Here is a 105111-nt window from a genome sequence, read left to right as displayed (position 1 = left end):
TATCCTGAGACTAAGTGTCTGGAACTTAAGACCTTGAGCGAGCCAAGGATCACTCGTTTAAATTGATTTCTCCACTTTTATCAAGAGAGTTGTTTGCTCTAATTCAGAGATCAAGAAAGAGGAGGATAGTGTAGACCAACATCCATACTTGACTGATGTGGGAAACAGAACGCCACAACGACCACTGGTGCATGTTCGTTCAGACTCCGAGATCTCTGAGAAAACTGGAGATTGCAGGGTTAAAAATAACCCGAAAGGATCAGAGTGAAATGCCCTTGGGATGTGTGGGGTCTGTTCTAAAGTACACAGCAGAAGATGTTTTGTAGATAGGAAGCCAGCTGTAAACAGCACACTGTGCATTCCCTTCTTTGTTCTCTTATCCTGTGTTAAGGTCCGAGTACAATGGTGTTTACAATTAATTGATCACAGCCAGTTACAGATTTCTTTTTTTTTTTTTAAAGATTTTATTTATTTATTCATGAGAGACAGAGAGAGAGAGGCAGAGGGAGAAGCAGGCTCCCGAGAAACAGGGAGCCCGATGTGGGGCTCGATCCCAGGACTCTGGGATCATGACCTGAGCCGAAGGCAGACGCTTAACCATCTGAGCCACCCAGGCGCCCAGTTACAGATTTCTTTATTCCTTCTCCACTCCCATTGACTAACCTTGTGTACATGTAAGAATGTGCTTTATTAAGCCCCTGCTGTAAATCATTATAGATCTATATCATTGTAGAAGGTATATTAGATTATGGAAAATAAACCTCGGCACCTCGGGCTGTTTGCTCGGGGTCCCCTGTGCCTCGCTATACTGTCATCTCTTTTTCTCAGTTCCTTTGCCGCCCCAGGTCCCCGACTCTCTGAGGTCAATAGACTGACAGGAAAACATGAATTCCTGACTAATTAGATGTGGGGGTTGAGCAAAATACTGGAGTCAAAAAGAACTCCTAAATTTTTTTGCTCCGAGAATTGGAAGGATGGGAACAAAGGATTCCAACTGACAAGGAAACACTGTAAGGTACAAAATGTGTTAGGGAGAACATGGGAGTTCTGTTCAGGACCTTGCTTGAAAGAGTTCTTCATCCACCCTATCTCCATTCCTGCATGCGTCTGAATCCTGTTGTTAATCCCTTGGGTCTCAGCGCTCAGCTTCTCCTCACCCTGGGAGCCTCTCCTCCCCCTTCCTCCCAGCAACCTGGTCTCTTCCTTGTCGCAGTGAAAAGGCTCATCTCCAGGTCTATAGCCAAGAGGTGCAAATTCCCTCCGTGATTTTACACCTGGCCGCCTAGGCAGCCTACTACTTAGGGGACAGGACATCTGGTGCATTGCCTGTGGGCTTGCTTCTTAGAGAAAATTTGGAGGGTAGGACCTTTTCGACCATCCCTGGAGGGGCAGGCAAGACAAGGAAGGATAGGGGGAAGAAACCAGCTGGAGTACCATTCCAATGGAGCTATCATCAGAGGGCAGAAGACCTAGAGGTCAATTCCCTGGTGATCTAGTGGTTAGGATTCAAGGCTTTCACTTCTGCGGCCCAGGCTCAATTTCTGGCTAGGGAATGTGCTTTCTTGTAAAGTCTCAGCATGCAGGAGCAATATCCTTTGTGTACAGAGGAGTTCGGCAGTATACCATAATGGGGTAGATGTAGAAGGGTCTGGTCTCCTTGCAATTTGTGAAGCCCTAAAACTGATAAAAGAAGAAAAGTGATGATGGTCCGCTGTAGTCCCTTCTCAAAAGTGCTGCTGGTGACCCAGCTCCTCACCCTCTGGACAGGCCAATCCCCTTACTTGTGCCCCCTATTTATCTCTCTCCATACACCCTGGTTTTTGTCATATCTCCTTTTCAGACTTGGGGCAGGAATGACTTTAGAAATCCATGAAGCAGCTTGTTGCCAAGCTTAGACCACCATGCAGAGATTCAAGCCCAATTTGCTAGGCTGCCATTACTGAGATAATAAGTTAAACTTCTGGTAATGGCTGCTTACTTGTTTTCAGAGTACTCCTACAGATAACAACTATAAACTGGGGACAACATATGTTTTTAAAATATTATCTTGGGGCGCCTGGGTGGCTCAGTCATTAAGTGTCTGCTCAGGTCATGGTCCCAGGATCCTGGGATGGAGCCCAGCATCAGGCTCCGTAGGAGGCCTGCTTCTCCCTCTCCCACTCCCCCTGCTTGTGTTCCCTCTCTTGCTGTGTCTCTCTCTGTCAAATAAATAAAATCTTTAAAAATAAATAAATAAAACATTACTTCAAGGTGCTGGGGAGACTGAACAAAAGGAGGCAGACACAAGGTAAAATTGACATGGTGAATTTTCCACTTCACAAAATTTTGGCTGAGAGCACACCTTGGTCTGCCCTATTTGGGTCAGCTAAATTCCAGTACAAAACCAAACTGTCTTACTTGATTAAAGGAGCCAAGGACAATGCTTGGGCAAGCATAGCAGTTGAAAAAAAACAAGAGGTGGAGAGGAATCTCATAAAGAAAAAAGCCACTGAAAGGAAGTTCTAAGTTGTTTGTAAAATTCTGCCCAAGTTTCTGGCTGACTCCTTCATAATGCATGTTGGACAGCCTCCAAGTAGTTCAGCAAAAGCTAAAGTGACAACTGAGATTTCACCTGTCATCCATTGCAAGGGAGAGAATTTGCAGTTTGATATCAACCAGACCTGCTTTTATAAAAATTCAGTGCTTTTGTAATACATAGCAATCCAGAATCTGTATGTGTACCATTCACAGTATATCCACAATACAACTCAAAATGCTCTAATACATTACTCTGATATTACTCTACCCATGCTCAAGATAAGACAATCATGGGAGACTGACCTAGACATGACCCAAATGTTGAAACTAGGAGGCAAGAAATACTAAGCCACAGCTATAACTATTTCAAGATTGTAAAGGAAAAATATAACCATAATACATAAAAAGTTAGAAAAAATTATCAGGAAATAGAAAGAATAAATGAAGGACCAAAATGTAAAATTGGAAATTGGAAAGAGTTCTCAAAAAACAATCACTGATGGATTTAATTGAGTCATGGAAATGACAAAAATTCAATGAATTTCAAGAGAGAGAAACAGAAATCATCCCGCCTGAAGCACAAAGAGAAAGAATTGAGAAAAAAAATAAACAGAACCTTCGCAACCTATAGGGCAATATCAAAAGTTCTAACATATTTAGTTATTTATTTTTAAACACAAGTTTTTTTTAAGATTTTTTTATTTATTTATTTGACAGAGACACAGTGAGAGAGGGAACACAAGCGGGGGGGGGGGGTAGTGGGAGAGGGAGAAGCAGGCTTCCTGCGGAGCAGGGAGCCCGACCCCAGGACCCTGGGATCATGACCTGAGCCGAAGGCAGACTCTTAACGACTGGGCCACCCAGGCGCCCCGAAAGTTCTACCATATTTAGAGTTCAAGAAGAGGAAAGAGAGAATAAGGCAGAAAAAAAAAAGATATCTAAATTTGTTGAGAAATATAGATTTAGCACACAAAAACCCTTTCATTGTTGTCTAGAGTCTACAAAAGTTGTGTCCTGTTTCGGGAGAGGGTAAGACCTGCGGACAACCGCAGCGCTTCATCTGGGAGAGCGAGGACCTCACCCACAGCTCACCTCCCTCCTTTCCTTTCCGGATCGCCGGCAGCCACCTCCTCCATAACGCTCAAAAAGCAGTTTACACGCAAAGAGAACCAAAAAGGCTGAGCGGACCTGCCCGTTTCCAGAGGAAAGCACAGAGGCTGTGACTGTCACAGTCCGCAGAGCGAGCGCCTCAGGGGCGGCGACAGCAAGAGCGTGGTCTGGGCCTGAACCCAGGGCGAGATTGCACCTCTGCGCTTGGCTGTGTACGTTTGGACAAGCGGCTTATTACAGCCACTCCGGCCCGTGTGTGAAATGGAGATAGGATCAGAACGGGAAAAAGAGGGCGCGCCAAGTAAGAGGGCCTCCTGTGGCGAGCGTGAGGAGCTGGGTGCTCAGCACTGAGTCTGAGAAGCCACCAGCGGACCGCCATTACTTCCCCTTCTTCACCGGCGCTTTGGGACGCGCTGCGGAGCCTCTTCTGCATGCGGCTTTGGCAACACACCAAGGACCCAGGGATAAAGAGAATTCCTGCGTGAAGGGAGACGTTGCCAAAACGTGACCTGACCAAGAATCTAGCCCAAGCCAAGGTGGGGGGAAAAGCACCAAGTCCCAGCCACTACGTCACCAGGGCACCACGTGTTACTTCGTTTTCTCCCAGCCTCCGACTGGCGGTAGCTTCGTTAGAATTGCGCACCGAGAAGCTCCGACTACTCACCCACCCTTGGGGCTGCCGCCCTGCCTCCGGGGAAGATCCAGAGGACTACTATTCCTCCCCTGCTTGCCCCAAAACCAAGCCCTCCGGCGACGCACTGAGCGCTGGGAGGAGCCAAAGACGCGCGCCCTGAGCCCGGCCAGGTCCGCAAGTCCCAGAGCGTATGGCTGAGGCCCGGCGCGGCCGCGCCTCGGAGCCGCCCTCCTCAGGAGCGCCTTCGCGAGGCGGCCGCGTGCGGACACGAGGGAGGGGGAGGCGCCCGGCGTGAGACTCCTGGGTCCCCAGCGTCACCCGGTGGACTCCGGGAGACGCAGCAACAAAGGCGGCGCCGACCGAGACCGCTTTCAGCAAGGCCCCGCGGCCCCGAACTGGACGCCGGGTCTGTTCCCGCCCACAACCTCCTGCCCCTGCAGTTCTCCCGCCTTAGTTAATGCGATCTCCATCTTTCCGTGTGCCCAGACCAAAATGTTAGAGTTCTCCCTGACACACCAGTTTTCCCCAGACTCCATATCCGTAAGTCAGTAATTAGTGTGGTCTAGTAAACAAAGTGTGGACACTGATCTACACCAGGGGTTCTCAACCTCGCACCACTGATACTGAATACCGTAAGTCTTTGTTGCGGAGGGATTTCCCGTGCCTTGCGTGCTATTTGGCTGCATTGTAGGCTGGGGCTTCCCAGGCGTCTGCGGACCAAATGTCAGTACAAGCCAAACACACCCTCACGTCGTGATAAGCAAAAAGTTTTCAGACATTGCCAAATGTCGTAGTGGGCAAGGGGTGGGGGTGGGCAAGATCGTCCTCTGTTGAGAACCACTGATGTGCGCTCTCACTGCCGTCCTGGTCCCTGAAAGTTGGGCGAATGAGTCTCTTCATAAATGTGGGAAACCGATTCAACTCATGGCCCTTACCTCATTGGGAGGTTAAGATTTGGGTCTTTAGTCTCCCTATCCTCGGGTTGTGCTACCATTGCTCCTTTTCTTTGGGTTTATCCTAAAATCAGCCTCATTCAAGCCTGTCCTGGAAGGCCAGGCTGGGGTTTGGGTCGACTCAGTAAGGTTCTTCTTGACCTTTTTGGAACCTCGCATTTCATTCAGTTTAGCCTGCAGAGAAGATTGAGAGAGAGTATTTTCTTCTTTACCGGAAATCCAGGGAGCAAGCGAGCGGTGCGCTTCGGACAGCTGGGAGCTGATTGTACGCAGTCTCTACAGCTTGCGCTGGTGTGCAGATACTTTTGGTCCCACAGGTAGGGAGTTATGTCGCGGGTCACTTCTGGTCACTGAAAAACAACCAGCCTGGGAGAGACACATAGAAGCCAGCTGCCTACCTCACACATGTCCGTGAGGGACCCCCGAAGAGTGCTGACCAGAAAGAAAGGCAGTGAATCCCTCCTGTCAGGTAGGCTAGAGGTAGTTCAAAGAGAAGGGACGAAATCCTGTGAGATTTCAGGATCCAAAGTTACCCGACGTCAGCCTCATCCGGAACTTTGGCTTCCCATGGCTGGTGAAAGTGAGTTGAGTGTCCTTGCCAAAGTAAGGGAAACAGACAGCCGTGGCCAGGTTACCAGTGAGTAGGCAATCTCTAATCTTGCCTTGAACTTCCTCAGCCAGGTTTCTGTGGATTCCAAGGGTGCAACTGAGTACTTCTATTTTTCATTTGCCCTTATTTAAAGAAGAAAGGAGGTGCCTTGCTGGCTCAGTCAGAGGCGCATGGGATTCTTGATCTCCGGGTTGTGAGTCTGAGCCCCATGTTGTGTGTAGCCATCGCTTAAACTTTTTAAAAAATAAAGAAGAAAGGATCAGGTGTGAAGGAAAACTGCTACATTAGGGAAAGCTACTATTTCTGAGACAGTCACCACCCGTCTCCTTAATTTTAATTGCACTTTCCCAGGTAGATCTCCAGGTTGGGCCCATTTTACTCTCAGTGCACAGCTGATAGGGCCATGTATGTGGTTAAGAGGTTCACAGATGAATATCTAAATAGTCATTTAAAAAAATATATACATTCCTGGGGTGCCTGGTTAGCTCAGTCAGTAAAGCATACCACTCTTGATCTCAGGGCAGTGAGTTCAAGCTCCACACTGGGCATAGAGCATACTTTTACAAAAATAAAAATATACATTCTAAAAAAAAAATAACACATCAAGCTCAACTATGCCACATTTACAAAGATGGAAAAGAATTACATATTAGCAAATAAGCAATGTCATAAAAGGGACTTTAAATATGTTTAACTTTTATTTTTTAAGTAGGCTTCATGCCCAACACAGGGCTTGAACTCACAACCCTGAGATCAAGGGTCACATACATACTCTACCAGCTGAGCCAGCCAGGCACCCCAGCTATCTGTTGTTTCCACTAAAGTTTTTTTTTCCCTAGATATGCCCATCCAGTCACTTCCCTTTTCCAAACTCTGACATTCACTGCCAATTCCTAACATTAGTGTTCAGGTTCCAGATTATTCTTCCCACTTCGCATCTTTGCCTCTCTCCCGTCTTCTTTCATAAGCAAAGAAAAGTCAAGTCTTCCTTAATCTCCAATTTGCAACATCAGCTCTTACAATCAGGTTAACAAATTAAGGATCTTTCATAGGACTCTTTTCCTATAATGAAAAATTATAAATAACACAAGGCTTTATTTCACAGGTGGAAATGTTTCAGGAAGAAGTAAAGGAAACATTTCCTAAGATCAAAGGCCAGAAAAGTGATCCAAATTTTTGTTGTTGTTGTTCAGGAAAAATCCAGACTCTGCTGAGTGTTGCAGACATTCTGCCTCTTCCTCAGCCTGCAGACAATAGGAGATTTATTTTTCCTAGAGGGTACAATAGAGAACCTTGGACCACAGGGGTCAACCAATACATAGGTGGGCATGAAATGCACTGGAATGAAAAGGATGAAAATGACAGCACATCTTAATCTATGTAATTGTTTACATAGAGTTTCACATTTTTCAAAATTGAGCTGTTGAAAAAGAAGAGAACTAGAGGACTTACACTACTTGATTTAAGACTTACTGGGGCGCCTGGGGCGCTCAGTTGCTTGAGCATCCGACTCTTGGTTTTGGTTCAGGTCATGATCTCCCAGGGGTCATGGGATGGAGCCCCTTGGCAACAGGCTCCATGCTCAGCAGGGAGTCTGCTTGAAATTTTCTCCCTCTCCCTCTGCCCCTCCCCGTTTTCTCTCCAAAACAAATCTTTAAAAAAGACTTATTATAAGCTATGGCAGGCAAGGCAAATTGCTAATGGCAGCAGGATACACCAATAAATAGGCTGAATTGAGAGCCCTAAAACTGACATCTATTTGGTCAGCTGGTTTTCAGTAAAAATTTCAGTTCAATGAGGTTCAATAAGTGGTGCTAGAACAACTAGTGTCCATATTGATGGGGAATGGAGATAAACCTGTGTAGACCTATGGCTACAGGAGTTTGGATTTTATTTAAAATGCACTAAGGTTGGGCGCCTGGGTGGCTCAGTTGGTTAAGCGACTGCCTTCAGCTCAGGTCATGATCCTGGAGTCCCAGGATTGAGTCCCGCATCGGGCTCCCTGCTCAGCAGGGAGTCTGCTTCTCCCTCTGACCCTCTTCCCTCTCGTGTTCTCTATCTCTCATTCTCTCTCTCTCAAATAAATAAATAAAATCTTTAAAAAAAATGCACTAAGGTCATCCTCATTTCTCCTAAAAAGCCTCCACTATTTTAAATACCAACCAGAAAAACAGCTATGATGGCACAGTTTCAGCAGTGGAAATTAGAGACAAGTCTCCTTGAGAGGAAGCATTTTGGAGTAGTTTCTGCACATGTTCATAGATGGGGCATGTCCAAGTTTCCCAAACACTAGGAGTTTTTACTGTGGGTTTTCCTTCCCTTCTGACCACATTGTGCTGGCGTGTCAGCAGTAAATCTCTGGCGGCAAAACAGGGTCACAGTCAGTGCTGGGATTAAAAACAAACTGAAAGAATCAGTCCCTGTCAAGATAGAAGCCAGGCACTACGGTTTTGGATTGGAGCCGAGGTTACTGCTGCCACAACACAGAGTACTAACCCTGCTGGCAGATGCTGCATTTCCTTTAATATTTTTGACATAAGAATGTTCACAGTATTGTGTAGCTTTGTTCTTGGATGGCTTGCTTCTTGACAGCTGCAATAGGAAACACAAATACTTATGTGTTGTTCTTTTCAAAACTCTTGTTTGGTCAGAAGGTAGGATCTTGAACAAGATAACTAGCCTGTTCTCTTCGAAAATGTAATATCATCAGAAAAAACAAAAACAAAGACATCGGGAGAGAGTTCCAGGTAATAAGGACTCAAGTGAAATCTGGGAACTTTAATTAGAGCTGGGGAAATATCGGTATCACAACACACACTCTTAATCCTTAATCTCTCTCGTATATATATGATATAGACACAGATATTAAATGCATCTCTATCTATATACATACATGTGTATATAGCTATGACATTTTTTAAACAATGGGAAAATTTACGCAGCATATATTAGATGTTATTGATTTAATATTGTCCTTAGATTTGATAATTGAATTGTATTATGGTTATATAGGATAATGCCCTTAATATCAGGAAATACATGCTGAAGTATTTAGGGGTGAAGTGGGCTTGCATTTACTAAAGTAATAGGAATGCAGGTGTGGGTCTATGTAGACAGAGAAAAGGAGAAATGAATGTTAATTGTTGAATTGAGATGAACAGAATGAAGGTGATAATTGTATTCTTCCAACTTTTCTGGAGGTTTGAAATGTTTCAAAGTAAATAATTTTGAGGGACATTGATTGTAAAATATGTGACACTGAACAGCTATCTGAGTCCTGGACTAAAAATTGGCCTTTTATGTGTCTCCCACTTGCAGGAGGGTATGGCAGTCCTCAATACTACCTACCAGTACAAGAAAAGGTTAAATCACTAGTTTGCTGTATACACCCATCAAAGGATCCTTTCCTGCCATCCAGGATTTGTCCTTCTTACATTAATCAGCCTTCAAGCCTGGAAATCTGATAAGTTTGAGGCTACTTTATATGTTTCAAAGCTTCAGAATAAGATGTCTGGCTTTTATATTTAATTGCAAAAGACAAATCAATGGGTAGTTATTTTCAGAAATTATTTTCAGAAAAAAGCTCCAAATGAGAGTGGAGTTATCCGAAACCTACCAGTTCCTGTAGATATACTATTTCTCCCTGTGTATTCTAAACAGAGACCTCTAGGATGCAACTTTTGCTAGACCTATACAGAAGTACAAGAGTGAACAAAAACTCTCAGGATCCTTCTCTGGCAGTGATTCTATCATCCTTTTTTGGGGTCCCCCACAGGTAGACATGTATGAGACTGCTGCTCTGTTTACAGATGCCTGTGAAGGCAGATTTTTCTGCCTGAGTTATCTCAGTTCCCAGAGTGTGAGACACAATGTAGTTTTTGTATTTAGTACCAGGTGTTCAATAACATTTAATTTTGGAATGAAGTGATGCACCCAGACTTGGTTGCTGTCACTCTGGGATATAAATATAGTGGACATATTGAGTTTCCTGTTGTTAGCTGGAGAAAGAAAACTTTGTAATTTTGATTTGTTAAAAAAAAATGACAGGCAACAGAATGTATATAAAATAACCCTTATTCTTTGAGATTCTAAACTTTCATCCTTCAAGGAAATGGACATGTGCTGAAGAGCTGAATAGTCTGCCATGACATTATTCTGCCTTATTCTTGACCCAAGTCCTTGACATTTTCTTCCAGCTGCTGCTGACTCCAGTTATGCACAGGATGGGGGTGGAGAGAGAAAAGGGTTAGGCATCTCAAGATCATCTGTGAATCTAGGTATTGGTGTCTCTTACGTAGTTGTCAAATTTGCAGGCTGAAGAGCTGTGATTTCTGCAATCAAACTATCCATTTGGAGTAAAAATCTAGAGTGGCTGTGAAATTTGATTCTTAGAGATGAAGGTTTCTTGCTTTCAGATTTGGGAATTTCACTGTTTTGTTGTCTTAGCTTTTCTCATCAATGGGGGAACTATTTATGACTAAGCTTTGTTGAAATAAGAACTTTTCATATTTCCACTATTAGTTCTTACCTGAAATAGAAGAGAAGACAAAAACTAGATTAAATGAGAACCTTCTATTGGTTCTGCTGATATCTGAGGCTGAAGTGACAGCTAAGAAAGAAAAGAGGCTGAGTGCAACCTGAAAAGTGGGTAAGTCGTGGTGCTAAACTACAGTCTGGAAAGAGTTATACTAGCAGATTAGATGGAAAGTCCCCTGAAATATACCATGTGCCCTGTGGTGTGGTATACAGGGCCCCACCACCTCATAATGCTAATAGCCCTGCTCAAAGCTGCTCCAAGTGGGTTAGCCAGATCCCTACCACCTCCTCCCTCTGGATCAGTTTACTCTACATTCTACTCTTCTGGAGAAAAATGAAGGCCTTTACACCTCCCAGGAGATGTGCCTTGCTTCAAACATGCACATTCAGAAACAGTCTGTTCTAGAAATGAGAGCGTATTTTGCATGGAAATCCTGCTCCTAAATACATGTCTTTTTTTTTTTTTTTTAATAGGAGGGTGGTGCCAAGGGAAGAGTCCTAGAATGTGAAAACCAGCAAGGTCCTTAAACACCATCTGTAATACTGTGATTTATAATAAGAAATGTAAATTTGGTCTTTGTTCCAGTTTCTGGCAGAACTCCTAAAATGCTTGGAATCAGTCTTTTGTTATATTAATGAGGTGACTTTTGGAAAGTCCTGGAAGGATGGAAGGTGATTACCTGGGGGAACCAACCATATGATTTGGAGAGTTGGAACTTTTAGTCTTATCCCCCGACCTCTGGGGATGAGAAAGGGGCTGAAGTTGACTTCAGTCATCAACTGCCAATGACTTATTCAATCATGCCTATGTAATGAAGCCTCCATTAAAAACCCGAAAGATGGGGGTTCAGAGAGCTTCTGGGTTGGTGAACACACAGAAGTGCTGGGAGAGTGGAGCTCCTAGAGAGAGCATGGAAGCTCTGCACCCTTTCCCCTTGACTTGCCCTATGCATCTCTTCCTTCTGGCTATTCCTGAGTTATATCCTTTTAAAATAAACCAGTAATCAGGGCTCCTGGCTGGCTCAGCCAGTAGAGCATGTGACTCTTGATCTTGGGGTCATGAGTTCCAGCCCCAAACTGGGTGCAGAGATCACATACATACATACATACACACATATATACATGGAAAAAATAAACCAGTGATCTAGTAAGTAAAATGTTTCTCTGAGTTCTCTGAGCCACTCTAGCAAATTAATCAAACCCTAGGAGGGGGTTCGCAGGAAACTCTGATTCATAGTCAGATATATAGGGTGACAACCCAGATTTGCTACTAGCATCTGAAGAGGGAGCCAGGGTGGGGGACAGTCTCATAGGACTGAACCCTTAACCTCTGGAATCTGATGCTATCTTCTACTAGGTAAACCTAGTAGGTAATGTCAGAATCGAGTTGAATCGTAGGACATCCAGGTGGTGTCCCAAAAATTGCCTGTTGGTGTGGGAAACAACCCCCCCCCAAGTTGGAATTGGTACCGGAATTAATTTACCATCCAAGTACAGTTCCACCTTTGGCCATGAGGAAACAGTGGTATCAAGAGGCAAAGTATTAACTAAAGCCACAAGACCTATAAATGAAAATCCTGAGACTAAAATCCACACCTTGAGCCTTTTCACTATGTTACAAAGTTGAAGCAAAGGGAGAGGAAAGGCTCCAATCTGGAGGAAGCCAACAGGCTCCGACAGCGTATTGGGTACCTTAGCTGGGACCGGAATAAGACTTTATAGGAAGTCTCTTTTAAGTATTCGTCTTAAGAGATTACAGAGAAAGAAAGGAATCATCAGAAAGAGAAAAGGGAAAATTAGCAAATAAAGAGCAACGTTAAACCCTGGACTGATCCATTTACACCCTTTAGAGAACAATATTCTATAATGTTAATTCTACATCAGGTTGTTAGAGTAGGCAGTTAAGTTCTGACAGGATACCTGGAGGTCAACAATGAGGAAGTCATGGGCAGATACTGGGAAGGTCAGAGGCCTGTCCCTGCAGCACTCCACAAGAAGCTGGATCAAACCAGACCAGCCAAGATGGCAGATGCCATCACAGGAAACCCTGACCAAATTAGGAAGAAAAAGCCAAAACCCTGCTTCCTGCTCCCTAGTTAACAACTGTGAATATAAGACACCCAACCCCCAGGGAATGCTGCTCTCATATCTCTTGAGCTTGCCTGCTCTCACTTCTCAAGAGTGTACTTTTTTGCTTTAATGAACTTTTCTTGCTTCCTTGCTTTTTTTTTTTTTTTTTTTTTTTTTTTACTCATCTACTGCACTGCGTGTCTGTCTTTGAATTTCTTCTCGTGACAAGACCAAGAACCTTCAGTAACTCCTTTGGGTCTTGGCTGGGTGGAAGCACCAGGGCCGGAGGTCTCTCCAGTTCACATGGCAACACACAGTTGCTACTAGGAACATTTGTAGGAATATTTCCACTGGATCAACTAACAGAGTTCCTAAGTGAAAACTGTAAAAAGTAATTTATCATTCCTAGATGTTCCTTATCACCTTATTCTTTCCAAACTACTTCTTTGGGAAAGATTTTTTTTAAAGGTTTTATTTATTTATTTGACCTTTTTTGGGGGGGGAGATTTTATTTTTAAGTATTTCACTTCAGTATAGGGAAAGCAAATATAAATTTGTTTCTTAAAGTTTTATTTTTTTATTTTTATTTTTTTAAAGATTTTATTTATTTATTTGACAGAGAGAGAAGCAGCGAGAGAGGGAACACAAGCAGTGGGAGAGGGAGAAGCAGGCTTCCTGCCGAGCAGGGAGCCTGACTGGGGGCTCCATCCCAGGATACCTGGGATCATGACCTGAGCAGAAGGGAGATGCTTAACCGACTGAGCCACCCAGGTGCCCCTGTTCCCTAAAGTTTTAGATTTTTTTGCTGTTATATTCTCTTTAGGGCAGTAATATCTAAAAGCTTTTGAAGGTATCAGATTTGGTGTGAAGATTATTTTCAAGTTAAAACATCTAAAATCTTGGGTGCCCGGGTGGCTCAGTTGGTTAAGTGACTGCCTTCGGCTCAGGTCATGATCCTGGACTCCCAGGATCGAGTCCCGCATCGGGCTCCCTGCTCAGCAGGGAGTCTGCTTCTCCCTCTGGCCCTCCCCCACCATGTGCTCTCTCTCTCTCATTCTCTCTTTCAAATAAATAAAATCTTAAAAAAAAAAAAATCTAAAATCTTATCTGAATTTCCTTTATCTGACTAGAGCAGAACATCCCAAAAATACAGGTGCCACATGAACCACCCTCCACCCTTCCAAGAGAGTTTCCTGAGAATTCAGTGGCATGGATACAGACTGTCCATTACCAATAGCATCAAAAGTCCAACAGAATTTTCCATACTTTTCCATGAAGCCCTGAAACCCTTTGTTAAGTTGGTATACAAGCTTTTACCTCTGGGTATTCTGGGAGTTATTCATTACAAAGCAATTCCCACATGCATATGTAAAGGAATCTTGTCTTTTCTCCTGTTTATTTATCATTAGTTTATCTATCATTAGTTAATTCAAAGGTCCTGGACCATTCAAACCTAAATGGGTGGAGGAAAAATTTTGCCCCAATACTCTTTTAGGATTTTGTTTAATGAAAAGACTAATCAAAAGCAAAATTTTTCAAATTGCAAATGGAACCACTAGTGGGTTGTGAAATCAATATAGTAGACTGTTTACTACAGGTTTTACTTAAAGAACCATGAAGGATAATACTACATATGGCCCATTATATATAGTAAGGTTTTTTGTTTGTTTTAAACATAACATTGGGTTACAAAGAATTGTACTGTGTCTTGTGGTCAAAAAAATCGGAGAAACTGCTCCAGATAGACTGGTTATAGATCTAATCCATCCATCTACCTCTTCTCTTTTTTCCATGCTATACAAATAAGACTGTTGAGAGAGGAATGCAAATCCCATCAATGGCTAGTGTCGGCCTTTCGTAAGAAACTGCACATTTGAGATACTTCTGTATTGGTAAGCTGAGATCTTAGTAGATTGATGGTCCTTCTCATTGGTAGCCACATATTTGAATCACCTAGGAGCTTTTTTTTTTAATTTTTAAAAAGATTTTATTTATTTTTTGTCAGAGAGATAGAGAGAGCATAAGCAAGGGGAGCAGTAGGGGCAGAGGGAGAAGAAGGCTCCCTGCTGAGCAGGGAGCCCAATGCAGGACTCGATCCCAGGACACTGAGACATGACCTGAGCTGAAGGCAGATGCTTAACCATCTGAGCCATCCAGGTGTCCCTCACCTAGGAGCTTTTAAAAACTAATACCCTAAACACATGTGAAACCATATTAATCAGAATCTCTAGCTGTGGTATCTAGGCATTTGTGTTAGGCAAAACCTTACCAGGTTCTTATAATGACAGCATGATTTAAAGCTACTTAGGAGACCTGCCCTATTTCCCATGGTTCTCTTTGTTTCTCTCTAGCTGTCCCACCATGGGCTTCTTTCCCATTGGACCTAAAGATTTTAATCTTCCTTCTTACGATCTGAGGTGAATCTTTCTTTCTCCATTGGATTTCCAAGGCAAGGATTTCCTTCTGTTTATCTACCTGGGTCTTTACCAAGTTCACCTCCAGATTCCCTTTGCCCAAAGCTAATTCACCACAAAGGCTCCCTCAAGTCAAGTAGCTGGGCTTTCCTATGCCTGTAGTCACTGGGTGCTGTAGGACTGACATGAACTCCCAGGTCCTTCCATTCTCTGAGCCACCAGGCAACTGGTTCCAGGAATCTGAGGACAGTCCTATTTAGAAGAGTCCTTGGAAACAAAAGCAACATAGGTACAAGAAGGTAAAAGAAGGGGCGCCTGGGTGGCTCAGTCGGTTAAGCGTCTGCCTTCAGCTCAGGTCATGATCCCAGGGTCTTGCGAATGAGCCTCACGTGGGACTCCCTGCTCAGTGGGTCAATAGGGAGTCTGCTTCTCCCTCTCCCTCTGCCCCTCCCCCCACTTGTGCTCTCTCTCTCACTCTCTCTCAAATAAATAAATAAAACCTTAAAACAAAACAAAACAAAAAAAGAAGGTAGGGGCGCCTGGGTGTTTCAGTCAGTTAAACTTCTGCCTTCAGCTCAGGTCATGATCCCGGGGTCCTGGGATCAAGCCCCCACATTGGGCTCCCTGCTTGGTGGGGAGCCTGCTTCTCCCTGTCCCTCTGAAGCTCCCCCTGCTTATGCTTTTTTTCCTTTCTGTCAAATAAATAAATAACTAAATAAAAACCTTAAGAAAAAAAGAAGGTAAAAAGAATCTTGGGTGACCTTTCTTAACGGGCACCTACCAGATCAGGCAGGGATGTCTATTGGGTTGGGCATTGTACACAGCAAAAACACAGTAAATGCTGAGTCTGGTGTATAGGGGTTAGGCTGAAGATATTTTGCAGGTTTGTAAATATTTTTGCCAATCTGAAGGCAATTTGGTTTGGTTTGGCTTTTCTCAATAGGAAGAGCTGAGAACCGTAAGGCAATTGGAATATTATAGTTTGCAATAAATTTGTATTTTGCCAAGGATCAATATAAGCTATACTTATTTCAATTTTTTAGTACTTTATTTTCATCAGTTTGAAAATTGGGGTTTTGCTCCTTTTAAGCTCATGGTACCTATCTGGTCCTCACATTTCCTCAAAGACTACTGACCTAGAATCTAAATTCTGTTTCCTTATTCTTTCAGCATTCTAAGACAGAGTTTATCTAATCTTGGCGAATTTTACTCAATTAAAATAATTGTTCTCTTATGTCTTCTCACCTTTGAGGATTGTTCTTTTTTTCTCAGGCTTGCATTCGTGAGCTGTGGTTTGTACCTAAACGGTGGATTTCCCAGAGGTACTCCTTCCTGGAGCCTGGGGTCTGGGGGCCTGTAGAGGGAGCACCTACGAGGTAGCCCTCTCTAGATTGAGAATTATGAGTCATGAGGATTTGGGTAGCTGTGGCCTCCCTATCACCTTTTGTTTTTATAGCTGGGTATGGCAAGAGAAAAGAAGGCTCTGAGAGTGACCTTCTCTCGGGGGTTTTGACCACTTACCTCTGGAAATACGATTCAGGTGAGCCAAAAGGCTCAGACTTTTCCCCCTGATACCTCTGTTTTCATTGTACAGCTGGGCAACAGACTCCAAGCTCTGCCTGTTGAGGTTAGACGTGTATCCTAGTCCAGGAAATAATTACAGTTTAGGCAAGTTAAACACATTCACTTGAGATAATGCTTTCTGCAATTCCTTTTCCCCTTCTTTCTCAGCCCAGAAGAAAACCCTGGGGACTCAAAGGTTGGGACTTTAGTGTAATGGGACAGAAGCTTAATTTTCACAAGGCCCTTAAAAAATGCCAGCTCATTCATTAGTATTATCACACCCAGTGGCTGAAATTATGAAGTAGACTTTTCTCATGACATAGCTGCTGCTCTGGTGTGGAAGAGACCCAGTCACTGTTCTGGCCCAGCCCAAGACTGAGGAATGATGGCCTCTGTGTGAGTGCAGTCCAAGAGGAGGATGTGGGGAGAAGAACCACATTAGGGACAATGAAGAGTAACCAAGACATTAGAGAGGGGGATGAGGACGGCAGCAGCAGGGACCCTCACTCTGCTGAACGTGGTACTCAGCAACTTGAGTTCTACTGAATGACTGCCATGCAAGAGGAGAGGAGCAGCAGAAAGCATATAGCAGAGGAATCACAAGAAGGGCTTTGGAGGTCGGACAACTCGAAGATGGAGGGATAGCTCAACCTTGGGGCAAATCTCTATCTGAGCTTATTTACTCATCTAAAAAGTAGGACTATTCAGGGGCACCTGGGTGGCCTAGTCGTTAAGCGTCTGCCTTCGGCTCAGGTCATGATCCCGGAGTCCTGGCATCAAGCCCCACATCGGGCTCCCTGCTTCTCCCTCTCCCACTCCCCCTGCTTGTGTTCCCTCTCTCGCTGTGTCTCTCTCTGTCAAATAAATAAATGGAATCTTAAAAAAAAAAAAAGTAGGACTATTCATACTTGCCCTATTCTCCCTAGTTGGGCCATTTCTAAGAGTAAGTGAAGTAAGGTATATCAAGTTCTTGCAATCTGTGAAGCCCTGAAACACACGACAAGTCCTTAGAAAGATACATATTGCCAGAAGCAGGCCGACTTGAGCCGCCCCTACCATTTCCTTGGTCAGAAATGCTGAGATGATGTTCCAGCTTTTCTTGAAGGCAGTCATTGATGAAAATAATTTCCTTCAGGTGCTGGTGCAGGCTCTGGATCTCATCTTCTGCAGCCATTCCACCAGGACAGGGAATGAGGTAGAAGATGGAGAATCCTCATCACTAATGGGGTGGCCAAGGGCCTCTCAGCAAGATCCCTGCCTTTCGCCATTCTTCTGCCAACTTCCTCTTTCATCAGGGAACACCAGGGGACTTCCTTTAACAGCCCTTAAAGGCCTTCAAACAAAGCATGGTCCAATGCTAAGCAAACTCCACAGGACCACCTCTCACACAAGGATATGGGAAGTATAAAGGAGGTTGACACAAGGCGGGAAAACACCAAATAAGCCTTCTGAGTAGGGCTTATCTAGTACTGGGAGAGATGTGGCCACTTTTTTTTTTTTTAAAGATTTTATTTATTTATTTGACAGGGAGAGACACAGCGAGAGAGGGAACACAAGCAGGGGGAGAGGGAGAGGGAGAAGCAGGCTCCCCGCCGAGCAGGGACCCCGATGCGGGGCTCGATCCCAGGACCCTGGGATCATGACCTGAGCCAAAGGCAGATGCTTAACGACTGAGCCACCCAGGCGCCCCGAGATGTGGCCACTTTTCACGTAAGACTTTCAGGTATTAGTTAATGTCTCTACTAAATACCTCTCCCACATGATTTATGACTGGACATCTTTAATAGATGACAAAGACCTCCCTCGACATCTCAAGGTGAAATGGGAAATAGGAATGAGGAAGCCTTTGTAAGGGGACTGCCTGGGTAATAAAAAGCACCCACCATTGGCAAAAAGACAAAACCTGACATGGCTTATATCACTATTAAAAAACTCAGCTAACACTGACTGGATTAAGATAGTCTCTTTCTGAGGGTGCCTGGGTGGCTCAGTTGGTTGACCATCTGACTCTTGATTTCCTCTCAGGTCATGATCTCAGGGTTCTGAGATCAAGCCCCTCCTAGGGCTCCATGGTGAGCACAAAGTCTGTTTGTCCCTCTCCCTGTGCTCCTCCCCCTGCGTGCTCTCTCTCTCTCAAATAAATAGATAAATAAAATCTTAAAAAGTTTCCTTCTCATGCCTACAAGAGGACACAAGACATATAATTCTCTAACAATCCAAACTTTTATCCCCAAATAAAGTCGAACAGTCAAAAAAGGGAATGGAGATGAAGGTTGGGGTTTTAATCTACACACACACACACACACACACACACACACACACACACACAACCAGTGAGGCTGTGACACCTAGGGGCTCTTAAAGCACTGAGACTAGACCCACAGACATTTTTTAAAAATGGTATCACACAAAGGATGGGAACCCTAGCTACCCAAGGGCTGCCAAAAGATGAGCCTTGTCCTTAGGGAAACCACCTGATATTCTGGTACTCAGATGGAACCTTGTAAGGAAGCAAGTCATCTGAGGGGAGATGAAAACTAAAGATTGGAACCATGATAATGCACCTCCAAAAATATGGGCAAAACTGCTAGTATTTCTCAGGCAGTTAGAAAAGCTTAAGGGACACTGTTCAGGAACTATAATTAGCAAGAACATTCCCAGAAAGCTAAGATGTTTCATCTTAGAGGAGGTCTATTAGATTCTGTACACATGCTGAAGTGGTAGCAGAGAGTCTGCCATGATCCCTTCACTCTCAATCTGACTTGCCTGGAGTCCATCAGCTTGCACATGCCAGTGGGGACCAGAGTGACTAAGGTGAGGTGTGGACCAGGAACAATGCAAATTACCTGACCCACCAGGGACCTGTACTTGAAACTTGGTCCCAGAGCTATGTTCAGCCTAATAATTTTTTCAAGGTTAATCTTTAGGGCCTGCCTGCAGAGATGATCTCATTCAGCCTAGACAGAGGTGGTAAGCATGTAGAAGCTACTGGAGCTTTATTCTCCATTTTTCCAGTGTTGGTGGAATTTTATTCTCTTTATAATGGGAGTACTCACCGGTGACTTCCGCAGCAGAGCTGGCTTCCTGCACATCAGAGGGGAAGGCACTGCTGCTGGGAGGCTGGTGAGAGTCACAGCGACTGGAATGAGTCAAATACCGTTCACCTAGTGAGTCTTCCGAGACTTCATTCTCTTCTTCCTCCTGGAGCTCCCTCCTGAGCCTGGGGTGGGGGCAGGGAGGGAGGTAAGACAGGAGATTAAACTAAGGCAACCTGGAACCACAGCTTCACAGCTGGTCCTATCTGAAGCTCCTGGAAGAGACACCAGAAACCAAAAAGGCCATCTGGATGAGAGAGAAAGCATAACAATCCAATAACCCTTCTGACTAGGGTTACTGTGCCTAGAGTTGGGTAGAAGGGAGCAGCAGGTTGCTGACCACATAACGTGGATCAGGAAATAGACTCAACTACTCTCAAATACACTCATGACACACAGAGACCTTAGAATGCTGTGGCCAACTTTTGTTTAAAAAATATGAAGTAGGGGTGTGTGGGTGGCTCAGACGGTTAAGCGTCTGCCTTCGGCTCGGGTCATGATCCTGGGGTCCTAGGATCGAACCCCACATCGGGCTCCCTGCTCAGCAGGGAGCCTGCTTCTCCTTCTCCCTCTGCTGTTCCCCCTGCTTGCACTCTCTCTGTGTCTAATAAAAAAATTTTTTAATTAAAAAATAAAAATAAAAAATATGAAGTGGTCCACTGAATTAGGGCTCCTGAGACAATGTCTCACTCTGGGTTTTTTTGTTTTTGTTTTTTTTTACCATACAGGTTTTTAGACTACAGAAACCAGGGATCTCTGGCCTTTATGTCAGACTGACTCTAGCTAATTAAACTTGATGAATTACTAGGAAATGGTAACCAATACAAGAACTGCACAGAGAACAGACAACATTGTTTAAAAGGACAGACACATCATTGTATGATGAATGAATGAATGAATGAATGAATGAAATAGGTACAATCAGCAGTTTCTGAGTTTTTTTTCCTGGATCTGGGACTTTGGCCTTTTGGTCTCTTGCTTCTGGAATCTTCTCTAGACTTCACCATTCCATTACCGGCCCTTTCAGCATTCAGTTACCTGGGTGCCAGAGGCTCCTGTCCATCTTCATCCTTCTTATCATTGTGATTTTCTACAAACCAAAAAATAGAAACAGCTAGTCAGAAATTGAGCAGGTCCCATTTCACACATTACAAATATGAGGGCCTATATGATCAGAGATGTAATACTCCACATGTTTGTTCAGAATGCTCTGAGAGAGAGGCCTTAGGTTATGTCTTCAGAGAAGTACTCTGGCAAGCTTTCCTGAGCAACACTGGACGGTCTCTTCCTGGTGTGGGAGATCATCACCATGACATCTGCTACCAAGTCAAGGCAAAAAGTTGAAAATGTCTTTTGTCCAGTGCACAGAATACTCGTTCAGCTGCCTTCTGGACTTCTCCAGCTGTAACCTTCATTTTTGCCACATAGCTGGTGGCTAGACCATGGTTGTGTGTCCTTTTAGGCTCTCATAAAGAACACACTGCAGTCTCTGAAGAGCAATAACTTCAGGAGAACCCACTGAACCTTTCTAACCAAATCTTGACAAAGGCACTTGTGCATGCCAGAGTGTGTGAAGAGAATCTTCCCTCCTTTTTTTCCTCCTTTTTTCCCCCTGACCCCACCTAGAGACCAGCACAGTTGCTGAACTGTATTGTCAAGGCAGCTGAAGAGTGACCTGAACCACGAAAGAGAATCTAACTCTCTCATCAAAAGAACCAGGAAAAAGGGACCTCTTGCCTAAAACGTGTGAAGAGTGCTCCCTTTTATTTTCTATTTCTCAATTTTTTTGCCTCCTTGCTCTCAAAGTAGCCTCAGTCATGCAGAACTGCAACACATTGTGAGAAGAGAAATCTCTGAGAAAACTCAATCTTTCTAAACAGAGGAACTTGGAAAAGGGACCCTTGGGAACTTGAAAGTATAGAAGAAATACCATAGAGAAGAGAGGCTGGAAAACGGTCTATGAGCTGACAAAAGTACCAGGATTCATCCACAAACCGAATATGTGTGGAATAGGCCCAACAGATCATGACAAAGGATTAGAGAACTGAATTACCCCATAAACCACCACCTACTCCAGACTAAGCCTGAGTAACATATTTGCTGGACCAACCCAAACAGCAGCATATCAAAGGTACTGAACGCTCACCTGACATTGGAACCACTGCCTATAGAAGGTGAGACAGACTTGGGAGTCTGACCCTAATGGGGTTGATTGCCTGCTAAAAAATAATTTCCAGGGGTGCCTGGGTGGCTCAGTCGTTAAGTGTCTGCCTTTGGCTCAGGTCATGATCCCAGGGTTCTGGGATCAAGCCCCAGGTCGGGCTCCCTGCTCAGCAGGAAGCCTGTTTCTCCTTCTCCCAGTCCCCCTGCTTGTGTTCCCTCTTTTGCTGTGTCTCTCTCTGTCAAATAAATAAATAAAATCTTAAAAAAAATAATTTCCGGAGGGTTTTAACAGGACCCATTATATATATATGATATAATATTCAACCATTTCAGTAAATGATTAAAAAGCATTTGATAGAATTCAACATCTATTCAAAATAAAACTCTCAGAAAATAAGGAATAAAAAGGAATTTCCTCAAATAAGGTGGAAACATTTCTTGGTTGGACCATGCCTCCTCATGTTTGCATTAGGAGACATAATTTTTTTTTCCCTGTTGTCAGCAGTCACCATCATAAAACAAAAAACAAAAGATTTGTTTGTTCATTCAAATATGAATAAATAAAACAAAAAAATCAAAAAAGGAACTTCCTCAACCTAATATGGCACTATGATCATTAATTAGGAAACTCAATATTATTTTAAGATTGATTTATTTGAGAGAGAGTCGGGGGGAGCAGAGGGAGAGAACCTACACAGGGCTCAATCCTAGGACCCTGAGATCATGACCTGAGACAAAACCAAGAGTCAGACACTCAACCGACTGAGCCACTTAAGTGCCCCAGAAAACTCAGTATTATTAAAAATGTCAATTCTCTTCAAATTTTTCATAAATTCAAAGCAATGCCACTCAAAATCCCAAGAGGAATTTGTTGCTGTCACTTTTTTTTTTAACAGATAATGGCAAGCTGATTGTAAAATTTATGTGGAAAGGCAAAGGACCTTGTTTTAGGAAAAGAGTTCTTAGATATAACCACAAAAGCATGATCCGTAAGTTGGACTTCATTAAAATTAAGAAATTCGGCTCTCTGAAAGACACTGTGAAGAGACTGAAAAGATAAGCCATAGTCCAGGAGAAAATATTTGCAAATTTAATATCTCATAAAGGACTTGTATGCAGAAATGTAAAGAACCCTTAAGACTTGATAATAAGAAAACAAACAACTCAATTTTAAAATCACAAAATGTTTGAACACTGGCTTCACCAAAGATATAAGGAGAGTCCATAGGCATTTGAAAAGATCCTTAAAATCATTAGTCATTAAGGAAATGCAAATTAAACCACAATGCCTTCCCTGCCCCCATGCTTATTAAAATTGCTAAAAAGACAAAAAGCAAAAGAACAACAACCTGAAATTATCAAAAGTTGATACTGGGGAACAACTGAAATTTTCACACATCGCCAGTGGGAATCTGAAATGGTATAGCCACACTGAAAAACAGTGTGGCAGTTTCTTCTTCACATACCACGTGACCCAGCAACCCCACTCTTACATATTTACCCAACTGAAGTGAAGTGAAAATGTATTTTCACACAAAAACCTGTATGTGAATCTTTATAGCTATTATTCATAATTGCCCGAAACTGGAAATAATCCAAATGTCCTTCAATGGGTAAATAGATAAATAAATGTAGTATATCTATATAATGGAATAGTACTCAACAGTAGAAAAAGAAACAAACTACTGATACATTCTGGAGATGGAAAATCTGTAGGAACAGAAAACAGATTCAGTGGCTTCCAGAAACTGGGGCGGGAGACAATGGTTGACTACATAGAGGCACAAAGGAACTTTTAGTGGTAATGGAACTATTCTGTATCTTGATTGTGGTGGTGCTTACACCACCCTATATGCATTTCTGAAAGCTCACAGCACTGACACTACAGTGGGCCATTTTACTGTAAATCAATTATCCTTAAAAGAAAGAGGAAATGTCTGTGGGGGCTCACCTTGGGCCTAGGTGAGTCCCGGTAGGTATTTCTACCTGATAGCATCACCATCAATAGGCTGAGAAGGGCACAAAACAGTAGGACATCTGGCTAAAAAGTCACTCTTCCTGGAAGCACGGAGACTTATGTGAGGCTAGAATCTTTGTGAGGATCTAAGGGTCTCCATAGCCTGTAAGCCAACCTACCAGTGGTGAGTTTGCTGGCAAGGTTCTCTGCCAGTTGGCTTCCTTGGGCCAGTTGTTCACAGAATCTCTGTCCCTGGTAGCGGGCAATGCCAGTGCTCCTGAAGAGGGCTTCAAAAGACTTGACCGTGCTCTTTGTATGCTGAATGAAAAGATAACAGATACCTTTCCCTTCCTGTATCCTCTGTCGTAAGTGGGTCAGTTCTCGCGCCTGAGCCTGAATTAGGGGATCATATTTCCTAAAGTAAGAAAAACAAGTAAAATGTAACAGTGCATAGGTTATGGGAGTTTCAGCAGAGACATCTCGTAGAATGCCACTAAGGAATTTCCCAAGATGAATTTTTACACAAGTTGTATGACTTGCCTCTGGCAGAGGGAATGAGGAAACAGCATTGGGTTTGTTTCTTTGTTTTTTATGAACTTTACTTTGAAAAGATGCCCCTTCAGTTCTTCAATTCAGCCCACATCCATTTCCATGGAATATATATCATCAAGCATTATGCAGAAAGTGGCGTGCACACATGCACAAGCCAGATATAGAAGTGTTGGATGGGTACATGTGGTGTTGATTCAAAGGATGAAAAGAAAAATCAATGAAAGGGTCAAGAAGCATAGCATTCTTTTCAGTGACATGAAAATAAGCCATAATCAGTAAGGAGACACTAAAGAGTAAATAAAGTTCTGAGTTACAACAATTACATCATTCTAAGTGGGTTTTCACCATTTTCTAATGATTATACAAATATTTTGCATGGATTCCAATCTAAAATGCAAGCTCTCTGAGGCTAGAGATAGTGCCACATATTACGCAACTTACAGTACCCAACAGAGTGTGCATACACAAGTAGGTATTCAGTTAATACCACATAGAACAACATAATCCTAAAGCTGGACTAGACATTTATAGTCATCTACCTCATCTGATGCCTGAATCTCCTCCCTGCTGTCCTACTAAGTGCTAGTCTCCAGATTGTCTTTCAAACTCTATTCCATAGAGCTTCTGTAAAGTGTCAGAGCTGGTGAAGGCATAGACTAGAGAACAGAGGCTCTAGACCTAGGCTTCCTTCAATCAAGTATCTCTGCTTTAGATTTTACATATTTGAGCTTCTCAGATTTCATTTCAACAAAGGGTTAAAAGACATCTTGAATGCCACAATCTGCCTTACATGTGAAACCCTCTGAGGATAAACAATGCTAGTACTCAGTATTAAATTATTAATAAACTATTTTCCAGACAACAGCTGCTTGATTATCTATATACCCAATAGCCCTACCAGTTAGTACTCCACATAGTATGATACTTAGAAAAAAAAAAATCAAGGTTGAGAAGGAGAAACATTTTTGTCATGAAAAGACACTTTGGAAAGCTTGGAAAATATTTCTTGTAGTAGAAAATGTTAGTCCATTAATGAAAACCACCACACCTATAAAAAAATAAAAGTATAGGGCGCCTGGGTGGCTCAGTTAGTTAAGCGACTGCCTTCGGCTCAGGTCATGATCCTGGAGTCCCGGGATCGAGTCCCACATCGGGCTCCCTGCTCAGCAGGGAGTCTGCTTCTCCCTTTGACCCTCTTCCCTCTCGTGCTCTCTATCTCTCATTCTCTCTCAAATAAATAAATAAAATGTTTAAAAATAAGTAAATAAAATAAAATAAAAGTAAAGAGGTGCCTGGGTGGCTCAGTCGTTAAGCGTCTGCCTTCAGCTCAGGTCATGGCCCCAGGGTCCTGGGATCGAGCCCCGCATCAAGCCCCACATCAGGCTCCCTGCTCGGCAGGAGGCCTGCTTCTCCCTCTCCCACTCCCCCTGCTTGTGTTCCCTCCCTCGCTGTGTCTCTCTGTGAAATAAATAAATAATCTTTAAAAAAATAAGTAAATAAATAAAGTACAACAATTACAGAAAATATTTGTTGAGAGCTTCATGTGTGTCAGAGATAGTTCTAACTTGTAATCATGCATTTAATCTTCATAACCCTCTGAGGGTTATGATACTGTTAGTATTTTCATTTTACAGAGGAAGTTGTACCTCAGTTGAGGTAACTAAGATTCAGGAAAGTTAAGTAAATTTGGGGCGCCTGGGTGGCTCAATTGGTTAAGCGGCTGCCTTCGGCTCGGGTCATGATCCCAGGGTCCTGGAATTGAGCCCCACGTTGGGCTCCTTTCTCGGCAGGGAGTCTGCTTCTCTCCTGCCTGCTGTTCCCCCTGCTTGTGCTTGCTCTGTCTCTCTCTCTCTGGTTCTCTCTGTGTCAAATAAATAAATAAAATCTTTTAAAAAACAGAAAGTTAAGTAAATTTGCCCAAGGTCACACAGCTAGAAGCCACATTGCTAGTACTCCATCTCAGGTGTCCCTCTCCATTTTATTCCTATGATATTTAAGGGAGAACCCTAGAGACCTAACTACACTACCCCCCAATTCCCACAGCCCCGCCAGTTGTCTTTATCTAGTTCTGTGCCCACCGTGTACTTCTCTATCCCTCTCCTTGGACAAATGCGCTCTTTACACTAGCAGCCTGGGCTGCCCCACTTCAAATAGTACTTCACACTTTCCCACACAGGTACCTACTTACCCAAGCCTTGCAGCTGGTGTCATCTTCTCTGCCAGCTGCCTGTCAAACTGTACTTCTTCCTCCAGCACGGATTCGATGAGGCCTTTGTACTCTTCACACTCTGAGAAAACAGACACACCTGCCTCAGGGGAAAGCTGGACATGCTGCTGTGCTCGCTGCCTTCAAAGGAGGAAGCAGGGTCCATCCCTGGCAACCAGGCTCCATGCTGGGAGCTCCACATCTCATTCCTCAATCTCCCAGACTACATGGCATTTTATTTTTTTTTAAAGATTTTATTTATTTGACACAGAGAGACACAGCGAGAGAGGGAACACAAGCAGGGGGAGTGGGAGAGGGAGAAGCAGGCTTTCTGCTGAGCAGGGAGCCCCAGGACCCTGGGATCATGACCTGAGCTGAAGGCAGACGCTTAACGACTGAACCACCCAGGCGCCCCTACATGGCATTTTAGGTATGAGGAAAGAGAAGCTCATGGGCAGGTAACTTACTCAAGATAATTGAACTGGAAGGAGACAAGTCAGAATTCATATCCCCTGAGGTCTGACTCCAAATCTTGGGCCACTTTACCAAGCCTCGTAGCCTCTTAGGGAAACCATTAACCTGGGACATGAATGAAGTAGTGATTTCCTGTGTGTTGGGGAAAGCTCCAAAGTCTGTAGGACTGATAGTTCTCCCATGTTGAGAGTTTCAATAATCCCCCCAATATTTCAAAGATATCCAAGTATCTGGATACAACTGTGTAATATGTATACGGAGGGGAAAAAATCTGAAAGATATATGTTCCAATGCTACCAGGTGTTGTGTTAGAATAGAGGGAGAACTAATACATAGTGCTTCCATGGCATTGTTCTAGTAGATTTTCAAGAATTATTATCATGTAATCATCACCACTAGCTAAAAAGGTAAATATTATTATTACCATTACAGATGAGGAAAGTGAGGTACAAAGAAGATAACTTGGATTTGACCCCAGGAGTCTGGCCCAGGATACATGCTCTTAATCACTGCACTGTATTATCTTTATACTAAGATCTAGGGTGATATCTCCTTTCTTCTCTAGCTTCAAAAAATTTGTCTTCAATTGTGATTTTAATGAATAATGTAAAAAAAAAAAACCCTTATATTTCCACACCCCAAAGTTCATCTTTTCCTTCTTTATTTTTAAGATTTTATTTATTTATTTGCTAGAAAGGGCACAAGCAGGGGGAGTGGCAGGCAGAGGGAGAGGGAGAAGCAGGCTCCCCGAGGAGCAGGGAGCCCGAAGCGGGGCTTGATCCCAGGGAGCAGGGAGCTTGATGTGGGGCTCGATCCCAGAACCCTGGGATCATGACCTGAGCTGAAGGCAGTCACTTAACCAACTGAGCCACCCAGAAGCCCTTTTCCTTCTTTAAAAAGTAGGCTTTTTAGCTTTTTTCTCCATGTCTAGTAAGTTGGGTAGCAAATTTTATCCCCCATTGATTTATTGAAAAATAACTGTAGAAATTTGAAAGCAAACTCTACTTCAATATTAGCAAGAATCTTCCTCTAATATTCCTCTCTTATGTGTCCTCACTTCCATCATGGTTCCTTCAGTCACTACAGCTTCCTGCTGCTTCCCCTCTGGCCCCCCCATTACCCACAGGTTTGGGATTGTCCAAGGATTTCCAAATGTGAGAGCTGAGGGTGGAAAGGGAAGGGCCAGCTCCTCCATTCTCATTTTGGCTCCACGTCTCAAAGCCCAGATCCTGGACTAGCTTGCTGTCTGCAAAGTTCATATTCAGGGAGAGATTGAAAAGATGTTACAGAGTCTCTGATTTTCCTGGAAATACTTTCAATCTCACCAGAGTGTGAGGAACAGCTTCTTAAAACTCATATGGGAGGGTGCCTGGGTGGCTCAGCTGGTTAAGCGACTGCCTTCGGCTCAGGTCATGATCCTGGAGTCCCCGGATGGAGTCCCGCATTGGACTCCCTGCTCGGCAGGGAGTCTGCTTCTCCCTCTGACCCTCCCCCCATCTCATGTGCTTTCTCTCTCTCTCAATCTCTCTCTCTCTCAAATAAAATAAATAAATAAATCTTTAAAAAAAAAAAAAAAACTCATATGGGAAAAAAAATCTTGCTCCAGGCATCAGGACTTCCCTCTGCATCTGCTATTGATGTTCTGATCTCCAGGTATCTGCGGTTCAGTGGGGAACAGACAGCTTTAAGCTCTTATGGCAGATCGAGAATACTAGTACACTCCTAGGGCAGCTAGCACAATGCTTTGCAAAGGGTACTTAGTAAAAGTTGGAATTGAATCCCGAGATATTTAAGCCAACAGTGATACTATATGTTTCTAGAATCTGACACATGTTCCTGAGAGAGAAAAGATAGTTCAGTGCCTGAACCAGGGTTTTAGCCTCTCTGCCTCCCTACCTCTCACTGTAAACTCTACTCCTTTGTGCCTCAGTGTTTCCATCTTCTGCAAATTGAGGGTAAAATACCCACTTCTACCTTTCCAGGAGTATAGTCAAGATGAGATTAATTTTGATGGAGAGAGAAGAATAAAGTTTGGAGAGTGTTTAGTTTCTCATAAGGAAGTTAGACAATCATTTATCACTCTGGTGACTGTGAACCCATAGGGCTTACTGTATTTCTGCAGCTGGTTGGCCAGGGTGTAAGCAGTAGCTTTGGATGTGAGGAATTTCTCCATGAGGTCTCGGAAGTTCTGTTCATTTTTTTCCAGCTGGGAGCACAAGTACTGGTTGATTTCCAGAATGCTCATTTCTGTCCTCGGATCAGAGAAAGTGGTGAGAGATTCTGCCATGCTGAAGCTTGTGGTGGTAGAAGAAGTAGAGCCAGGACCTGGGGAGCAGAAACCCAATAAATAATTAGAAACAAGTGAATAGATTATGGTGATGGCTGCAGTGCCTGGTAAATTACTAAAAATCATTAAACTGTACAATCCTAATAAGTGAGTTTTATAGTTTGTAAATTATACCTCAAAATTTCATTAGGTGGGGAAAAATGGACTTAAACAGGTCTAAAGTATGCAGATGTAATTCATACTTACTTTGGGGCCAAACTTTGTCAGCATTCCACAACTGTAAGAATTCTTAACCACAAAAACAAGGTAGAAGATACCAGAGCTCAGAGCCTGGAGCACTTCCTGCAACTCAGCCTCTGGTAAGAGTGCCAGACGGAGTACCCAGCCTGCCAGGTAACTCTTTGGAGTCACAATAACAGAACTGGAAAGTGGGGGGTGTCATGGAATCTTAGGGACCCCTGTCTTCCAGTTGCTGAGGCCTCGCTGATACACAAGGTCACCTGGTCTGTTGAGAAGGTCACCACTGATGGGGAGTCCCCCCCAAACTCCCAGCAGCCACTCTCAGTGTTTGTGCGCCCATGTGCTGATACCACACCTCTTTCTAAAATTTAAGCATATTTTTCATTGTTTATTCTTGTAAGTGCATAGAAAACATAAAGGAATCAATATTTTCCCAGATTCTTTCATTGTCTTAAGGACTGTCATTAAGTCACTTCACTTTTCCATCAGGAAAAATTTAAAACTTTTTGGTAGTCTTGGTGTTCTTCTTTGGTTCTCTAGCTTTATTCCACATCAGTTTGATATTATAAGAAAAATTCTGAGTATAATATTCAGTGCGTGAATAATTAATTTACGAAGATTTCTATCCTGTGTCTGAATTTTCTTCTTGCCATAGCCCAGGGTTATGTCTGCTTCTTTTCCCTCATTGAGGAAATATATTGGCTTTTCATTAAACTTGGAAGTCGAGTTTGACATCCCTATTTCCTAGCCCCGCCCTCCTCCTGTATGTGGGGATCACTTTGTGTTTTAATTTCTATATACATATATTGTGATTGTCACTTAACGAAATTCTGTCTAGCTCCACAGGGTATCTTTCCCATTTGTCAAAGTCATTGAAAGAGTTTTTTTTTTTTTTTTTAAGATTTTATTTATTTATTTGACAGAGAAACAGAGAGAGAGCACAAGTAGGCAGAGCGGCAAGCAGAGGGAGAGGGAGAAGCAGGCTCTCACTGAGCAGGGAGCCCAACGCAGGGCTCGGTCCCAGGACCCTGGGATCATGACCTGAGCCGAAGGCAGATGCTTAAGGACTGAGCCACCCAGGCGCCCCTGAAAGAGTTTTTGTGTATGTCTTTGAATACATGTAGTGGCCACCTTGGGATGACTTATAAACTAATGTTACTCTTTTTTTTAAAGATCTTATTTATTTATCTGATAGAGCACAAGCAGGGGAAACGGCAGGCAGAGGGAGAAGCAGGCTCCTTGCTGAGCAAGGAGCTCAATGTGGGACTTGATCTCAGGACTCGGGCAGGGAGAAATTTTTTTTTAACAACAGAAATCACACAATGAGGTGGTGGAAGTGAAAACAACTGTCAGCAATCTCCAACCAACACTAAATACAACCAATTACAATGGATTCAAATCCTCTCAAATTGGGTATAAAAGTTAAGTTCCAGCTACGGCAGTGTGTTAGACAGAAAAGGGCTATATATTAAGAATAGTACAAGTCTAGGGGCACCTGGGTAGCTCTGTCATTAAGCGTCTGCCTTCTGCTCAGGTCATGATCCCGGGGTTCTGGGATCAAGCCCCGCATGGAGCCCTGCATGGAGCCAGGCCTGATGCCTGGCTCCCTGCTCAGCGGGAAGCCTGCTTCTCCCTCTCCCACTCCCCCTGCTTGTGTTCTCTCTCCCTCTCTGTCAAATAAATGAATAGAATCTTAAAAAAAAGAGAGAGAATAGTACAAGTCTGTACCAGGCTAATTGTAAGGCACTGTAAGTGAAGATATGACTCTCATACAAAGGGCAGGAGGACACTTTTAAATTGGTTGAAGAAGTGATATTCTAGTGTCTACAGGACATGTCAAATTGTTTTTCCCTGACTGCCTTCTGTGGCCAAGATGGTGTGATGAAGGAAAGAAATTTGGAATTTTCACTTTTTATCCATCCTGTATAGGTCTCTGCTATCATCACAGTTGATAGCAGTTTAAAGACATCACAGTTTAAAAGCTGGACTATTTTTTCCTTGGGCTTTTCTAGACACTGAAAAGAAGCTTCAGAGGTGAGAAACTCAATTATCACCCCAATTTTCCATTAGTAACTCAGCGCATACGCAAAGAGCCAGCCTCCTGAACTTTCATAAAGAACTGGTGGAAAAAAAAATGGGAGGAAAGGGTTTGGGAGGCACCAAGCAATGGAAGGGCAGAGTTTGCTTCAGCCAGGGAGGAAATTAGCTTTCCATAGGTCCACACTAGATTTAGGACCAGACACAAGAGTCTGAACTAATTTTTTTTTTTAAGATTTTTAGTAATCTCGGGTGCCTGTGTGGCTCAGTCATTAAGGATCTGCCTTTGGCTCAGGTTATGATCTCGGGGTCCTGGGATCAAGTCCTGCATCCGGCTCTCTGCTCTCTCTGCTCGGCAGGAAGCCTGCTTCTCCTTCTCCCACTCTCCCTGCTTGTGTTCCCTCTCTCGCTGTGTCTCTGTTCAAAAAAAAAAAAAAAGATTTTTAGTAATCTCTACACCTAACATGAGGCTCAAACTCACAACACTGAGATTGAGTTGCATGTTCTACCAACTGAGCCAACCAGGTGCCCCATTTTCTGATATTTTTCTAGAAGTCTACTATCTACTTGGGAAGAGATTCCTGCTACCCCCCCCCCAATTAGGCTCTTTCAAATCAGATATTCTGATTTGAGTGTCATTACTTTATAGTGCTACTTTACATAAATCCCCTATGCAAGTCTTTGCTGCAAGTGTTTTCTATGTGCTACCTGTTTTCCAAAGAGAAGAGCTGTGTAAAGCTGTTTTAGAATTGCTTTTTCAAAGTCCTTCCAGAGACTTGTTCTGATTAGACCTACTCCAGCAGTTGAGAAACAAGCATCAGTGGTTCAGTAGCAGAATTCTGGCCTTCCTTGTGGGAGGTCTGGGTTCCACTGCTGGTCAAAGGAGGGTTTTCCTTGCACTTTTACGTGTCCAGTGCTTCTGTTGGATTATCTATTGCACTGGCAGGACAGGTTATTACAGGGTTGTGGGTCTCAGGAGGCAACGCTAAAAAGGAAAAAGGGCAACTATACCCCTTAGGTTAATTCCAGAGCAGAACAGGCTCTAACCAGGGGATTTTTTCAGAGCTCTCTGACTTTGAAAGGACAGGTGAGTATGGTGGGTCATTTTGAATACTTGAAACCAAAGCCATTGCTACTTCTGATCTTTCTGCGGGCAGATGTCTGGAATTTTAGGCGACGACAGGTCACTGATTAGCATGCTGGGTCTTGGGTCTGACCACTGAGCGTCTCACTCTGGAGTGAGTATCAAGAGATGAAGATCCAGGAAGGAGGGAAACTGTGGAGCTCAGCAGATACCCTGGTGATTGGGGAGGCATTAGCCGCCTAAGGAAAGGAAAGGTTTGTGTGGAAGAATTAGCGTGAACATGATGAGGGAAGCTACAGAGAAGGGGCCTCAGACTTTTCTGTGGAAGTGGAAGTAGGCCCTCGACTTTGGTGGTCTTGGTAAAATTAAGGACAAGAATGAGCCCCAAGTGAGAGCAGCACGTTCAAGAAAAGCATTATCACCCCTGCTTATTTTACATTCCCCTAAGCAAGACTTTTGGTAAAGTAGCACCGGGGGAGGGTCATGACTGTCGCTGGCTCTGGAGGTGAGCAGCAGGAGGAGACTCTGGAAAAGGCTCTTGGAGTCAAATCGTTTGTTTAGGCCTGTTTTCACCAACTCCTTTCCTCAGCAAAGAGTGGGCGAGGTTGCCGAGGAGAGGCGCCCGTGAGACCCGGGGTCCCCAACATCACCCGGCGGACTCCGGGGGACGCAGCAGCCGAGGCGGCGCGGACCGAGACCGCTTTCGGGAAGGTTCGGCGGCCCCGAACCGGACCCCGGGTCTTCCCCCTACGACCCGCCGCCCTGCGCTTCCACCCTACCTCCGCCGCCGCTCTGCACGCTCGGGCCCTAACTGTTCTCTTGGACGCCGGCCTTGCTCCCGCCACACAGCCGCTCGGTCGGAAACTCGTGTGTCTTCTTTCGTTGGCCGCGGCCCTGGAGCCACGCTTCTCCTTGCGGCCCGCTTTCGGCAAACGACTCCCCCGGTACAGGCGGCGAGAAGGACTCCACTCGCGAGCCCCGCTCCGCTAACGCTTCAGGCTTTGGGACCTTTGACCTCGGGACCCGGCCTGGGCCGCCGTGGACACTCTCCCTGCGCTCTGCGCGTCAAACTAGCCTCTTCCGCGCCCGGCCTCCAGGGGCAGGGGCAGCGCCGGGCCCCCTCAGCGCGGCCCCTCTGGCCGGTGCGAGCCCTGCGCCCCTGCGTGCGGCCAGCGGACCAGCTCCGGGCGGCGTCGATTCAGTGCGTCGGGGCCGGCGACGCGCAGGTGCGCGATGCGCGCGGACGCGGGCGGCGAACTCGCGGCCCCCCCCGCCCCCGCTGCCCTCGCGGCCCCGCAGCCCGCCCCCGCGGGCCCTAACGTCCCGGCCCGACCGAGCTGCCAGGACGCCCAGGCGGGAGGGACCGGGAGGAGAAGGGCAGCCTCCCCTCTCGGTCCTGCCCAGTATTAGGTTCCCAGAACGCTCTGGAAGAGACAGAGAGGGAGAGGTGGAAATAGAGCCAAGGGAAGGGAAGAACTCCGTGCGATTTTCCTCGTCTGAAAACCGCATGAAGATGAAATCGGGGTCCTGGCGCTGCTGAAGGTGAGTCGAGTTCCCGTCTTCAGTGGGAGCCAAAGCCTCGGCCTGGCTACTGATAGAGGAAAGACGTTAGGGTTCGAAGCCGAGGGCCAAGAAAGAATTCTTGAGATGTCTTTGGTGCAAAAAAGTGGTTTTATTAAAGCAGGGGACAGGACGGGTGGGCAGAAAGAGCTGCCCCGGGGTCATGAGGAGTGGTTGACTATATACTCTCAAGTTGCGAGGGGATTAGGGATGGTGGAGGTCTCTGAGGAATTTTGGAAGCAAGGTTTCCAGGATCTTGAGGGGGCTAGCTATTGTTGGGAAAAGGTCATTTATTACTGTCTAATAAAACCCGAGTCATGAGACCCTTCAGGTGTATATGGGTGGATCATATGCTTGGGCAATGATTGCCAACATGTATCTTGTGGGGTAGAGATAAAGGAAGTTTCCAAAGGAATTTTTATTTGTTAAAGTAGACTTACAGGATCGTGGGGATTGGGCTAGATTGCCTTGTGCCCTCGGCAAAGTATTAACATCCAGGCAGCTGAGTTTCTAGAGGAACGTCATTCTGCCTGTTTCAAGGACTGATCAATGGGCCGTAGATAGTAAGGACATTTTTTAAAAAAGATTTTATTTATTTATTTGACAGAGAGAGAGAGACAGCGAGAGCAGGAACACAAGCAGGGGGAGTGGGAGAGGGAGAAGCAGGCTGAGCAGGGAGCCTGGTGTGGGGATCGATCCCAGGACTCTGGGATCATGTCCCAGGACCCTGAGATCATGACCTGAGCCAAAGACATATGCTTAATGACTGAGCCACCCAGGCGCCCCCGGAGTAAGGAAATTTAATAATTTTTCTTCTGCCTTTGTTTTCCACATCATCTACCAGTGAGTAAGCAGCCCCTGTGCCTTTTGGCACTTGAACATCTCTCCCTGGGCTTTCTGTGGATTCCAAGGATGCAACTGGTAAGTTTATTTTTTTTTAATTTTAAGGATTTTATTTATTTATTTGGGAGAGAGAGAGAGCATGAGTTGGGGGGAGGGTCAGAGGGAGAAGGAGAAGCAGACTCCCAGCCGAGCAGGGAGCCCCCGACTTGACTTGAGGGCTGGATCCCAGGAGATCATGACCTGAGCCAAAGGCAGACACAACCAACTGAGCCACCCAGGCGCCCCTGGTAAGTTTATTTTTAATGCACTTATTTGAAGTAAAAGTACTTTAAAATCTTTTAGCAAAGGAAGTGGTTTCTGATAGGTTTTGAATGAGGACTTTCAGGTGTGGGGGAAACTAGAGAAAGCAACTGTAGAGGCCGTAACAGGCTTGAGTGACAGAATGTAGAAAGGGCCCACAGCAATCCCCTGGCTGAATACCAGGTGACCCGCCTCAAAATATCTGTAGGCCCTAGCTAACCAATGGGCTATTCACAACCAGACATGGTTACCAAAAAAAGGGAAAATACCATAGTCGCCATACCTCCTCACCTTCCTCCTTTAAATACAGCCCCCACCCACTGCCTGGTTGCAGGTGGTCTCTGCTTTGCTGACCTGCCCGATACTTCCTTGCAGTGTATTCAATAAACTTCTATCTCCTTTGTCCTGCCTCAGGTGAGTGCTTTCACCACTGGTGCCACCGCTCCCCCACCCCACCAGGCAGGCCCCACATTTGGGGGCCCCATCCCAACAGGTGACACCACAGCAACTACAGTTGAGTGTGTCACACACCTCGGGGCACTTCAGCCAGGTAGGTTTGACCCCCGGGTTAGGCCTGTCTTAACTTGCAGTGCATTGTTTGTGGAACTTACTTAAATATGCATTCAAAAAATATATAATAAGTACATCAAGTCCACCTTTTGCTATTTTTACACAGAAAAGAAGAACTAATGATAAAGTGTCATAAGATAGCCTTTAAATATCTGATATTTCCATTAAAATTTTTCCTGTCATATATAACCATCCAGCCTCCTTTTATCCAAAATCTGATATCCATGGCCAAACCCTAAAATCAGTTTACTGGTTCCAGCTTATTCTTCCTCCTACTGTATCTAAACCTCGCTCCGATCTTCCTTCATATCCCAAAAAAAAGAAAAAAATCCACTCTCCTGGAGTTGCCAATCTGCAACCTTATGTTTGACAAGTCAGTGTAGCAAATGGGGCTCTCCATAAGACTCTCCCTAGAATTAAGCAGAAAATTTAAATAACACATTATTTTTCATGATCAGAAATAATTAAAAGGCCTTGAAAGTGAACTAATTTTACTTCAAGAAAAAAATCCAGAGGAAATGCTACGTATTGTAGACATTGTGCCTCTCCATTATCTTTGCAGACAACTGAAGATTTATTCTCTTCAGAGGGTACAAAATATCTTTAGCCACATGATCAACCAGTACAGGTAAGGATATGGATACAATACTAAAGTGAGAGTGGCAAAGTGACAGCATACTTTGATCTGTGTGGTGATTACATAAGTATATGCATATTTCAAAATTTATTGAGCTGTGCAAAAAAAAAAATACAAAGCTGGCAAACTAAGGGATGCCTGGGTGGTTCAGTCAGTTAAGCGTCTGACTCTTGATTTTGGCTCAGGTCCTGATCTCAGGGTTGTGAGATTGGATTTCACCCTGGACATGGAGTCCGCTTAAGATTCTCTCTCTCCTTTTTCCCCTCCTCGTTCATTCTCTCTCTTTAAAAAAAAAAAAAAAAAAGCTGGCAAACTTATACTATCTAACTTTAAGACTTACTGTAAGCTCTCCTAAGCAAAACAGTGGGCAATAGCATAAGGAAAATAAATAGTATAGATAAACTGAACTGAGTTGAGAGGCCTGAAATAGATTCACACCTATATGGTCAGTTGGTTTTCTTTTCTTTTTTTTTTATTTATTTGACAGAGACACAAGGAGAGCAGGAACACAAGCAAGGGCAGTGAGAGAGGGAGAAGCAGGCTTCCCACTGAGCAGGGAGCCCGATGCGGAGCTTGATCCCCGGACGCTGGGATCATGAACCGAGCTGAAAGCAGACGCTTAACACCTGAGCCACCCAGGCGCCCTGTGGTTGGTTGGTTTTCAATAAAGACTTAAACCAATTCAATGGGTAAAGGAATGTCATTGAAACCAGTGGTGCTGAAGTAAACCCTATTCCTGTCTCACAAAAGTTAATTTTTTATGACTCATGGATCAAAACATTAAAGTTTTTAGAAAAAACATATGAAAATATCTTTGTGAACTGGGTAGGCAAATATTCCTAGCACAGGGCACAGAAAAAAAATCATTATAAGAGAAAGGAATAGTAAATTAGACTTTATCAGCATTTAAAAAAAATCTACTCAAAAAGACACCATTATGAAAGGAAAAAAGCAAGCCATAGACTGATGCTAAATATATCTGATAAAGTACCTGTTTCCAGAATGTATTGCGAGCTCCTAAAGTTTGTTTTTATAAAAATCAAGCATGCATCTTTTTATTTATTTATTTTTTATTTTTTTTAAAGATTTTTATTTATTCATTTGCGGGAGAGACAGAGAGAGAAGAAGCAGGGGGAAAGGCAGAGGGAGAGGGAGAAGCAGACTCCCTGCTTAACAAGGAGCCCGATGTGGGACTCGATCCCAGGACCCTGGGATCATGACCTGAGCCGAAGGCAGACGCTTAACCATCTGAGCCACCCAGGCGCCCAAGCATGCATCTTTTAAAATATGGGTAAAAGACTTGCACAGACACTTTAGAAACAAAGATATAATAGTCAATACACACATAAGAGTGCTCAGTATCATTAGTTGTCAAGAAAATGGAAATTAAAACCACACTGAGATATCATTACACTCAGAATAAATAAAATTAGAAGTCTGAAAACACCAAATCTTGGTAAAGATGTGGAATAATGTTAAAAAATCATTCACGACATTTGTTAAACAGTAAGGCAGGCTTTATTCAGGAGGACTACTACTACAATGGGGTTTTTCTTTTAGGCTAGCCTAGGCTCAACTCCAAGTCCAACAAGGGATAGTGGGAAGGTATAGCCTGGAACAGGAACAGAGAGAGGTTTAGTGAAGGAAAATTTACTAAGGGGAAACATCAGGGGTAAGAGAGAAGATTCTGGCTAAATCAACCCAAGGGGCTCTTGCTGAAGGCCTGCCAAAACGATCAGGTACCACCCCGGCGATGGTGGAGAATGAGGAACCTGACCAGATATCATCGGAGGGGAAATTCTGGTTAAAAGGACTTGGCAGGATTCTTGCTAAAATTGGACAGCACAAAGACAAACTCTGTCTGAAAATCAGGGCCTTGATTTCAGAAGAAAATCTTCTCCTTGAGAAGAGAGTTTAGAGGAGTCTCAAAGAGTTTGGTCAAGGAGAGAATTTTTGTCAACAACCAGAGCACTCATACATTGTCGGCATGACCGTAAAATGGTACGACCACTTTGGGAAACATTTCGGCAGTTTCCTCTAAAATTAAATATACACCTCTCCCTCGTTGATTCCATCAAGCCCTCTCTTAGGTGTTTATCCAAGAGAAATTAAAAAAGAATGTGTCTATGAAAACACTTATAATAAGAATGCTCTTAGATTTATTCACAACAGTTCAAATTGTAAACAACCCAAATATCCATTATCAGGAGAATGGTAAAGAAATTGTGAAATCTCTATGTGATGGAATCCTACTCAGCAATAAAAAGGAATGAAAATCTGATATACTAAATAACATGGATAAAATTCAAAGACATTATGCAGAGAGAAATAAGTAGACATAAGCATACATACTCTGTGATCCCATTTACAGGAATTTCTAGAAAAAGCAAAACTTAAGGTGAAATAAATAAGGATAGTGGTTGTCAAAAGATTCAGAGGATAATGACAATATTCATGATTCTACTGCTTTTAACATGAATGATCCGGTATTTCCTAAATCCAAGCACATCTGACAACAGAATGAAGTAGAATGCTCTTAGTCCCATTTTATAGAACAAAGAATGAGATAATTGAAGTATATTTATCCAAAGCCATACAAGGGCAAAACCATTTATTTTTTTTTTTAAGATTTTATTTATTTGACAGAGAGAGACATAGTGAGAGAGGGAACACAGGGGGAGTGGGAGAGGGAGAAGCAGGCTTCCCGTGGAAAAGGGAGCCTGACACGGGGCTCGATCCCAGGACCCCGGGATCATGATCTGAGCTGAAGACAGATGCTTAAAAGTCTGAGCCACCCAGGTGCCCCCAAAACCATTTATTTTAAATTGAAGTATAATTAATCAGTGTCACATTAGTTTGGGGTGTGCAATATAATGATTCAAAATTCTATAAATTCTATACATTACTCATTGCTAATCACAATAGGTGTATTCTTAATCCCATATATCTATTTCATTCATCCCCCGCCAGGGGCTGAATGAACCATCTTTACAACCAAGAGCTTGTCCTCTGGAGCATACATTAGTTCGGTCTTTCTTCTCAGACAGTACATCAGGATTCTTCAGCTGTAGGGATTAGAAGGGAGAGGGAGAGGGCAAGTGAGGGAGGGATGGAAGTAGAAATTCTTTCATCCCCTCCTGTCTCTTCCTCCCTCCCCGCCCTCCGCTTCTTTCTCCCTTCTGCTTTTTCTCCCACACCGGCTCTGACCCTTCTCCCCCCTTCTGTTATATAACAAAAACAATTCTCGGCATTCTGGATCCGGCTTGTTTCCTCCCCACCACCCCCACCCCCGCACAAGCCTCCTAGGAGGTCTCATTGCCCTTTTCCAACCCCCGTTCCCGCCCACTCCCCCCCCCCCCCATGTTTCCTTTCCTGCCCTAGGGATCTACCTCGCCTGCCTCAATGAGTGAGTACCCAACTCCGCTGAGCTGGGCGTGGGGAGCTCAAGCGCCGAGGGTGCTCCGTAGGCCTTTCAGGTTGCCCGCTGCACGGGAGGCTGAGCAGTCAATCCGAATAAAGGCTACAAAGAACTTTCTGCTTTGAAAAACTTCATTATTTCCATTCTCAGTGTTCTTTGTGGGACTAGAAGCTAAACAACAATGTATTTAACAAATCTTAACAGTGCTTACTGGTGAGTATCAGACCCTGTTCTCCGGGAGGAGACACCACGATCCCTGCCTTCCTGGAGTCCAGTGTTAGACACGGGAAACCAAACAACACACCGTCCCGTAGGCCTCTTGGGGAAGAGCAGGCAGATTCTCCTTTGGGTGAAGGAGAAATGGAAAGAGCCACCACCGGAGCACAACAGGCCTTCAGCTTCCCAAAGACCCCACGGAGCTCAGGTCTGGGGAATTGCGGCCCTGGGGTCTATGCAGGTGCTAGCGATGAGGCAGGTCAGGAGCAAAGTGTGGCAAGGCTGTGCGGCTGCCCTTTGAGTTTCAGAATCACCCAGTGCACCAGTTTCAAATGAGACAAACAATATTTATCTCTGTTCTGCAAAGCTAGAAAAAATTCGGTTTTCCTGCAGAATGGACAGCAATACATCCTAGGGTGCGAGTTCCAGCCGCCTATGAAATTGGGGGAACTGCAACATCAAGTCTCTGTGGCGCAATCGGTTAGCGCATTCGGCTGTTAACCGAAAGGTTGGTGGTTCGAGCCCACCCAGGGACGTGTGCCTGGCTTTTAACTCAATTCCGCCTGTTTTCTGCTGTTTATCACCTGCAGGTTTCCTCACATAAAATCTATGATACTGGATTATGGGTCCTACCACCTCACATCAGCTAACTCTTTAAATAACACCTACCCACCCCACCTCCCCAACTTCATTCTCTTAGAATATCTGCTGGCCTATCAGCTTTATACCCCTGAACAGGAACTCAGACAGAAATAAGAACCTAGGTTCTGGTGGGGTAAAGTTTTCTATTCTGCTCTTAAAGATTGGATGAATAAGTTAAACTTTTGTGACTGAATTTTTTTAAAAATTTGTTTGCATTCATTGTTCAAAATTGCTTACTTTGGGAAGATTGTTCTTAAGGGTGCCTACTTTAAAAAAAAATTAAGGCTATTATTGTTTAGAGCAGCCTAAGATTCACAGCAAAATGAGGGGAAGGTACAGAGATTTCCCATACATACTTCCTGCCCTCCACCCCCACATGAATTGCCTCCCTCATTGTCAACATCCCCCACTGGAGTGCTACATTTGTTACAACTGATGAACCTACATTAGCACATCATAATCACCCAAAGGCTATACTTTACCTTGGGGTTCATTCTTGGTGTTCTACATTCTGTGGGTTTAGACAAATGTATCATGAAAGTATCCACCATTAGAGTATTACACAAAGTGTTTCCACTACCCTCAAAAACCTCTGTGCCCCCTTTCTGGCAACCACTGATCCTGTTATTGTTTCCACAGTTTTGCCTTTTCCAGAATGTCATATAGTTGGAATCATACAATGTAGCCTTTTCAAATCAGCTTCTTTCACGTAGTAATATACATTTAAGATTCACACATTTAAGATCTTCGATGTCCTGGGTGGCTCAGTCTTTAAGCGCCTGCCTTCAGCTTAGGTCATGATCCCCCCGTCCTGGGATCGAGCCCTGCATCGGGCTCCCTGCTCCGCGGGAAGCCTGCTTCTCCCTCTCCTTTTCCCCCTGCTTGTGTTCCCTCTCTCGCTGTGTCTCTCTGTGTCAAATAAATAAAATGAAAGGAAAAATAAAAGATTCTCTGATGTCTTTTCAAGGATTGGCAGCTCATTTCTTTTAAGTGTTGAGTATTACTTCCTTGTCTGTATGTCTTACAGTTCATTTATCCCTTCACCTATTAAAGGACATCTTGGTTGCTTCTAAGTTTTGGCAATTGTGAGTAAAGCTGCTATAGGCATGGGTGGGCAGGTTTTTCTGTGGGTGAAACTTTCAACTCCTCTGGCTAATAGCAGGGAGCCTGATTGCTGGCTCCTATATTAAGAAAATATTTTTAGTTTTGTAAGAAAGTGCCAAACTGTATTCCAAAGTGCCTGTACCATTTTGCATTCCCACCAGCAATAAATGAGAGTTCCTGTGCTCCACATCTTCGCCAACATTTGGTGTTGATGTGCCTCAGTTTTTTCATCTGTAGTATGAGGCCAACAATGGTAACCTGTACCTAAGAAGTGCCTGGATTTGGTAATTGCTCTATCAATAATGTCCGGATCAGTGGAATCCTCATCATAATTATCCTTTGCGTTTTTTTGACAGGCATTTCTTCTATAGTGTGTGTACTATTTATTTAACTGCTTTCATATTGCTTTTGCAATTAAGTCGAGTATATGGTTTTATGATTCTGAATAGGCTGCAACCATCATTCTTGTACACATACCTTTGGTCACCTGTGCAGGTATTTCTATAGTGTACAGAACTGGAAGTGCAACTACTATATTATAGCATTCCTAGGATTCTACTTTTAGGAAATCCTGCAAATTTGCCCTCCAAGGAAGCAGTGCCTAAAAATTATATTCTAATTTATTTCCCAGCCTGTCCATGTCCCTTTCTTCATTTCTTTGCCAAAACAACAATCTTTCTGAACCTCTCTCTATGATATTCTGATAAGAGAAATGGTGCCGTCCCGACTTAACTAGAGGGCAGGTACAACACAGGGACATCGTGAACATTACACAGAAACATTCTGTTGCATATGTTGGACAGCTAACCTTTCAGGATGCAGTCATTGAATACAGAGACCTCCAATCACTGTCATTGTTTTCTGTAGTCAGCTATGTCTAGGGCAGACTGCTCAGAGTGATGGCTTTGCTTCCTGCCAAGTAGCTTATCCAAGGGGAGAAAAGTCTCTCTGGCTTCAGATGGCTTTTCCTCTTTGTAAAAATAAATTTAGGGGTGCCTGGCTGGCTCAGTTGGAAGAGCATGCAACTGTTGATCACAGGGTGTTAGGGGCACCTCACTGGCTCAGTTGAAAGAGCCTCTACTCGTGATCTCCGGATTGTGAGTTTGAGCCCCATGTTGGCTGTGGAGATTGCTTAACTAAATAAAACTTTAAAAAATAAATGTTGGTTTTTCTTTTATTGATGAAAACAATCTCCAGTGCCTGTTCTCCTTGCTATGCAATGGTGAGCTGGCATGCAGATAACTGTCTATACAGTATTCCTTGGCAGTTTTTGTTTTTGTTTTTGTTTTTTGCTATGTCCATAAAAATTAGCCCACCTGAGACATATCATTGGAGCCAATAGAATCCTGCCCCTGACCGGCTCTTCCTGCCCACCTGGACCATTAGTGCTATTGGCTGAGTTCTTCTATTGAATCTCATGAGCAGAAAGTGAGCTCTTTGCCTTTTACATACTAAGTGGGGTGATTGGAAAACTCTTTTCTCTCTCTCTCTCTCTCTCATTGTGCATCATTATTTTCTCCTATCAGTGTGCAGCAGCGTGTAATTGTGGTTTAATTTTATGAAGTATTTTCCTGGGGCTAATCTCTGATGAGTGGTAGTTGACAGGGATCTCTATTCCCTGGTAGGTTGTAGATGACAACTAATCTAGCCTGTGAGACTTTTTGATTGTCTATAATCCTGAGGATTCTGGTTGGTATTTTCTGGTATTTACTTGGGGAATGTTATTGTTTGCTGGGTTCACATACATATTTCTGTATATTGTGGGTATGTGGGTGGTGCTGTGGATATTCTTACGTGTTCTCTTGACTCTCTGCAAAAGTTTAACAGAGTAGTTTGCTGTTTTCAGTGACATTTCAAAATCTTATGCCTTGGTGTTGTGCACTGCACGGCTTCTCAGAGCTTCTCAAACTTCAGTCTTTGTTACATGTTGTTATTGTGGTTGTGGTTGTTGTTGTTGTTGTTTGCATGGTGCTTACTTTTTATCACAGCAACCACCAAAATCCGGCTTTGTGAAGAAATGATATCATTGAAAAGAATGTAGCATAATCTAATGTTCATGAATTTTACTGTATGTAAATCACATCTCTATAAACTTGACTCAAAAAAAATTTTTTTAAGATTTTATTTATTAACTTGACAGAAACAGCACAAGTAGGCAGAGTAGCAGGCAGACGGAAAGGGAGAAGCAGGCTCCCCACTGAGCCAGGAGCCCGATTTGGGGCTCGATCCCAGGACCCTGGGATCATAACCTGAGCCTAAGGCAGTCGCTTAACCAACTGAGCCACCCAGGCGCCGCCTGACTTAAAAATTTGTTTAAAAGACTGACAATCCCAAATGCTGACAGGATGAGGAGCACTGCAATCTCTTAATTCTGGAAAAAGTAAAAATAAATTCCAAAACTGTTGGAAAAAAAAATTGGCAGTGTCAACTGAGGGTCATGCATTCATGGTTATATACTATGGCCCAGAAATTCGACTTTTAGCTACATACCTTAGTCCTGTGCTGTGCAATATGAAAGTTCAAGCCACATGCAGCTACTGAACACCTGAAACGTTGTTAGTATCACATGTTGCAATGACAATAGTTTTGATATAGTAGGTCTAGTACAATATTAAAATAGATTTCATCTCTTTCATTTTACTTTTTAAAATGTATCTACTATGGAGTGCCTGGGTGGCTCAGTGGTTTTAGTGGTTGCCTTCAGCTCAGGTCATGATCCCAGGGTCCTGGGATCAAGCCCCACGTCAGAGCCTGCTTCTCCTTCTCCCCGCTTGTGCTCTCTAGCTCTCCTTCTCTCAAGTAAATAAATAGAATCATTTGAAAAATGTATCTACTAGAAAAATTAGAATTACATGTGACTGGCATTATATTTCCATTGGAACGGGCTGTCCTAGAGAAATGTATATGTCCACTAACAGACATATAAAAGAATGTTCATGTAAATTCATAATATCCTAAACTGGAACCAACTCACACGTCCGAGAGCAGAATAAATATATCGAGACATAATTCATACAAGGAATATGGAAACAACTACATGGAAAACATGGATAAATTTCAGACATGATGTTGAGTGAAAGAAGTCAGACCAATGCCTCTCTCCCCAGCCCCAAAAAACAGTATATGCTTTACGATTCAATGTCTGTGAAAGCAAAGGCCAAGAAAAATTAACATATATTGATAGAAGTGTGGGGCAGTGTGGTGTGGGGGTTTGGGATGGAGATGCCTCTGTGAGCTCTTGGGTGGGAAAAGTCATGAGGAAGATGTCTGTGCTCTGTTAAAGTTCTGTACTTTAGTTGGTACTACCTCGGTGCTTGTTCAGGTTGGCTTACGTTGGTAAAGGTTTTTTAGTGGTACACGTTTTGTACTTTATATTTAGTAGGCCTTGGTTTGAAAACGTTTGAAGCCACTTGGCTGTGCGAAAGTGAAGTTGATTCTTCTTCTGGTTTGGCCAAAGCAAGTAGGCAAAGTAAGTTGAAACTATTTGTTGTGATATTTTTTGTTCTCCTCGGATGTTTGGCTTTCCTCCGCTATCTGCTATCTAATTACTTCTGTATTGCTCACAGCCAATACCTTAAGCTGACATCCAACTGCTAAAGGTGTGTCAAGCAGAGAACAAAATCTGCTCTTTTCAGAATAATTATGACTCAACAGGGGTGGTGGTGAAGTTGAGAAATCCTGATGGAGAAAGTAGTTCAGTTAGGCTTCATTAAGAGATGCCAAGGGAAGGACCCTGGCAGGTATTGCAGAAAGTGGGGGAGGCGGGGGCAGGGAGTCACCACATTCATCCCACAACTATACTTTCAAGAACTTTTGGGAGCATTCACAAATAGCCAAAAATATTGACCTGATGAGTTAGGCAGCTTCACCAAATGAACTGTCTAGACTAGCTGTTTGCCGGCTTCCAGCTCATCTGTTTGCCAAGGAAAGGAAAACAAAAACAAAATATTCTCAAGCCTTCTGTGGGTTTTTTTTTCTTTCCCCTCTCTTTTCTGTCTCTTTTATACATCCTGTTTTTCTCTTTGTTTAGTGACAACATCCTTATGTCTTCACATTTCTATAAGTCGACTTGAGTGAGATAACTCATTCAAAATCTCTTTCCTACTAATAATGAAATATAATTTTCATATTAACCTCTGTATACACATCATAGCTAGCTTTGAAATACGTTCAGCGTTGGAGACGCTTCTCTGGAAAATGTACCCCTTGGAACATCCGAAGACAGGTCCTTTTTAGTCTTTAAATAAGGCCAATCCCCAGTTACCCTATGGTCAGCACACCCATTGTCATTTTCTCTGTGTCACTCTCCTTTGTGTCCCACCCTCAGCTTCCGGTGGACCTCGGAGACCTGTTGTGCTTTCGCTCTGTCTAGGATGCTCTTTCACTCTCTGGGACAGACTTGGGGAATGAAGGGTATTGGTATCCAGAGTCAAAGCCCCTAAGGTGCCAGAGCTTTGCTGGGCTTGGCCCTCTGGCTCCCATGGAAGGTCAAAACCTCGCCATCACCATTTAAGTCCTACCTCAGAACTTTGTCTTTACTCTTTAATGACCAGTAAAGCCATTGCTTCTCTGACTTCCGTTCTTGTTCCGCAGTCTTGTCTGTGCTGTCGAGAAATTCGCTTTGCAAAATTCAGTAAAAACGCTGCTCTTGGGAATCAGATGCAGTGTCCTGGGGATGGGACAAAAATTCTACCAGAGCCCCACAATGGCTGATATGACTCTCTTACTGCTGCATCACCTAATCCCCACAGAGATTGCATGGCTCTGTGTGACCTCCTGCAACCAGAGCCTGGAGTCATGCTCTTGTCCCAGGAACTTGCCAAAACAAGGAAACTTCTGCAGTGTACAACACTGGCTGTACAACAGTGCTTCCGCAACATCGGTCAAACCTGTGGGGAACGGCGTGAAGCCACCACCTGGGTAGAGCCCCATGACCATCCAAGGGACCGAGACCCCACCTGTGAGAGAGCAGGGCTGGCTGAGGCTCCCATTTGTTCCTTTGCTTGGGGAAGGTGTGTGGATCTGATGAGGAAGCAGAGGCAGCAGGGGAGATGGCCCCTGGAGTTGAACTGACATTCAGCTGTATCTAGGCAGCTGAAGAAAGCCGTTCAGAATTGTTGGGGGTGCCTGGGTGGCACAGTGGGTTAAGCATCAGACTCTTGGTTTAGGCTCAGGTCCTAATCTCAGGGTCGTGAACTGTTGGGCTCTGCACTCAGCACTGAGTGGGCTTAAGACTCTCCTTCCCTCTCTCTCACCCCCCACCCCACATTTGCTCCTGCGTGTGCACTCTCTCTCTCTCAAATAAATCTTTAAAAAAGAATTGATATTAAAAGTGAGGTGTCATTAATCTGTTTACTGCTACAGAGAAATAAAGCAGATGATTTTATGGTATGATGCTTATTCTCTAACCTGGGCCGTCCTATACTGTAGCCACTGGCCACGTGTAGCTATTTAAACTTAATTATGAAGTACAAGAAACAAATGTGAAAATTCAGTGTCTCGGCACTAGCCACATTTCAAGCACTCAATTGCCATGGGAGTCCAGTGGCCTCCGCATTTGAAACTGCACATCTGGCTCATTCATCTGGCACGTCAGTTACACATTAAGATTTGTTTATTTCAAGGTCCTGACTTCTCCTTCAGCATTAGATGCATTTTAGTCCATCTAGGACATCCCGAGGACCGGCAGCTCCTGTGTCTGTATGATCTCTCCACCTTCCCTGAGCTATAATGGAGAGGAGGACTTTCCTGTTTTCCCTGGGCTGGTAAAGAGGAACCATTCCGTGCCCTGGCTACTGCAGGGCAGTGGTAAACCAGGCATGGCCAGGGTCTTGCATTGATCAGTGCAGCCCCGGCGTCGCCCTAGGTTACTCTAAAGGCTGCCCCTGCCCATACCTCAAGGGAACGCTTGTGGAGGCTCCTGGGCTCGCTTATTACTTCTGTTACTAACTATAACAACACGATTTTTTCCTTTTATGGGATTTTAGAGTTACATCCTGTTTGTGGCAGTTCCTACTGGTATTTCAGTTGTGATGCTGATACACAGTTAACTTTAAAAGTAAACTGACTATGTAAAAGATGTAAATCAAAGTATGGAAAATATTAGCTAATCGATGATAAAGGTACATGGATGGGGCCAAATATGGAAGTGCTATGTTCACTAATGAACTTTGAAAAGCACGATTCTGTCTCATTTTTATGGGCTAGCCTCCCTTTCCCTTGTCACTCCAGGGGCACTCCCATTTGCCCTAAGTCAGGTAGGCAAGAATGCTCAGCGGTCTGTCTCCCTGCACTTTGAACACAAAAGGCACAACCTTTTTTTCTTTTTTTTTTTTTTTTTTGTTTTTTGGCGAACCTCTCTAGGGAACTTCCTTGTTCAGACCATTAAGAAGAATCAAGATCTCATAAACACTTCTGATGATGAGATTACCTCATCCCTGGGGCCTCGGAGTCTGTTTCTGGGGAAGACTAAATCGTTCTGTGTGCTCTTTCTTCTTTATTTCATCAATTAGTCCTCAGTGTTTGTAGGCTTTACTTTGAATTTACTCTCTCTCTCTCTCTTTTTTTCCCCCAAATCAGGGAGGTTGAGCAAGAAGCGGGGGAGGCACATTTCGGTGAAGTCTTCTCAGTGAGCACTGGCATGACGGCCAGGCACAGGGGCTCTGGAGGGAGACGGCCTGGCTCTGAGTGCTGGCGCCCACCATCACCGGGCTCGGGCCCAGGGAAAGTCAGCTCAGCCTTTCAGTGCCCGAGTGTTCTCGTCTGCAACAAGGGTGGTCAGGACCTACACGCTCTCAGGGTTGTTACGTGCACTAGATACGCTACACACGGTACAGTACCGAGGAACTGTGTGCGGGTCACACAGTGAAGCTCTGAGAAAGCTGCTAGTAGTATGATACTTAAGACTTTGGTTTCCACTTCTGACTGTACCACTGCTGACCTTCGACATTCCTCAGAATAAAGGAGTGTTAAATGGTTTGGTTGGCCTCTTCTCCGCCATATTAGTGACCAGCACCTGGAAAACTGATTACTTGGTATTTTGATAGTGAGTTAACTGAGTGGAGATAGCGCAGCAGGGAACTGGTTCCAGCTTCATCAGATCCTTGCACCTTGGACAGGCATGATGATTGTTCAGCTCATGGTGGACAGTCTTTTGCACATGCTTCTAGCAAGAGCTTTTACTATCCAGTGAGACTTATCCCAAGTATTCTAAGAAACCTTCAAGGATGCACCAGTGATCCCTTTAAGGAAAAAAAAAGGAGTAAGTATAATTTATCTGGAAGTCGTAGATTTCATCTTTCAGTGATGATGGAGTATTTGTAGCAAACCAGCATCCACGCCAAAAAGAAAGAAAGTCTGAACTGAAGGAATTCTGTCTGAAGTCTTTGGAGAACGGTCAGTTCAGTTCCAGAGAAGAGAGAGAAGAGAAGACGGAAGAGAAACTCAATGGAATAAAACTAATTTTCTAGCTTTTCCCCCTCAGGGCATTTGCCAGTTCTTGGCAGGAACAAGAGATTGAGAAACTGGAGAGAGGGCAGCTACTAAGAGCCAGAGAAAACAGCCACACATTAAGGAATTTCATAGATCTGGACAGAGAAAGAGGAGAAGGAGGTAGGACATGTGGAGCTGTCCAAGGGTTCAGACTTGAGGAGCCAAGATCCCGGAGTGGGTTGAGTGAGCTGGATGCTCCGGACGGAACTTCCCCACGATACATTTGCAAATTAAGCAGTGTGCACGTAAGAGGCTATGAAGGCAAGCAGAGTGTAGCTAAAAGAGAGTGGGATTTTCAGCACTACCATGGGGCTAAGGAGATACAAACCGAAGTTCAGGGTTTAGCGAAGAGGAGGGGCCTGAGGAAACATGCCAAGGTCTCAGGTGGGAGCCCTAGCCGTCTACAGCACAGCAGCCTGAGCAAACTGGCTGAGGACTGAGGCTTCCCCTGAGGGCAAACAAGCTGCAAATCAGCATAGTCAAGGATTGGAGGTGATCCGTTCCTCTGCTGCCTGCTGGGGGAGAGGGTGAATAATCTTCAGAGAAAGACAACATCGTCCAAACAGGCTGTCGTTCTTCACGCAACAGGTTCACCATTCAATCACAGTATTCTAGGATTGTAAGGGAAGAGAAGCACGAGGGGGAAAAAGCAAACCATGGAAATTGACTCATGGGTGATGGAGATACTGAGTTATCAGATAGGAACTTAAAGTGGTAGGTCTCAGGGGCACCTGGCCGGCTCAGATGGTAGAGCATGTGACTCTTGATCTTGGGCTTGTGAGTTCAAGCCCCACATTGGGTGTAGAGGTTACTTAAATTATTTAAAAGTTACTTCCAATTACTTTAAAAAGATAAAGTGGTATGATTCGGCTGTCCAGAAAGTAGGTGACAAGATAAAAATTGTCATCCGAGAAATAGAATCAATTTTGAAAATCGGATGAAAGTAATAGAAATAAAAGATGTAATAGCTGACATTTAAAAAAGTCAATAGTTGGGTGTCATAGCAGTTTGGAAGAGAGATTATTAACCTGGAAATATGTAAGTAGAAAGAAACTCTCCAGACTTAAGCGTAGAGAGCTAAAAGCAAGAGAAATTGAGAAAAAGAGTGTTACAAAGATATGGGCCGTGTCCTGAAGGCCTAACATAGGTATAATTAAAGTCTCAGAGGTTGGAGGAGCCAGAAAGTGGGGCAGAATAGGTTAATAGGATAGGTTAAACATGCGACTAAGTCAAATAAATCTCACTATACAAACAATAATAATAATAATGTTTATGAATTCAAAATGTACGTTGAAAGAAAATTAATGCCAAACACTCAAAAATGAGGTGAGTAAATGGAACTGAGATGTTCCAGAGTTCTAGCATTGTCTGGGAAATGTAAGAGGTTCTAATGTATCAGTCTTTTGCATAGATTTTAGAGGATACATGACAGTAACTTATTCGTGTACACAGGAAACAAATATTGAACTAAATATTTAGTATTTATTGAATTAATATTAACTAGAACTAAAATAAGTCAACCTTTTGGGAATTCTCAGTTTTTAAAACATAATTAACTTTATTTATCGATGCTGTATATATCTGTTATGTCCATCTGGTCTAATCTGTCATTCAAAGACACTGTTAATTAACTTTATGTTTGATGTTAAGGTTGTAAAAATAGAAAGTAGACAGGGACATGTGATAAAGGTCTAAACCCTTGTGACTATCAGGCAGAGCAATGTATTTCCATCGACCCAGGAAGTTTCTTGGCAAAATATTTCAAAGAGGACACCACTCTTCTCCGCGGATCCTTCCTGGGAATGGGATCACACAGGAGTATCAGATAGGCACGTTTAAATGCATATGTTTTAGGTGTTCAAAAATGGCTTTATGGTGGTCATCTTTTGCTGAACACACTGTTGGAGGGGGTTGTCCGCGTTATTGCCTTATCCATAGTTTGGATGTTTTTACTGCGCAGTACTAATCCATTCTAAAAGTATACAAGGGTTTGGGTATGGACAATGTGTTGATGGACATGTGGGTTTTATCCAGCTTTGCCTAGTATACATGACATCGCACCAACCTTTGTGTAGAAGCCTCTTTGGGATGTAGGCATTCGTTGTTCTCAGGAAGTAAATAGCAATATTACTAGGAACAGGGTAGGTATATTTTTTACGTTTGCGAGAAACTGCCAAATATCAGGAAAGTAGTTGTGCTTTAAGCACACTGCGGTCAGTATCACACAGTAACCTCATACACATTCGCATGGGGGAGGGAGAGAGAAAACAACTTTAAAAATCTGTTTTCCTAGGCTTTTCGTCCTCACTTTGTTCCAAATATTAAAGCCTCTGTGAATGTGGCTGGGGTCACACCAAGTGTCCCCAGCAGCCTATTCGGGTCTGGCTGCGGAGCCACACAGAGGCTCCAAGGCAGCCCACCCAGGAATCACTGATAAACGCCAGGTAGGGATAGACCTTCCCTCCCCAGTCATGGCTCTGTCACTCTTGGGGTCTGTGCCACTAAGAACGCTTTCTTGCGCTTCCTTTTCATCCCGCCGTTCCATGGCCTGGATTTCACTGGACACTGTTCGATGGGCATGGCCACAGGCCTCTTGTCAGTGGCTTGAAAGCAGCCCAAGGCAGGAACCGGGGGGGCCGCTTTTGCCCGGAGGATACCAAAGAGACACCCTTCTGCCGAGAGGACCGCGGAGAAGCGCAGAGCGCAAGGGCCGGCGAAGGACGAGCGCGCGGGTGAGGCGCCGCGGGGCCGGCGGGAGGCCGGGGAGGGCGCGTCCTCCGGGTCCTGGGAGGATTCCCGGCGCCGAGCCGCGGCCACGAGCCGAGAGCACCGACCGCCCCCGCGGTGAAAGCGGCCGCCGACAGCCCAGGAGGGCGGGTGACCCCCACGGCCGGGCGGCGGGGGCGCCTGGGGTCTCAGACGCCCCTGACCGGCCCCCTCCGGGAGCTGGGGAGTCGGCGGGGCCCCCTCGGCAGCGGGGCCGTCGTTCCGGATCTGGAAACCCTGCGCTCGGTGCGGATCCCGGAGCCAGACTGCCGAGGGCCCCCCGGGGCTTCGCCTCCTGGGGGGAGACGCGGGAGCCTAAGCCGGCGCCGCGGTCCCTTTCCCTGCGGCGCCGCGGGGGCTCCCAGGGGCCTTCCGCGCTTAGAAAGACGTCGGTGGCACGACCGAACGTGTTCAGGGCTCGGGCCCGCGAAGCAGCCACCCGTCCCGTTTCCGTAGTGTAGTGGTTATCACGTTCGCCTCACACGCGAAAGGTCCCCGGTTCGAAACCGGGCGGAAACAGCTCCCTTTTGCCCCCCAGTTCTCTTGTTGTTCTGAAGACAGAAGGGAGGACCGTCTGAGGCAAGGCGGCCGCGGCGGGCGCAGCCCCATTTTCCATTCAGAAAAGCAAACACAAAGCAAGGCTGCAGTTCCCTTGCTTCCTGAAAGCCTACTCGGCACCTCACAGCCTGGCCTCGCTCGTCCGCCGCGAGTCTCAGCCGAGAGCAGCCCACAGCCAGTTCGTCAGGCCCAGAAGGGCTCCCGGGACCAGGCCCACTTCCGGGTTCCGCTACCCCCCCCCCCCAGGAGCCCCCCCTAAGCTGCTCCCCTGGCGCCTCAATCCGCTCTCCGGGCGGACGGGCCCCGTGGCTCTGAACACCAACCAAGTCTCCCCTGTGGGGCACACGTGGCCTTCCCGACCCCAGCACGCCGGCGCAACGGGTGCATTTGCCCCACAGAGCAAAGGAAAACCAACTGCGCCTGGGACTCGTAGAGGAAGAGTTTCAGGCGCCTCCGAATGAGCCCGCAGGTGCCAGCATCAGGAGAGCCCCTGAGCTAGCTGGCAGGTCCCAAAGTAGAGGGACTCTGCTCCCCACCCGCTGCGAGCCAAGTCCGCCCCGCACTCACCGGGAAACCGAGGCTCGGACAGAGAGCACGGCCTCGGCTCTGCCACACACAGGGCTCGAGCTGGACTCGAACGTAGCACAGGCCAGTTACCTTGCGGTCAGACCTCAGAGCCCAAAGCGCCTCCGAGGCTGGGAGAGGTGATGAGCAGCGGGGCAAGGGCTGGGAGCCTTGGGCCGCTGGGAGTCGCCCCCACTTTTGCTCCCTCCGTCTGGGAAATCTAACCTTTACTTGCAGGGTTTTCATCTGCAAGGGCCAAAGCAGGGATCCTGTGTGGATTCCTGGTGATCTGTGCCATCGGATTCGGATTTTCACCGCCCCGGCTCAGGTTCCATTCCCAATCAGGGAGACCTTTGGGCACTGTCTCCTCACTTAGGATTTTCCTTTTCATCCCGGTAAGTGCGGTGTACACCAACGGGCATGTGCAGAAGTGCCTCTACACTGAGGCCCTAAATACCAGAGGTCCAGACTCAGGGTCCTTTGATCTCCTGGCTGGGAGAGGAGAGCTGGGATGAGCAGCCAGGGCAGCGGCTCACCTCCATTCACCTCACAGACCTAACGTCCCACTTCAAGGGTTTTCGTCTAAAGAGAACCTGGGACTTGACTTTATCACTCCTTTCAAACAGACAAACAAACAAACACGCCTTGAAACATACAAAACAAGTTGCAGGAGTGGTGACGTCCTGTATCCCTCAGCTAAGTGCCCCAGTTAGCATTTGCCCCCATTTCCTTTCTCTCTCTCCATAGATATGTTTGAAAGTACCCTGCAGACATCTCAAGAGAACTGGCTGGGCCACTGTTGCTCCTTTCCTTGGGCAATGTCCCTCAAAACCAGCCTCTGCAGGACCTTTCCTCCAAGGCCAGGGGAGGACATTGTCCTCTGGAGGAGGCCCCTCTCGTCCCTTCAGGAACCAGACACCTGTTGCCTTCAGGCTGCTAGAGAAGCTTCGGGCAGGCCGAGTGTTACTTGCCTCTCCCAGATGGTGCAGGCCAGCCGTGTCCTGTGCTTGTAGGAACACGATGAGGTTGTCATGCCTCCAGCACCACCTGCCCTCTGGACTCCTTCTGGTGGCTTTGGTGGGCAGTGGGTCCAGGGCCAGCCTGAGCTCTAGAACCCCCCAGCCCAGGAGACACCCTTCAGGGAGGTGCAGGTGCAGCACCCCTTAGCTCCTGCCCTCCTGACTCTCTGTGCCCTGCAGGGATCTTAAAGGGTCCTGGCCCAGCAAAAGGTGAAGAATCCTTTCTGGTGGTGGGAGGATGAAGGGAGCAGGTGGAAAATTCTTCAAAGGGAAGGGGGAAGTTTTCAAGAGCTTTCCAGAGTTGTCTGTGTTGATGCTGTCAGGTAGGTGGCTGTCCTGTGATGATGGTGCTTAGTCTTACCTTGTCCTGGCCTTGAGCTGGTCCTGGCTCCAGTCTGAGTCCAAGCAGACACAGGCAATTTCAAGTTTGTATTCAGTTGTGCCTCTCCCCAAAGTGAGGAAGTGCCTGACCTCCTATTTCCAGGACCCCAGTGGGGGTCCAAAGGTGCTATTGATGCCATTGATGGGGTTTTCTCCCTTCCTTCTTTTCTTTTTTTTCCTTTTCCTTCCTCCCTTCCTCCCTCCCCCCCTTCCTCCCTCCCCCCTCCCTCCCTCCCTTCCTCCCTTCCTCCCTCCTTCCCTTCCTTCCTTCCTTCCTTCCCCTCTTTCTTTATCCCCCCCTCTTTTTTTCTTTCTTACTTTCTTTTCTTTTTTTTTTAAGTAATCACTACACCCAAGGTGTGTCAGCTGGAACTCACAATCCAGAGATCAAGAGATGCATGCTCTACCAACTAAGGCAGCCAGGCACCCATCCAACTTCCTTTCTTGCTGAATCTGTAACTCAGGGAAAAGAACAAAAACAGTTTAGCTGTAGATAGGTTAGTGGTCTCGGTGCCAGGTCCAAGAAAAAAAAAAATCAAGTGAAGTCTCGAGTACTTTTAAAACACTTTAGAGGATCTAAATAATTGATATATAATGGCATAGAAGATGTTTATATCATGTCGTATTTCTAAAGAGGACTCCTTGTGTGCATCAGACTGGTTTAATAATTTTGATCTAAAAACTGCTTTATGTTGTCTTCTCGATTTTCTAATACTGTAGAAAATATTGGTAAGATAGTATTCCAGTTTATACAAGTCTTGGGTTTATTTTCTCTTCAAAATCCCAGTGACCCTTAGCTGCCTAAATCTCCTATACTGGTTTTACTGGTCCAACAAACACACTTTAATCCAATACTATTTAAGAGTTTATACAATACGAAATTATGTGTTTCGGTAGGATAAATACATCATATGATACTTTTAATGGAGATTAAGTCTTATAATTCTGGAAATCATAGTGACTCAATTACTCTTACAATTCTGGGGGGTAAACCTTTTTAGGTATCATATATGATCCCAGCATGCACTTCTCCATTATGTGTCAGGTGCATTTGCAATTTTAAGATCGATTGTGATCTTTAAGTTCTCCCAATGATACTAAATTGAGTTAATTAATGTAGCATCTTAGCCTAGAGCATTTCTAATGAGGAGAGAAGTCACAAAACACCTTTAATATAGAGCTGCTGCACATTTTTAGACATTAGATAGAGTGGCTGATGGAACAGGTTAAGAGGAGTGAACCTTTAGGAGATATCGGTGAGCGTAAAAAACACATGCGATGTCTGCTCCAGCAAGTAAAGGGCTATCAGTGAATGGTAGGGCAACTTTAAAAGATGTGAGCGATTCGGGGGAGGAAAAAAAAAAAAAAAAGATATGAGTGGATTATTGGAGTCCCTGAAAAGACTGGAGGGAAAGAAGCAATTTTTGAGGAAACGACAGAAGAATTTCCAATCATAAAAATCATAAACCCACCCATCCAAGGAGCCAAATGAACACAACGAATGAGTACAAGACACACGAAGAAAACCGTATCTAGTCACATCCTAATGATATTGCTCAAATCCATGGGAAAAGAAAACCAAATCTGCAAAGCGGCCAGAGGAGAAAGGCGTGGTACCTACAGTTTTCTGCTGGATGGAAGGATTGTGAGAGGGCACTGGAGCAACCTCAAAGTCAAGGAGGATGTCCCCTCCAAAAGAGGCTTTCAAAAATGAAGGTGAGTGACACTGACAGAGGAATGTTGAAAGACCACGTCACCAGCTAGAGCAATTGCTCTTCCAGGACGCTACTCTGTAGAAATATTAGTCAAGTACGCGAACGGTGACGACAGCAGTATTGGTAACCATAAAACCCTAGACTCAACCTAATGTACAGAGTATAAGGAAAGGGTTGAAAAAATACTGGCACAAAAGCAGGGTGGCAGAAACTGCACTGTTAAAAGGCATTCGGAGGGTTGTACTCTTGCGAGGACTTCGGGATTCCCGGCGACCTGCTTTCCTCCAGAGCTCTCCCTCGTGGCCTTCCGATCTTGGCTTCGGTCCTCCTGTTGTGCCCGTGCCCCAACGACACTGTCTTGTCCCTTCTAAAAGAAGAACCACCGCGTCCCTGGGTGGGCTCGAACCACCAACCTTTCGGTTAACAGCCGAACGCGCTAACCGATTGCGCCACAGAGACCTTCGCGGAGCCCCCGCCCACATCCCGGTAGAGAGCAAGCGCGCGCTCAGCGCCAGGGGGAGCCACCCGCCTTCCGTCTCAGGCGACTGGGGCCCGAGGGGAGCTGACGGCCGGTGGCTTCCCGGGACCGTTCTGTCCGTTTGGTCCGCCGGCGCCCGCCCTTCGGCGCCGCTGGCGCTCCGCTCGCTCCACTCGGCCGCCGTCGGTGTGGGGGAAGCTGGAGAGAGGGTGAGGTGCGGGCGGTCCGAAGGGGGCAAACGCCAGGAGGCGGCAAGGAAAAGCGGGGGAGGCGTGGACGGGACAAGGAGACTTCCCAGGACGCCCGTGCAGAGGCGCCGGCCGGACTGGGGGACCGGAGAATGGTTTTTGCGGTTGTTTGGTCTTTATCGCGTAGGAGAGCTGAGAGGAAGGGAAGGAAAATCCGAGAGCCGGCGGGGAAGAGAGCACAGCACCCGTACCTGCAGTTTGTCCGAAAAGAAAACAGCGCAGTAACTGGAACGACTTTGCGTCCAGAGTCCTGGAGCGACGGCCAAAGCCTGCCGCCGGGAGGGTGGCGCGCCGTGATCGTATAGTGGTTAGTACTCTGCGTTGTGGCCGCAGCAACCTCGGTTCGAATCCGAGTCACGGCAGCGCTCTCGGGCGCTCGCTGCCCCTCCCCTTTTGCTTTGGGTTTAAGCCCGCCGCGGCTGCGCCCCTTACCTGGGGGCCAGAGAGCCCTGCTTTCCGCAAGGCCACTGGGCGCCGGGAGGTCTTCTTCGTTTCCCCCAAGGAAAGGAAAACTCCCCTCGGCCCTAACCCGGGGACCTCCTCCGCTCTGACTCTGAGCGCAAGTCAGCTGAACGAAATGGCTTCTCTTCAGCGCGGCTCCCAACCAGGACAAGTCCTTGAGTCCCCGACTGTCCAGCGAGGAGCCTCGTGGGCCGGCGTTGCTGGGAAACGGCGTCTCTTTGCTCCTCAGAAAAACCTTAAGGATCTTCAAAGACCAGAGAAAATCTCCCATCGGATAAGTGACAGACCCTCCATAGACCCGCTGAGCGCCTCGAACCTTGGCTCCTGGGAATCTCTGCTTCGGGGGACTTTTTCAGTCCTTGGCCGTCGTCCTCCTTGTCGTCATCACGGCACCCTCTCTAGTCACTCGCGGCATACCCTCAAGGATGGGAAAAGGCCTGTCGGCAGCCGCTTCCCGCCAGATGGTATTCACGGGGATGCCGCTGAGAGTTGTGCTCCTCCCCCATCTTGGCCAAGACTGGGTGTTTCCTATCCTGATCATCTGAGTCGTGCTGCTGGGACTAGTGCTCTCTCCATGTGATGTTAACATCCGTTTCTCTGGCGGCTAAAGATATTGAGCTCTCTTTTAGGTGCTCTGTAGGCCTCGGGTGTCTTCGTTTCCCAAGGATCTGTTCATGTCTTTTAACCATCTAAAAAACTTGAGTTGTCTGATTTTTTTTTTTTTTTAATCAGTTTGAAGGAGCTCCTTGCACCTTATAGTTACAGGTTTGGGGGTTTGCTTGCTTGCTTGCTTGCTTGTTTTGTCAGATATGTTTTGTGAACATTTTCTCCCCGCCTGTGGCTTGCTGTTTTCACGGTCTCGGGGGCGTCTTTGGATGAGAAGCTATGGTTAATGTTGATGAAGTCTAACTTGTCATGTCTTTTTTTTATATACATATTTTTCCCTGGGTCTTGTTCAGTAAATCTCTGCCTACCACCGAGTCACAAAGTATCCTCAAAAACTGTTTTTGCCTTTAGCCTTTATGTTTTACGAGGCACCTCCAATTAATTTCTGTGCGTAGTGTGAGGTAGAAGTAAAGCTGTTTCCCGCCCCCGATATTGAACCTATTTCCTTTCCCCGTCGAACCGTTTCTGTGGCAAATGAATTCACCAGGTCAGCTGGGGGTCAGTTTCAAGTGTTTCAGCTGAGTCCATTTATCTATTTGTGTCTCCTGATGCCACCGGCACACTGCACGGTCTATAGGGACTCAGAGTGACCCTTCAGGTCCGGTGGCGCAATAAGCTGTGGGGGCAGCAGGTGTGGGGGTGGGGTGGGGGTGCAGAGATCCGGAATCCAGTCCGGGGCCGCCGAGCCATCCTTGAAAGCGGTCCCCGTCCCCCCGGAGTCTACCGGGTGATGTTGGGGACCCCGGGGTCTCACGCCGGGCGCCTCCCCTCCCGCGCCCTCGCGGCGACGTCGTGTCCGCACGCGACCGCCTCGGGAAGGCGCGTCTCAGGGCAGCTCTGAGGGGCGGCGGGGCCGGGCCGGGCCGGGCCGGGCCGCGGCGACTCGCTCCGGGACTCGCGGACCTGGCGGCCCTCGGAGCGTCTGGTGCGGGCTCTTGTTTTGGAGGGAGCGGGGAGGGAACGTCCTTATGAAAGGGGTCCTCGGAGGACAGGTGACCTCCCCGAAGGCCCAACGCCTTCCACAGCTCAGGGGACAATGTCACTCCCGTGGGAAGCCTGCAGAAGAAGAGCCTTGCACCGGCTCCCTGGTGGTCTAGTGGCTAGGATTCGGCGCTTTCACCGCCGCGGCCCGGGTTCGATTCCCGGTCAGGGAATCAACTTTTGCGCGGGAATCTTCCTTTCCTACCCGGAGGTGTGGTGTGCCGGGTGCGCCCCGCACCGCTCGGACTCTTCATCTCCCGCGCCGGGGGGTGGGGCGGCGGGCCGCTTTTCAGGGCGCACGCACCTGGCTTGCCGGCCTCCCCGGGTCCGCCGCCCGCAGAAGTGACCTCAGAGCTTCTAAGCAGCTGGCTCGTGTTTACGCTACGCGGCAGAGGTTCCAAACCCTGTGGGGCCGCCCCAGGGGCGCAGAGCAGGCCGAGCCCCGAAAAACCCAGCTCTGCAGGCCAAGCCACGGCGCGCTGTTCGCGTGTACCCCAGACACCGGCCCGTGGACCCAGCTCCTCAGCTCAGTTCGCGCAGAAAAGGCTTACTACGCGTTCGGAAGCCGTGCCTGGACCGATAGCCGCGAGGAGGGTTGAGAGGAAGGGGAGCGCCGGGAGGGGGGCGGGTCCTCCTCGAAGGCTGTCCCATTCGCAGATTAAGCGGTGTAGGGAGGTGACGCTCACTGACCCAACACAGGAGGCAAGGGAGGCGTGCACTAAATGGAAAACTGGTATTGCTTCCGCAAGCCGAAGGTAGGGGTAAAAATCAACAAACACCAGGATACCAAAACGATGATACCACAGGCAAATCCCACCGTTTCTCCGGGGGCTGTTGCATTTAAACCCTGTAAACTCTACCAGGCACTGGGCACATTTTCTTTTTTCCCTTCGACACTGGCTCCGAAGACCTGTTGGGGTAAACGCGACGTCTTCTGCGAGGCACGAAGAGAGCGAGCGAGGGCCGGGAGAGGTGCTGCGGACCGAGGCTGCAGAGGCAGCGGGAGCCGTGTGGAGATGAGGCCGCGCAGGGGCTGCGGGGCGGTGGGTGCGGAGCCGCTGCTGAAAGGCGGACGGTCCGAGCGGAGAACTCGTGGGTTCTCCTGAGGCGGGTGTGTGTTGGGGGCGGGGGGGGCGGGCGGAAGGGGGTCGCTTGAACTCCTTTCGGGAGCGGTTTGGAAGAATGGCGAGGGTTGGGTTGGAGGGGAAGGTGGTGACCCTGAGCGTACCAGAGAGGGAAGGAAGGCTGCAGAGGGGGGTAGGGGGGAAACCTGGGTAGGCAGGGAGACTAGAGTTTGGATGGTGTTTCTTTCACAACGAGTTTCGTCCGTTACATCCTGAGTGCTCTTGACCCTGTGGTCGTTTTTAGCCCCCATGTGGGTCTTTCCTCCTGGGCTTGTCAATCGGGGCACCAAAAATTGCCCTTTTCCCCTTTTGTTCATACTCAGACCCGGGGCTTTTGCACAGTGTGGCATCAAGAGGCTGCTTTTTAAGAGACGGGACACCGTGTCGAGAAACACGGATGACTTGTTGGAGGTGCAGAATGCCACCCGGTTCCAGCAGGCGGCCCCGGAGGGCTTCTCTGGTGATTCACTCCAAGAAGTCCAGGAATTTTAAGTTCATCCCTGCCATCTGGGGAATGATAAAGGTAGAGTTTTCAAAGTAAGAGAATACAATCTACTTCATTTCCGATTGCAAGATGGTTTTTGGTTTGGTTTGGTTTGGTTTGGTTTTGGGGTTTTTTGGGGGGGGTGGTGTTCTTTGATTTGTTTTTCCTGAAGCTTGATCGGTACCTTAAAAAAAAAAGAGAGAGAGAGAGAGAGCGCCTAAAGGTAGATGTCAAGCTTGGCACTAACATTCGCACGTGCCCATGCAAAAAGTAAAAACAGAGGCATCAAAGCTCCTTCTGCTCCTAGGTGGATTGCCAGGATAATTTTGTTTTCTGTTCCAGGACCTTGAGGGCTAGGAACACAGAAATGGACATTTTCAGTCCCATCTAGTCCTGCCCCTTCAAGTCCCAGGGCTCTTTGGACAAGGCGGCCTTGGCACTACAAACATCATCAAGAAAGGGAAAGTTTAAAACACCCATGAGAATAAATAAATAGAGTAAGCAAGCACACAAGCAAGCAGGCGCCTGGCTGGCTGACTCCGTAGAGCCTGGGACTCTTGCTCCTCGGGGTTGCAAGTTCCAGCTCCACGTTGGATGTAGAGATTACTTGAAAATAAAATCTTGAAAAATAAAGTAAATAAAAAGCCCCTGAGGAAACTGTGGCCACAGGTGCTCGACCTCTATTGGATTTAGCCTTGAGTACACATAGCCTGGGTAGTCTGGGAGACCTTAGGCCATCAGCTTGGTGTGGTATGTCCCAAGAGCCTGCCAGAGGAGAACATATTGAAAGGAGAACATACTCATCCTAGGGCTGTAGAGATACCTTCCAATAAGATTTCCAGGGAATCAACTAGCGTCTAGAATTCAGTTACAAGACCTAAGAAGGAAAGCTCAGGTACCTGAAATTTTAGAGATGCTTCCATCAGTCCTTGTATCAGAGCAGACATGAAGACGGAAATTAGGAAATAACTCTGAATCAAACAAAACTGAAAAGACTGCAGCTATGGCACAAGGTGTGCTGAAACCGGTCTTCAGAGGACAAAACACAGCTTTAAATGTAAATCATGACAATTAGGGCTGATCGCTAACGAGCTAACCCTCCATCACAAAGAGTTACCCAAAAAATAAACAAGAACAACAAAAGCAGATAGGACCAGAAATTAAATATAAAAGCAGGAATTTGAAAATTAGAAATGCGAGTTTAAAAATTGAAAAAGAGGGGCGCCTGGGTGGCTCAGTCGTTGGGCGGCTGCCTTCAGCTCAGGTCATGTTCCCAGGGTCCTGGGATCAAGTCCCACATCGGGCTTCCTGCTCAGCAGGAGGCCTGCTTCTCCCTCTCCCACTCCCCCTGCTTGTGTTCCCTCTCTCGCTGTGCCTCTCTCTGTCAAATAAATAAATAAATAATCTTTTATAAAATTAAAATTAAAAAAGAAATGAAAATAAGAAAGAAAATCAGAAATAAATGTACAAAAGAGAAAAGTCAATGGTTGGATCCTTGAAAAGGCTGCTCTGATTAAACTGGGAAGAAGGAAGTCACTGCTACTGAACGGGTAGACACGGGGAAACAATAAATGAAGATCATAAACACGCATATGCCAACCAGTTAAAAGTTTTAGAGGAAATGTCGGTATATTGCAATAGTGATTTGGGCAGGGGTGTGGAGGAGGACTAGTCCTACAAGCATTAAACTTTTTTTAAAAATTAGAATTCAAAAGTCTTCCTGCAAAGAAAGCTCAAGGAGCAAGAAAGTTCATTAGAAGAAATGACTCCCAAAAAAAGAAATTCTAAAAGTATCAAAAGATGGCAGAATCCCCCTACTTATGCGTATGAGTTTGGGTTGAAACCAAAAACCCCAAAAAGTCAATGTGAAAAACAGAAATTACAGGCCTCACTTATTGCTGAGTATACATAGCGGCAAAAGTTCTTTAAAAGACTGAATCAAAATATATATTAAAAAATATGTCATGACAAAATTGGTCTTTACACTGGGGAAACAGTTGATTATCATTAGAAAAAAATGAATTCATCACATCAACAACTTATAGGAGGAAAATCAGAATCACTAAAGCACAGAAAAGGTGTTTGAAAAAATTCATTATCAGTTTATGATTTTTCAAAACCTCTTAGCATAACAGGAAGAGAAGAGAACAGCCCCAGTCTGCTAAAAGGTAGCTCCCAAACCAAAAACAAACCCCCCAAAAAACCCTTCAGCACATGTCATAGTTGATGATCAAATACTGACCTTTTCCCCCTACCCTAACCGATTAGGAACCATCAAGAAGCAGACAAAGAGGCCCACCGCAACCAAGTCTCTTCACCACTGTGATGGAGATCTTAGCCAGTGAGGAAAGGCAAGAAAAGGTATGAGAAGTGAAAATGAAGAAAAAGAATACTGTTAAGTATTTATATATGTGAAATAAATTACTGGAACTATTAAGAGAACCGAGTTTCTTTGGTATATACGCAAATAGAGAAAGTGGGCTAAATTGAAGATTCAAAAACCGAAGGTATTCAAAACATAAATGTTCAATGATTATAACATATAAGAATTCAATCCCATGTACTGGGGGGGGGGGCGGGCAGGGGAGGGATGAAAGATGATCCCTACCTCCGCCATAACCAAAATCACTCCCGTGTGGATTAGGCACCAAAATGTGAAACGCAACCGCAAATGAGTTCAGTTGGTATTACTGTAGCGGGGTATTCCCATGATCTCAAGGATTTAAAAACTAAGCATTTAAAAAATAAGCAAGGACTTACAAAATAAGACAAAAAGACTAATTCTTAATGAAGAGGCTGACTTAAGTCAACTACTTCAAGAATCTCTGTTCATCGCAGCACAGAATCAAGGGTAAAAAGTCAAGGCACAATTTGGGCGCATGTATTTGCAGTCAGCATGATCAACTGGTACCGAAGATACTCAATGAGTTCTTGCAAAACGAGGAGAAAAAGACCCATAGGAAAATCACCAAGGTTGGGGGAAGAAACACAGGAGAAAATTCAAGTGGCTAACCAACATGCAATGGTGCTCAAATTCATTACCAAGAAGGGCTTTCAAAACGGAACCCTAATGAGAGAACATTAGAGATAGGCAAAATAACAACAGCACCACTAATAATTCGATGGGAGTAGGGGATGAGGTAGAAGGTTATGACCCAGCAAAGCATGGGAGTGACTGATTTAGGGCTAATACTATTTTACTTCTTCATCTGCGTGTAGGTTACACAAGTGTGTGCGTAATAATCATTTGTTATATGATGAATACAGGTTCTGTGCATTTTACCTTATGTCTGTTACAATTTTTCAAACCCCCCACCCCCCAATGGTTCTATGACAGACAGAGAGAATGTTGTTGAGATTCCAAGATTTTGTTTCAAGAGAAAGGTGTGGACATTACTCTTTAGTACATACCTCCAAGGACAACCCCATGCAGACCAGGCCCATGAAGTTGAGTTCTGAGCTCAAAGGGTATTCTCCAAGAACCAACCCTAATTGAAAATGCCTGTGGGGGTGCCTGGATGGCTCAGTCAGTTGGCCTTCCCGCGAGGGTCATGATCCCTGGGTCCTGGAATGGAGCCTCAGGACAGGCTCCCTTCTCCCCGGGGAGCTTGCTTCTGTCGCTCCCCCTGCTTGTGCCCTCTCTCTCTCTCTGTCAAATAAGATCTTTATTTTAAAAAAAAGAAAGAGAGGAAGGAAGGAAGGAAGGAAGGAAGGAAGGAAGGAAGGAAGGAAGGAAGGAAGGAAGGAAACACCTGTAAAGGCTAAATTCCTTTAGTCCTGTTATTTGAATACTCTGAAAAGGCTGTAGGCGGTAGCCATAACCATTCAGACCTCTTCTTTGCTTTCTCATCGCTTATTTCACAACACACAGCTCCTTTTTCCTCTCTCCTCTAAACTCTCCAAGAAATTCTCCCGCAGTCCTGTCCTTGTGGGTCTCCTCCCTCCCTCCCAACTTTCCTGCAGCTTCCTCACTGAAGATGGAGAAGCAAGAGGGGGAGGAAGGGGACACCGCCTGAATATGGAGCAAGCTTCTCACAGGCCAGGAGAGTTAGGTAAGGAAGGGAGGCAAAGACAATGTTTTTCCCAGCAAACCGTAAAGGGGAAATTTGGGGGATGTTACAGTCCTTAACACCTTTAGTCCATCCAGTGAGTAATCCATCATTTCCTTGACATAAATCAGAACTCCTCCTCCCTCCCCCGAACCCCACGGTCAAAATCCTGATTCCTGTTTACAGAGAAAATTGTATATCACAGTTCAGAATTTATTCATTAAAATTTCAGATTTCCAAAAAAATTTTTTTAACCTTTCAGATTCCCAAGAGTTTAAAAATAAGTTAATGACCAAAACGACTTGGGTGTTTCCAACACAGTATCCCCATCGTTCTATACTCAATAGTAGAAAGACAGTCTCGGAATGACAAAACTCTTGAAATGGAATAAATCACGTGTACTTTAAAAATTTTTTAAAGATTTTATCTACTTATTAGTGTGAGAGAGAGAGAGAGAGAGAGAGAGTGTGAGCATGAGCTGGGGGAAGGGGCAGAAGGAAAGGGAGAAGCAGACTCCCCGCTGAGCAGGGAGCCCAGCCCAGAGCTCCATTCCAGGACCGCGGGATCGGGACCTGAGCAGAAGGCAGAGGCTTTAACCGATTGAGCCACCCAGGCGCCCCTAAATCAAGTTTATTTTTAAAACGGAAAGTGGGGGGGCAACCTCCCCCATTGTCACTAATCTTCGACTTTAAGCTACTGTTAGGTAGGCGAATCCTCCAAAGATCTTCGGATGAAAATTAATCACCCGGAGGGTCTAACGCAGTCACGCCCCTACCACCCTCAAATCGGAATCCTTCCCAAGGAGCGCCCAAGAGCTAGAAAACAAACCCGGGCCAACAGTTCCCAGAGTCTTTAGTTCCCTTTCCCTTTTTACAAATACACTCTTCGAGCTAACACCTGTTGAGGCGCATCGCGCGGCACGCGGCCTCCTTCCCCTTCCCCGGAACCGCGAGGCGCCCGCGGGAGGAGCGCAGGCCGCGGCGGCGGACCACGCGGACCACGCGGACCGACTGGGTTGCCGGAGTGCGGCGCCGCGGCACGAGCGAGGGGCCTCTGGCCGCAGCTCCCCAAGCGTCCACGCGGGTCCCTCTCCACCAGCCTCCGCCTTCCTTGGGCCGCCGACGCCGCCCCGGCCACTGGGGTGTCTGCCGGGCTCCGTGGTGAGACGTGGCCCCGCGGCCGACCCAAGGTCCACCACGGGCCTCCGTGACCTGGTGGCTCTTTGGGTCCCGTGGGTCCTCCAGGGGAAAGGCCGAAAGTAACTATGGTCTTAGGTCCAAATAGTCTAAACCGCAAAGCCCGCGGAGACACTTGCGGGTGGACAGGTAAGAACTCGCGAGTGAGCTGCTTGCTGCGCTGCAGGCCAAATGGCTACTCCACGTAGGCCCAGCCCCAGAGTAGATCGACTCCTTCCTTACTGCTTTCTGCTCAGAAATGCCCTGCGGATTCGGGGGTCTCATTTTCCTGCTCCTGGCGGCCAGAATCAATCACGAAACCACAGGACTTGGCCTGTGCCTCGGGGAAAGCGAGGAGGAGGCGCCTGGTGAACGTCTGAGGTCTGCGGGGGAGGGGAGGAGGAGAGGCACCCGTGTCGCGGGTGGAAAAAAAAAAAAAGAAAGAAAGGCAGGCGAGCTGCATTGGCCGGGAATCGAACCCGGGTCTCCCGCGTGGGAGGCGAGAATTCTGCCACTGAACCACCAATGCCCGACGCAGAGATGGGGCGCATGGTGGGGCTCTAGAAAGTATTTCAAGAGTGACCCTGGGATGGGGCACGGGGAAAAGTAAACGCTCCAGAATAGGTTTACACGGTTGTGTTTGGGGCACAGAGATAGCAAACCCGCAGGTACTCGGAAGCAACGGCTTGAGAAGGCGACTTCCATCAGGCAACAGCGTAAAGTGGGGACGTTCGAACAAAATAGCAAAATAAACTGTTTCGTCGGCTCACACCACAACTCTGAGAAAGGCTCTTTCCAACTGTACGACAGACCCGGGCAGGGAAACGTCCGAAACTCATCCAGACCCCTTGATGATGACCCTAAACCTTCAACCATCAACCTCGAACTCTCACTTTACAGAGTCTGAGAACGTAATCTAACTTGCCAGGTTAGGCAAGTAAAATTCTAACCGGGGGAAGACAGAAGCCCCTGACGCAGACTGGAATTAGAAGAAGGAATTAGAACAGCTAAGGAAGAAACACATTTCCGTCAATGGGGTTAGGTCTTTGTAACTGTTTGTTTATTTATTTAGAACAAGAATTATGAGTCGGTCTGTGATCATTATAACATCAGTATGTGTCTGCCTCTTAAGGTGTTCAAAGCATTTCGATGGGTATGTGATAGATCATAATTATGACAAGATTACTAGTAAGCTTGGGATCGATCATTGACTGTTTTGGAGAATCTAATCTCGGAAACTGGACTCCCTGCTGCGCTGAGTTGTAGCATTTGTTGACTCTGAGATGCCTATGAAGCACAGGCCTTGGTGTATTGGCCATATAAGGAGCTGGCTAATATTTTAGAAAAATATGGGTGGTTGAAATGTCCTTTGATGACATTGAAATAGAGAGAGATTTCTTTCCCCAGTGTTCCCTGGGGAAATTAAACTGAAGAAGGGAACCTGGAGAGCTCCCCCCCCCCCCCCTGCCATGTTGGGACTAGGAATCAGTATGACTTTTTGAACTAGGGAGCCACAGAGGTGCAGTGATGCTGCTCTTTCTAGAAGGCAAGCACTGAAGAGTGAAAATATAAATATCAGAATATCAGACAAAGGCAAAGGACAAAAACAGTTTACATTGGATAGAAGAGTGACATTCTAGGATCTGTCCAGAATCTAATCCAATTGTTTTGCCTTGGCGTGTTCTCCTTGAGCGGCTAAAGAAGGTGTGGTCCATGGGAAGATTTTGGAATGAAATTTTCACGTATTCACCCTTTTGTACATCTCTTTCAAATGCAAGAAAAAAGCAGAGCCATTTGATCCTTGGCCTCTTTCAAGGACTCAAAATAGAAGTAGGATGTGAGAAGCTCAATTATCACCCAGATTTTCTGGATTAACTCAGGTACATCCCCAAACATCCAGCTTCCCAAACTGTCACTGGATCCTGAATGCCTATTGAGGGGGAAAAATATGTTGGCATCAAGGTTGGGAGCAAAGGGCTTTGGAAGGCACTAAGCAATGGGCCAGCAAAGGGAATGCATCTGAAGTGAGGAAACGATTTTTATTTGAATACTTCAACTTTATAGTGCTTTGTGATTTAAGTTTCCTATGCAAGCCTTTTCTCTGGGTATCTTTTCTGTTTGTTCTGTGTGTCTACCAAAGGAGTCTATACAAATTTATTTTAAGAATTCTTTTCAAAGTCCTTTGAAGACTACATGGTTCGATCTAGGATGAAGACTAAGGCAAAGCTTTGGTGGCTCAGGGGTCAAATTACTGTCTCCTACATTAAGCGACCCAGGTTCAATCCCCAGGTATGTGTTAGCTATTATGTTTTCTTTTTGCACAGACAAAACGGGTTGATTCTGGGTTCTGGCTTCTACGAGTGGCAGTGGCAGTACAGGGAGAAAAATAACAACAATACCTCTTTAGTTAATTCCAGGACAGAAGACCTTAAGGAATTGCTCTAAATAGGGATTTTGCAGGGCTCTGAGCCTTGCAGTGATCACACATATTTGTTGACCTGCTGTGGAGTCCTAACCTGGCAAAAGAGTATGTCTTTGAAGCTTCAAATATGCCTGGTGGGTTTCTGCGATTTGAAATAGTACTTAAAACCAAAACCACTGTTACCATTGTTCTTTCTCCTATCCTATCCTTTGGCCACATAGCACATGTAGTGGGATCAAAAAGTAAAGTTCACTGAAGGATAGAAGTGGCTATGGGAGAGGCATTAGGGGCGCAAAGAATGGGGACACTTGGATGCAGGTAGTTGGGTGGTGAGGCTTCTGACCTTTCTAAGGAGTAAATCCTAGTTTGCTGGTCTTGGTAGAATTAAGGACAAGAATGAGCCCCAAGTGGAGAGCCACACTCACAAGAAAATAATTTTTATTGTGCCTTTTTGTTTTACACTCCACCAGTCAAATATGACTAAAAGATCTTTGGGTTTGTATCTTTGGTTTTGTCCTTTGCCTTTGTCTGATATTCTGATATTTATATTTTCACTCTTCAGTGCTTGCCTTCTAGAAAGAGCAGCATCACTGCACCTCTGTGGCTCCCTAGTTCAAAAAGTCATACTGATTCCTAGTCCCAACATGGCAGGGGGGGGGGGGAGCTCTCCAGGTTCCCTTCTTCAGTTTAATTTCCCCAGGGAACACTGGGGAAAGAAATCTCTCTCTATTTCAATGTCATCAAAGGACATTTCAACCACCCATATTTTTCTAAAATATTAGCCAGCTCCTTATATGGCCAATACACCAAGGCCTGTGCTTCATAGGCATCTCAGAGTCAACAAATGCTACAACTCAGCGCAGCAGGGAGTCCAGTTTCCGAGATTAGATTCTCCAAAACAGTCAATGATCGATCCCAAGCTTACTAGTAATCTTGTCATAATTATGATCTATCACATACCCATCGAAATGCTTTGAACACCTTAAGAGGCAGACACATACTGATGTTATAATGATCACAGACCGACTCATAATTCTTGTTCTAAATAAATAAACAAACAGTTACAAAGACCTAACCCCATTGACGGAAATGTGTTTCTTCCTTAGCTGTTCTAATTCCTTCTTCTAATTCCAGTCTGCGTCAGGGGCTTCTGTCTTCCCCCGGTTAGAATTTTACTTGCCTAACCTGGCAAGTTAGATTACGTTCTCAGACTCTGTAAAGTGAGAGTTCGAGGTTGATGGTTGAAGGTTTAGGGTCATCATCAAGGGGTCTGGATGAGTTTCGGACGTTTCCCTGCCCGGGTCTGTCGTACAGTTGGAAAGAGCCTTTCTCAGAGTTGTGGTGTGAGCCGACGAAACAGTTTATTTTGCTATTTTGTTCGAACGTCCCCACTTTACGCTGTTGCCTGATGGAAGTCGCCTTCTCAAGCCGTTGCTTCCGAGTACCTGCGGGTTTGCTATCTCTGTGCCCCAAACACAACCGTGTAAACCTATTCTGGAGCGTTTACTTTTCCCCGTGCCCCATCCCAGGGTCACTCTTGAAATACTTTCTAGAGCCCCACCATGCGCCCCATCTCTGCGTCGGGCATTGGTGGTTCAGTGGCAGAATTCTCGCCTCCCACGCGGGAGACCCGGGTTCGATTCCCGGCCAATGCAGCTCGCCTGCCTTTCTTTCTTTTTTTTTTTTCCACCCGCGACACGGGTGCCTCTCCTCCTCCCCTCCCCCGCAGACCTCAGACGTTCACCAGGCGCCTCCTCCTCGCTTTCCCCGAGGCACAGGCCAAGTCCTGTGGTTTCGTGATTGATTCTGGCCGCCAGGAGCAGGAAAATGAGACCCCCGAATCCGCAGGGCATTTCTGAGCAGAAAGCAGTAAGGAAGGAGTCGATCTACTCTGGGGCTGGGCCTACGTGGAGTAGCCATTTGGCCTGCAGCGCAGCAAGCAGCTCACTCGCGAGTTCTTACCTGTCCACCCGCAAGTGTCTCCGCGGGCTTTGCGGTTTAGACTATTTGGACCTAAGACCATAGTTACTTTCGGCCTTTCCCCTGGAGGACCCACGGGACCCAAAGAGCCACCAGGTCACGGAGGCCCGTGGTGGACCTTGGGTCGGCCGCGGGGCCACGTCTCACCACGGAGCCCGGCAGACACCCCAGTGGCCGGGGCGGCGTCGGCGGCCCAAGGAAGGCGGAGGCTGGTGGAGAGGGACCCGCGTGGACGCTTGGGGAGCTGCGGCCAGAGGCCCCTCGCTCGTGCCGCGGCGCCGCACTCCGGCAACCCAGTCGGTCCGCGTGGTCCGCGTGGTCCGCCGCCGCGGCCTGCGCTCCTCCCGCGGGCGCCTCGCGGTTCCGGGGAAGGGGAAGGAGGCCGCGTGCCGCGCGATGCGCCTCAACAGGTGTTAGCTCGAAGAGTGTATTTGTAAAAAGGGAAAGGGAACTAAAGACTCTGGGAACTGTTGGCCCGGGTTTGTTTTCTAGCTCTTGGGCGCTCCTTGGGAAGGATTCCGATTTGAGGGTGGTAGGGGCGTGACTGCGTTAGACCCTCCGGGTGATTAATTTTCATCCGAAGATCTTTGGAGGATTCGCCTACCTAACAGTAGCTTAAAGTCGAAGATTAGTGACAATGGGGGAGGTTGCCCCCCCACTTTCCGTTTTAAAAATAAACTTGATTTAGGGGCGCCTGGGTGGCTCAATCGGTTAAAGCCTCTGCCTTCTGCTCAGGTCCCGATCCCGCGGTCCTGGAATGGAGCTCTGGGCTGGGCTCCCTGCTCAGCGGGGAGTCTGCTTCTCCCTTTCCTTCTGCCCCTTCCCCCAGCTCATGCTCACACTCTCTCTCTCTCTCTCTCTCTCTCACACTAATAAGTAGATAAAATCTTTAAAAAATTTTTAAAGTACACGTGATTTATTCCATTTCAAGAGTTTTGTCATTCCGAGACTGTCTTTCTACTATTGAGTATAGAACGATGGGGATACTGTGTTGGAAACACCCAAGTCGTTTTGGTCATTAACTTATTTTTAAACTCTTGGGAATCTGAAAGGTTAAAAAAATTTTTTTGGAAATCTGAAATTTTAATGAATAAATTCTGAACTGTGATATACAATTTTCTCTGTAAACAGGAATCAGGATTTTGACCGTGGGGTTCGGGGGAGGGAGGAGGAGTTCTGATTTATGTCAAGGAAATGATGGATTACTCACTGGATGGACTAAAGGTGTTAAGGACTGTAACATCCCCCAAATTTCCCCTTTACGGTTTGCTGGGAAAAACATTGTCTTTGCCTCCCTTCCTTACCTAACTCTCCTGGCCTGTGAGAAGCTTGCTCCATATTCAGGCGGTGTCCCCTTCCTCCCCCTCTTGCTTCTCCATCTTCAGTGAGGAAGCTGCAGGAAAGTTGGGAGGGAGGGAGGAGACCCACAAGGACAGGACTGCGGGAGAATTTCTTGGAGAGTTTAGAGGAGAGAGGAAAAAGGAGCTGTGTGTTGTGAAATAAGCGATGAGAAAGCAAAGAAGAGGTCTGAATGGTTATGGCTACCGCCTACAGCCTTTTCAGAGTATTCAAATAACAGGACTAAAGGAATTTAGCCTTTACAGGTGTTTCCTTCCTTCCTTCCTTCCTTCCTTCCTTCCTTCCTTCCTTCCTTCCTTCCTTCCTCTCTTTCTTTTTTTTAAAATAAAGATCTTATTTGACAGAGAGAGAGAGAGGGCACAAGCAGGGGGAGCGACAGAAGCAAGCTCCCCGGGGAGAAGGGAGCCTGTCCTGAGGCTCCATTCCAGGACCCAGGGATCATGACCCTCGCGGGAAGGCCAACTGACTGAGCCATCCAGGCACCCCCACAGGCATTTTCAATTAGGGTTGGTTCTTGGAGAATACCCTTTGAGCTCAGAACTCAACTTCATGGGCCTGGTCTGCATGGGGTTGTCCTTGGAGGTATGTACTAAAGAGTAATGTCCACACCTTTCTCTTGAAACAAAATCTTGGAATCTCAACAACATTCTCTCTGTCTGTCATAGAACCATTGGGGGGTGGGGGGTTTGAAAAATTGTAACAGACATAAGGTAAAATGCACAGAACCTGTATTCATCATATAACAAATGATTATTACGCACACACTTGTGTAACCTACACGCAGATGAAGAAGTAAAATAGTATTAGCCCTAAATCAGTCACTCCCATGCTTTGCTGGGTCATAACCTTCTACCTCATCCCCTACTCCCATCGAATTATTAGTGGTGCTGTTGTTATTTTGCCTATCTCTAATGTTCTCTCATTAGGGTTCCGTTTTGAAAGCCCTTCTTGGTAATGAATTTGAGCACCATTGCATGTTGGTTAGCCACTTGAATTTTCTCCTGTGTTTCTTCCCCCAACCTTGGTGATTTTCCTATGGGTCTTTTTCTCCTCGTTTTGCAAGAACTCATTGAGTATCTTCGGTACCAGTTGATCATGCTGACTGCAAATACATGCGCCCAAATTGTGCCTTGACTTTTTACCCTTGATTCTGTGCTGCGATGAACAGAGATTCTTGAAGTAGTTGACTTAAGTCAGCCTCTTCATTAAGAATTAGTCTTTTTGTCTTATTTTGTAAGTCCTTGCTTATTTTTTAAATGCTTAGTTTTTAAATCCTTGAGATCATGGGAATACCCCGCTACAGTAATACCAACTGAACTCATTTGCGGTTGCGTTTCACATTTTGGTGCCTAATCCACACGGGAGTGATTTTGGTTATGGCGGAGGTAGGGATCATCTTTCATCCCTCCCCTGCCCGCCCCCCCCCCCAGTACATGGGATTGAATTCTTATATGTTATAATCATTGAACATTTATGTTTTGAATACCTTCGGTTTTTGAATCTTCAATTTAGCCCACTTTCTCTATTTGCGTATATACCAAAGAAACTCGGTTCTCTTAATAGTTCCAGTAATTTATTTCACATATATAAATACTTAACAGTATTCTTTTTCTTCATTTTCACTTCTCATACCTTTTCTTGCCTTTCCTCACTGGCTAAGATCTCCATCACAGTGGTGAAGAGACTTGGTTGCGGTGGGCCTCTTTGTCTGCTTCTTGATGGTTCCTAATCGGTTAGGGTAGGGGGAAAAGGTCAGTATTTGATCATCAACTATGACATGTGCTGAAGGGTTTTTTGGGGGGTTTGTTTTTGGTTTGGGAGCTACCTTTTAGCAGACTGGGGCTGTTCTCTTCTCTTCCTGTTATGCTAAGAGGTTTTGAAAAATCATAAACTGATAATGAATTTTTTCAAACACCTTTTCTGTGCTTTAGTGATTCTGATTTTCCTCCTATAAGTTGTTGATGTGATGAATTCATTTTTTTCTAATGATAATCAACTGTTTCCCCAGTGTAAAGACCAATTTTGTCATGACATATTTTTTAATATATATTTTGATTCAGTCTTTTAAAGAACTTTTGCCGCTATGTATACTCAGCAATAAGTGAGGCCTGTAATTTCTGTTTTTCACATTGACTTTTTGGGGTTTTTGGTTTCAACCCAAACTCATACGCATAAGTAGGGGGATTCTGCCATCTTTTGATACTTTTAGAATTTCTTTTTTTGGGAGTCATTTCTTCTAATGAACTTTCTTGCTCCTTGAGCTTTCTTTGCAGGAAGACTTTTGAATTCTAATTTTTAAAAAAAGTTTAATGCTTGTAGGACTAGTCCTCCTCCACACCCCTGCCCAAATCACTATTGCAATATACCGACATTTCCTCTAAAACTTTTAACTGGTTGGCATATGCGTGTTTATGATCTTCATTTATTGTTTCCCCGTGTCTACCCGTTCAGTAGCAGTGACTTCCTTCTTCCCAGTTTAATCAGAGCAGCCTTTTCAAGGATCCAACCATTGACTTTTCTCTTTTGTACATTTATTTCTGATTTTCTTTCTTATTTTCATTTCTTTTTTAATTTTAATTTTATAAAAGATTATTTATTTATTTATTTGACAGAGAGAGGCACAGCGAGAGAGGGAACACAAGCAGGGGGAGTGGGAGAGGGAGAAGCAGGCCTCCTGCTGAGCAGGAAGCCCGATGTGGGACTTGATCCCAGGACCCTGGGAACATGACCTGAGCTGAAGGCAGCCGCCCAACGACTGAGCCACCCAGGCGCCCCTCTTTTTCAATTTTTAAACTCGCATTTCTAATTTTCAAATTCCTGCTTTTATATTTAATTTCTGGTCCTATCTGCTTTTGTTGTTCTTGTTTATTTTTTGGGTAACTCTTTGTGATGGAGGGTTAGCTCGTTAGCGATCAGCCCTAATTGTCATGATTTACATTTAAAGCTGTGTTTTGTCCTCTGAAGACCGGTTTCAGCACACCTTGTGCCATAGCTGCAGTCTTTTCAGTTTTGTTTGATTCAGAGTTATTTCCTAATTTCCGTCTTCATGTCTGCTCTGATACAAGGACTGATGGAAGCATCTCTAAAATTTCAGGTACCTGAGCTTTCCTTCTTAGGTCTTGTAACTGAATTCTAGACGCTAGTTGATTCCCTGGAAATCTTATTGGAAGGTATCTCTACAGCCCTAGGATGAGTATGTTCTCCTTTCAATATGTTCTCCTCTGGCAGGCTCTTGGGACATACCACACCAAGCTGATGGCCTAAGGTCTCCCAGACTACCCAGGCTATGTGTACTCAAGGCTAAATCCAATAGAGGTCGAGCACCTGTGGCCACAGTTTCCTCAGGGGCTTTTTATTTACTTTATTTTTCAAGATTTTATTTTCAAGTAATCTCTACATCCAACGTGGAGCTGGAACTTGCAACCCCGAGGAGCAAGAGTCCCAGGCTCTACGGAGTCAGCCAGCCAGGCGCCTGCTTGCTTGTGTGCTTGCTTACTCTATTTATTTATTCTCATGGGTGTTTTAAACTTTCCCTTTCTTGATGATGTTTGTAGTGCCAAGGCCGCCTTGTCCAAAGAGCCCTGGGACTTGAAGGGGCAGGACTAGATGGGACTGAAAATGTCCATTTCTGTGTTCCTAGCCCTCAAGGTCCTGGAACAGAAAACAAAATTATCCTGGCAATCCACCTAGGAGCAGAAGGAGCTTTGATGCCTCTGTTTTTACTTTTTGCATGGGCACGTGCGAATGTTAGTGCCAAGCTTGACATCTACCTTTAGGCGCTCTCTCTCTCTCTCTCTTTTTTTTTTAAGGTACCGATCAAGCTTCAGGAAAAACAAATCAAAGAACACCACCCCCCCCAAAAAACCCCAAAACCAAACCAAACCAAACCAAACCAAAAACCATCTTGCAATCGGAAATGAAGTAGATTGTATTCTCTTACTTTGAAAACTCTACCTTTATCATTCCCCAGATGGCAGGGATGAACTTAAAATTCCTGGACTTCTTGGAGTGAATCACCAGAGAAGCCCTCCGGGGCCGCCTGCTGGAACCGGGTGGCATTCTGCACCTCCAACAAGTCATCCGTGTTTCTCGACACGGTGTCCCGTCTCTTAAAAAGCAGCCTCTTGATGCCACACTGTGCAAAAGCCCCGGGTCTGAGTATGAACAAAAGGGGAAAAGGGCAATTTTTGGTGCCCCGATTGACAAGCCCAGGAGGAAAGACCCACATGGGGGCTAAAAACGACCACAGGGTCAAGAGCACTCAGGATGTAACGGACGAAACTCGTTGTGAAAGAAACACCATCCAAACTCTAGTCTCCCTGCCTACCCAGGTTTCCCCCCTACCCCCCTCTGCAGCCTTCCTTCCCTCTCTGGTACGCTCAGGGTCACCACCTTCCCCTCCAACCCAACCCTCGCCATTCTTCCAAACCGCTCCCGAAAGGAGTTCAAGCGACCCCCTTCCGCCCGCCCCCCCCCGCCCCCAACACACACCCGCCTCAGGAGAACCCACGAGTTCTCCGCTCGGACCGTCCGCCTTTCAGCAGCGGCTCCGCACCCACCGCCCCGCAGCCCCTGCGCGGCCTCATCTCCACACGGCTCCCGCTGCCTCTGCAGCCTCGGTCCGCAGCACCTCTCCCGGCCCTCGCTCGCTCTCTTCGTGCCTCGCAGAAGACGTCGCGTTTACCCCAACAGGTCTTCGGAGCCAGTGTCGAAGGGAAAAAAGAAAATGTGCCCAGTGCCTGGTAGAGTTTACAGGGTTTAAATGCAACAGCCCCCGGAGAAACGGTGGGATTTGCCTGTGGTATCATCGTTTTGGTATCCTGGTGTTTGTTGATTTTTACCCCTACCTTCGGCTTGCGGAAGCAATACCAGTTTTCCATTTAGTGCACGCCTCCCTTGCCTCCTGTGTTGGGTCAGTGAGCGTCACCTCCCTACACCGCTTAATCTGCGAATGGGACAGCCTTCGAGGAGGACCCGCCCCCCTCCCGGCGCTCCCCTTCCTCTCAACCCTCCTCGCGGCTATCGGTCCAGGCACGGCTTCCGAACGCGTAGTAAGCCTTTTCTGCGCGAACTGAGCTGAGGAGCTGGGTCCACGGGCCGGTGTCTGGGGTACACGCGAACAGCGCGCCGTGGCTTGGCCTGCAGAGCTGGGTTTTTCGGGGCTCGGCCTGCTCTGCGCCCCTGGGGCGGCCCCACAGGGTTTGGAACCTCTGCCGCGTAGCGTAAACACGAGCCAGCTGCTTAGAAGCTCTGAGGTCACTTCTGCGGGCGGCGGACCCGGGGAGGCCGGCAAGCCAGGTGCGTGCGCCCTGAAAAGCGGCCCGCCGCCCCACCCCCCGGCGCGGGAGATGAAGAGTCCGAGCGGTGCGGGGCGCACCCGGCACACCACACCTCCGGGTAGGAAAGGAAGATTCCCGCGCAAAAGTTGATTCCCTGACCGGGAATCGAACCCGGGCCGCGGCGGTGAAAGCGCCGAATCCTAGCCACTAGACCACCAGGGAGCCGGTGCAAGGCTCTTCTTCTGCAGGCTTCCCACGGGAGTGACATTGTCCCCTGAGCTGTGGAAGGCGTTGGGCCTTCGGGGAGGTCACCTGTCCTCCGAGGACCCCTTTCATAAGGACGTTCCCTCCCCGCTCCCTCCAAAACAAGAGCCCGCACCAGACGCTCCGAGGGCCGCCAGGTCCGCGAGTCCCGGAGCGAGTCGCCGCGGCCCGGCCCGGCCCGGCCCGGCCCCGCCGCCCCTCAGAGCTGCCCTGAGACGCGCCTTCCCGAGGCGGTCGCGTGCGGACACGACGTCGCCGCGAGGGCGCGGGAGGGGAGGCGCCCGGCGTGAGACCCCGGGGTCCCCAACATCACCCGGTAGACTCCGGGGGGACGGGGACCGCTTTCAAGGATGGCTCGGCGGCCCCGGACTGGATTCCGGATCTCTGCACCCCCACCCCACCCCCACACCTGCTGCCCCCACAGCTTATTGCGCCACCGGACCTGAAGGGTCACTCTGAGTCCCTATAGACCGTGCAGTGTGCCGGTGGCATCAGGAGACACAAATAGATAAATGGACTCAGCTGAAACACTTGAAACTGACCCCCAGCTGACCTGGTGAATTCATTTGCCACAGAAACGGTTCGACGGGGAAAGGAAATAGGTTCAATATCGGGGGCGGGAAACAGCTTTACTTCTACCTCACACTACGCACAGAAATTAATTGGAGGTGCCTCGTAAAACATAAAGGCTAAAGGCAAAAACAGTTTTTGAGGATACTTTGTGACTCGGTGGTAGGCAGAGATTTACTGAACAAGACCCAGGGAAAAATATGTATATAAAAAAAAGACATGACAAGTTAGACTTCATCAACATTAACCATAGCTTCTCATCCAAAGACGCCCCCGAGACCGTGAAAACAGCAAGCCACAGGCGGGGAGAAAATGTTCACAAAACATATCTGACAAAACAAGCAAGCAAGCAAGCAAGCAAACCCCCAAACCTGTAACTATAAGGTGCAAGGAGCTCCTTCAAACTGATTAAAAAAAAAAAAAAAATCAGACAACTCAAGTTTTTTAGATGGTTAAAAGACATGAACAGATCCTTGGGAAACGAAGACACCCGAGGCCTACAGAGCACCTAAAAGAGAGCTCAATATCTTTAGCCGCCAGAGAAACGGATGTTAACATCACATGGAGAGAGCACTAGTCCCAGCAGCACGACTCAGATGATCAGGATAGGAAACACCCAGTCTTGGCCAAGATGGGGGAGGAGCACAACTCTCAGCGGCATCCCCGTGAATACCATCTGGCGGGAAGCGGCTGCCGACAGGCCTTTTCCCATCCTTGAGGGTATGCCGCGAGTGACTAGAGAGGGTGCCGTGATGACGACAAGGAGGACGACGGCCAAGGACTGAAAAAGTCCCCCGAAGCAGAGATTCCCAGGAGCCAAGGTTCGAGGCGCTCAGCGGGTCTATGGAGGGTCTGTCACTTATCCGATGGGAGATTTTCTCTGGTCTTTGAAGATCCTTAAGGTTTTTCTGAGGAGCAAAGAGACGCCGTTTCCCAGCAACGCCGGCCCACGAGGCTCCTCGCTGGACAGTCGGGGACTCAAGGACTTGTCCTGGTTGGGAGCCGCGCTGAAGAGAAGCCATTTCGTTCAGCTGACTTGCGCTCAGAGTCAGAGCGGAGGAGGTCCCCGGGTTAGGGCCGAGGGGAGTTTTCCTTTCCTTGGGGGAAACGAAGAAGACCTCCCGGCGCCCAGTGGCCTTGCGGAAAGCAGGGCTCTCTGGCCCCCAGGTAAGGGGCGCAGCCGCGGCGGGCTTAAACCCAAAGCAAAAGGGGAGGGGCAGCGAGCGCCCGAGAGCGCTGCCGTGACTCGGATTCGAACCGAGGTTGCTGCGGCCACAACGCAGAGTACTAACCACTATACGATCACGGCGCGCCACCCTCCCGGCGGCAGGCTTTGGCCGTCGCTCCAGGACTCTGGACGCAAAGTCGTTCCAGTTACTGCGCTGTTTTCTTTTCGGACAAACTGCAGGTACGGGTGCTGTGCTCTCTTCCCCGCCGGCTCTCGGATTTTCCTTCCCTTCCTCTCAGCTCTCCTACGCGATAAAGACCAAACAACCGCAAAAACCATTCTCCGGTCCCCCAGTCCGGCCGGCGCCTCTGCACGGGCGTCCTGGGAAGTCTCCTTGTCCCGTCCACGCCTCCCCCGCTTTTCCTTGCCGCCTCCTGGCGTTTGCCCCCTTCGGACCGCCCGCACCTCACCCTCTCTCCAGCTTCCCCCACACCGACGGCGGCCGAGTGGAGCGAGCGGAGCGCCAGCGGCGCCGAAGGGCGGGCGCCGGCGGACCAAACGGACAGAACGGTCCCGGGAAGCCACCGGCCGTCAGCTCCCCTCGGGCCCCAGTCGCCTGAGACGGAAGGCGGGTGGCTCCCCCTGGCGCTGAGCGCGCGCTTGCTCTCTACCGGGATGTGGGCGGGGGCTCCGCGAAGGTCTCTGTGGCGCAATCGGTTAGCGCGTTCGGCTGTTAACCGAAAGGTTGGTGGTTCGAGCCCACCCAGGGACGCGGTGGTTCTTCTTTTAGAAGGGACAAGACAGTGTCGTTGGGGCACGGGCACAACAGGAGGACCGAAGCCAAGATCGGAAGGCCACGAGGGAGAGCTCTGGAGGAAAGCAGGTCGCCGGGAATCCCGAAGTCCTCGCAAGAGTACAACCCTCCGAATGCCTTTTAACAGTGCAGTTTCTGCCACCCTGCTTTTGTGCCAGTATTTTTTCAACCCTTTCCTTATACTCTGTACATTAGGTTGAGTCTAGGGTTTTATGGTTACCAATACTGCTGTCGTCACCGTTCGCGTACTTGACTAATATTTCTACAGAGTAGCGTCCTGGAAGAGCAATTGCTCTAGCTGGTGACGTGGTCTTTCAACATTCCTCTGTCAGTGTCACTCACCTTCATTTTTGAAAGCCTCTTTTGGAGGGGACATCCTCCTTGACTTTGAGGTTGCTCCAGTGCCCTCTCACAATCCTTCCATCCAGCAGAAAACTGTAGGTACCACGCCTTTCTCCTCTGGCCGCTTTGCAGATTTGGTTTTCTTTTCCCATGGATTTGAGCAATATCATTAGGATGTGACTAGATACGGTTTTCTTCGTGTGTCTTGTACTCATTCGTTGTGTTCATTTGGCTCCTTGGATGGGTGGGTTTATGATTTTTATGATTGGAAATTCTTCTGTCGTTTCCTCAAAAATTGCTTCTTTCCCTCCAGTCTTTTCAGGGACTCCAATAATCCACTCATATCTTTTTTTTTTTTTTTTCCTCCCCCGAATCGCTCACATCTTTTAAAGTTGCCCTACCATTCACTGATAGCCCTTTACTTGCTGGAGCAGACATCGCATGTGTTTTTTACGCTCACCGATATCTCCTAAAGGTTCACTCCTCTTAACCTGTTCCATCAGCCACTCTATCTAATGTCTAAAAATGTGCAGCAGCTCTATATTAAAGGTGTTTTGTGACTTCTCTCCTCATTAGAAATGCTCTAGGCTAAGATGCTACATTAATTAACTCAATTTAGTATCATTGGGAGAACTTAAAGATCACAATCGATCTTAAAATTGCAAATGCACCTGACACATAATGGAGAAGTGCATGCTGGGATCATATATGATACCTAAAAAGGTTTACCCCCCAGAATTGTAAGAGTAATTGAGTCACTATGATTTCCAGAATTATAAGACTTAATCTCCATTAAAAGTATCATATGATGTATTTATCCTACCGAAACACATAATTTCGTATTGTATAAACTCTTAAATAGTATTGGATTAAAGTGTGTTTGTTGGACCAGTAAAACCAGTATAGGAGATTTAGGCAGCTAAGGGTCACTGGGATTTTGAAGAGAAAATAAACCCAAGACTTGTATAAACTGGAATACTATCTTACCAATATTTTCTACAGTATTAGAAAATCGAGAAGACAACATAAAGCAGTTTTTAGATCAAAATTATTAAACCAGTCTGATGCACACAAGGAGTCCTCTTTAGAAATACGACATGATATAAACATCTTCTATGCCATTATATATCAATTATTTAGATCCTCTAAAGTGTTTTAAAAGTACTCGAGACTTCACTTGATTTTTTTTTTTCTTGGACCTGGCACCGAGACCACTAACCTATCTACAGCTAAACTGTTTTTGTTCTTTTCCCTGAGTTACAGATTCAGCAAGAAAGGAAGTTGGATGGGTGCCTGGCTGCCTTAGTTGGTAGAGCATGCATCTCTTGATCTCTGGATTGTGAGTTCCAGCTGACACACCTTGGGTGTAGTGATTACTTAAAAAAAAAAGAAAAGAAAGTAAGAAAGAAAAAAAGAGGGGGGGATAAAGAAAGAGGGGAAGGAAGGAAGGAAGGAAGGGAAGGAGGGAGGAAGGGAGGAAGGGAGGGAGGGAGGGGGGAGGGAGGAAGGGGGGGAGGGAGGAAGGGAGGAAGGAAAAGGAAAAAAAAGAAAAGAAGGAAGGGAGAAAACCCCATCAATGGCATCAATAGCACCTTTGGACCCCCACTGGGGTCCTGGAAATAGGAGGTCAGGCACTTCCTCACTTTGGGGAGAGGCACAACTGAATACAAACTTGAAATTGCCTGTGTCTGCTTGGACTCAGACTGGAGCCAGGACCAGCTCAAGGCCAGGACAAGGTAAGACTAAGCACCATCATCACAGGACAGCCACCTACCTGACAGCATCAACACAGACAACTCTGGAAAGCTCTTGAAAACTTCCCCCTTCCCTTTGAAGAATTTTCCACCTGCTCCCTTCATCTTCCCACCACCAGAAAGGATTCTTCACCTTTTGCTGGGCCAGGACCCTTTAAGATCCCTGCAGGGCACAGAGAGTCAGGAGGGCAGGAGCTAAGGGGTGCTGCACCTGCACCTCCCTGAAGGGTGTCTCCTGGGCTGGGGGGTTCTAGAGCTCAGGCTGGCCCTGGACCCACTGCCCACCAAAGCCACCAGAAGGAGTCCAGAGGGCAGGTGGTGCTGGAGGCATGACAACCTCATCGTGTTCCTACAAGCACAGGACACGGCTGGCCTGCACCATCTGGGAGAGGCAAGTAACACTCGGCCTGCCCGAAGCTTCTCTAGCAGCCTGAAGGCAACAGGTGTCTGGTTCCTGAAGGGACGAGAGGGGCCTCCTCCAGAGGACAATGTCCTCCCCTGGCCTTGGAGGAAAGGTCCTGCAGAGGCTGGTTTTGAGGGACATTGCCCAAGGAAAGGAGCAACAGTGGCCCAGCCAGTTCTCTTGAGATGTCTGCAGGGTACTTTCAAACATATCTATGGAGAGAGAGAAAGGAAATGGGGGCAAATGCTAACTGGGGCACTTAGCTGAGGGATACAGGACGTCACCACTCCTGCAACTTGTTTTGTATGTTTCAAGGCGTGTTTGTTTGTTTGTCTGTTTGAAAGGAGTGATAAAGTCAAGTCCCAGGTTCTCTTTAGACGAAAACCCTTGAAGTGGGACGTTAGGTCTGTGAGGTGAATGGAGGTGAGCCGCTGCCCTGGCTGCTCATCCCAGCTCTCCTCTCCCAGCCAGGAGATCAAAGGACCCTGAGTCTGGACCTCTGGTATTTAGGGCCTCAGTGTAGAGGCACTTCTGCACATGCCCGTTGGTGTACACCGCACTTACCGGGATGAAAAGGAAAATCCTAAGTGAGGAGACAGTGCCCAAAGGTCTCCCTGATTGGGAATGGAACCTGAGCCGGGGCGGTGAAAATCCGAATCCGATGGCACAGATCACCAGGAATCCACACAGGATCCCTGCTTTGGCCCTTGCAGATGAAAACCCTGCAAGTAAAGGTTAGATTTCCCAGACGGAGGGAGCAAAAGTGGGGGCGACTCCCAGCGGCCCAAGGCTCCCAGCCCTTGCCCCGCTGCTCATCACCTCTCCCAGCCTCGGAGGCGCTTTGGGCTCTGAGGTCTGACCGCAAGGTAACTGGCCTGTGCTACGTTCGAGTCCAGCTCGAGCCCTGTGTGTGGCAGAGCCGAGGCCGTGCTCTCTGTCCGAGCCTCGGTTTCCCGGTGAGTGCGGGGCGGACTTGGCTCGCAGCGGGTGGGGAGCAGAGTCCCTCTACTTTGGGACCTGCCAGCTAGCTCAGGGGCTCTCCTGATGCTGGCACCTGCGGGCTCATTCGGAGGCGCCTGAAACTCTTCCTCTACGAGTCCCAGGCGCAGTTGGTTTTCCTTTGCTCTGTGGGGCAAATGCACCCGTTGCGCCGGCGTGCTGGGGTCGGGAAGGCCACGTGTGCCCCACAGGGGAGACTTGGTTGGTGTTCAGAGCCACGGGGCCCGTCCGCCCGGAGAGCGGATTGAGGCGCCAGGGGAGCAGCTTAGGGGGGGCTCCTGGGGGGGGGGGTAGCGGAACCCGGAAGTGGGCCTGGTCCCGGGAGCCCTTCTGGGCCTGACGAACTGGCTGTGGGCTGCTCTCGGCTGAGACTCGCGGCGGACGAGCGAGGCCAGGCTGTGAGGTGCCGAGTAGGCTTTCAGGAAGCAAGGGAACTGCAGCCTTGCTTTGTGTTTGCTTTTCTGAATGGAAAATGGGGCTGCGCCCGCCGCGGCCGCCTTGCCTCAGACGGTCCTCCCTTCTGTCTTCAGAACAACAAGAGAACTGGGGGGCAAAAGGGAGCTGTTTCCGCCCGGTTTCGAACCGGGGACCTTTCGCGTGTGAGGCGAACGTGATAACCACTACACTACGGAAACGGGACGGGTGGCTGCTTCGCGGGCCCGAGCCCTGAACACGTTCGGTCGTGCCACCGACGTCTTTCTAAGCGCGGAAGGCCCCTGGGAGCCCCCGCGGCGCCGCAGGGAAAGGGACCGCGGCGCCGGCTTAGGCTCCCGCGTCTCCCCCCAGGAGGCGAAGCCCCGGGGGGCCCTCGGCAGTCTGGCTCCGGGATCCGCACCGAGCGCAGGGTTTCCAGATCCGGAACGACGGCCCCGCTGCCGAGGGGGCCCCGCCGACTCCCCAGCTCCCGGAGGGGGCCGGTCAGGGGCGTCTGAGACCCCAGGCGCCCCCGCCGCCCGGCCGTGGGGGTCACCCGCCCTCCTGGGCTGTCGGCGGCCGCTTTCACCGCGGGGGCGGTCGGTGCTCTCGGCTCGTGGCCGCGGCTCGGCGCCGGGAATCCTCCCAGGACCCGGAGGACGCGCCCTCCCCGGCCTCCCGCCGGCCCCGCGGCGCCTCACCCGCGCGCTCGTCCTTCGCCGGCCCTTGCGCTCTGCGCTTCTCCGCGGTCCTCTCGGCAGAAGGGTGTCTCTTTGGTATCCTCCGGGCAAAAGCGGCCCCCCCGGTTCCTGCCTTGGGCTGCTTTCAAGCCACTGACAAGAGGCCTGTGGCCATGCCCATCGAACAGTGTCCAGTGAAATCCAGGCCATGGAACGGCGGGATGAAAAGGAAGCGCAAGAAAGCGTTCTTAGTGGCACAGACCCCAAGAGTGACAGAGCCATGACTGGGGAGGGAAGGTCTATCCCTACCTGGCGTTTATCAGTGATTCCTGGGTGGGCTGCCTTGGAGCCTCTGTGTGGCTCCGCAGCCAGACCCGAATAGGCTGCTGGGGACACTTGGTGTGACCCCAGCCACATTCACAGAGGCTTTAATATTTGGAACAAAGTGAGGACGAAAAGCCTAGGAAAACAGATTTTTAAAGTTGTTTTCTCTCTCCCTCCCCCATGCGAATGTGTATGAGGTTACTGTGTGATACTGACCGCAGTGTGCTTAAAGCACAACTACTTTCCTGATATTTGGCAGTTTCTCGCAAACGTAAAAAATATACCTACCCTGTTCCTAGTAATATTGCTATTTACTTCCTGAGAACAACGAATGCCTACATCCCAAAGAGGCTTCTACACAAAGGTTGGTGCGATGTCATGTATACTAGGCAAAGCTGGATAAAACCCACATGTCCATCAACACATTGTCCATACCCAAACCCTTGTATACTTTTAGAATGGATTAGTACTGCGCAGTAAAAACATCCAAACTATGGATAAGGCAATAACGCGGACAACCCCCTCCAACAGTGTGTTCAGCAAAAGATGACCACCATAAAGCCATTTTTGAACACCTAAAACATATGCATTTAAACGTGCCTATCTGATACTCCTGTGTGATCCCATTCCCAGGAAGGATCCGCGGAGAAGAGTGGTGTCCTCTTTGAAATATTTTGCCAAGAAACTTCCTGGGTCGATGGAAATACATTGCTCTGCCTGATAGTCACAAGGGTTTAGACCTTTATCACATGTCCCTGTCTACTTTCTATTTTTACAACCTTAACATCAAACATAAAGTTAATTAACAGTGTCTTTGAATGACAGATTAGACCAGATGGACATAACAGATATATACAGCATCGATAAATAAAGTTAATTATGTTTTAAAAACTGAGAATTCCCAAAAGGTTGACTTATTTTAGTTCTAGTTAATATTAATTCAATAAATACTAAATATTTAGTTCAATATTTGTTTCCTGTGTACACGAATAAGTTACTGTCATGTATCCTCTAAAATCTATGCAAAAGACTGATACATTAGAACCTCTTACATTTCCCAGACAATGCTAGAACTCTGGAACATCTCAGTTCCATTTACTCACCTCATTTTTGAGTGTTTGGCATTAATTTTCTTTCAACGTACATTTTGAATTCATAAACATTATTATTATTATTGTTTGTATAGTGAGATTTATTTGACTTAGTCGCATGTTTAACCTATCCTATTAACCTATTCTGCCCCACTTTCTGGCTCCTCCAACCTCTGAGACTTTAATTATACCTATGTTAGGCCTTCAGGACACGGCCCATATCTTTGTAACACTCTTTTTCTCAATTTCTCTTGCTTTTAGCTCTCTACGCTTAAGTCTGGAGAGTTTCTTTCTACTTACATATTTCCAGGTTAATAATCTCTCTTCCAAACTGCTATGACACCCAACTATTGACTTTTTTAAATGTCAGCTATTACATCTTTTATTTCTATTACTTTCATCCGATTTTCAAAATTGATTCTATTTCTCGGATGACAATTTTTATCTTGTCACCTACTTTCTGGACAGCCGAATCATACCACTTTATCTTTTTAAAGTAATTGGAAGTAACTTTTAAATAATTTAAGTAACCTCTACACCCAATGTGGGGCTTGAACTCACAAGCCCAAGATCAAGAGTCACATGCTCTACCATCTGAGCCGGCCAGGTGCCCCTGAGACCTACCACTTTAAGTTCCTATCTGATAACTCAGTATCTCCATCACCCATGAGTCAATTTCCATGGTTTGCTTTTTCCCCCTCGTGCTTCTCTTCCCTTACAATCCTAGAATACTGTGATTGAATGGTGAACCTGTTGCGTGAAGAACGACAGCCTGTTTGGACGATGTTGTCTTTCTCTGAAGATTATTCACCCTCTCCCCCAGCAGGCAGCAGAGGAACGGATCACCTCCAATCCTTGACTATGCTGATTTGCAGCTTGTTTGCCCTCAGGGGAAGCCTCAGTCCTCAGCCAGTTTGCTCAGGCTGCTGTGCTGTAGACGGCTAGGGCTCCCACCTGAGACCTTGGCATGTTTCCTCAGGCCCCTCCTCTTCGCTAAACCCTGAACTTCGGTTTGTATCTCCTTAGCCCCATGGTAGTGCTGAAAATCCCACTCTCTTTTAGCTACACTCTGCTTGCCTTCATAGCCTCTTACGTGCACACTGCTTAATTTGCAAATGTATCGTGGGGAAGTTCCGTCCGGAGCATCCAGCTCACTCAACCCACTCCGGGATCTTGGCTCCTCAAGTCTGAACCCTTGGACAGCTCCACATGTCCTACCTCCTTCTCCTCTTTCTCTGTCCAGATCTATGAAATTCCTTAATGTGTGGCTGTTTTCTCTGGCTCTTAGTAGCTGCCCTCTCTCCAGTTTCTCAATCTCTTGTTCCTGCCAAGAACTGGCAAATGCCCTGAGGGGGAAAAGCTAGAAAATTAGTTTTATTCCATTGAGTTTCTCTTCCGTCTTCTCTTCTCTCTCTTCTCTGGAACTGAACTGACCGTTCTCCAAAGACTTCAGACAGAATTCCTTCAGTTCAGACTTTCTTTCTTTTTGGCGTGGATGCTGGTTTGCTACAAATACTCCATCATCACTGAAAGATGAAATCTACGACTTCCAGATAAATTATACTTACTCCTTTTTTTTTCCTTAAAGGGATCACTGGTGCATCCTTGAAGGTTTCTTAGAATACTTGGGATAAGTCTCACTGGATAGTAAAAGCTCTTGCTAGAAGCATGTGCAAAAGACTGTCCACCATGAGCTGAACAATCATCATGCCTGTCCAAGGTGCAAGGATCTGATGAAGCTGGAACCAGTTCCCTGCTGCGCTATCTCCACTCAGTTAACTCACTATCAAAATACCAAGTAATCAGTTTTCCAGGTGCTGGTCACTAATATGGCGGAGAAGAGGCCAACCAAACCATTTAACACTCCTTTATTCTGAGGAATGTCGAAGGTCAGCAGTGGTACAGTCAGAAGTGGAAACCAAAGTCTTAAGTATCATACTACTAGCAGCTTTCTCAGAGCTTCACTGTGTGACCCGCACACAGTTCCTCGGTACTGTACCGTGTGTAGCGTATCTAGTGCACGTAACAACCCTGAGAGCGTGTAGGTCCTGACCACCCTTGTTGCAGACGAGAACACTCGGGCACTGAAAGGCTGAGCTGACTTTCCCTGGGCCCGAGCCCGGTGATGGTGGGCGCCAGCACTCAGAGCCAGGCCGTCTCCCTCCAGAGCCCCTGTGCCTGGCCGTCATGCCAGTGCTCACTGAGAAGACTTCACCGAAATGTGCCTCCCCCGCTTCTTGCTCAACCTCCCTGATTTGGGGGAAAAAAAGAGAGAGAGAGAGAGTAAATTCAAAGTAAAGCCTACAAACACTGAGGACTAATTGATGAAATAAAGAAGAAAGAGCACACAGAACGATTTAGTCTTCCCCAGAAACAGACTCCGAGGCCCCAGGGATGAGGTAATCTCATCATCAGAAGTGTTTATGAGATCTTGATTCTTCTTAATGGTCTGAACAAGGAAGTTCCCTAGAGAGGTTCGCCAAAAAACAAAAAAAACAAAAAAAAAGAAAAAAAGGTTGTGCCTTTTGTGTTCAAAGTGCAGGGAGACAGACCGCTGAGCATTCTTGCCTACCTGACTTAGGGCAAATGGGAGTGCCCCTGGAGTGACAAGGGAAAGGGAGGCTAGCCCATAAAAATGAGACAGAATCGTGCTTTTCAAAGTTCATTAGTGAACATAGCACTTCCATATTTGGCCCCATCCATGTACCTTTATCATCGATTAGCTAATATTTTCCATACTTTGATTTACATCTTTTACATAGTCAGTTTACTTTTAAAGTTAACTGTGTATCAGCATCACAACTGAAATACCAGTAGGAACTGCCACAAACAGGATGTAACTCTAAAATCCCATAAAAGGAAAAAATCGTGTTGTTATAGTTAGTAACAGAAGTAATAAGCGAGCCCAGGAGCCTCCACAAGCGTTCCCTTGAGGTATGGGCAGGGGCAGCCTTTAGAGTAACCTAGGGCGACGCCGGGGCTGCACTGATCAATGCAAGACCCTGGCCATGCCTGGTTTACCACTGCCCTGCAGTAGCCAGGGCACGGAATGGTTCCTCTTTACCAGCCCAGGGAAAACAGGAAAGTCCTCCTCTCCATTATAGCTCAGGGAAGGTGGAGAGATCATACAGACACAGGAGCTGCCGGTCCTCGGGATGTCCTAGATGGACTAAAATGCATCTAATGCTGAAGGAGAAGTCAGGACCTTGAAATAAACAAATCTTAATGTGTAACTGACGTGCCAGATGAATGAGCCAGATGTGCAGTTTCAAATGCGGAGGCCACTGGACTCCCATGGCAATTGAGTGCTTGAAATGTGGCTAGTGCCGAGACACTGAATTTTCACATTTGTTTCTTGTACTTCATAATTAAGTTTAAATAGCTACACGTGGCCAGTGGCTACAGTATAGGACGGCCCAGGTTAGAGAATAAGCATCATACCATAAAATCATCTGCTTTATTTCTCTGTAGCAGTAAACAGATTAATGACACCTCACTTTTAATATCAATTCTTTTTTAAAGATTTATTTGAGAGAGAGAGAGTGCACACGCAGGAGCAAATGTGGGGTGGGGGGTGAGAGAGAGGGAAGGAGAGTCTTAAGCCCACTCAGTGCTGAGTGCAGAGCCCAACAGTTCACGACCCTGAGATTAGGACCTGAGCCTAAACCAAGAGTCTGATGCTTAACCCACTGTGCCACCCAGGCACCCCCAACAATTCTGAACGGCTTTCTTCAGCTGCCTAGATACAGCTGAATGTCAGTTCAACTCCAGGGGCCATCTCCCCTGCTGCCTCTGCTTCCTCATCAGATCCACACACCTTCCCCAAGCAAAGGAACAAATGGGAGCCTCAGCCAGCCCTGCTCTCTCACAGGTGGGGTCTCGGTCCCTTGGATGGTCATGGGGCTCTACCCAGGTGGTGGCTTCACGCCGTTCCCCACAGGTTTGACCGATGTTGCGGAAGCACTGTTGTACAGCCAGTGTTGTACACTGCAGAAGTTTCCTTGTTTTGGCAAGTTCCTGGGACAAGAGCATGACTCCAGGCTCTGGTTGCAGGAGGTCACACAGAGCCATGCAATCTCTGTGGGGATTAGGTGATGCAGCAGTAAGAGAGTCATATCAGCCATTGTGGGGCTCTGGTAGAATTTTTGTCCCATCCCCAGGACACTGCATCTGATTCCCAAGAGCAGCGTTTTTACTGAATTTTGCAAAGCGAATTTCTCGACAGCACAGACAAGACTGCGGAACAAGAACGGAAGTCAGAGAAGCAATGGCTTTACTGGTCATTAAAGAGTAAAGACAAAGTTCTGAGGTAGGACTTAAATGGTGATGGCGAGGTTTTGACCTTCCATGGGAGCCAGAGGGCCAAGCCCAGCAAAGCTCTGGCACCTTAGGGGCTTTGACTCTGGATACCAATACCCTTCATTCCCCAAGTCTGTCCCAGAGAGTGAAAGAGCATCCTAGACAGAGCGAAAGCACAACAGGTCTCCGAGGTCCACCGGAAGCTGAGGGTGGGACACAAAGGAGAGTGACACAGAGAAAATGACAATGGGTGTGCTGACCATAGGGTAACTGGGGATTGGCCTTATTTAAAGACTAAAAAGGACCTGTCTTCGGATGTTCCAAGGGGTACATTTTCCAGAGAAGCGTCTCCAACGCTGAACGTATTTCAAAGCTAGCTATGATGTGTATACAGAGGTTAATATGAAAATTATATTTCATTATTAGTAGGAAAGAGATTTTGAATGAGTTATCTCACTCAAGTCGACTTATAGAAATGTGAAGACATAAGGATGTTGTCACTAAACAAAGAGAAAAACAGGATGTATAAAAGAGACAGAAAAGAGAGGGGAAAGAAAAAAAAACCCACAGAAGGCTTGAGAATATTTTGTTTTTGTTTTCCTTTCCTTGGCAAACAGATGAGCTGGAAGCCGGCAAACAGCTAGTCTAGACAGTTCATTTGGTGAAGCTGCCTAACTCATCAGGTCAATATTTTTGGCTATTTGTGAATGCTCCCAAAAGTTCTTGAAAGTATAGTTGTGGGATGAATGTGGTGACTCCCTGCCCCCGCCTCCCCCACTTTCTGCAATACCTGCCAGGGTCCTTCCCTTGGCATCTCTTAATGAAGCCTAACTGAACTACTTTCTCCATCAGGATTTCTCAACTTCACCACCACCCCTGTTGAGTCATAATTATTCTGAAAAGAGCAGATTTTGTTCTCTGCTTGACACACCTTTAGCAGTTGGATGTCAGCTTAAGGTATTGGCTGTGAGCAATACAGAAGTAATTAGATAGCAGATAGCGGAGGAAAGCCAAACATCCGAGGAGAACAAAAAATATCACAACAAATAGTTTCAACTTACTTTGCCTACTTGCTTTGGCCAAACCAGAAGAAGAATCAACTTCACTTTCGCACAGCCAAGTGGCTTCAAACGTTTTCAAACCAAGGCCTACTAAATATAAAGTACAAAACGTGTACCACTAAAAAACCTTTACCAACGTAAGCCAACCTGAACAAGCACCGAGGTAGTACCAACTAAAGTACAGAACTTTAACAGAGCACAGACATCTTCCTCATGACTTTTCCCACCCAAGAGCTCACAGAGGCATCTCCATCCCAAACCCCCACACCACACTGCCCCACACTTCTATCAATATATGTTAATTTTTCTTGGCCTTTGCTTTCACAGACATTGAATCGTAAAGCATATACTGTTTTTTGGGGCTGGGGAGAGAGGCATTGGTCTGACTTCTTTCACTCAACATCATGTCTGAAATTTATCCATGTTTTCCATGTAGTTGTTTCCATATTCCTTGTATGAATTATGTCTCGATATATTTATTCTGCTCTCGGACGTGTGAGTTGGTTCCAGTTTAGGATATTATGAATTTACATGAACATTCTTTTATATGTCTGTTAGTGGACATATACATTTCTCTAGGACAGCCCGTTCCAATGGAAATATAATGCCAGTCACATGTAATTCTAATTTTTCTAGTAGATACATTTTTCAAATGATTCTATTTATTTACTTGAGAGAAGGAGAGCTAGAGAGCACAAGCGGGGAGAAGGAGAAGCAGGCTCTGACGTGGGGCTTGATCCCAGGACCCTGGGATCATGACCTGAGCTGAAGGCAACCACTAAAACCACTGAGCCACCCAGGCACTCCATAGTAGATACATTTTAAAAAGTAAAATGAAAGAGATGAAATCTATTTTAATATTGTACTAGACCTACTATATCAAAACTATTGTCATTGCAACATGTGATACTAACAACGTTTCAGGTGTTCAGTAGCTGCATGTGGCTTGAACTTTCATATTGCACAGCACAGGACTAAGGTATGTAGCTAAAAGTCGAATTTCTGGGCCATAGTATATAACCATGAATGCATGACCCTCAATTGACACTGCCAATTTTTTTTTCCAACAGTTTTGGAATTTATTTTTACTTTTTCCAGAATTAAGAGATTGCAGTGCTCCTCATCCTGTCAGCATTTGGGATTGTCAGTCTTTTAAACAAATTTTTTAAGTCAGGTTTATAGAGATGTAATTTACATACAGTAAAATTCATGAACATTAGATTATGCTACATTCTTTTCAATGATATCATTTCTTCACAAAGCTGGATTTTGGTGGTTGCTGTGATAAAAAGCAAGCACTATGCAAAAAACAACAATAACAACAACAACAACAACAACACGTGACAAGGAATGAAGTTTGAGAAGGTCTGAGAAGCTGTGCAGTGCACAACACCAAGGCATAAGATTTTGAAATGTCAGAACACTGAAAACAGCAAATTACTCTGTTAAACTTTTTCAGAAAGTCAAGAGAACACGTAAGAATATCCACAGCACCACCCACATACCCACAATATACAGAAATATATATGTGATCTCAGCAAACAATAACATTCCGAAGTAAATACCAGAAAATACCGACCAGAATCCTCAGGACAACAGACAATCAAAAAGTGTCACAGGCTAGATTAGTTGTCATCTACAACCTACCAGGGAATAGAGATCCCTGTCAACTGCCACTCATCAGAGATTAGCCCCAGGAAAATACTTCATAAAATTAAACCACAATCACACACTGATGCCTGCTGATAGGAGAAAATAATGATGCACGCACATTTAGAGAGAGAGAGAGAAGAGTTTTCCAATCACCCCACTTAGTATGTAAAAGGCAAAGAGCTCACTTTCTGCTCATGAGATTCAATAGAAGAACTCAGCCAATAGTACTAATGGTTCACGTGGGCAGGAAGAGTTGGTCAAGGGTAGGATTCTATTGGCTCCAATGATATGTCTCAGATGGGCTAATTTTTATGGACATAGCAAAAAAACAAAAACTGCCAAGGAATACTGTAGAGACAGTTATCTGCATGCCAGCTCACCATTGCATAGCAAGGAGAACAGGCATTGGAGATTGTTTTCATCAAATAAAAGCAAAACCAACATTTATTTTTTAAAGTTTTATTTAGTTAAGCAATCTCCACAGCCAACATGGGGCTCAAACTCACGATCCGGAGATCACGAGTAGAGGCTCTTTCAATTGAGCCAGCGACGTGCCCCCAGATTTATTTTTAAAAAGAGGAAAAGCCATCTGGAGCCAGAGAGACTTTCCTCCCCTTGGATAAGCTACTTAGCAGGAAGCAAAGCCATCACTCTAAACAGTCTGCCCTAAACTTAGCTGACTACAGAAAACAATGACAGTGATTGGAGGACTCTGTATTCAATGACTGCATCCTGAAAGGTTAGCTGTCCAACATATGCAACAGAATGTTTCTGTGTAATGTTCACGATGTCCCTCTGTTGTACCTGCCCTTTAGTTAAGTCAGGAGGGCACCATTTCCCTTATCAGAATATCACAGGGGCGCCTGAGTGACTCATTTGTTAAGCGTCTGCCTTTGGCTCAGGTCATGATCCCAGAGTCCTGGGATCGAGCCAGAGTCCTGGGATGGAGCCCAGCATTGGGCTCCCTGCTCGGCGGGAAGCCTGCTTCTCCCTCTCCCACTCTCCCTGCTTGTGCTCCCTCTCTCGCTGTGTCTCTCTCTGTCAAATAGATAGATAAAAGCTTTAAAAAAAAAAAGAATATCATAGAGATTCAGAAAGATTGTTGTCTTGGCAAAGAAATGAAGAAAGGGACATGGACAGGCTGGGAAATAAATTGGAATATAATTTTTAGGCACTGCTTCCTTGGAAGGCAAATTTGCAGGATTTCCTAAAATTAGAATCCTAGGAATGCTATAATATAGTAGTTGCACTTCCAGTTCTGTACACTATTGAAATACCTGCACAGGTAGCCAATGGTATGTGTACAAGAATGATGGTTGCAGCCTATTCAGAATCATAAAACCATATAACCAACCTAATTGCAAAAGCAATATGAAAGCGGTTAAATAAATAGTACACACACTATAGAAGAAATGCCTCTGTCAAAAAACCGCAAAGGATAATTATGATGAGGATTCCACTGCTCAGGACATTATTGATAGAGTAATTACCAAATCCAAGCACTTCCTGGGCACAGGTTACCCCTGTTGGCCTCATGCTACAGATGAAAATACTGAGGCACATCAACACCAAAAGTTGGCGAAGATGTGGAGCAGAGGAACTCTCATTTATTGCTGGTGGGAATGCAAAATGGTACAGGCACTTTGGAAGACAGTTTGGCACTTTCTTACAAAACTAAAAATATTTTCTTAATATAGGAGCCAGCAATCAGGCTCCCTGCTATTAGTCAGAGGAGTTGAAAGTTTCACCCACAGAAAAACCTGCCCACCCATGCCTATAGCAGCTTTACTCACAATTGCCAAAACTTAGAAGCAACCAAGATGTCCGTTAGTAGGTGAAGGGATAAATGAACTGTGATACATACAGACAAGGAAGTAATACTCAACACTTAAAAGAAATGAGCTGCCAGTCCTTGAAAAGACATAGAAGAATCTTAAATGTGTGAATCTTAAATGTGTATTACTACGTGAAAGAAGTTGATTTGAAAAGGCTACATTGTATGATTCCAACTATATGACCTTCTGGAAAAGGCAAAACTGTGGAAACAGTAAAAGGATCAGTGGTGCCAGAAAGTGGGCAGAGAGGTTTTTCTGGGGTAGTGGAAATGCTTTGTGTGATACTCTAATGGTGAATACTTTCATGATCCATTTGTCCAAACCCAAAGAATGTAGAACACCAAGAGTGAACCCCGAGGTAAACTATAGCCTTTGGGACATTATGATGTGCTAATGTAGGTTCATCAGTTGTTTAACAAATGCAGCACTCCAGTGGGGGATGTTGACAATGAGGGAGGCAATTCATGTGGGGGTGGAGGGCAGGAAGTATGTATGGGAAGTCTCTGTACCTTCCCCTCAATTTGTTGTGAACCTAAAACTGCTCTAAAAAATAATAGTCTTAATTTTAAAAAAAGTAAGCACCCTTAAGAACAATCTTCCCAAAGTAAGCAATTTTGAACAATGAATGCAAATTTAGACTTTTCTAAAACTGAGTCACAAAAGTTTAACATTCATCCAATCTTTAAGGGCAGAATAAAAAAATCTACCCCACCAGAACCTGGGTTCTTATTTCTGTCTGAGTTCCTGTTCAGGGGTATAAAGATGATAGGCCAGCAGATATTCTGAGAGAATGAGGTTGGGGAGGTGGGGTGGGTTGGTGTTACTTAAGGGTTAGCTGATGTGAGGTGGTAGGACCCAGAATCCAATAACATAGATTTTATGTGAGGAAATCTGCAGGTGATAAACAGAAGGAAAGACGCCGAATTGAGTTAAAAGTCAGACACACGTCCCTGGGTGGGCTCGAACCACCAACCTTTCGGTTAACAGCCGAACGCGCTAACCGATTGCGCCACAGAGACCCGTTTCTTGTCATTTCCTCCCTCCTTAGGTAGTAAGTACCTGCTAACCTCCCGGACGTGCCACCCGCTAGATAACAGAAGTTCCAAAGCCTTGGAAAACCAGGATCGGAGTCGACGCAGCGTGTTCATCAGGTGAAGCCCCGCGTTGAACGATTCTGAAGACAAAAGGGCAACCCAACGGTCTCGTCCCATTTGCCCCACCGCCTCAAATGCTAGCGTCCCCGCGGTCTGAGGCAAGTTGGCTCCACGGGAAGCTGCAAGTCGGTGGGCTCGCCTGATTGGCACTTGCCGTTTCTCCGCCTTCACCAGACAGCCCTTCGTCGCCACGCCTCCTCTTGCCCAGGACGCATGTGCGTGCTGGAGGGGGCGGGAAGGATATAGGCGGTCAGAAGGAGAGCATTTGTCCACCATGCGGGAATGTTTTCGGGGCTGGAGGGGTGCTTCTGCTGCCTTCTTCGGTTTCCTGTGCCAAGCAGGGTAGCTCTACGAGGGCAGTGGTCATGGTGATGGTCGCTTTTGTGTCTCGTCGCCGAGAACAGGGTCACACATGCACCAGGACGCTCTCCTGGGACTTACTGAATTCCATTGTCTTTAGCTTTGGGGCCCTTGACGAACTGAAGAACCCCGTGAATGGAAATAATGAAAAGCTTTTCAAATGGAAATTTCTCTTTTCAAACTTCTCAAACTTCTACCAGTTCATTGCGCAGCATCCCCAGCAGGGCAACAGGAAAGGCCTACGGCGGGCCGTCCGCACGCTGGAGCTCCGCGCGCCCAGCTCCGCCGCACGCGTGCTCCGGGCGCTCTGTGGGGGCGGGCGTGGGCCCAGGCCGCCTGAAGGTGGCGGGAGGAAAGGGAGGCGCAAGGACGCAGAGAAGCTGCGGAGGCAAGTCCCGGGGCAATAAGACCCCCTAGGCGACCTGCGCAGCGGTCAGGGCCCGATCCTGGAGAGAGGAGAATGGTTCTTTTATCGTAGCTGAATGAGGAGGAAGGAAGGAAAAAGAGAGCCCGAAAGAACGAAAACCGCGTAGACCTGTAGCTCTCTTAAAAAAGGGGGAGGGGGCACCAAAATATTACGAAGGCTGTTAGAACGACTAAGAGCACAGCGGTTGCCAGCCGGCCGGTGGCTCTCGGTCCCTGCATAGTGTTTAGTACTGTGCGTTGTACTTGTAGCAGCCTCGGTTCCAATCCGCCTCAAAGCCGTGTCTTGTCAGGTTGTGGCAAGGGTTACAAAGATGCAGGATCTGTGCCACGTGCCCGCGGCTCGAGAGCTGTTTCCCGTGACTCCGCAGCTCTGCGCTGAGAAAAGGGGAAACCCCACGGTGCACGCTTGAGTCAGTCATCTTGAAATGCTGGACTGTCCCAAATCTGGAAGGAGGTGAGGGAGGTGCCACCTTGTATTGATCTCTTTCTAAAAATGAATGGTGAGGCTACAGCCATTTTTCTGGTTGAGATATTTCAAACATCAGTGGGGCCTTTTCAGACCAAAAAAGAAACGAGATGAAATGAGAGTTCGCACTCCAACTGGATACTTTAAATAAAATCTAACAAAATAAAATCTTAACTTGATAACATTTCCCCCGCCCCAATTTTTTTTCGAACAGTAAATGATTGAACATAGAGTGCACAAATCTTAAGTGCAGAGCCCAGTGAATTTTGCTAAAAGTAACTGGTATCTAGATCAAATTAGGGAAAATTTATATTAGTCCAAAAATTTAGAGTTCCTTTCCACTTGTTAAGAATCAAAGGTGGAATGAAATGGGGTCACTTGCGTGAAGGGGTTTTAAAATGGAGCCAGGAAGCCATTAAGGAGATGGGCTTTTGTGCACGTCTCCACTGGGTAGAACCAGGAAGTTTTGAATTGCGCCAAACCCCAAATATTACAAGGACTGAGCCCGAAAACCTGTAACTTGCCACAGGAAGAGACTTTGCTTAGTGATAGCCTTAGCAATCAATCATAGCCAGTCAAGATTAGCTTTCCACCATCAACAACGGAAAATTAGCTAGGGGCGCTTCGGTGGCTCCGTGGGTTGAGTGTCAGATCCAGGATCTGACGGTCGCGAGTTCAAGCCCTTCATTGGACTCTGCATTCCACGCTTCGTGGAGCCTACGGGGGCGGGGGGGGGGAGTGAAAGTTCTCACTAAGCAACTACTTAGATTGCTATGCAAGTGTGTGTGTGCCAAATTGCAGTTCTTTGATCTCAGTCTTGCTTAATTATCGCCTCCTGACAATTTTAGGTTGACATGCCTGCTGACTGTAAGAAGCAGGACCTGAGGTGACTTCAGCACAGCAGGGCCGGTGTCTCCTGGAAACCTGTGCGGTACCCATAGAAGACTTCTGTGCTCACCGATTGTGTATGGAGAGCCTTCCCCTTGCACTGTGAGTCCTCTTAGGTACCGACCTCCCTCCTTTTGGTTGAGGTCGTTGCCTTTCTTAGGGATCAGGTGGGTGACTGCCCAGAGAAATGCCCATTATGCCATGGAGGGTTTTCACTATTGAGGAGTACTCTTTTGTTTCAAAAGGTGGGAAAACTTGTGATTCCCAGTGTTTTACAACAACTGTTGGATAATTTAAAATTGCAGTGACCATTCCAGAAAACCTTTGGGGCACCCTTAAAAAAGAGGATTCCAAACTTCTCTGAGACAATGGAATGCATTCCTTGAATAGTATACAAAGGACAAAATTAGTCCAAAACAGCTCTAAAAGGTTCCTTACACAGCATGCAAATAATAATAATAATAATATTTTAATAAAAGACTTTGGTCATCTGAGCAGGTAACCTTAGTCTGTCTGCTAGAAACATAATTTGGATCCAGCTATTCTTTTGAGCTTCCTACCTGAGACATAACTAAAATTTAAAAACAAACTATAAGATCTCTGTATTTGTGTGTGTATATGTATGTTATACATATGGTATTTTGCTACCTTGGGATGGTATTGCCAAAATTAATTTGTAAAACACTTCCACTTAATTGGCTTAAGGAAAATCAACTGCTTATAAATTAAGTATTCCTAAAGTTCTCAGAAATAGAATAAAGTCTAACCCAAATGTCTTTCAAGTTCATATAATCTAGGATAATCTTTGATAAATAAAAGCTAATTCAAGTTTGTTGGTTTAACAAAAACAAGAATATCTTCAGAGTTATCAGCATTAAATATAATGCAGATAAACAACTTCTTCTACCTGGGTTTACTAATCAAATAAGCTTATGTTATCTTTGTGTTACAAAATTTGTCAACCAAAGAAGTAACTTAAAATGATGGTTAGTTAGTTGGGGGACCTGGGTGGCTCAGTCAGTTAAGCTTCTAACTCTTGATCTCAGCTCAGGTCTTGATCTCAGGGTGGTGAATTCAAGCTACACATTGGGCTCCACCCTGGTTGTAGAGTCTACTTAAGAAAAATGATGGTTAACTGTTTAAAGTCTAATCCAAGTGGGCGCCTGGGTGGCTCAGTCGTTAAGTGTCTGTCTTTGGCTCAGGTCATAGTCCCAGGGTCCGGGGATCGAGCCCCGCATCGAGCCCCGCATCGAGCCCCGCATCGAGCCCCGCATCGAGCCCCGCATCGAGCCCCGCATCGAGCCCCGCATCGGGCTCCCTGCTCAGTGGGAAGCCTGCTTCTCCCTCTGACCCTCCCCCTGCTTGTGTTCCCTCTTTCGCTGTGTCTCTCTCTGCCAAATAAATAAATCAAATCTTTAAAAAAAATAAAGTCTAATCCAAGTATAATTGTTAAAAACAAATAATTTAAATATGAATAAGATCAAAGTTTGTACTGTTAAACTAAATAATGGATATACATTGAATATCTAAATCATTTCCAAAAAAGATAAACATTAAATGCTAAACAGTTTATCTAGCTTTGGCTTTTAATTTTTACCAAAAAATTATTATGAGAAAGAATAAATCTCAAAAATTTTGAAATGTTTTTATGAGTTTGCTAATATACTACAGGATGCTAATTTATGATAGTTTACAATTGCCTGCTTCTTAATAGTCACTGAAAAGCAAAGATTACAAATGTTCAAAAAGGTTGGAAAAGGAGCTAAAAATACAAATGAATCAAAGAGAAAATGTCAAGACACTTAGAATAATAAGCATACATTAACTCTGCATATGTCATGTGCATTGACGCTGAGAGAATGCAGACAAGGGAGCAGGTGCACTTTTGGAAGAGAAGAATCCATGAACTTTTGTAAGAGCTTTCCCCTTTTTCCTACTGTGGAAGGATTTATTGTAAATTCTGGTTTTTCAAACTGGTCACAAACCATTGATGAGTTATGATGAACAATTATTTAAGTAGAAAATACAAATATTATGTATATCTGTTTATATAGATGAAGGGATGATATATGTATCTTCAATTTTATCTATAATTTATAGATTTTATTATAGGTGTATTATCTATATATGAATAAAACAGAAAAATTTTATTAAAAAAGTAGAAAGTACATGCATGGCATGTACTGAAAATAGGCAATACATGGCAGTTTATTAAACTTTTGCTTCAATTACTTATATGGTTTTATATGTGTATGTGCTGAGACATAATACACAATATTTCTTGCTGTGAAATGATCCAACATGTTTGAAAGCCACTGCTTTTGTACAACAGTAAATTGAGCGACAAAGGTTCTGTGTGGCCAGGGAGAAGGCCAATACAAGAACAGTCATCCTTTCTGTCCTGTACATGCACAGTGGTCACTCCTCAAAGCCAGGCTGCAATCGCTCTTTGATGGGCTCATATTTTGTTGCCTTGTCTTTTTTTTTAAGATTTTGTTTATTTATTTGACAGACAGAGACACAGCGAGAGAAGGAACACAAGCAGGGGAGTGGGAGAGGGAGAAGCAGGCTTCCCGCGGAGCAGGGAGCCCGATGCGGGGGCTCAATGCGGGGGCTCGATCCCAGGACCTTGGGATCATGACCTGAGCTGAAGGGAGACGCTTAAGGACTGAGCCACCCAGGCGCCCCTGTTGCCTTGTCTTTTAAGATTTATAGCCAGGCAGCAATCTTTGTTTAAAAGAACTTCACCCTTTTCAATCTTAAGCGTGAATGCTGCTTGACATAGCTTTACATCACAGTTCAGTGAACCAGTGGCACCTGGAGCGAGGAATTTTCTTGTGTTTGGTTACACATCTGTGATTGCGGCCCACTTTCTCTTCTTGAGAGCTTTATGCTTAGCCTGGCCTCTGCACCAGTCACATGTTTTGGCCCTCACAGGCCTCCCTCCTGGGTTTTCTGTGGGGTGCAAAAGCCCTGTTGTACGAGCAGGCTTTGCTTGATTTAGCTACTGCACAGATCCTGGGACTGCTTTCAAGTGTTGTTGCCCCAATACAGCAAAAGGGATTCTAAATGGTTTGTTTCCTGTCTAGATCCAGGCTCATCCCTTTCTTTCCAAAAAATGGCATATAAATGAATTTCTACCAGTGACTACTGTCTTAGAAAAAGTATTGGCAAGTCAGCCTTTAGTTTTCCTTCATCTTTCATCCTTTCTTACCTTCCAAAAGCTGGAAGAGTTGTCTGTTCTGAATTTATTCAATCCCCTAATCTTTACTGATGGTTACTTATCCCACCCTATGAATCAATCACAGACTCTCAGGACCCCTTTCACGCAGTACCATCAATGCAGACACACATACATCACATACAAATGCACATACACACTTACACACATAGTTACATACAATTCCAGTGAAGTCAGGAACATGATAAGCATATTTTATCACAACTAATTACCATTGTTCTGGAAAGTCAGTGCAATTAGGCAGGAAAACAAGACCAGCAGTATAAATATTTGCAAAAATGAAGTCAAAATATTTTATGTAATAGGTCTACAGTGTAAGAAAATCAATGGTAAAACTTTAGGAACTGATAACAATTAAAATCACACTTTACTGCTGAGTGGAACATATTTAAAAAGCTGAATGAATATATTGACTTTCTTTTAATTATTTGAAATGATGTCTGCATGTCTGCATGTATGTGTGTAAGGACGAGAATATTAAAATGTCAACAGTGGTTATCTCTTTGGGTGATAAGATCACAAATACTTGCTTTTTCCTTACTTATATTTTCCAAATTTTCTATACTGAACATACATTGTTTTTATAATAAAAAGATAAGTTTAATGAAAAAAAGGAACCTCCCCCATTTTTTAAAACTACTTGCAATTCTGGGATTCTGGTGATGGCTTCTTTGATATTGATGCCCTCTACCATCTGTTTAGAACTTGTCCCCATCTTTTAAATCTTTATTCTGCCCACTCAACTTAGAGCAACCCTCTTCAGCAATATGGGAATCCTGTTGCCCCCCGCCCCCGTTCTGTCATTCCCAGTCTAGCAGAACAATGTCAGGATGAACCTATAAAAATGAATGGATTTCAAAAAAAAAAAGAATGAATTTCATACTGTAATTTACTTATATAAAACCGACACTTAATATTCTTTCATTTGCTAAAAGGACAAAGTTTTCCTGGTCTGCAACCTGAGAGGAGATTAAAAAAGGAAAGCAAAGATTTTGTGTTTTATCAAAATAATTTTCTATGCTTTATCGGTCTTTTATGGATTTTGCTCAACTATGTAACCTCCTGGTATTTGCCTTTAAAATTTTTTGTTGTCACTGTGGTCAAATACATAATTAAGTATTGATTCATAATTGCAATCCTATTTAGTCAGGTGTCTAAAACCTTTTGATATTTTTGACAAACTTGCATCCACGTTGGCCATTATCAAGTTTCCTGGAGATTCAAAATTAGACTCAGCAAAAGCAAAGACAAATTTTTGGCTGATCGAGCATCAAGGACTACTGCCTTAAAATCTATCAAAACCAAGGCCCTCATAGGCAATTAATTCCCTCCCAAAGGACAATCTACAACTCCTTTTTAAGGATGTTCAATTCAGGGGCCCCTGGGTGGCTCAGTTGGTTAAGCGTCTGCCTTTGGCTCAGGTCATGATCCCAGGGTCCTGGGATCAAGCCTTCATGTTGGGCTCCCTGCTCAGCGGAGAGCCTGCTTCTGTCTGCCTCTCTGCCTACTTGTGCTCTATCTCTCTGTCAAATAAGTAAATAAAATCCTAAAGAAAAACAGAAAGAAAAAAAAGGATGTTTAATCTAGAGCATCCTGCAAAGAAAAACCTTATTAGGCTGACAACGGTTGTAGTTTCAGTCCACTGACTAATTTATGGTATAGCCACAGTCCATAAAAAGACCCCTGATGGAAATGACTCATCAGCTGATGCACTGGGCAGCTGATAAACTTAGAAATTTCATGAAACAATATGGGAGGGCCAAATTTCTAGGATCACCAAAGAGGCACAATTGATGGGTACAGTGTCTTTTTTAAAAAAAAAAAACAGTAACTTGTTATTTTCTTTATAACACTTTTCATAATCATTTTATTGGGGAAGCTCCTTTATCTATTTGTCTATGAAGTAATATGACAGTATTTGTAATGTGTGTCCTTACACTCCTTCTTGTGGATCTCTTTGCATGAAATGAAGAATTCCATGAATGGGCTTATACTTGGCATTTTAACTTGGAGAACACCCTTCAGATTCTTTGGGGAATTAATCATGAAGGACTGTTGGATAGAGATATTGGGCCTGTTACTTGTCCTCATAACTTGTTGCTGTATTACACAAGCAAGTTAGTTGGTGGTAAGACTCCTTAGTTGGTGGTAAAACCCTATAATATTGAAAAACTCACTGCTTTCATAGGTTATTTGCTGTATGGACTGAATCTCTTACTTGTTAATTCCTCTCTCTTGCCTGAAACCCATATACTAGCCAAAATACCTAACTGTCTTTATCTAAGTTCTTCTTACAATGGCCTGTTATTAGGAATAAATTGTAGCCCCTGGGTTAACATATTATTTTTTCTTGTGACTCTCATTGCTGATGGTCAAGCCTTATCATATCTTTTTGCCCCTACCCTGCAAAAAACCTTCTGATTCTACAAACCTGATTGTTGATTTGTGCCAGAACAAACCATACCCATGAGATACCTGAATTAATAGCTTGGCTTCTATCCCTAGAAAGATAAGAAAAATTTTACTGTAAAAATGTATAGTATTCTGTATCCTTAAAAATACTCAACAACTTTCTTTTCTTTGGCGAATAACTTCCTTGCCCCACCCTCCTTCCTATAAAAACCTTCCATTTTGTACAATTCTTTGGAGCATCTCTCTGCTTGCTACATGGGATGCTGCCTGGTTCATGAATGGCTTAATAAAGCCAATTAGATCTTCAAATTTACTTGGTTGAATTTTGTTTTTTAACACAGTCGATCCTCACCCCACCCCCACTGAAATAATCACCATTCTGATTTCTATACCCATAGATTAATTTTGCCTCTTCTTGAAATTCCCATAAATGAATATACTTTTTGTGTCTGGCTTTTTTTTTTCATGCAACATAATATTTTTTAGATGCATCCATTTTGTCATGTGTATCAGTAGATCATTTGGTATTATCAATGAGTGTTATCCCAATGTGTGAATACGCTATAGTTGATGGACACTTGAGCTATTTTTGGTTTTGGATATTGTGAATAAAGCTGATATGAATATTCTTATAGGAATCTTTTTGTGCACTTGTATGCTCTTTTTGTTTGAGTATAAACCTAATAGTAGAATTGCTAGGTCATGGGACATTTATATATATTTTTAAAGATAGATTTATTTATTTATTTATTTATTTATTTATTTATTTATTTATTAGAAAGAGAGAGCATTGGGGAGGGGCAGAGGGAGAGGGAGAGAGAATCCCAGGCCGACTCCGCGCCCAGCACAGAGCTGATGTGGGGCTTGATCTCATGACCCTGAGATCATGACCTGGAGATCACAACCTGAGCTGAAACCCAGTCAGTTGCTTAACTGACTGTGCCACCCAGGAGCCCCTGGATATTTATATTTTTAACTTTATTAGAATCTATCAATTTCCCAGAGTGGTTGTACTATTTTACTCTCTTACCAGCAACATTTTTGTCAGCATGAGTGTTCTCTATCACTAAAATTTTAGCCATTTTGATAGGTATATAGTGGTATATCACGATATTTTAAATTTGTGTTTCTAAGGAGTCATAATACTGAGAATTCTTTCTTATGCCTATTGGCAATAAAGAAATCTTCTTTTGTGAAGAGATTTCAAGTGTTTTGTCCACTTTTATAATTGGCTTAACTTTTTTTTTTACTTTTTACATAAACTTTTTATATTAGAATAGATTTAAATTTATAGAAAAGTTGAGAAGATAGTACAGAAGATTCCCATATACCCTGCATTCAGTTTCCCCTACAATTTAGTATCTTACATTAGAATGGTATGTTTGTCATAATTGAACAAATATATTATTACTAACTAAAGTTCATATTTTATTCAGATTTCCTTAGTTTTTACATAATGACCTTTTCCCAGGATTCCACCCAGAATATCACATTATATTC

General features: G+C 45.8%; 1 protein-coding gene, 1 long non-coding RNA gene and 12 other non-coding genes across 19 annotated transcripts; 7 read left to right on the top strand and 7 right to left on the bottom strand.

The window, feature by feature from the left end:
• Positions 1-8614: 8614 nt before the first annotated feature.
• Positions 8615-33732, bottom strand: LOC113931132 (neuroblastoma breakpoint family member 6-like protein). Of its 3 annotated transcripts, none has more exons than XM_027608930.2 (9): positions 29388-29519; positions 28964-29179; positions 26363-26462; positions 23802-24037; positions 20541-20592; positions 19464-19627; positions 17464-17571; positions 16366-16485; positions 8615-10352 (listed from the first exon to the last, which is right to left on the bottom strand). In XM_027608930.2, the coding sequence occupies exons 2-9, from the start codon at positions 29139-29141 to the stop codon at positions 10342-10344; spliced, it is 969 nt and encodes a 322-aa protein (XP_027464731.2). In that variant the 5' UTR covers positions 29142-29179; positions 29388-29519; the 3' UTR covers positions 8615-10341. The 3 variants fall into 3 exon arrangements, with proteins under 3 accessions (XP_027464731.2, XP_027464725.2, XP_027464739.2); XM_027608924.2 differs by lacking the exon at positions 29388-29519 and adding an exon at positions 33282-33732 and having other exon boundaries at positions 8616-10352; XM_027608938.2 differs by lacking the exons at positions 17464-17571; positions 29388-29519 and adding an exon at positions 33282-33728 and having other exon boundaries at positions 8619-10352.
• A 65-nt stretch (positions 33733-33797) lies between these two features.
• Positions 33798-63090, top strand: LOC118356913. Of its 4 annotated transcripts, none has more exons than XR_004820030.1 (5): positions 33798-34044; positions 34907-34983; positions 35620-35755; positions 36338-36403; positions 62998-63090. It is a non-coding gene; the product is annotated as an uncharacterized LOC118356913 (long non-coding RNA). The 4 variants fall into 4 exon arrangements; XR_004820029.1 differs by lacking the exon at positions 62998-63090 and adding an exon at positions 48372-48722; XR_004820028.1 differs by lacking the exon at positions 35620-35755.
• Positions 40509-40582, top strand: TRNAN-GUU. The gene has a single exon. It is a non-coding gene; the product is annotated as a tRNA-Asn (tRNA).
• Positions 52496-52568, top strand: TRNAV-CAC. Its single transcript has one exon. It is a non-coding gene; the product is annotated as a tRNA-Val (tRNA).
• Positions 56672-56745, bottom strand: TRNAN-GUU. Its single transcript has one exon. It is a non-coding gene; the product is annotated as a tRNA-Asn (tRNA).
• On the top strand, positions 57303-57374 carry TRNAH-GUG. Its single transcript has one exon. It is a non-coding gene; the product is annotated as a tRNA-His (tRNA).
• TRNAE-UUC lies at positions 59223-59294 on the top strand. Its single transcript has one exon. It is a non-coding gene; the product is annotated as a tRNA-Glu (tRNA).
• Positions 63091-66411: 3321 nt separating the features above from the next.
• Positions 66412-66482, bottom strand: TRNAG-CCC. Its single transcript has one exon. It is a non-coding gene; the product is annotated as a tRNA-Gly (tRNA).
• A 3477-nt stretch (positions 66483-69959) lies between these two features.
• On the top strand, positions 69960-70030 carry TRNAG-CCC. Its single transcript has one exon. It is a non-coding gene; the product is annotated as a tRNA-Gly (tRNA).
• A 7113-nt stretch (positions 70031-77143) lies between these two features.
• On the bottom strand, positions 77144-77215 carry TRNAE-UUC. Its single transcript has one exon. It is a non-coding gene; the product is annotated as a tRNA-Glu (tRNA).
• A 1849-nt stretch (positions 77216-79064) lies between these two features.
• On the bottom strand, positions 79065-79136 carry TRNAH-GUG. Its single transcript has one exon. It is a non-coding gene; the product is annotated as a tRNA-His (tRNA).
• A 557-nt stretch (positions 79137-79693) lies between these two features.
• On the top strand, positions 79694-79767 carry TRNAN-GUU. Its single transcript has one exon. It is a non-coding gene; the product is annotated as a tRNA-Asn (tRNA).
• Positions 79768-83869: 4102 nt separating this feature from the next.
• Positions 83870-83942, bottom strand: TRNAV-CAC. Its single transcript has one exon. It is a non-coding gene; the product is annotated as a tRNA-Val (tRNA).
• An 11667-nt stretch (positions 83943-95609) lies between these two features.
• On the bottom strand, positions 95610-95683 carry TRNAN-GUU. Its single transcript has one exon. It is a non-coding gene; the product is annotated as a tRNA-Asn (tRNA).
• Between the last annotated feature and the right edge of the window lie 9428 nt (positions 95684-105111).

The sequence above is a fragment of the Zalophus californianus genome, chromosome 4 (assembly GCF_009762305.2).
Source record: "Zalophus californianus isolate mZalCal1 chromosome 4, mZalCal1.pri.v2, whole genome shotgun sequence".
NCBI lineage: Eukaryota > Metazoa > Chordata > Mammalia > Carnivora > Otariidae > Zalophus > Zalophus californianus.
The sequence above is the reverse complement of the archived record's forward strand: the minus strand, read 5'-3'. Positions and strand labels throughout refer to the sequence as shown.

What these genes read in the sequence shown, in the direction of transcription:
- LOC113931132 (XM_027608924.2), bottom strand. Translation starts at nt 29,141, where the DNA reads ATGGCAGAATCTCTCACCACTTTCTCTGATCCGAGGACAGAAATGAGC. An exon ending in CTCTGCTGCGGAAGTCACCG is followed by an intron (nt 17,572 to 19,463) that starts GTGAGTACTCCC and finishes GAATGGCTGCAG; the next exon opens with AAGATGAGATCCAGAGCCTG. An exon ending in CATTTCTGACCAAGGAAATG is followed by an intron (nt 16,486 to 17,463) that starts GTAGGGGCGGCT and finishes TTCCTGGACTAG; the next exon opens with GATACACGTCTAACCTCAAC.